At 32.0% G+C, this 117,830-nt stretch overlaps 1 protein-coding gene across 1 annotated transcript; it reads right to left on the bottom strand.

The window, feature by feature from the left end:
* Positions 1-35,179: 35,179 nt before the first annotated feature.
* LOC108904356 (dynein beta chain, ciliary-like) lies at positions 35,180-115,810 on the bottom strand. The gene is made up of 17 exons (XM_018706872.1): positions 115,661-115,810; positions 102,383-102,724; positions 84,972-86,805; positions 77,475-78,991; positions 72,155-72,727; positions 69,130-69,159; positions 67,905-68,886; positions 63,832-64,562; positions 62,201-62,569; positions 60,168-60,363; positions 56,397-56,615; positions 48,040-53,657; positions 44,725-44,872; positions 41,969-42,183; positions 39,116-39,290; positions 35,772-36,156; positions 35,180-35,420 (listed from the first exon to the last, which is right to left on the bottom strand). Exons 1-17 carry the CDS (start codon positions 115,808-115,810, stop codon positions 35,180-35,182), a joined length of 13,725 nt encoding a protein of 4,574 aa, XP_018562388.1.
* Between the last annotated feature and the right edge of the window lie 2,020 nt (positions 115,811-117,830).

Raw genomic sequence — 117,830 nt, 5'->3', positions numbered from 1 at the left:
TATTATTATTATTATTATTATTATTATTATTATTATTATTATTATTATCTCGTTAATGCTGAGATGTATCTAACTTATGGACAAGCACTCGACAATTGTGTGAAGGCAAGAAGAATTTATTCTGATACATTTCCAATTCACTTAAACGCAAGGATGTTAAAAATTCGAAAGATTTGCTGCTTCTTGTTTACTTGAGCAGATTTACGAAATATTCGCCCTGTACCTCTAAACATTTCCTTATCCGACGAATATCCTCTCGTTATACTTGAAATATTACAGGATTTCATAGACAAGCATCTTTAAATTTCCCCATAAAAAGAAATCCAATGGAGTCATGTCGGGCGACCTCAGTAGCAATAAAATAGGTCCACCTCGAACTAAATTGCTAAAATGGAGAGGTGCACCATCATGCATTATAAACTACATCTGATTTCTAATTTCTAAGGGCACATTTTCTATCTAATAAACCGTTTAAGCTTGGTTGCAAGAATATATGTGCCATGTATTTTTCAAATACATGGCACGATTTAGTCCTCAATCTTCAAAAATAACGACCTAATGAAATGATTCCCAATAATCCCCGCCCATATGTTAACCATGAACCTTTGTTGGTGCTTTGTCTGTAGTATTGCATGGGGATTTTCTTCATACCAGATATGCAAATTATGGCAATTTATTACTCCGTCTCGGGTCAAACTAGCTTCGTCCGTGATCAAAACAATACCAGTAAAATTTGTATTTTTTGCCTAAATCCTTACAAAAATCAATTTGCGTAACTGACTCTTGCGGGATAACCAGCGGGAGAGATGGCATGTACTTTTGGACGTCATAAGGATGTAGCAGTTGTTCTGGAAGGGTATCATGATTTCTTATACGTACTATTAAAGGGATTTGCAGCAACATCATCCAGAATTTCTTCCTCTAACTGAGGGTTCCTTGCTCTTCTTGGAGGCCCTTTTGTAGGATAAAATCACTGTATTGTATATATTACGCATTTCTGAATACGGAGGTCACAAAGGAGTGTACAAACAGATACCGACGCGAAGTTTGGACTGGACAGATTTACTTATAGTCCAGACGGTATCTGTTTCAAAAAACCATATTTGGGTGAATCGTATATCCACCGAGATTTTTTGCTTTTTGGCTTTCAAATATCACTAGAAATGAGAATTTTTCTATGCGCATAAAAAAACGTGGGCTTAACTTTTGGCGGCACAATATGTTAAAAAAAATTCGAAAAATGTCATATTTTTCTTCCTCTTTAATTATGTATCTTTTCAAGAGGCGAGATTTTAGGCGAGAATTGAAGAGGAAAAAAATGTTTGCAATTAAATTTTTTACAAAACATGACTAGTTACAAATCGAATGAATCAAGATTATTATGGTAAAAATCGCAAAAATGGGGTTAAAAAACAATACTTTTTAGGGAATTTTTTTGGGTATTTAAATTGGGTATAGGACCTTTATACTTGGCTCAAGAAAACTTCATGTTATGTAGAATCTTTACATCAAATTTCATCAAAATCGGTATGATACATTTTGCATAATAATTTTGCAATCCAGATTTTGAAAAAAAAATTGCAAATATTCAAAATTTTGCACAGCATAAACCAAGGCTCTTAGATACTTGAAAATTTAATAACATATAGAAAGGCTCTCAAGCTTTCAAACTTTTTTTGAAAAATTTGAATCTGTCAATTAGGAGAGCGCTGGCGCTTGTTTAAACATTGGTCGAATTTTTGTACTTAATAGGTGCGTTTTGTTGCACAATCTCGGATTTATTGGATTCTTTAGAATGACATTTATCAACAAAACGATTCGAATCAAATCTGATATTAAACAGATGCCGAATATCAACGGGCCAATGCTACACCAGCTACCTAAGTAACCTCAAAAATTTGATCTCCCCACCACTTAATTCTAATAATTCCGTCTCAAACCACAGAAGCAAAAGTTGCAACCGGATTCAGATCCTTGCAATAAAACGCCCATTCTGTATAATTCAATTCCGGAATCATTCCAACAAAACGCACCTATAAACAATTAGAATAACTGTGAATATTCAATCAAATCAAATTTTTTAAAGCAGGTTTTAAAAGTTCTTGGAAAGACGCTTTTTTAAAAAAAAATAAGAAAAATAAATAATTCTTTCCGGTGTTGCCAGATTTCTGCAGGAGCTGCTAAAACGAAATTTTTTTAAATGGCAACATCAGAAAAATTATTTGTAAATTTTTATTAATCAAGTTATTTCCTACAACTTTGCACTTGGAAGTACTAGTCTATTACTTCAAATAAAAAAGTTGGCCTGTCAGGTTTAAAAAAGATAACACTCTATATACAGGTTGTAGATATTCTTTTCCTAACGGTATATACGTGTATCTATTTTTTTCAAGGTCGCATTTTTCGAATACGAAATAATATATTGAAATGAAAGAAAGATTCTTTTTTTAATATTAATTTTTTTTGTGATTAAAGTATAATTCAAATATTATTTATTGTTTAAAATATAAGCAAATGAGAAATTAACTCATTATATTACTAATTTTCGTCATATTTTGAAAATAATTGTTGTTTAAACAATTTCAGAATATTTAAATAAATTTGTTTTTGATCTTTGATAAACAGTATATAAGTTTATGCACTTACCTTTGATACAATAGAAAAATAAAGTTGATAAGTAAAGGAAGTTTAAAGATAAATAATTATCGGACTGTTGAAAGACCAATAATTATTAACGATAGGCATTTGAAAATACGCTAAAATTAAAAAAAAATCATCAAAATCGGACCTCTAGAAGGTGAGATATTAAAAATTTTTAAGCGCATCGCGGTTTTGAACTCGCCGATTCAATTTCGAGCAGGCCGAAGCGGCCGCGCTCTCTGCTTCCCCCACCACCACCACCCGTACGATTTTCTTGAATTTCTCGCTTGCATAAATAACTTTAAACACGTTTTAAAGTAGGTTGCCAATGAAGAAAAGTATTGTAATCTTAGACCTGGTAAGTACTCGGAATACCAAAGGTATTTTTCGAAAAATTAGCCCGGATGTCCCAGTACATTTAGTGTAAATGACGGCTATAACTACGTAACTAATTGATCAATCGATCTGTTTTTTTTTAAAGAAGCGTCTTTCCAAGAACTTTTAAAACCTGCTTTAAAAAATTTGATTTGATTGAATATTCACAAAGTTCTAATTGTTTATAAGTACAAAAATTCGACCAATGTTTAAACAAGCGCCAGAGCTCTCCTAATTGACGGATTCGAATTTTTCAAAAAAAGTTTGAAAGCTTGAGAGCCCTTCTATGTGTGATTAAATTTTCAAGTATCTAAGGGCCTTGGTTTTTGCTGTGCAAAATTTTGAAAATTTGCAAATTTTTTTTCAAAATCTGGATTGCAAAATTATTATGCAAAATCTATCGAACCGATTTTGATAAAATTTGGTGTGATGATTCTACATAACATGAAGTTTTCTTGAGCCAAGTATAAAGGTCCTATACCCAATTTAAAAACCCAAAAAAAATTCCCTAAAAAGTATTGTTTTTAACCCTATTTTTGCGTTTTTTTTATTTTTACCATAATAATCATAATTCATTCGATTTGTAACTAGTCATGTTTTGTAAAAAATTTAATTACAAACATTTTTTCCCTCTTCCATTTTCGCCTAAAATCAACTCTTGAAAAGATACATAATTAAATAGGAAGAAAAATATGACATTTTTCGAATTTTTTTAACGTGCCGCCAAAAGTTAAGCCCACGTTCTTTTTATGCGCATAGAAAAATTTTAATTTCTAATGATGTTTGAAAGCCAAAAAGCCAAAAATCTCCGTGGATATACGATTCACCCAAACCAAAACAGATACCGCCTAGTCTATTAGTTGTAATAAAAAATTATTGACTTTAGTTACTATGTCAATATAACATTCAGAGTTCAGCAAGTTAACTCAAAGGTTATTCAATGTTATATAAGATTAATCTAGTTAAAAAATAGTTAAATGAACATTACTCAACCAATAGTGTTATTATTTTGACATTACTCAACGAATAGTGTTATTATTTTGACACAGTTGGGTGTGGACTCGTTTTAGCAAAGATACGTATTGATTTTAAATGAAAATTTACTCAATTTCTTTACATCGCATGCTTTGCTGGGTTATCTCTCGCCGATACAGGAAATATATCTGTAGGTAGACGTCAAAACAGCCAAATCATTCGTCGGTCGTTAGGCCGTTGGCATACTGACGAGAATTAGTAAGTTCGAAACCGGTCTGTATCTGGTGACTCCCCTGATGATTGATCTTAGTTATTTACCATATATTAAAGATAAAATTCCGTGCCAGCTGTGGTCTATACCCTTGCAATAGTTGTTTCGCACAATATCATTAGTTGAAAAGTTAATAACGATATCATGCAATAAACCCATTCTGTAATCATTACCAACAAACAATGTAATTTGAAATTATCGACAAACACAAAAAAACAGAAACGAGACTATAACAAGTTTGCTTATTAATAAAATTTGCATACGACGTAGACGGTGGCATAAATTTTGCTGTAACACAGTTTGTTTCGACCCAATAATTTCTGTCAAATTAATTGTTATGTCTTCGTTTGCATATTGATCGAGTTCTGCGTGATTTCATTCCATGTCGAGGGATTATCAGTGTAGAAATTACTCGAGGACCTTCCCACTCGGTACCCATTTGCAAAGTGCGGTTCGGAAAATGAAAACATTAAATTGAAGTTAAAGGTCATATCCTTTTCGTCATACATCGCATAAAGTTCATAGATGAATTTCTAAAAAAAACATAATTCATAGCTAAATTGTAACGTTTGTGAAAATATGGTACAAAATTACTTTCGACATTAATAAAATTTTGCATGTCATTATTTGACATATTTGCCAATTATTCGTTTTATCGTATTTGCCAATTACCCAAAAATATGGTACCTACCAATTAAAATGAAAAAAATTGACAGAATGAAAAAAAGGTTAGTTAAACATCTGAACTATGGAACATTATTTTATACAGCCTATTTTTTATATGTAATACTACAAATTTCGAATTTTCAAAAGCAATATCCTGTATTTAATGATTGTACACCCTTTTATTCTCTTTAGCACTTACTAAGAGATCTTTTACAATTAATTATTTTCGGTAAATTTTAAAATATAAAAATTGTTGAAAACAGCATATCGTCGCAAACTAGAAATATTTTATAATAAACTATGATCAATAGAATATCATTAAAATTGAATCTAGTTTTATAACTTATCCTAGTTTAATTATTTGCTTGCAGATCTAAACAAACCAGTGAGGTAAATATTTTGAACAATACCTTTAATTCTGTTGTAGTTAATTACACAACCCCACAAAAAAATGTTCTGTACAAGAGACATGATCTTGTGTATTTTTTTATGCTTAATTCGACCCAAAAACAGATCTGCCAGGGCATTTTTTAGTAAAACACTAAAATATTCCCTAAAATAGAGTGAACTATTGATGAACACACTGCAAACAGAATGTATATCCTTTGTTTCTCATTTTTAGACATTTGCCTAGTTTTACTCGAAGAACTCAATTTTTTAAACTTTCGTAACGCATTTCTTGGTAAATGCGAATTTCTTTGACACATTTTAATGCGCCATAATGGGTCCGCCATTTTGGATTTAAGAATTTCCAATTAAAACCTTATATTCGTGATATCTGCAATATTGGATCCAACATATTTTATTTATGAATTTTCGGATTTGGACTTCAGATCGTAATCAATGACCTCAAAAACCCGGGGTATATTGAATACAAAAATGTGTGATTTAAAGGGGTAAGTGGGACCCTGGTCTGTAGGTGGTTTCCAACTAGGGTTGCCAGATATGAGAAACAAAGTATATAAATTCTGTTTGCAGTGTGCTCATCTCTATTTCACCCTATTTTAGGGGATATTTTAGTGTTTTACTAAAAAATGACTGACAGATCTGTTTTTGGGTTGCGGATTCGGATTCAGCATCAAAAAATGCATAAATCTATGCACTCATGTCTCTGGTACAGACCTTTCTTGTGGCGCTGTGTTATTTTAATTTGTCTTTAATTATTGTTTTTTATTGCTGAATTATTTTTTCAAATAATTAAACTCAACGGTGCTATAAAACCAGATTTAGTTTTAATGGTATTCCATCGGACACGGTTAATTATAAAACATATATTAATATCAATAGGTTTTCGTTTCAGTTTAAAAATCTCGAAACCATTAGAAATATCTGAAGATCCAAACTATTTGTCGATTACTATCATTGGGATTACAACTGGTGAATATAAGAGTTTGCTTATGATGAGACAAAAATTGTAAAAGTATTAGGTATTACCAAAAATTATGAAAATAATTTAATGTAGACATTCATTTACATTTACAGTCATAATCAGCAGGATCGGTAAATTGAGCCTCTTTAGGCATTTAAAGCCTTCTAGCTCTTAATTTATGCTTATTCTATCTTATACTTAATTCTGAACCAGAAAAAATCGGGAGTGGTTTGTTTTGCTGGTATCAACAATAGTTGATTTAAAACGTTACATTTTGAACCATTAACTTTAAATCAACCAAAACTACGTTATTGTAACCGATTTTAAATCATCATGTTCTTACTGGATATGGACTGACATTGTTGGTGATCTCCTAATACAGATCTCTTTACTCTCTCCTATATGAAGCGAAGAAAACTATCTAACAAATGAATTAGATATTCTTCTAGAAGATATGCCTTTAAGAGTATATCAGAAAGATGCATGATGTTGTCGCAGCACATTTCAGAATTTATGTTGGGGAGTATCGATAATAAATGCATAAAAGATATCGTGACAGGATAGAAAGATATTGGTAGAAAGGAACTACTAACTGGGATACCTTGATTTCCGAAGTGTATGTAATGCACTTTTATTTTCGACTTCATTTAAAGTTACTTGTTTAGTCAAAACAAATATAACAGCAACAGACCAACAAAAATACTTCGGATGTTTTTAAGGACGAAATTTGAATAATTGCAAATATTTCGAATATACACCACCAAGAACGGCGGTGACAACATTTTTAACATTAAGGCAATGTTTCGCATCGTATTAGCTATGTCCTGTACAAATTTAGTTTCGTGCAACTCTCTCGGTTTCAAAAGTACAATACCTATGTATGTTTTCAGCTACGAAATTTGAATAATTCCAAATATTTCGAATTTTCACCACCAAAAACGGCGGTGACAACATTTTTATCATTAAAGCGATGTTTCGCATTGTATTAGCTATGTCCTGTACAAATTTAGTTTTGTGCAACTCTCTCGGTTTCAAAAATACAATATCTAGGTATGTTTACCGCCACGAAATTGGAATAATTCCAAATATTTCGAATTTTCACCACCAAGAACGGCACGGCGGTGACAAACGAAAAAAAATAATTCAATATTCTCAAATCGTAAACCTTAAAAAATGCAAAAGACAGAAGACTTTATTATATTTTCTAGTACTGTTCTTGCTAAGTCTTGTTTCATTTCCTTTTGCAAATTAGAATTAATTAAAAAAGCGTAACCTCCTGTAAAATCACTTCCGATATATTTTTTCAATTTTTGTGATTAAGAATTAAGTAGAGCATACCTAACAACAAACTTACAATGTTTAGTTCTATTTTGACTTACTATTAGTGAGTAATCACAAAAATCCGCTTTTAAAAAAAAATAAAGGACTGTGACCTTTTAGGGACACATTCACAGAAGAAAAAAGTAATTGTTTTTTCTGTGGAATCCATTATTTCATTTTTTGTCACCAGTCCTGGGACAGACACTATACACCGAAAACTAAAAAAAATTCAGCAGAAATAAAAGGACGTCAAAATCCGATTTACCTAATTTAAGACAAAATAAACTTTGAAATTGGAACCCATTTTAGTGGTGTATTAATTTTGATACGAAGTGTATTTATTTTAAATTCATCAAAATAATTTAATTGTAAGTTAGTGTAAGAGTTTGAATAGAGTAAATTTATCTAACGCCGTTAACAAGAACAACTTGACGGGATCGGCAGTTCGTTCGGCAATAGCTGATATTTATCCTCGATTTTACCGGGGGTTTTTATTCGTGTGTTGTATCATTCACAGAGCCCCTAGAGGACATTCATCTGATCCTACTTCAGACACCAATTGTCCAATTTTAACGATGACAGGACCAGTTTGGCGAAACATATTTACTGTCATAAGCTACAAGGGAATTATACCGTACTCCCCGGCGCTTTCGCCATTTTTAATACTCGGGAAATATCAGCTTTTTTAGGTCCCGGAATGATGCTGCTATGTTTGCTGATATTATTTCAGCTTTTTATCGAGATTTATTGAAATCAATATATTGGTTAATTTATATTCCGCTTTATTTTGGATTTCTCATTTTATCAGTATGAATGCAGAATGCTTTTCATTAACAGATATTCTCCTTTTCAAAACGGGGCGATTCGGCCGAAAATACTTATTCTTTTCAATCTATAGGATGTCAAGTTATAACATTTTTCTGGAATTTTGACGCTATTTCCAAAACCATTTATGTTACAATTCTTGGGACGCGCATTTTAAAATTAATAAATATTTTTATCCACATATGGACCAAATACAGGGTGTCGCACTTAAATGTGATACAAGCCTGTAACTTTTTTATTTTTTGGCCGATTTCAAAAATTTCTATTTTGGAATGTGGGTAAAAAAACTATCTAACCGTGATACTGCTGTTTTTATTAATGCAATTCACGGCCAACTAGGACGTGTTTCGTTGACATCAAAACAGTTGATTGGTATTAGCGAAATGAATGAATGAAACTTGGTGATAAGACATTTTCAGGGATGCTGAATGAGAAACCGTAATCTGTTTTTTTTTTTTGAAAAAAACGGTAATACGAATTAGCTGATTTGACGTCAAAAAACGCATCCTACTTGGCCGTGAATTGCATTAATAAAAGCAGCAGCATTACACTTAGATAGAATTTTTTTTATCCTACATTCTATAAGATCGGTCAAAAAATAGAGAAACTACATGCTTGTATCACATTTAAGCGCGACACCCTGTATATAACGAAAACTTTGTTTAATTTTGAGTATAAATAGTACATATTTTTTACTCCAACTGAAAGTAACAAAAATAATTTTCAAAACGTAAGCAAATCTTCATACAATTGATGATAAATAATAATTGTTTCTTTCGACTTCTTTCTCAATACACTCTAATGCTTAAAGAGTATTTACTTGGATTTTTATCTTTGTTGACACGCATGTTCACAGTTTTTCTAACATCATAACAGCTAATAATGATTTGTAACATAAAAAAATGGGTACTTGCATTCAGTAATTTTAAATACCTAACATAAAACTGCTCGTACTTCAAAAGTGATTACCTATACTGTAGATTAAGGGAGCTGTTCCTGCAATGATTTCAAATATTTAATAATTAAACTAATTGAAAACGAAATTACATCGATTTTCCTGCATTACCTTACCTTATGTGAAATAGATTACTTTTAAGTTAGACATAGATCTACTAAACTACTCAAATACGCTCAGATTTGGTCTACTGGCAGTTGTCTATAGATGCCACATTTTGACATAGTAAACTAAGTAATCGCTTTTACAGAAAATTTGAAACTACCCTCATCCTTAAAACAAATATGTTCACATTTTTTGTGGAACTAACCTTACAAATTCAGCTCTGATTTTTTTAAAGGCGAAGCTTTTTTCAATTTTCATTGTTAATTGTGAATTTGTTTTTAAATAAATTATTAGTAAATTATTTGGGATGTTGTAGACGTTTGTTTATTTCAATTTCTGTTATATTTCAAACAAAATATTTTCATACAAACATTTTTAAGTTATAAAGGCAATAAAGTTTAATGTCTAAACATTTTGAGAAAGATTAAAAATTATTTTACTTCCCTTTCCAATTTCATTGCCCATGTAAAATATTTTTGTACGATTAATGCCATTTTTTAACAGTAATACGTGAAATTTTCTAGTTTTTCTTATTTTTGATACATACCATAAGTAGTACCAAAACAGTATTGCCACCAAAACAACCTTGAAAAGATTTATCGGATTACATTTGCATCATCGTCAGCTTTTACCTATATGAAAGAACCTATATAATTGTTTTGCCTTCAACATAACAACCATTAGCTAACAGCAAAAAAATTAAAATTAATATTCCTACATAAATATAAGACAAGCAAACCAGAACCAATAAAAAAATTCTATATTTTATTCCAGATTGCTGGTAAATGGAAATTTTAAAAGGGAATATATTAATTGGAGCCAACATTATCAGAATCCCACTTTATGAAATAATAATATACGCGTACCCATTACCCTTTTTTGTTGTTTTAATTTGCTTTTAGGGTTAAATTATTAAACCTTTTGGGACCATCCCCTATTGTAAACAATAAACGGTTTGTGATAGTAAATTAACGCAGTTGTTATCATATTATGGACCCTAGTAAATCCTTTACCTGTTCCTAAATATAATTCAGGGTTCCTGCTATGCCTTAAATTATTATACATGCCAAAATAACGGTACAGAAATTTCAAGAAACAGTAGCAGTCTCCGTAGGCTTCCAAATGTCATATGTGTATAAAATAGGACAAGACAATTAGAACCAAACAAAATGAGTACTAAAGATCACTCTATTTTTGTAGTAAAGATTTTGAGAAGTTACGGTCATACCAATAGAATTGAACAAAATGTACAATATATTTCTACAATTCTACAAAAAAAAATACATACTTTTTAACAGAGTATAATACCTCCCCTGTATTTTGACCCCCCGAAGACGATAGAGCCAACAGAATTGCTCCATCACGTCAGGTTTTTTCCTAACCTCAAAAAGTAGCTCAAAATCAGCGGAAATCTCGATTCTTTGTTAAAATAGGTAATATTTTGAAATTAATGTGCACAAACGTGTTAATAGGGTCAAAATAAAAACTTTTTTCCTGCACTTTCTTCTCTAAAATGCCTTCTTATTGAGTTAAAGCCATTTCTAACCAATTTTGAGCATTATTATAATGCCTATAACTTCTCAAGTATCCATTTTAGAAAAACAAGTATAAAAATATAAAGTTTTTTCTCTAAAATGCATTCTTGAAGAATCATAGACATTTGATAATTTGTTTAAAATGGCTGCAACTCCACAGGGAGGCATTTTAGATGAAAAAGTGCAGCAATAAAAAGTTTTTAATTTGACTCTATTAACACATCTGTGTATTTTAATTTCAAAATCTTAAATATTAATCGAGACACTGACTTTAAGTTATATTTTGAGGATAGGGAAAAAATCCGTTTTCAGGGGGTCAAAATACAGGGGATATCACACTCTATTAGTGTGGTAAAGTATATAAAAAAGTGTGTGCCTGTGTTATTATTAACTTTTTGATTACAAACGTTTACTCAAATCTAGAAAATATTTCTCTGAATGAATCTCATTTGGTTTTATCGCCATCAACACAATATTAGATGGTAAAAAGATTTGCTATAGGAAAATGTAAAATGTTTTGAACAAATATAATCAATTTAGTTTCTTACTTAATGATTACCAAATATAATAAAAAAAAGTTTATTACATAATAAAAGTAAACATACAAACAAAATATTTGTATATAAAGAAAATAAAAGAATTGATTGATGTTATTTGAGTACCTACCATTCCAATGCTGTATTTTTCATTATGGAGCTCTAAAACAGATATGGGCAACCCCCGGCTCGCGGGCCGGATTCGGCCGTCCACCAGCCAGAAAATTCAAATAACAATATTTTCAAACTCAAGTATCTCATTAATTTTCATTTGATTTTTCTATCTTTTTCTATTAATTTGCTTTTTATATGTTTGATTATGCTATTATTAAGGTTGCCCATATCTACTCTAAAACAAAATTCAAACGTCATTTTGCCTAGGTAAATAGTTTCAATTTCAATATAAAAAATAACGATTCTTTGATTTGACCTAAAAGTCTTTGATTTGTTGAAGCACTATTCTTATTACTCTAAACATACAAAACAACATACAAGAACATACAGAAATACAATTAACAATCAAAATTGCACCAAGAAGGTTTCATTTTTAAAGGTGATTATGTGATTACTAATTACGTATTATTATTGTCACAATAATTACTATTTTTTTTCATTATTATATATTTACTTGAACCAATTAAATCATTAAAAAATAAGAATGCTTCTTAACATACTCAAACATTACTACAGGGTGTAAGAAGTTTGACTGCCATTACTTCAGCATGAGATAGATGAGATATAAATGAACAAAAAATTTGTGTATTACAGGGGCGTAAGATTAACAGTTTTAGAGAGTATTAGTATTGGGGAGTTTCATCACAATGTGACAACAGCGCTTAACCTAACACTACACAGCTGGTGCATACCACGTGTGCACGCGGCAGACTTGTCCTACGGAAAAAACAACTATTATTGTGAAACATTTAGTAATTTTCAAGACAATTGTTTTCCAGTATTTAAATAAAATAAAATGTATCGATTTTGTAGTACGAAGATACTGTTGTGCTTAAATTTTAGCTCGAATTTTAGTAATTATAAATCTCTTAAAACAGAAAATTAATTTTTAATTAAATTATGAATTTGAAAAATATGTAATTAAAGTACCCAAAGATTCACATCGTCCAAATAATCATACGTCTGAAAAATAATTTAGGTACTTACCAAAAAGCAAAATTCAGTAATTTTTAAACGTACAAGTACAAACAAACCACTTATGCCCAAATATCCACCACCATTTTGGATGCATGCACGGCACCTTCGAATCCAATTTTCGCGCACTAGCTGGAAAACACCTCAAGAAAAGGAAATGGTGGTACTCAAAAAATACTCAGATACGGTCTAATTCCAGATATCAACTGAATTGCGTAATGCTGGACAGCTGGAATTTTAAATTTATTACAACGCTAATTATTTTTTAGAATTAAGCATACAGAATTTAAAAAAGTGATAAACATTGCATTTTATGGTATTCTACGCACGCAGTTATGTCAATATTCCTTAATTAATCGAACTTTTCTACATCAAGTTGGAGATTGATAATTTTTTTCTCGGAAATGGTTTAGTTTAGGACCCATCATATAAGGTTTTTTTGTTTATTTTAACGTATTCTATCGTCTGTTAAAATTAAGGCAGTCAAACTTCTAACACACTGTATTTTAGTAACAACATTCCATGATTGCACAACGAATAACAAAATTGACACAAACTTTAAATTAAAACTTTTAACAAAATTTACTTCTGTATAAAGAATTCAGTAATGTAACAAAAATATATACGATACTTATAGGTACCATTTTCTGGTTACAATGCTCCTATTCCATAGTTTCCGGGGTAAAATTATAGCAAAATTATTAATATTTAAACTTTTGTTATATGTATGTGTTTGGTGGCAAGATTCCATTGACATCGACAAACAATAGTTGAATAAACAACAACAATAGTTGAATAACTTCGAGACACATATCGCTTTCTTCTTCAGGATCTCTGAAACTGAAGATTATATCCTGTTGCCACCACCTTTTCTGGGGTTGCAAATGTACCAGCGGTCTCAGTTGACAGCTGGGTATTCTCCGGCCAGACTACAGTGGAGAAGGCTGGGTTCCAAAATTATTTGATGTTTAATATGGGCGCCAAGATAATTTATAAAACGGAAAATACCCCAAATAGCAATAATATCTCCCCCCAAATTACTAAACAGGGTGATACAAATGAAACCACTAATATTCGATTTATATTATATTATTAATATTACAATATATTTAATGGAAGGTGCTATAAACTTATATAATAAATCAAGAAATATGGTCAAGCACGAGGATGGTGATTTTCAGGTGATCAAGCAATATCACTAGTCCAATTTAATTATTGGCACCGGCACGCCACAGTAAGCTATGGTTAGTAATAACAGCTCCGCCGCAAAATAATTAAGGCGTACGCCAAGGAGGCGAAAATTAATCGCAGAAAAGGATGACAAAAAAAATATATATAATAAGCGTCGCTTGAGCTCAGGCGCAACCGCTGTCATGCGAAAATAAACCTTGAATTCCTATGCATATGCATTAGTCGCACCTTAATAATTTAAGCGAAACCGTGTTAATAGAGTATATAAGTATGCGTGCAATAGAGATGAAAATAGTCAATTGGCTAAGTTGTAAGATATAAGCGGATTGTTATTAAACTAAGAATAATATTAACTACTATCTGTTAAAGAAATAAGCTAATATGTACATTTATGCAAGTATACAATGTGAAATTTAACCTAAATAAATCTACTAAAGAACTACTATTTACCAAAACTAAACTAATACAGATCTATTATTATATTCTGGATACAAATTATTTGGAATGATAAGAAAAATATTTGGCAAAGAACACTACTATTCCAGGTGAGGAAAAAACAAGCCGTGCAGTGACTTATATAGCAATAGGGCAGTTCATAGCAACAACAAAAAAATGAAGCAGCAATAAGCAGGAATGATAAAACAATTGCAAATAAAATATAACGTAATTTGGAACTTGCGTGTATCCCTGCGATGACTTGGAGGTGTCTCGACTGCTTGGACTTCTCAAGGAAGACCCGATGGCAAGGATCTAAACTGGCCGCGACGACTGGGACGATCAACACCAATCCCCAATGAGGTATTGGCTCTTAGAGTAGCAGGAAACAAACCTCTGGGGTGATCCCGGACTCAGGTGTAGAAGTTCCACAGAATTAAGTCCACTTTTCAGAATGCTTAACTGCAGGAAGTGTAGACGTCTCTGTTCCAAGCCCGTAATAAAACCCTGTATAAAATAAAATGCAATAATAACACTATCCCTATTGGCACACAAATAATCTTCTGTAATTCAATGAATAAACAAAACAAAATGGTAATGAAACACTAATTTTTTTTTTCCATTACTTGAATTTTACATAATATAATTAGGTTAGGTTAGGAATACCCAATACCCATATTATTGTATTCAACCAGACCGATTATACAAAAAATAATATCAAAACTGCATCTATTATTACATCAAAAGCTATATTCCCAAAACCAAAAAAAGAGAAAAAGAATAGTGGGATTAAAATGCACCCCAACTGGATCTAATAAGTGGAAAATAACGACCTCGCCACTTTTCTTGTGAAAATCGGAAAATTAATAAACGTGACAACGTCGCAAACCGAGCGTACAATATAAAATAACCATTCAAGTAACGAAATTACACAAAAATTTATTGTATGAGCACTTATACTCGTAAATGGAACATGCAACACAATATTTAATTACATAATATGTTCACTAAACATCAAAGAACAATGTAAAAAAAAGATACTTACCCTTATAACTAAGGGGTTTTAGTCACAACTGCATCACACTAATGCAGACCACTCACGGCGCTAACCACTCCAGGTACAGGCCTCCAGGTTTATACTGTGCACGGAGTTCTACTCAGCACCAAGACGGCGTGAAAATAATCCCTTGCTAAGGCTTCGACTCAGGTTCTCATCCACGAAAAATACTCCAACCAGGAAACCAGACGAATCCCAAGCCAACTCACGGTTATGGGGAAAAATAATCCTCATAAGAGATGACTTCTATAATCACCGATTTTCCCCACAACTTAACTCACAACCGAAAAATGGCCACCCTCTCTCTGTATCCCAGAGGAAGTCAATCCTGCGCAAGTAGTCTGACGCAGTTCCAAAAATAATTCTCAACTACCTTGCCATTGGTTCGACAGTAACCAATGGGAAAAACACATTATAAAAATAATGAAATAAATCTTACAGATGAACAATAACGTAACAAATATTTAAATGTTACATCACTTTAGACTATTATTAGCACAACTGTACAATCATAACGATAAGAATAATTAATTAATAAATAATTATAATAATTTTCATAATTATAATTAATTAATTAATTATGAAACCTAGAACTTCTTAAATGTCCTAAGTAACTTGGCAATAGGGTACCACGCGCAAACGTAGGAGAACTGCTTCATCAATCAACAGGTGACCGTGAGTCAAATCGAGAACGGCTAGAAAATGGCGAGCTATCGGACCCAATGTAAACAATCAAAATTGTTCAAAATTTATGGATAACGTTCCAGGGATACACAGACGTGTGGAAGTGACTGAAATAGGTAAGTTATAACGATATTTTACATATAAGTTGCTTGTAACCTTACTTATAAGTTTAAGAATAGCCTTATAGCTTGTTTATAATTTGGGTTATGTTTATGACCTAATTTATTTTTATTTTAGGTCTCCCTGGTTATCACCGAAGACACTGTAGATGCCCCCATGAGTAGTAAATACCAGCACCATGTTTCTCAAAGCCCATTTGCACTTTCAATGCTAATAAAGTGTTGCAACAAGTTGCGATTTGAAGATAACTGCATTTCAGAAACGTAAGTATACCAACCAATTTTTATTTGACTTCCGATCGATGTGTGTTGTTTTTTTTTTTGTAGGGCACTATTTGTTGGAATATACAGGAGCTTCCGTGATTATATATGTATGTTTGTATTTTCACTAAATAAAACTTGATAAACATTTCGTGTTTTCTTTAGGTTTGGTAATTTAAACTAGGTATAGTAATGCAGAAATTTAATTTTTGGGGATGAGTCGTTTATCAATTGAAAGTATTTTGATCGCTCTTTGTTTATATGTTTTCACCAGAATTATGGTATTGGTTAGGTAAGGCCTTGAAGTAGGTTCTCGCAGCTCGTCTCGAACTAATTACATATTGTGTTTCCTTAAGAAGCGAAATATCTTATCCGCACATCTTTTTATAGAGCAAACAAGTCGTTCCCTGATATTCCTCTTTCTCCTTCTTAATAGTTCGTGTATCCATTTACAGACCATAAACGCTCTAGCTCCTTGTCGAAATGTTCCTATCCGCAGATAATACATGCTCTATGTGCTAATGTGTTGACAGAACCTTGTTTCTGGACTAGATGATGGTGAGACTCAACGTTCAGATACTTATCCGTACGGTATAGCGGATACATTCGGTGGGCTCTCTGTAAACGCGATACCTTAGGGTGCCATCCTGTTTTCTTTTGACAAGGACATATAGGAACGTCTATCATTTTTGTCGATTTCCATGGTAAAGCTGTTGCCCAAATGTATTCCATTAATGTAGTTCAGGAATTATTTTATATTGTTATACTCATGGGGCCATATAATGGATGTATCATCAACATATCTTAACTAACACTTTGATTTTAGTGTTACTGACTCCGAAGTTTTCTTCCCAAAGGCTTTGGGAATATATATATTTTTTCCGGAACTGGGTATATGAACCAATAGCATGTCCAACACCGTATTAACAAAACTTCCAAAGAACACAGGTTGTAAACCAGAATAATATCAAGGTCAAATGGCTGTCACATCAAGATACAATGTACGCTAATATACTACAGTTTGAAAGTGCAAAAGTGAAGTTTATATCTCAGAGCTGAAGTGTATTTTAAGGATAACAAAACTGTAAGCAAAAAGTGAAGGTTGTGATTTTCTTTATAAAAATAGTGGTACTAAAAATAGATTTATCAACATTCTAAAGCCTCGAAGGTTATTATTGTCTAGAAGATTGATATTAATATTACGAACCTGTTATGAAGCATCTGTCTGACAATTGTATCTATTGCAAAAACCTTTGTAGTCATAAATTGAATCTACATATGACGTCGACCAAATATTAGAATTTTAAAATATATATGTTTATTCAGATCAGTTTGTTATTTTCGTTCAAATTAAGAGAAAATTGGTTTACCTGCAATTTAAAAAAAGCACTAGTGATCATTCAAAAAGTGTTGATTTTAAAGAGTAACAATTTTAATTAAGAAATTAAAATGTGAAAACAACCAACTCCGGTTTCTCCGCAATATTTTTCAAGGCACCAGCAGGTCGCATTCCGCGGGAAAATACATGAACCTCTAGCAATCGTTTTCCATTTCTTTTAAAAAAAAATAAAACAATTGTGACGTTTGACCTCCGTCTCTCTAGAAATTCGCCCCATACGCTCCGCGGTTTCCTCACTCATTATTGCCGGGATTACCTGAATGGCTTTTGGGGCGACCCACATTTCGTAGGGTAGAGTGAGACGTGCCCTGCTTGCCGTCACGGCATATGTTTTAATTTTCCACGTAACGACGAAGATGAGTCATAGGTCCTCCCGGAAGAACGAGCGCAACGGAAAGCTCTCTCAGCAATCACCATGACGACGGCACTCCATCAAGCTATGCTTCCTACGAAGTAGGAATACGCGGAAGGATCGCTTGCAGCACAGATTTAATTTGGCAGAATATTTTATCTAAATATGCAAATGGAACAAATTAAAGAAATTGTTGAAAAACTTTAAGGCGTATATTTATTGCATTATTTCTCTCGTCAAAACAAACATGACTAATATTTTTTCCTAAAACGATTCCGCAAAAGACTGGACGTGAGAGACAGTTTTTGACAAAGTAGTCAAGAACTATTGAAGATAGACTTCAAACTTAAAAATAATAAAAACCTTTATTTCCCATAAAATAGTATAGAAAGAATGGGAAATTCACGATTGGTGTGCTCTACAACTTAACTCATTAATACTTTGTTGCTAAAACTCACATTAGTAGATGAAGGCAGGTGAAAAAAGAAATAATTGATATTAACAACATACAATATAATGTGTTTACTGTTTCTGTACCGATATCTTATGCAATAACAAATATTCTTATACGGGGTGGGTAAACAATTCTTTGTTAATATTGTTTATGTTTTATATGGAGGTGTTTGTTATCATAATTTTATAAAATAAACAAAGGGAATAAAATTTTCCTCTTTGAGACATATTTAACCAACGTAGTTGAGATAATTTATGTGAAATATGGTATTTGCGTATACCATAACTCAAATGAATGCAAGAATTTTGGACACGTTAGATACAGGCACTAAAGTCATAATCTAGGGATGCTCCATACACAGGAGCGCAGTAAATAAAATGAGACAAAACTACAGTTTTACAAATCAATTTTTCAACATAAGTATTTAAATAATACTTACCGTGGGTATACAAAAATCTTAAACGAGCGTAGACTCTCTAAGCCGTTTTCACCAACATGCTCTCTGAACCTTAAGGTTATATCTAAAATTAACAATTTTAAATGGAACCTAAGTTCTATATTGATAAAATTCTGTACTTACATGTACAGTACAGTGTGCGATTTTTTGCTGATTTTAATGGATATTGGATATTTCAGACAGGCTCCTCAAACCAATTAACTTTTTATAAAGCTAATATAATAAATTAAGAGTCATCTGCCTGCATATGTATAGTGAACAAAATTTAATAAATCTATTAATTGTGATTTGTAAATTGAAAATAATAATGGACTTAAGATGGAATTTTAGGAAGAGGTCTGGCTTGAGAGAAATTCTTACAACTTGTGAGCGTCCTATAAGCTATCAAATCCAAAACATAACAGACAAAACCGTATAATCCAAGATATCAAAAGCTTCACTATAATCAAGAAATATCAATACTATGCACATATCTAGATCAAAACTTGAACTATGTTGTCAATTATATCCATTATAGCTGTGGACCAACTGTAGCCTTTTGCTAGATTTAATAACGTCCCTGAAAAGTACACATGGATCAAATTCTTTTAAACCATAATTTAGTATTGGTTTGCATTTCATGATAAACGTGTAATCATTAGCTGTAGCTAATTTTAAGATAAAATGTTTTTTTAATTTTTTTTTTTTCGAAGTGACTGATTATAGACCTATACCCTTGATATAATAATCAACGCATTTTATAGTAACGATCTACGTGTAAAATTTAAATAATGAGTAACCAGTGACGTTGGAATTAGAACGAGTTTGAGGGATTCAAACTGTCTCAAAAAAAATCTCATTCAAAAAAATCACATCGCATTGTCTTCAATTAGTATACTAAGTATTAAGGTCAGTAAGTGTCCTTTACTACTTGTGGATATATTTCTCGACCTCGTCTCGATCTCCAAAATGTCCGAAACCACTCCGAAACTTAATGACCGCGGTCCGCGCTTATGACGTTTTGTGGACACTCGAATAATGAACAAATTTAATTAAAATTAAAAAAATGTAATATTTTTTAAATGTAGAACACAAACAAATCGTACATTAAAAAGTTTACTTTGGTTACTAAGAGACCGAATGTTTATTGTCAAGTGACATCTGTAGCCACTAAAAATTTCTCCAAGATAATATTAAGCTTATTAAACTTCTTGAAAGTTATGATTCAAGAAAGTAACGATTTGGACTTAAAAAATGCTTGGAAAGTAGGATCCCCAGTAGCACAAGATATGGGTTCAATATTGGTGTCATATAGGTAACATATTGAATCTAGGCCCCATATTTGGAAGATTTAGCCAATATTGGTAAAAGACAGTCGTCCAAAGTATGCAGGCAATATAATTCCTATAAAGGTCAGATATACAACCAGTAGATTAATGTCGGACCCGTATTGGCTTCACATTGCCAACCAGTATTATGTCAAAAATCTATCGTTTACAACATTTGGCCAATATGTGGAAAAAATATTTATTTAATATGTTTGTGCTGCTGGGGATGCTTAGCTATAATTCCGAGAAGAAATTCTTCAAACTATTTGCAGCGTAGTATAACAAGACAAATTTTGGAAATATCACAGAAAAGATAATGCTAGGCTATTTTGTTTCAAGAATTGAAACGTTAATGTCTTGAGGAAGCGAGCTGAATACTCTATGCTCAAAACCACAATATTTTTTTATAAAGCTGTTGCTATTCTTAAGAAAGAAAATATTGGACATACAATGAAAAAATTAAGAATCTTTAGCAGAGAAAATATATACAATTTTCTAAATAATTTTTCTCGTTAAGTCTATTTAAATATAAAAGTAGGAATAATATTTGAAATATCAGGGGATGCAGAAGGGAAAAACTATACAATATGAAAATAAATGACATTGAAGATAAACTTACGTTTATAATAGTAAATATTCCCAATACTAAAACGCATATATCACGAACGTTTGCAGGACAGATAATTTTAATTATTTGGAATTTTATAAATGTATATCGCTACAACCAAAACAGGTACAGGTAAATCATTTATTTTTGGCAATACGAGATGGGAAGATCACGAACCAGGTCGTGAGTAGAAATACCATAAGAAGTTGATCCAGTAAAATTGTACAGTAGGTACTTAAAATTGCAGGATCTCCTAACTTATACCGGACGCGCATTCCGAAGGAGTTCCTGCAACTATTCTGGCAAACCAAAGAATAGATATTTTAGGCCTTAAAAACACGGTGGGTGGCGTTCGTCCTCTGTAGCTGAGGCATACAGTGAAGACTTTGTGGAAAATAAGAATCAATTTTCAAACGAGTTTTTACATGGAAATTCTCGAGGAAATTCTACAGTGACAAAAAGTGATATCACAACTATAGCATCATCAGATTAGGCGTTGCTTTAAATCCGAATTCTATTACTCCGATAAATTTGAATAATTGTTCAAATTTTAATTTCAATTTTGTCTTTAATAAAAATTGATGTCTAAAATTCAACATTTATTAGATAGATCACTTACCGATCGCTAATTTGTAAACGTCACTTCAAATTCAGTAAAGATGTCAAATTACCTGAGCGTGCAAAAACAAATTAAGAAGGACTATTTCCAAAGAAATATTTTGTCTCTTAAGCATATTTCATACAATGCTATGTTAAAGCAATGGTCCAGAAAAACAATGACAATTTTATGGATATTCTTGGGATAAAAATTAATAGGCATAATTCACTTAGTAACATTACACTTCTAACATTAGGAAGGGAAATTAATAGAATACTGATAGTAATATGAAATTGAACTTGCAAATTTTTCTGTTTACTACAAAAAAATGGGATAAAATAATGAACGGTGCGTTATCCACAACTATTAATTTTTTATCTAGGTGTCAATTTCAGAGGTTTTCAGCATGTTTCTGAATTGAATAGCGCACTTCGGAAATATTCCTTAATACTAGCCCTAATGTTACTGATGTTCAAATAATATTATTTCGTTTATAAGTTAAGAGTATTAAACAGATACTGAACACTGTACAAATGTATATTCCATATGCCTGCATCATGTTATATTCTATAATAGACGAGACGGTTTACAAAACATGTATAATTAACTAACTAGCCTCTAACTTCACCTGAATTAGATGTTTCTAGCAGGTGCCTTGTACTGCTGCATACTGAGACGTGCTTCATATTTATGTTAGTCGGAGCAAAGTTCATAAGATGTTGTAAACTAATCTTTAGAAGTTACTGTTCGTTAGCAAGTTGTAAACAAGGGCTTACAGTCGATTTTACTTTTCTTAAAACAACCAAATAAGATGAACTGCTCAAACTATTTTCTTAATTGTTATCCCTATTGAAATAATATATAGTTGTGAGTAATAATTGTTGAGCTAGTTAATAATAAGTTGCTACAAAATTGTTTACAGGACAAGCTTATTTGAACCACTGAATATTATCAAAAACAAATTAAAAATTGATAACATTTTGACAGATGGAACTAACTTAAGTATAGGTTATATGTATACTTTATGGTATAAACGCTAAATGTTTTCAATTAAATAATTAATTTTGTCAACAATATTTCGTAATGGCAGCGATATTTTTGCAATTTGGCCTTTTACCATTAAGGAATTAAATATTTTTCTAGTTAATATTAATAACAAAGAACCAGCAATTAAATTTAATTTTTAATTCGAATCATTATATTGATATAAAGAAAGATGTAATTAAATTAAATTCAAAATACACCCGAGCAAAATTGATTTCTACAAAATATGAATTGAAATAAACATATTGGAGAGACCTCTCGATCCATAGAATAGACGAACACAAAGATTACATAAAAAATCCTTGTTAACTACAAATTATAAATGATAAAGTAAATAATATACATCACATGATCATCATATTTAATTTAGAAAACAGGCAAATTTAAACTGTCAAAAATAATAAAAAACGAATAGTTATTATACATAGTGTTTCTGAAATTAGTGCGTTCCTTGAAAAGGGTGATGGAGAGCACGAAAATAAGCAGCTTATATGAAGCTTATAATATACGTATTAAATTGGAAAAATTCGTAAAAGGAATCTTTGACTTATCCTTTTGGCGTAAATTATTTGTTTTAATTTTTTGACAATTGGCAAAATAACCAATATATGTACTTATATTTCAAACAATATTTTAATATAATAGATAAATAGATAGTCAAATAACAATTTGTCCATATTTAAAATGTGTTCAGCCGAATTTTTCATATCTTCTTGGATAACTATTGCTGTTATTCAATAAAAAGAAAACTCACATTCATTAGAATTCTTATTTCTTTATTACGCCCACACACATACAAATCACCTGGGCCTGTACTAGGAACAGGGCGATCTGTAAATTCATTTTAAATCCGCTGTTGCCAGACATACCAGAGCTATTAGATAATGAACGTACACTTGTTCTAGGGCTTGAAGGAATCGATTTTCTATACAAGATGCTATAAAAATTACTTTTGTTTTATCAATTGATTTTTTGCAACATTCTGTCCAAAAAACTTCGCTACAAGATGTATTCAAAACTTTATTCTCAGGATATTTATACAGAAAAGAATTTTTATATGTCAACAAATATCAATACTTGTGTTTGCATTCGATTTCCGAATATGTATTCTGTAACAACAGACAAAGCGGTTTAAAAAAATTGAATTTGAAACTCTGATAATTTTCACAATTAGACAAGTCTATGTGCAACTAGGTATAAAAAAATGACAATATAAATTTTTCAATAATCGGTATACCTACTGGGATAGTAGTAAATCACCTTATAAAGCCATTTGTTTTATCATAAGCATGAAATAGAGAGGAATATTTACTTTTTTTAAGAAATAGCTTGTCAGATTTATTAAAAGATGATTTCGGTAAACCTACTTTATTCACCCGATTGTGGAACACCTCAGCAGCAACTTTGGAAACTAGGAAAATAGGAAGAAATGGCCTCAGTCATTGATCAGCAAGGTTTCCTAATGTCTGTTCTTTACACTTCTAATTGTGGAGTTACATGAAGAATGTGGTCTATATCACTAAAATCTGGGAAGAAAATTATCTTCGAAAGAGTTTTCAACGGATTTTAAACACGGTACCAAGTTTGTGAAGTGCGGCAGAAGGGTTTTGAACATTTAATATAATAATGAAGGATAATAATTACGTTATTTCTGTTTTCTTTCTATAGTGTTATTAATTAGTGCTATTTATTTTTGACAATACTACTCTGGGTAAGTTATTCTTCATTTTTAATAAGCTAAACCAAATTTTTTATTTAGTGCATTCTGTTTTTAATAACACGTTGCATTTTATTTACAAAATTATTATTTAACTAAAAGAACAAAATTACTCCTTTCACAAAATTTCCAATCACAGTTGTATGACGCCGATGATCCCAATTTTAAGACATTTTCTGAAGTTTTTCCCTCAAAATTTGAAAGAAATAATGCATTTAATCTTTGTTGTAACCATATTTATAAAACCATACCTCCATAAAAGTTGCTGGCACACCCGAGAAACTCTGTTAGAATTTTGATGAAACATGATGGTTATGTATTATTGCTGTAATTTTTTATAAAAATATATTTCAAGACCTGCACAAAGCGTATGTCAATACAACAAAATATTACGTGAAACTACTGTCTGCGCTTTGCGTCTTTATTTGTAAAACAAGTAACCAAGAGATGACGCTATTTTCATAGAAGAATCGGGCAAATCTATAGGGAAAACAAATCATTAATTAATCATTGTTCACGTTGTTGAGTTATGTGAACGTTGTGGATGTAATTTCTTACATTTTACATTGTATATTTTAGTCTCGAGTTTCTGTATATCTCGTAAATATTTTAAGGTACGTCACAGGCAAACAAATTCCGGCGTATAATATTATGTATGTTATATATGTTATTATAAATAAATCGATTAACTGGATTTATGCAAAAAAAGTAATTACCTACACGATGTGTAAAACTAACATCATAGAAGTAGTTCACTTTGATAGTTGAAGAAGTAGGTACCTACAACAGTGATCGACATATTATTTAATGAATTAATATTATTAATTAATATATTTTTTCTTCGTTTCATTTTCTTATGCATCCTCGAATAATATCAAGTCAGAATGATGTATACAAACAAGCGGAAGCAGTATACTTCCACATATGCATTTAACACAGTGGCGACTCGTCAGGTGACGCAAGTGACGTACCGCTTCACCTAAAATTTCCGTTTGGTTGTACAACTTAAAATTATTATTAATTTTATATAAATTTTATAATTTAGATATAATTCTATAATGAAAATGTAGTATGTTTGTTTAATACGCAGAAATAAACAGAATAGTTGCGTGGTGAACGCCTTCTAAAGAACATTACCTTCGTAGAGCGCGAACATCAACCTCGTACTATACAACGTATAGTATACCTACGCAAGTGACGCGGATGGAAATCAATCTGTATTCCGCTTCTCTTCGTAGTGTTGTTTACTGCGGTTGTCATGGCAACGAGGCGGCCAACCCGGGAGTAACCTACGGCGTGGGAGAACGAGTGACGCGGATATTGAAGCAGCATTGTCATCGCCTATCGCCTGCCTTTAAACAGTTTATACTATACGCGTCGCCTAGTGCACGATTATAAGGGTTCTTAGTTAATTTTTTTGTATAATAATTGTAGAAATGTTTCCTATGTATGATCTAGTATGTATTTTATTGGAAATGCCATTTTTCAGATGGAAAATTGAGGACAAAAACGATTTTTTAAATTGCGAGAGACCTGTGCCTTATTGAAAAGAGGGGACGTCAAAAGACAATATGAACATTCGAAAGTTACGGAATGAATGGTATTCGGAGTATAAGTGGTTGTGTGGAAGTGTTTATTTAAAAAACTTTCCTGTATTTCGTGTTTAATTGTGGGTGTAAAGTTGGGTGTGTGGAATAAGCAGGGATTTAACAATTTTGGGAATGTCATGCGAGGCTGTCGTAACCACAAAGCTTCTTTGTAACATACATGTACGGTGTACGTTAATGTTCGCAGAAGTCCACAAGCCGAACTAGTATTTCTATTTTTTATAAATTCTAAATGAAATATTGCAAATGCAACTAAAAATTTTTAGATACATTCAAAAACCTTGAAAATTTGAAAATTTTCGCCTGCGGCGTTTTTTTTTCTTTTTAGTCAATCAATGAATGTGCTTCACCTATTCTCAATGTCACGAACCGCTACTGATTTGGCACATACACTAGTAAGGTGTCTGACAAATACACGAGTCATTTAAGTCTTGTTTCACAAGTGGTAAAAATTCACATAGTAAAAATCAAGATAGTTTAGGATAATAAAATACCTAGAAAACTAGAATAATGACTAATGTTATACAGACCCGTCGGAGAAATGTATGATACATTCTAGGGGCAATAGAATATTAAAAAAAGTATTTTTTTCCATGAACCATAGATATCTCGTCTTTAGTTTTAAGATGCAGAGTATTAAATTGATTTTTTTAAAACTAATTTTGCCTATATTTCCAAAAGTACCTTACATTTCATTAAAAATTGACAGGTGTATGTTTTGACAAGAACTAAATAGCTTGGCTTAGCGTCACTTCTTAAATAAGTTACGAAGAGCGTTTTCCATGGCGCCAACTAGGAATATTTGAAGTTACCACTATTTTAAGATTCAGTTTTCACGTCATTACAAGATTTTATGTGCTTTTTAACTTTACACACTAATTTTACCTTTTATGCTTTATTGTTTGTAACCTCAACTAATTTAGTTTCCGTTATTCGATAAATCCTTAAAGTAATTCATAAAAAATATTAATATCCTGTATATTCCGCTGATACATACATACGATATACAAAAAGGGAGCTAATCTTCAGTTTAAGAGATAGGGATAAAAAACAAATTAAAACAGCTTATAATTCATTTGGAAATATACATCCCATGATACAGCTATCAGTAAACCACACAATCCCAATTAAATTTCAGCGGTAACAGATTATATTTCGACCTGAGTTATTGCTTGATTTGAAATAAAATTGAAACAAAAATGAGTATAAAATAATTTAATTTGTTGAAGCTTTATATCACTCTCTTTTTGTTCGTTATGGAACTACTAATAACAAAGTGCTCGGCTGTTTTACTGTAATTTATTTTCAACTGTTTTACTGAGAATTAACAAAAACAACATGAAAATATATTATTGAAATTGGCGTTCTCTATCCACGCAACAATATTTCATCACATTCGACTCATACTAATAAAGAAGTGGCGTAATGGATAGCAAATGTTATATTTTTATTTATTTACCTATGAATATCTACATTGTAACTCTGAAAGTTATTTCCACTGTAAAAAATCCATCCGACTTCACAATTTCAATAGATTATTTTCAACCATCATTTGTGTGACCTTAAGTACTTTTCTGATTAATAAATAAACCACGAGACTATGGAAGAGTACAGCCCATTCATTTAGCTGCCTTACCTATTTTTACAGTTGCTATGGAACACATGTACTGTAGTTTGAAAACTGTATCTTCTATTGTTCTTGAACAGTTGATTAAAAACTGTGTTGCTCGTTATTTGTAAGATACGTAGATTTTAGGGAAAAATACGACTAACCTCTACTTTCTTGCTACTACTTAAGGATTATATATTACCTAAAAAACTAGTTTAAAGCAAAAATAAGTACAAGGTGAATCAGTTAAAATGTCATGAATTTCAAGGGAAGATAGGGAAACAATAAGTAAAATGTAAATACTCGATTAAAAAAAAATTAAAATGTATATTTACGCTGAAATAAAATATTTTCAAATCGTTATTTAAACCCCTTTTCGGACAAATCCTGACCGCTGACCTACAAGCTTTATCGAGAGTGAATCTTGACCTACCATAACATTTGGTCATTAACTTAGCTTTTAATACGTTTTTAATCTGTAGTGAGCTACAGTGAATAAATAAAGGTTTTTAGCCATAATACGAGTGAATAAGATATTTTTTTTACATTTAAATAGTATTATTTATTTGTTAATATAAACAAATTTATAAGGATAATAATTGTTTTCGAATGTAAGGTTCTTAAATTTACTTTATTGTTTGACTTACTATTTTTCAGTGAGTATGATACCTACCTATTTAAAACACTATACGACTAAAAAAATATTCACTCAATCGTCCATAGCTTTGTTATTAAAGGATTCGCTGCACTTTGATTTTGAAATCAATTGCAAAATCCTAGACGACTCCGAATAAAAATCTAGCTGTTTCTCTTCAACCTTTCGTGTCGCGCAGTAGAACAGCGAATTAACGGAATTTTTTCTTATATTCTAAATGGATTGACCAAGTCATTTCAAATTTGATACAGAGTTAATGAGATGAATTATCTGATCGTTATCTTGTTTTGAGCAGTACTTCTAAACCACTGTAATTTTTGCCATAATAGTAGCATTTTTGAAAGAGCAGGGTAAATAAAAAAATTCCATAGGATACACCGTTTTCGATAACATTGTAAAATGTGATTTTGCTGATTTATTAATAACATTGTTAAAGTAATATCATCTAAATTGTACATTATAATTATTTATAATTTTCTTATTTTCATTTATTTTAATGTTTTTACAAAAATTGGAAACTGATTCTCTATAGTATGTTATAAAAAAAACTATGTTATTTTTGTTTTGATGAATAAAATTAGTTTTATTTTTAGTCAAATCCTCATTATTAATGTTAAAGGTGCGTTTTGATTTTTACTGTTTGGTTCTGTTGTAAGGTTAATAATAATTATTACCATCGTACATCATACGAGAGTTTCATATGGACGTGCACTGGTAATGGATTTAAAGCTCATATTTAATGCCCAGTTCCTTGTGGTAGAATATCTACTTCATCAGTCGTTTTTATAAAATTGACTTCGCCTAACCAAAATCCACATACCTTTGTTAAATCCAGCCAACAACACTTTAGTTTAAATGTCTGAATTGACGCCTTGAGACACCCGTTAGTAGGAACTGTTACCACAGATTACCTACACATGCTGTTGCATTGCATAATCATAATTAAACGGAGCTGTATATTTACATTATTTAAGAGACGTATTACTACTGTTACTTGAAGACGTGTCATTGAATGTGAGCCGTAGTTTGTGGTTCATGGTTCTCCTATTTGTTACCGATTACAGTAACTAAGTGAAACTTCTACAAAAGTGGACCGCACGTGGTAGACTATTCAATAGCCACTTATATTGCCAGACCTGAATGAACTGGACTTCTTCATTTGAACTTCTCTTAAAAGATTGGTATATGCAGAACAAGTCACAAACTTAAGTTCTATTGTAATGAATAGAAGAAGGCTGCAGCAAATTGGAGTCCAATATTTAGAATATTTTAGAACACACGTATGCAGATGTATTTTTATTAAATGAACATGTTAACATTATAAATTTCATTTGCCATTTGATATCATTTAAATTTTGACGTATATGAAACAAATTTCTTAGAAATTTTCTTTCATTAAAAAGTGATCTACCAACAATTTGTTTTGTCATGTATGTCAAGAAGAGCTTCAAAATGATTTTGCAATTTTCTCGAAAACGGAGAGGTTTTTCAGAAAAAGTTATTATTTTTGCGATAATTTCAGATTAGTGGAATACTACTCAGAGAAATTATGTTTCTTATTTTTGTGTCTTCCAGTTTTTTTTACATTCTGCTATAAACAGTAAAATTATTTACTTAAATTTTTAGTAAAAACAAATCTTATGCATTTCTAAACTGTATTTCTTTTAATATTTAAACAAATAGTTTGTTTATGGACATTTATTTAATAAGTGTAAAACGATTCTTAGAAATAATTTGGCAACTTAACTGACATTTCGTTTTAATTTTTAAACTTTCTCAACACCAACTTTAGCTATACAGCACGTTGGTAGCTAAGAATTTCAAATTTGCGTTAAAAAACACATCAAAATATCAACGTATATAATATTTAAAATGTGGGAAGCTGCTAGAAAATCTGTTGAAACTAAAAATGCAATTGTAATCGCAGATGAGACACCGATTTACTCAATGACTAAAATGACAAAATAATTGTAACAGTGAAATCCACGCATGCTACAAAATATTTCATGTTGATGTTAAAAATAGAACTATTATTAGAAGAGTCTATAGTAAGTTATTAGTTTTTTTAGTTTTTGTAGAGAATCTGTTATTACGTAGCGAAACAACTAGGAGATAGGTCACTTGATAAGGGACTAAGATCCAATTATAATGCTGACAAAGAATATGTCAATAAGGCAGAGAAAATGAAGGATGACATGAGGCAAGCTACAATGAACAATAAATATTTAATGTCATGAATAAGTTTAAGCACACGTATTTGAAAAATGAAACATATTAATTTAATAATAACCAAGATTAGTAATAATTATAGTTACAATCGGTGTGCATAAAATGAAGTAAAATTTTGAAAACCTTTGTACAATAAATGATACTAATATTTACGGCAACTTTTGCAAGGTTGCTACCTAATAATAATAAAAGTTTAATCATGTGTCGAATATTTACTTTTACTTTTCCTTGCTATTTGTAAGTATTTACAGACTTTACGTTATGCACATGGCCAATAATTAGGTTCCGTTAAATATTCGTACAATCTGGCCTACGAAGCACTTTAATTCACTTCCTTTAATTGCCACCCTTTGTTTGAATTGTTTCTATCAATTACTCGTGGATTCGCATTTAATCGAAATATTCATCTCTTAGATATTGCCTGTAAAAGCAAACAAATTATGGCACTCAAGATCCACTTGTTGATCAGTTCTGAAAATTTCCAGTAAGAATTGAAAAGCTCCCCTTGAGATATTTCCATTCTCCTCCCAAGCTATTGAATTTTAAGACCATAAAATCTCTCATATATGTATAACATCGTTTGGTGAAATATGTGTTTTATTTTTGTAGACATATTTTTTATCTATTTAATAAAATCCCGTCAACACCTCTTGTATAAAATAAAAAAAATACAGAGAATGAAGAAAGAAGAGGGAGCTAAATATTTTGACTAATTCATAATTATAATAGTATAACTCTATCAATTAGTATGAATGAACTGATCAAATAGTATATATGTATATTTTCATTAAATGGTACAATTGAAATTAAAACCCGAACCTTTAATACAATTTTTTACGTTGAACTTTTATGAAAAATTTTATACCAATATGTCATTAATGCTCGCAGGCGGACTATAGTTATTCAGGTTTCGAGATATTTTGAGAAAAGGGACTGTAACACTGAAAAAAAACTGAAACTCTTGGTTGTTTTCTTCAAATTTCTACTGTGAGGCCATCTGGTAGTAAAAAACCAAAAATTTGGTACCATTTTTGAATTTCTCTTCGGTAGATGGAATTTATTCAATAGCATAAACATGTTGATGGTCTATGTAATTTTCCTTTCTAGTTATGTCTGAATATTTATATCAGTTTTATAAATATCAAATATATAAATTTCAAACTAATCCTTTTATACATCCGACGACTTGAGAGGACAAAAGGGAAATTATTTTTTTCCTCATTTTTTGCAGAAGAAAAAAATTCGTTTTTTATTGGACATGGAGAATTCTTGAGTCGAGTTGCATCTGCAAAGCATTTAGAAAATGTAAATAAAATACCTAATACATATAAGAATAAATTCCCCTTATTGTATTGACCTTTATTTTCTCTTTGGACGACCAAATAAAAAATAGTTGTCACTGTCATGCAGCTTCTTATTCTGACAGTTTTTTTTTTTCAAAACAGTTTTTATTTTACCTAACGATTCTTATCAAAAATGACATTTTCTCGTGATATGAAAAATAAAAATATTTCCTTCTTGTAGCCATGGATATACTGTGTTTTCATATACTAATTAATGTCCATAGTAAATAGTCAAATAAAGAACTAGGTACCTAAAATGAAAATTATTACTAATTCATTAGGAGCTGTTCCGACATCATATATTTTTTTAACTGTAATTAAAGCAAAGCCTTTGAGCTTTTAACAGCACTGGTACCACAATATCATAAAATTTTCATATTTTAAATCTGGCCAGATTCTCTCTCATTTGGGACTATGGACCGCTGAGCGTTACTAAAAAAAACCTTTCTGCATAAAGATAAACGAACTTTAAATACCTACTTAGCCTCTTTATGCGTAGCAGACCCTTTACCGGTGAACCGGTATTATTGTATCTCTCTTTTAAAAAGATCGCGGTCTAATGAAGACGGTAGATTATTGTATATTACAAAGGCAAAAGCAATTTGAATATAATTACTCTAATTTTATTATATTTAAGTTTCCTTACGGTGGTGAAATATATGACCAAGTCAGTCTTAAACGAGACAATTATTAGTCTCTGGAGTGTGCGTTGCAACAAAGCGCCAAGAAATGTCCTGGCCGGTAGTGGATTGTAATATGGTGGTTCTCCAATGTTTTTTATTTTTTTTAATTATCTAAATAATCGATCAATTGATATTTAAAGAATCATAGCCGTTATACTCTTAATTTTATTTTACTTATTTTGATGAGGGAGACAGATAATAAAAAGTTGTTTTGTCTAAATGTGAGAGGAATTGGTAATGAAATTTCGCAATTTGTACTTATCAAAAATATATTCAACAACTTTTAATATTATTTTTCTCTTAACAATAACGTTGAATTAAATTACTAAAACCATGTCGCAGAATATCAAGTTACCTAATATACAGGGTGTAACAAAAAAGGTGGGCTGGCTATACATAGCCATATTGTACTCATCAAGGCGATCAAAAAGTTTATATACACATCTGCTCTAAAATGATTCGTTTCTGAGTTATGGACACTTTAATCTTGGTCTGATAAATAACGTTTTTTTATTTATTTTAAAGGAGTAACAAATAATGAAAACAACAACAACAGTAAATGAACTTAAAGGAGATGTTCAAAATGACCTCCATGAACACCAATGCATTGTTGAGCTCGTCTTGTCATGGACTGCCTCACTCGCTCAAAAATTCCTGGTATGTTCCGAATTCTCTGGCATCCGTTTTCTACTGTCTGCCGAAGATCCTCGATATCCTGAACTGGAGTAGAATACACCATTGATTTTAGATGACCCCATACGAAGAAATCAAGGGGATTTAGATCCGTATAACGTGCAGGTCACGCTATAGGTCCTGCCCGGCCAATCCACCTTCCAGGATATGCTTCGTTTAAAAATTCACGTGCTATGAGACTGAAATGGGCCGGTGCCCCATCATGCATGAACCATATGCGTGCTCTAAAATTCAGTGGAACATCCTCCAACATGTTTGGTAGATCATTTTCTAAGAAATTATGATAATTTTGGCCATTAAGTCGTCCGGGAAGAACAAAAGGGCCTATCAAGAAATCACCAATGATGCCTGCCCAAACATTAATTGAAAATTGATGTTGATGTCTGGATTGAATAATGGCATGCGGATTTTCTTCATGCCATAGATGTACATTATGAAAATTGAAGATACCATCTCTTGTGAAGCCAGCTTCATCTGTGAATAATAAGGAAGGCAAAAAGAGAGGGTCGTTGGCACAAGTTTCCAATAGCCAAACACAAAAGGCTTCTCGTGCTGGGAAGTCAAGTTCACTCAGTCCTTGTATCCGTTGTAGTTGATACGGATAAAGTTAATTGGTCTTTAAAACCCGCCACACGGTCGTATGATCAACTCCTTCTCTTAATGCAATTCTTCGAATACTGTCACCTGCTTCTTCCTCAACACGATGCAACACACGTTCTTCCAAGCCCAATGTTCTTGCAGTTCGTGGTGATGAAACTGGTGAACTCAGTTCATCTTTCTCAACAACTGCACCACAGAGTTAGGTGTGCTAAAAGCCTTAAACTGTGTTATTTCATTAATAATATACATACTTCTACAAGCTAGATTCTACGGAAATGCACCGAACTTCTCTCCTGTGGGTTTAATAATAGCCCACTTGCATTCTCATTCAAGTAAATAGAAAATTAACGTTCTTATTGTATTATAGTTTTTATTCAAGAATGACAAGTAAGTACTAGGAAATAAAATAATTCACCCTCTAGCACTTTTAATGATTCGTCGAAATGCCACAATGAGTAAAGAAATATAGATACGTCACTGAAATGATCACTGAGAAATATTTCATCATGAGTCGAAATTGTTATTTTCTCTACTCGTATACCTGTATATGAGTAAAAAAAATATTCCATGTAGGTACATGTACATGCCGTATGTTTACGCAAATAAAAATTCACATGTCATTATGGAAAGGCATGTTTAGGGTGAATTTATAACGTATATGAATTGGTTGTATCAATAAATATCTGACTGATACTATTAGATTACCATGGCAACAGTTATTTAGATTTTCTACAAAATACTGGGCCGGATATTTGACGATTTACCAATTATTTACGTAACTATGTGTATTTTGTACATGAGGAGCATCACTGCACTTCACTTGCAAAGTAAGAGAATATTTAAATGATCGGTACCCAGATAGATAGGCAAAAGACACGATACTGCAATTCACCATGTTCACCTGACTTTTGAAATGATGTATTATGCTTTTAATAATAATCTTTACCTATCAAATAAAAATATATGTTCCAATAAATAGACCCAAACGTCTTAAAAATATGAAAAGGACCTCCATATGCTACATTCATCTGTTTAGATGTTTATTAGCCACAGAAATTGAACATAATTATTTTTATTGTAACCTCCAAATCATTAATAATTGGACAAATAGGTTTATGAGGCAAAAAATGCAATATTGTTGATACTTTATATTCTTCTGATTTTTTTTACCTTGTATATCTTACAAAACCAATGTATGTTCCAACTTCAGAAGACGGTGTAATAAACCTGTCAATCGTTAATATTTGAACGAGCATTTTAGTTGCACCCTGTAGATAGTATTTTTTGGAAAATTGTTAATCAAAACAGTAATTAATATAACACTTTATTCATAGAATATATCACAATAAATATAACTTTATATTTGCAATAATATCGCCACTCCTGCTAAGGTCCACTTCAGAGGATTCTCCTTGGTCTTCAAATTAAAAGTCCAGACAAATGTGGGACCTCGCATTCGTGTTTTGTACACCGGACAATCGTACATATTTCGTAGATCCTGTTTATCTTGCGTAATGGCCTTTATAAATATAACGGGAACTACTGGGAACAGCTCCTTCAGTTTTGAATCTGCAATACTGTTGAGTTGGGGATCCCATCTGGAATAAAACGAATATTCCATTTATTATGAATGAATAATTGTTGCTTCATTACTATTAACAAATTAAACATTTATTTTTCCGTAATTCATTCGACAAAGAATAGTAATGTTTGTGTTAGAAAGTATGTACTTTCACTAATTAATTTATTTAGCATTGTTGCTCATTTTCAACGGACATTCCGACAGACCTTTGATTATACAGGATGTTTTAAAGAAATATGCCATAAATTCTAAGAATATAAACAAAGTCTAGTGAGAGAAAAGATTGAAATATGAAATAATATAATAAGGGAATAATTCGAAATTAATAATGGTTTAAAGATCTTCTTAATTTCTAAATTTCACTTACCTAGCACCTTCCATGAACAGTCCATGGACATAGGCACCTTCCCTGGGTGCCGAATTGAACTCTTCCTTCTGCTTCTTGGTAACGTCAGTCATAAGACACATCTTATCCAGGGGCCACTCGTTCTTCCTAGCGGTCTGCTGCATGATGGCCGTCAGAAACGACTGGGGATTGAAGAACCCACCCAACCAAACCGTCGACGGCATAGAGAAATCAGACACCCATCCGTCGAGTTCCTTTATTCTCAAGGTTAGATCGCCCACCCACTGTCCTAAAGGAAGTAAACTGGGGTAGGCTTTAGCGGCCCAGGCGTCAGGAACCTGATCCATAAATATGGCCTGCTCCAAGGTCTCCATGTCAGACGTTATGGTAAGTTCACCTTTTAAACCTGAAGCCACAAGAATCAAATGAGATCCACCGTTAAAATTATGCTGTCATGAATTTATTAATTAAAAATACTCTGTTGCGATCTTCATTTGAGCATTTGGAATTCATGTCATTGATATGAAAAGTCAAGCAACGCTGTTGGCCGTTACTACTTGGATGGGTGATCATCAGGGAAGGCTCGCGATGCTCGACTACCTTCTAGTGGTATGTCGGTGTATTCACAGAAGATATACAAATTCCCCAGAAAGAATCTAAAATCGTTGGTCCCTTGTCTAAGCAATGTTAGGCAAGCAACAGATTGCTACCCTAGGACAAAGTAGGGGTTCGACAAAATTTCGAGGATGGAAATAAGCAGACGTAAACTAGTTACTCGCTGCGCTCGCTCGTACTTAAAAGCTATATTCGTCTATTAAAACTTTGCTTTTATAAACTTATTTAATATTAGTCCCACCAAATTACACTTAGAGAAAAAAAATTGTTACCTGCAGTTTTATAAGTGGAAAATGGTAAAGGGGCTTATAATAAACATAAAAAAATAAATGCGTTAGCAGGGGTGGCGGAGGGTTGATATGGGGGGTTAAAAAGTTGTGAATAATTGTATCATTGGAATTTCTGGCGAAAGTTGACATCAAACAAAAAAGTATCCAATACTAAAGTAGTAGATCATGCAAAAATCTACAACCTTTGTAGAGGTTACTTTTTGAGATAACCTCAAAATTTCCGATAAAAATGCGAGAAACAGGCTTTTTTTCTTATTTTTCGTTTTTTATTTCTCATTACCGCAGAAATAATTTAATTTTGACGAAACTTAGTGAAAGTATACCTTTCTGTAAATTAAATAACCACAAATTTTCTTTGGATAAAAAAATCAAGAAGTTTCCGAGATATTCATTTTTTCCGGCCTGCAACACTTATTTTTCAAAGAAAAATTCTACTTAAAAAAATCATCGTACAGAGTTCTGCCGGTGATCATTTTTTTTTGTTTTGACATACACTTTTTGGTGAAATAAAAAAATCTGTAATCACAGTTCAAAAACATGCTAAAAAATGCAAAAAAAGAGTAAAAAATGTTTTGCAACAATGAACTTTTCAGTAATTGTTGATAATTTGTTTAAATTAAAAAAAAAATCTAAAACTGATTACACCATTCAATTGTACGGAAAAAAATAAAAAGAAACTGTGTGTTATTGTTTGGCGCAAGACTTTATTTTTGTACAGTATACATCTAAGGCGAATTACAAATGCACGAATTATAAATTATCTCTGGATGATTTGAAATTTCATCAATACAAAGTATTAACTGCAGTCTACTTTTAAATTAGAAAAATTACCACCAACTGTTGGAGCAGCTACACACTCCTATAGAGCATACTTTCAGCTTCAGATGTGGCTTGGAAACAAAATAACTGTAACCAATTGGGGCTGGACAGAAGTAATTGCGAATAATTCCAAATTACTCATGCCTCGCTTTACAGAATTTTCAGTCGTGCCTGAAGATTTATTAAAAACAATATCTTTCAGCTGCGAAACCAATTGTGACGGTAAATAGGTGCGGGTGTCAAAAACATGGACTGCGATGACAGATTTATGTACAAAATGTCATGGTTCGGACAATTGTTTGAACGTTGATAAAACTTCGGAAAATTTCAGTGATTCCGAAGACATTTCACATGAAATCAGCCCGAAAAATCAATTAACCGAAGAATTAAGTGATATCGAAGAAACGTTTGAAGATCAGGAGGAAACCCAGTCTAATGAAGGATCGGACGATGAAAATCAAAAAGTTGTCAAAAAGACCAAGATACGCCTAGTATTATTTAATTGTAAATATCCATTGTAAAAATTTTGAAAAATTTTATAATTTTGAAAGCAAAAATTGGAATTTTAAATAATTTAATTAAAAAATCGCTTATATGTATATCTATAAATTCATCAAAATTTAAAAAAATAAGTACACTAATCGATCCTACGGAAAAAAATTATTAATTATTTTATTACTTAGATGTTTATAGCAATACTGTACAAAAATAAAGTTTTGGTTCAAACAATGGTGTTATCAGTTTTTGATTTTTTTTTAAATTTAAACAAATTATCAACAATTACTGAAAAAGTCATTGTTGCAAGTATTTTTTCATTTTTTCATTTTTGAGCATATTTTAGAACTGCGTTTACACATTTTTTTATTTCACCAAAAAGTATATTTAAAAACGAAAAAAATGATTACCGGCAGAATTCTGTACGATGATTTTTCTAAGTAGAATTTTTCTTTGAAAAAAGTGTTTTAGACCGGAAAAATTTAATATCTGGGAAACTTCTTGATTTTTTTATTTAAAAAGATTTGTGGTTATTTAAGACACAGAAAGGTAGGTATACTTTCACCAAGTTTCGTCAAATCTAAATTATTTTTGCGGAAATGAGAAATAAAAAATTAAAAATAAGAAAAAAACCGTTTTTCGCGTTTTTCTCGGAAATCAACTCTCCGTCACCCCTACTCACGCATTTATATTTTTTTACGTTTATGTTTTTTTTACATTTATTATAATCCCCTTTACCATTTCCACTTTTTTCCCTCTAAATGAGTTATTTCGATCGGTGTATATATTATTACTTGTTTTTGCCTGAGACCCTCACCATTATTTTTTGCAATGCCCTATGTGAGTCACGACTTTTCGAATTACGATTTGAAAATATCTTGATTGGCTAACTTAAATGAAAAGTAAACATTTGTACTTAAATCAGCTTATCAGAATAATATTTCCAAATGTACGACTCGTAATTGTGCGACTACACAAACCCGCTTTTTATATTTTTCTTCACTTCCGCGCAATAGGAGCGGAAAATTTTCGCGCAACGTTCATTACTCGGATTAAACATTGGTTATGTAAACTAGTATTGTATATTTAATGGATTAACGTTGCGCCTCGTTGATAAATTCTTATGCAATTATTTTAGACAGTTACCTAGATCAAGTTCATGTAGAGAACGCTTCATTTCTGATGTGAGATTGTTCATCCTTTCGCATTCTTGGAAAGCCACAATGATGTACGGCGTCTTGTCTTCGACCTTTGCAATCATTTCAGCAACAGGAAACCTCTCTGGAAGCTTATCCATAATGTCCTCTAAAGCACTTTTAACCTGTGATTTAGAAAATTAAATTAATACAAAAGATGGAAAAGTATTTTACCAGTGTATACACATAATATTGTTAAAGTGTATATGAATAAACAAAACAATTCACAATGGCTGCTTTAATAGAATGTGGTTGACATACAAGCGGTGTTTAGGCATAAAAATTTATTGATTTTGACGAAGTTAGTAACTGTTACATTTTTAGAAACAACACATTTATAAAAATCATTTTTGACACCCTGTATCTCAAAAATAAAAGTAGTAGAAGAAGAAGAAGGAGAATCTGCTTTTTTTTCTATTAACTATAGACCTGGTTTATAAAGAAAAATCATCTTATTTTTTTGTTTTTCTCATAAATGGTATCATCTTTGCTATTTTAAACCGACGTTATCTTAGATGATTATACAGGGTGATTCAGAACTTATAAAATAAAAATTCTGGATGTACAGGGGACCCTTATAAATTCAGTTTTGTAAAGAAAAAATCAAAAAGGGCAGTTCGAAAATGATTTAAAAATGCACTTCTGCACGCTAGAGACTACAGTTGTCCAGCTATGTAGTGGTTGAATGTACTATAACATTAATAATTTTTTTTCTCGGACACTGTAAGGATTTTACAAACCTTTTTTTTTACGATATTGACTCCATTTCTCATGCCGCATCTATTCCCAAATTTTTTTGGATAAGTTGTGAATCACCCTGTAGTTTTACCAGAATTTATTGCACTTTTTTAACTGGATCATGTATAACCTCTGATTTTATAAACTATTATCCTGTCTTCCTAGTGAATAGGTAATTTACTATAAAATCAAATATTCCCTCTTTTGTAAGTATAGCGCAGGGAAATAATGATATTCTGATTATACATATTTAGCTTTATTTGAATAAGTCTGCTAGGCTTCATGTTCACTTTTTTGTTTTTGTTGGTGAGGCTTTTACAAAATAAGAGTAAACGAATTAGATTGGTAGAAAAGACGATGATAGTGAAAAAAAAATGTTTTTTTTACAATCCTTTTAAGAGTATGTAAGAGAAGGAGTACCTACGTATTCGCCATATAATCCTGCGAAAAAAATGTCAATAATTAAAACTTAATCATTCAGGAGGGGAAATATATTAGAGCTAAAATTAGTCCCTTTCCTGAATCTTTTATACGTGGTAAGTTTGAAATCTCAATAAGGAACCTCTATTTTTTACTGCAGATTCAATTTTTCTCCTACTGAAAAGCTATATATACGATTCTGCAATGTGTTTGCAATAAAAAATACCACGTTTTATGTAAATACTCAAAATTTGTCACCAAAAAAATCATTCAAGTTTATTAATTTTCCAAATTTCAAATACTTAACTAAATTTTTACCTGTAGAAATATAAATTGCTGGTGAATATTCTATTTTTGGCGTAACTAGAAACAACGACGTGGACATAGTAGTTTTCTGTTGTCTGTCTAAAATTACCGGATTCTATTAGAGCAGTGACCCACAAGGAACTAATCCGAAGGTGTGAAATAAGTTTAGAAGTTGAAGGAAGACATTTTGAACATTTATTAAAATAAATTTGACAATTAAAAACCTGTTATTGTTACTTCCTGTCACAGCCAACCTAAAATGTGCGAAACAAATGAAAACACCATTTTATGAAAAGGGAAACGTTTATTATACATAAAATGAAAACGACTGGGTTTAGGTATATACATTCAATATTAGAGCACAATGCGAGTACGTTAAAAAATGGGGGGTTTCCATTAAAAAATTTCGAGTTTTTCACATTTTCTGAACCTCATATTCAATCTTTTTTTTTGGCCACCTTGTACAGACACTGGAAAATTTCATGTTAAATCCGATAAATTAGATCTTTCACAACAAAATATCCAATTCGCACAAAAGAAATAAACCTGTGTTTCCGGGAAAACTAAATTTTGCTGACAGTCTGCGTGTGTCAATTTTTGCCAAAAAATCAAAATATCTCGGAAACGGTCAATCCTAAGTACGGAGTGTGTTATATGTTTTCAACTTAAAAAATAAATGCTCCTTCCAAAAATGCAATAATATACAGGGAGTTCCATTTGAAATATGAACCGGAAGTACGATAACCTTGAAAAATTTTAACTTGGTAGACCCCATCGCCCGTATCACACTACCACAATTTCAAAAAAATCCTTCAAGTGGTTTCCCAGATATCCATCGATGGAGTTCGTAGTGAGACACCCTGTATAGATATTTAGGTATTTTTTATCCTTTTGGGAGGTTATATTAATATTACTTACATTACTTACCGTTTTGGGCCTAACAACCAATAACCATAATTTACTGCGTTAACAACAGATGTTGGAAATGAACAAAAAAAGATCGACTGTGCAAAAAATAATGTTTGTTCTTTAGATAAATAAAAATTTCGTCATTTTTTGTAGCTGTTTTGTAAAATATATGAATTACGTTAATTTTACTTGCCGTTCAAACGTAAGTAAATTGCTTGCCGATGTGTTAAGTCTAAAAACCAGTAAACATAACCTACTATACGCTTAACCTACGCTGTTGACAACAGAAAAAATATCGAATGTGCAAAACTGTTATTAAATATTCCCTTTTATTTAACGACTTTTCCTCGTATTATGGAATATTCGAAAACCTCGTATTATGGAATATTCGAAATGGTGAAAAAATCAGTGTATAATTCCTATCAGTTACCTTGTCTTCTCTAGACATGCCCCCTCCTGCAGCAGCTCCAGCATCCCTCGGTTGCATCTCAAAGATCGTCCTAAACATTACCTCGGAAGTATAGGCCAAGAATCCAATTTCCGCGTTGGGATGCAAACCGTAAAGATTCGGACTTTCCGAGGGCAATCTGTCATCAATGTAACGATGGTAGCCGACGTAGTCGGTATTGGGAGGTGCAAAGAACCCTTAAACAAAAACCGCCATTTTAGATAAATAAACAAATATTAAAATATCTGTGAAAAAATCTATAGAATATCTACTTCAATAGTCTCTACTTTTGGTCCATCATATTCTATTTTAGAAGTGAGAGAAAAAATTAGAGGGTTTTGCAACCAATATTTATTAGAATTATTACTCGAAACCGGTCGACCCTGCATTGCCCCATTCAATCAACTGATCAATTATTTCCAATGAGCAGTTATGTCAAGTTCAGTGTGGTTAATTGCACGGAGTGACGGCAGACATGTCTGGCTTACTCTTTGTAGACTGTAGATTGATTTAGGTTGTTTTAATTCAAAATGTCTTATTCAAATTAAACATTCGAGAATTTGGTGTTAATGACCTTTTATTTATAAATGGCAAAAATCGTTGCAAGCGACATCCTTGAAATCACTACTTGCACTCTATGCAAAAACGCCGGTTTCTGTTTCTTGGATTTGGTGCGTACAGGCACGTTATACAGAGCCTTAATAAATGTTTACAAGCCACGTGAATCCTCGAGCTTAGGCAATCCAACATTGCTGAATGGCATAGGTAACAAAAAATCCCTAAATCTTGGTGTCTTGATACGTTTACAATGAACTACATATAACAAATCGTTACGTCTCGGCTCGAGATAATGAAATCGTTGATTAGTTCAATAGAATCTCGCGAAAAATGACTCCGATCTTATTGTTTTTATAACTTTTAATTTTACCGAAATTTAATTGCCAATATGAAAGAAATAAAATTACAGTTCCAAACAAATTTACTGGTCACGTGGCTTGTGATCATTTATGAAGGCTCTGTAATAATTATTAATTCAGAATATGTAGTTTGAAACGCTAAAAATTATTAAAATAAAATTTTACCACCGCTTACCTTACCGCGTATGTATGTGCAGGCCTTAAATAAGCCTTTGAATCGAAATTTTGGTCAACTTGCCTGAATTTTTGATATAAGTTAGTTTGAGGTATATAATAGGTAACAACAAGTGACAGTAATTTTTTTTCAACCCCCGGCCAGGGGTGAAAAAAGATAAAATGAAAGGGTTTTTCAAGATAACTCAAAAGGGGTAAGAGCTAGAAAAAGAAGTTTCTTATAAAAGTTGTAGATCATAAAAATCTACATAAAAATGGTGTATTGACTTTTTCTTGTACTATTAAAATTAACAAATTTAGGGAGACTAGAAGTTAAGGGATGATTTCGGAAATTTAAAAAATCGTAACAAGTAGAAAAATTAATGAATTTTATAACTTTTTTTCTAATTTACTCTTAAAAATACAACCTATCTTTTCAGAGAAATAGATATCATTTTTAATTTTTAATAAAAAAAGTTATAACAATTTCTCAAAGCGAATGTGATTTGTTATCTTTGTCATAAAACAAAATATCGAAAGCAACTTTTTTATTTTAAATAAACGACTAAAAAATTTTAATTGTTTTAACTTTTTTATTAAAAATTAAAAAATATATCTATTTCCCTCAACAGAAAGTTTACATTTTTTAGAGTAGATTATTTTTAAAAAATAATAAAATTCATTAATTTTTCTGCTTCTTACGATTTTTTAAATTTCTGAAATCATCCCATAACTCCTAGTCTCCCTAGTCGTTAATTTTTCTGCTTCTTATGAATTTTTAAATTTCTGAAATCATCCCATAACTCCTAGTCTCCCTAACTCCGTTAATTTTAATGGTATTATAGCTGTTTTACATTGACAATTTATTCATGAATAAATTGAGGAAGTTCTTCATGAATTAATTCACGAATTTATTGGTAAACAGTGGTTTTACACTGCTACAGACTTTGTAAAGTTTTTTGACGCATGAATCAGTTCTACTAATGAATCAAAGAAGCAAATAAACTTCAAAAATGTCACCTTTCCACTCATAATTGTAGTGACACAACAGCGGTACCGTTTTGACACATATCATATAAACATTAGTTTTTGTAACAAATCAGTAAAAACATTGCAAAACTAGTACGACGCCACACAATTATTTACATATTCAATAACATAACCTCATTACTGATCTGAGGCTGGAAATATGTTGGGTTGGTACTTCCGAACTTCACGAAGAAATTGACGAAAATTAGAGCATGTTCTAATTCGTCAAGAACTTGATGAATAAATTCATGAAGTTATTTGACCGCAGATTTGGTGCATTACACTTGTCCAATTTCTTGATGAAGCGACTTCATGAATTAATTCATCAATAAATTGTCAATGCAAAACAGCTATAAGAAAAAATATACCATTTTTATGTAGAATTTTTTGCTCTACTAATTTTTTACGACTTTTTTTTCTAGCTCTTACCCCTTTTGAGTTATATTGAAAAACCCCTTTATTTTATCTTTTTTCACCCCTGGCCGGGGGTTGAAACAAAAATTACTGCCACTTATTGTTATTATATACCCTAAACTAACTTATATCATAAATTCAGGCAAGTTGACCAAATTGCGATTTAAAGGTTCATTTAATTGGACTATACACGTACTATTTCATTTACGAATTCCAAATTGTTACCTGGTGCGAACTGTAACTCGCCCTCCACCAATTCTGGCTGCATGTAAGTCAAGAGGTAGCTGCGGCATAATCGTCTATCCCAATCGTCGGTTATGTGCCCCCCATACATTATCTCACCGAAAAGATACCGTAAATCTTCCCAGGGAACCTAAACAAGAATATCTTATTCAGTAAAATATTTCAAATAATATTCAATTTACAAAATACAAAGTAAATAAAAAAATATATACAAGGAGTCCAATTTTAATTAAAAATAATTGGGAGGTGAGTTCCTCCTGCGTAAATAGTAGGGATAGTTCATATAATGTTTCTCTCATTGACGTAAAGATTCAGTGTCAAATTTGGAAAATACTAAACGAAAAATTAATGGAAGATTGTAACCAAACGTATTTTTTTTTTGTCAAAAATATTGGTTGCCCACTGGGCCACTGTATCTTCAAAACGAAGCACTACCGGACCAATGTTTTATGTCCGTTTGCACCGGAATTTAAGCCAAGTTTAACTGAACTTGGTTTAATTTTAAAACTAGGTTTTAATAATTAGCTTTTGCACCACTTACTGCCGATTGTAGATTAAATTAAACTGTGCTTTAAGAATACTGTTTATTATGCTGCTAACTTATGTCCTGTTATGTTCGGAAAAAAATATGTCAAAGTCAAATTCTCAAACCTAACGTAATAACCTAAATTACTTTATTGTGATAAAAGATTTAGTTTAGTAACCTAACACCCTAGGAAATGATGCAATTTTATAGAATTCATGTTGCACACTAACTATTTCTTCTGGGTTTGGCATTTTTATGTATCTCTGATAAAGCCGAGCTATTGCAATTGATACTCGTACAATTATTCTGGACACTGTTGATATGTCCATCCCTGAAAAGTCTGCAATGGCAGACAAATGACCAGCGCAAGCATAGAACCGAAGAGTAGTCAGAATTGTTGGATAGGAGATACACTATTATTCCTAGAAATACAAAATCATATTAAGAATAAAAGTTTTTTATAACTCCAAAATTCTGATTGCCAGTTGCATCGTGTTCATGCCGACATGTTCGTAAAACTTACATGTCACTTGGATATTCCAACTCCTCTTCAATTAAAGTTAGCTGATGTAATGTGGTCTTTTTTGTCAACCTAAATCTGCGGAAAAAAGTCGTATTGTCTATATTATGAAATAGATCATTTCTAATATATATTTTTCTGGGAAATCCAAAGTCTATAATTTCGTAAATATCAAAATCATCCAATACATCAAAGTCAGAATATCATTCCATTTCAAAGTTCTCAATGATGTCTTAACACTACTCACTCATTCACAGAAAAAGAAGGGAAGAAATACCTAACTATTTAAAAAAGTTATAACTAGCAGCTAAGTACTGTCAATAGTGTCAATTTATGTTTTCCCATTAATCCAAGTTTAATCGGTCGAATTTGAGGATTTAAATTAATCCTAGATTAATACATAGATTTGAAACGGTGCGCGGTGCAAACAAAATTTTATATTTTAATCCAAGTTCAAACTTAATCCTGGATTAAACACTACGGTGCAAACGGGCATTAATAAACTTCTCGTCTTTAGAATCACTCAAAGAATCACCCCTTGAAGTTTGTCCACGTACTTAAATAACACCCTGTATACTAATCAATTTTTTTGTTTCTTTCTACGTTTACATATTATTATGTCACACACAATATTTTACAGGTTTAAGGTATATTAATATTAATAGACTATAACTTGTTACGGTTTAATTTTTCAGGAGCGAATAAATTAGATTTTGGAGCGCGAGGTCAGCGATCAGCCAGCCCTGCGTTCGAAACGCGGGTTGCCTATGTCGCTTGGCGAAGTTCGCGCGGTTTAACCTCCTGCGGCGATAAAACGCACCACAACTATTGCGACTATGGGCGTACTCTCGTAGTTTGATGATTTTGGATTGCGAAAAAATTCTGATGTTATTAGTTTTGAGACGCTTGTGTCGATTTTGGGGAAATTTGGATCTATGTTGTTAGAAATGGGTAAGGTTGGCAGGAATTGTTCTAGAATTTCGGTCCGCAAAGGGCGTTCGGCATTTTTTTTCTTGTGCTTGAGTGACCACGCCGTTGGGTTTGCATGGAAAGCAGAATATAGTGCCTCTTGGAGATTTCTAAGGATTAAAACTGCTTTGCCGGTGACTGTCCAGTGGATAGTTAATTTCAATACGTGGAGTTTGGTTTGGTTGCGAGTTGATATTGAAAATATAGCCTTTTGGTTGGATCATGTTCATACGACGTCACCCGGGCGTGGGACTGTTGTACTAAGCCACTTTCTGCCGTATCTCCAACCACGTAAGTAATTTTCATTGTTTTTCGTCGTAAAGCTAGCCATACACGAAATCTAAGGATTGGTGTACTTTCAGGGCAATTTTTACGGGACCCCCATTGCATTTTGTACGGGACCCCCATTGCATTTTGTACGGGACCCCCATTGAATTTTGTACGGGACCCCCATTTCGTAGCGGACCTCATTTTATATGGGACCGTCCTTGTTGGTACGGACTGGATTTTTGTACTGGACCTGAATTTTCGTGCCTCTGCCGATCGACCACCCCATTCCGAAGACCTTGGTATAAAAGGCCATAGAGACCAACTGGAGACTTGACTGGCTGTCGAGTACAGCTAAGTACCACGAGATTTTGTAATCTATGTGTTCCATGTTGAAAATGGAGTATTAATTACTGATAATCATAGTATTTACGGTTTTATTCACTGTTGGTTTATCATTTAATAGTATTTCTTGATTTATTGCTGAGTATAAGTTAACGTTCACCCAGATTGGGCTCAATTTTAGTAAATCTGAGAGATCAAGTATATTTTTTTGTATTTAGACTATGTAAGCGCAAGTGATCACTTTCTGCAGATAAAACCTTATCAAATGAGATAATATTGCATAAGTATTGATACATTGTGTTACACCTGCATATTTTGTTTTTAAAGAGCACAATCCGGGATTCGAAAGTAAATTCCGTTAATAGAGTAGAATTAGGTGTCTCAAAGTAGTTTTAATTCAGGTAGCGCATCAACCTCATCTCCTCTTACCCACCCCACTGTCCCACTGACTAGCCAGTGTGATTCAGTCGTTCAGGGGACGAAGGGCTCGGTTGCACTTTAAATACTCTAATTCGAGTTACAGTATAGAGATAGGGTAATAGTCTCCCACCTCTCTGAAAAATTAATATCTACCAAACCCTATCAGCTTTCTCTAAAGTAAACAACATATTATTTTGTTGTCCATTATATTAATACTGTAACAAACTAGTATTGTATATTAATGACTTACCTTGTTATTGCTCTCCAAATAATTGTACAACACACTAATGCTGATAGTTAAGTCCCCTACATTAAATGGGTAATTTCTGTTCCATCCCTGAGGTCCAAACTTCCTTCTCTCTGCCACGACGGCGTGGAAGTAACACAGTGCGAATAAGATGGCCTTGAACTCGGCTTCCTTCGAACTCATTTCTAGTGTTTCCTGATTAAAATTATCGAGGGCCTTATGAAGATTTGCGTACATTCCCGTAGGTGGTTCATTTGTAATTTTTATGGAGGACTCCAATATTCCCTGTGGAATCACACACTCCTGAGGATCTGCCGACGGTTCTGCACTCAAATACAGCCTATAATTCACATGCCCTCTGTCTGCACATTGTTCCATCTTCTTTTCAAGAGTAGCTAACCACTTTTGGACTAGATGTATATTTTGCAGAATAACCCAATGGCCTTCATTGGATGCTAGATCCATGGCATTTTCCGCCACAATCTCCTGACCTTGTCCAAGAGAAACGCTGTGGAAATTCCCCTTATCAAACATAAATCCTAATTTTTTACCAAGCTTTTCAACGTCTTTCAGTGGGTTGACTCCAGGTGACAAAATGAAAAATGTAGGAGTAGACGCGCTCGTCTCTTCGTAAGACTTTTCAAACTCCACTGTCCTGGAGGTGACATATTTAACACCCATCTTTTCCTCTATAAATACACTAGCTGCATAAGTCATTCTGTCTGGTCTCAAACATCGCATGATGCAAAGTCTTTGTAAACTAGTTTTGTTTTTCCATTCTCCTGGTAACTTCTCTTTTTCGGGACACTCACTGTCGACAAATTTTCTCCATCTTTTCGCTGATCCTTCCAAGTCCTTGTCCAGACTTTTAAATGCATCCAAAAGGGACAGCGATTTAATACCTCCCCAGCAAACACTGTTCAAGAAATCTACAGGGGAAATAAGGTTCGGCATAGATGGAAATCTTAACAAGAAATCGAGTTCTTCGGGAATGATTTCGTTTAATTGCAATAATATTTGAAATGCCATCTGGGCAGTAAATATTAATTTGTCCCGTTCGAATAGTCCTCTGGATGTATACATAAAAACAGAAAACGTAATACTATCTAATAAATTAACTACCCTGTCTTTGAGTTTCTCCGCCGCTTCTGCCCTGGCCAAGGCGTCCTTAAATACAACACTAAAAGCTTTCAGGGAAAACTGGTAAATAGCGTTTATGCGATTCAAATCATTTAAAATGAAATACAAGAGAGAAGCTCGAGCAGCACAGGGACGATATTGTTCTCTAGCTTCATCTATTTTCACTGACGTTACTTTAGCTTCTTCAACTTTAACGGCTATTTCCGTAGCAGTTTTCTTTGTTGTTTCCAAATTCAGCACGAGTTCTACGTCTCCTAATATGTTACCTGTTGCCGAAGATAACTTGTACAATAAATTATCCTCACAATTCTTTAGAGTGATTTTGAAATCATTTTGTTGTTTTGTTAAAGACGACTTTAATGTTTCTAAATCAGGCCTTTCGGCTTTTACGACCTCGGCCAATAACTGTTCTTCTAAACCGTCTCTAGTTACGGTGAAATTAATTAAAGTTGTTTGTGCCTGAATTTCTGGCTTGTAATGTGGATTAGCTAGTTTTGTATGAAGAATCATTTTGAATTTAGGATTGTAGTCAACTTCTTTATCTCCAATTTTTATCGCCCTTCCTTTTTTAATGAGAACCCTTCCCAGAATAGAGTCTAGCACAGCATCTAACGTTTCCCCGATATTTTCGAGCAAAATGACAGACCCATTAGATATACAAGTTTCTATCTTATCCAGATATGTCCTTTGGGTCAACCTCACAACTACAAGATTTTCACCGTATTTAGTTTTTATCCATTTCACGCCCTGTAGCTGAGGATCAATCATTAATGGCCAACGAGAGGAGTTTGTAAGGATGCAAGCATTTTCAGTGGACATTCTATCATTTGGTAAGCTTTCATTATTCCATTGAGCGATTTTTGCATCATCCGTTAAAAGAGATAAAGGATCCAAACCCTCGGTCATTGGTATAGGAGTAGACAAAGTTTTTAAGTAAGGCAGCCAGTATTTCTTGAAAAGATCTAGACGGTATTGTCTAGAGAAACATCCGACATAGGAAATAAATGCAGTTACCAGTAAAACATCACCTGGCATCGTAACGATTGATTGCTTATACTGTTTTACCAGTTCCCTCCAACGTATATTTTCAGATGCTAATCCGTTCACCAGGCGGTTTGCCAAATCTATCATTTGAGTTGTAGCATCTGCTTCTGCTTGACATTTCAATTTCGCGTTTGTTGCTTCTTCAAATTCCGCCCGTAACACTCCTAACTGTTTTTCCAACTCCTGCAGCTTCTCATTAAGTTCTGCAAGTTTACTTCGAGCATCATTTAAATCTTTATTAGCTTGAGCTAACGCTCTTCGTTTAGGTTCCACAACAACGAAAACATCATAATATTTTAGTATGTTAGTTACCCAAGAGCATAAGCCAGCAGCAGCAATGGATTTTGAAAATATTTTTTCAGGGCTAAAATCTGGAAGCTTTAAATATTCTTGAGTTGCTTTAACAATTTCGGGCGCCATATTATCTTTATCATAATTTATAAGGTCGTTAAGAAATTGGTCAACCTTGGCCATCATAAGTTTACATTCCTTCCAACTTCTGTCTTTAGGAATCTTCCCCTTCTTGGAGAATAAGACCATAACAGCACCACATACAGCAACAACTGCTTCTGGAGGCGTAGCAAACGATTTAAGTTCAGTTAAATTATTTTTATTCAGTGTGTTAAGTGCAGCTTGTGCTGCAACTAAAGCTGGTTCGGCCTTTAACAAGTCTTCTTGACATATCTTTGCTTTCACGGATACATCTTCTTCTATTACTTTAACCTTTGCTTCTTCCTCACTTGCTATTTGTTGTTCCTTTGCAACTTTTTCATTTTCTGCCGATAACACAGCGATTAACCTACCAGCAGCCTCGTTCTTTTCCTTTAATTCCACTTCTTGTACGGCTAATATATCTTTCAATCCATCTACTTCTTCTGATGTAGACGCTAGCTTAGTTAAACCATTCTCAAGACGTACTATGTTGTTTTTCACATCAGCAGTTTTTTCTGATAATAATTTCGAATATAAATCGATTTGCTCCAAAAATGATTTAGGTGTAGTATAGTTATAACGTTTCTCATTCACCAAATAAACTTGGGACATATCGTTAACTGTGGAATGAACATAAGACATAAAATCTGACACAGTTGCCACCAGTTTTGGTGGCAATACCTCGATCTCTGACAAAAATCTTTTAGATACTGACTTTAGAGCTTCTTGAGGCCATTCGTGAAACCAATTAATAGAAGTTGAATTTACTAATGCTGGAAACTTTCTGGCCCTCACCCTAAGTGTAGAACCAACAGGAGAAAAACAAAGAACCACTTTCAGCAATCTCCTCACACGGTCTATAAAGAATTTCCAACAATTTTCACGGCTGTCCTCCTGTCCAGTACTCTTGACTTCCCCCCTTACAGCGTTTATTACGTTTTCAACATCCTCGTCGGGTAATAATTCGCTAATTTCTCCAGAAGCAAGTAAATCGTTTATAAGGACCAAGTATGACTCTTCGGGTACTTGAGCATCGGTCATCAAGAAAACGGTGCCGATACTTTTTAAGCCAGATTTCAGATACAGTTTGCCAATATCCGCTTTCATGTCGTTCATTGAATATCCTTTTTTCAGTTGAATTTGAAAAACTTCGAATGACGATATAAACGCAGCTAGTCTTGTAAGAGACTGTTTACCCGAGCCTCCTACTCCTACCAACAGCGCGTTACCTCTTGGGGCCTCCATTATACGATTTATACGACAAATGTGGTACATTGCATCTTCAAATAACACTAGATTCATAGCAGCCACTAAGTCGTTGTAACCCCCTAATGCATCATTCAGTAAACGACTTAGGTGGACAAAGTCGCGAATCGGAAAATATTTTGGATCTCCTATACCCTCAGCGAAATGACAAAATATTAAAGGCTTCTCGAACACATCATTGTCGTCAATTTCCTCGAAACTTTTCTTGACTGATTCAATCACTAGTTTGTTGAATGAATCGATATCTTTGCGTTCAACAAGTTTATCCCCATACACCCTGCTGGCCTCGTGCATCCACAGTCTAATGAAACTTGTTTGATTGGTAACAGCATCACCAGTAGCAAATAACATTCCTTGGAATATATTCGACATGTCTCTCAGAGTAAAAGTATAATGAAACTTGACAGCTGTTGGTAGAAAAGTAGTGGCGACTTTTTGATGTAATGCCAAAGCTGCTTGTACAATGTTCGGACATACCTTAATAACGTTGGAATTAAATTTCTTCAGTGGATCGGTCAGATGTTGTTGATATATCGAGTTATAAATATGATACGAGGCTTCTTGGGAAGGAAAGCTTACGGCGAAAACACTAAAATGTCTTTGAAGTCTAGGATTTATTGTGAAGGAACCCGCAGTTGGATTCATGCATGACACAAACTGCACGTTGTGGATATCTTTGAGGGCCAATTTTTGCCTGTCGTACCAGTGCTGGTAATCCATGTACTGCCTCAAAAGTGTATGAGGTTGGACGGTAAAATACTTATCGACTTCGGGCATGTTCATGTCGTCTATGAAGTAAATCATTGTTTTACTACCAGGGGGTCCGTACACGCGCCCCGCTTTTTTCTCCAACGGTTTCTCTAATATCCTTTGCAGCATTTCGGAAGTTGTATAGAAATTAAATGGCACATTAGTAATCAAATAGCTGTCAGGTAGTGCGTTCAGTTTATCCGCAACGATTACTGTCTTGCCACTACCAGCTGCGCCTACTAACATCACGGGAGCTTTTTTCGATACCAAGTGATCGAGAAAGAAACGAATCCTAGTTGTTTCAGCAGTATTGACCAAAGTGGCTTGCAGAGGTATATCAGAGTCTAATTCGAAGTCGGCCACTAAATCTGTCCATGGTAAAAATCTTTTGCTCTCCTCTTCGATATAATAAGTAAAGACATTTCCTCCAATGGGAAATTTTACTGTTTTAAATTCGTTAGTGAACCACTTGCTGAATTCGTTTCTCCAGTCGATGATTTGATCTTGAAATAGAGCAGATCCGAAAGCCCACACCGTGGAAAATACAAAGTATATCTCGTACCATTCCTTTGGGCAATCCGGAGGTACATTCTGTGGTGTCAGAAAACAGTCTAAGAGACAGCACAACATTTGTAAATGTGCAATGTCTGATATAGGAGTTATTTTCTTAAATTTAGTGCGCAACGCATCGAGGCAGGGGGGAACGTACTTGTCGAAGAGTATCATCAGGTTGGCCTTCTCGCTCTGCAACGTCCTGGTGTCTATCCACGATGCTATGAACGGATTCCAACCCAAGTCGGCCGGATTGATGTATAAAATCCCAGCTCTGGAAACGGTCGCCGGCGTAGCTGTTCTCAAATTGGCTATTTCAAACAATAACCTCATCGAAGCCGTTAAAGCTATACGTTCGTTACTGGCCAGAGTCAATACTTTATTGTCATCCATTAATGTATTCAAAGATTCAATCCACATGGGATCGATGTCACCATCTGTAAATAGCAAGCAAAACTATTAGTAATTGACGTTCCTAAAAGTAGTCAGAATTGAAATCTGAATATTTGTATACAGGGGTTTATCAAAAAGATCTATTCACTGAAAGTAGTGTCAACTTCCTCGCACTTCCGGTTATACCGGAAGTCATCATCAAGTGCTAAATTTTCAGATTTCAATTCTAACTACTTTTAGAGATAATCCCACTGGGCCCTCTTCGTGATACACCCTGTATAGTTTCTTGTATCTTACGAGATTAATACATAATGCAGGTGATTCTAAAATAGTCAAATTGCAACAGGAGGAGAAATGTGATTTTAAACAATAGGCAAATTCCCGAAAACATTTGGTAAAAAATATTTTGCTTGGAAAATGTGTGCTGTTAAAGATACCAACAGTAAGAATGTTCTTAATATTTGTGTTTGTATTCGCAAATTATATGCATCAAATATTAAATTTGCATTTGTGTTCGTATTCACACATTTCACTGTGTTTTGTTAACGAATGCGAATATATAAACGAACAAGGAAGATTTGTAAGAAAAGATATTTCACATTTCCAAAACATTTTATTTTCGTTAGAGTATAAAGAATCAAATTTATTTTTATTATAAATCAACCTTTATTTTGATAAAAACATAAAACTGCTACAATCAAAATATGTTTTCCCTTTCTGTCTAAGTAACCAATAACCAATCGTGGGTTTATTTTTCCGTTTTTTTACTACATAAACACAATACAACATAAACATAAAACTACTACAATCAAAATATGTATAACACAAAACACCCCAAATTATCTGGCGATTTTCATGTATAATCGGTTACCTTTACAAATGAAATATATTACATGTCAGACATCCTTTAAGAATACGGTGAAGAGGTTTTTCCTGGGAAGGCATTCTTCCACTATAGGGAATTCTTGTCATGTAATGATTTACACTTTATTAGCTGAGTATGATTATGTGTGATCTATAGTTTGTTTTGTGTGTGACGTTTGTTATATTGAGTGATGCACAGATATGTGTGTCTTAAATAAATGAAATAGCAGGATAAAACTTTTTACAGATTAGTTTGAAGAGCATAAAAATAGCTACATTTTGGCGGGGAAAAGGGTTAGATATCTTTTTTGGTTATCAAGTTATTCGCAAATTAGTGAGTAGAAAATAAATAATGATAATAAATTGAGGAACACTACGCTAACGAAAAGACATTTAATTACCAAAACAAAATACGTTCATAAAAGAGCCTACCTAAACCTAAGCAAATAAGTGAGTCAATAACAATCTTGAAAATAATAACAAAAACAATAACAAACAGATATTGATATTATGTGACGAAAGAACAATTAAATTTTAACAAAAGTAAAGATAAATGCTTGAGATGCATAGCATTATTTTCAATGCAGGAATTTAATCTTCACTGCATGCTTAGGTAGGTTCTTTTATAAATGCATTTTGTTTTAGTAATAAAATGTCTTTTCGTTAGCGTCGTGTTCCTCAATTCATTATCATATTTGTTTTCTGCTCACTAATTTGCAAATAATTTGATAATAAAAAAAGTATCGTACCCTTTTTCACCATCAAAATGTAGGTATTTTTGTGCTCTTCAAACTAATCTGTAAAAAGTTTTATCCTGCTATTTCACTTTTTTAAGAAAACGCGAAACAACTCAAACTTGTATAAATAGCGCCAATAAATAAACAACATTTTTGTTAGAAATTTCAACTTATACTATATTCATTAATTTTTGTGTTCTATCCTACTCACAATCAACACTATTTGTATTAGCGTTCATATCCACAAATATCGAAAATATCATCCGCACAATCCTAAAAATACACCGACAAAATATATTATTCAAATATATGCATTTTATTTATGTTCAATTCAAAATAAGCCGTTGAAAAGGAAATTATTAATTTTTAGTTGCTTCGACATTCAATAGAATCACATGCACTCTTTCAAAAAATGTTATATTATTTCCGTGAAAGTGTGATATTTGACAAATGATACATTTTCAAAAATTTTTTAATTATTCTATATTTTTAAGTATGTACAGAAAATTAAATTCATTGATAAGATAGTCGGTGTATTATAGATTAAGAAATCTTATGTTAATATGTGACTGACTTTCGCATAATTGAATATTAAAAACTATTTGCTACTCGAAATAAAAAATATTGTCGACAATTTCATTTCTTGTTACAAATGTATTAATGACCGAGTTTTATTTAAATTATTAGACTGTGTTGTTGAGCTGCTGTGTGGAGCTTTTAATTTTTAAAGTATGTACGTCTTTTTACTGAAACATACATTGCCAATTTTCTCTAAAACGGTGACGATTGTCAGAATCGAATTTTATTTGAGATATCCTTCTAGAAAAATTCATTATTTACCAAAAATGTCACAAGAGTTGTTTCTTCTGATTATACCATCATCTGTGTCAAATTTCACTCATGTCTGTTCAGTTTTTAAGAAGTGTTTGGCAGCATACCTGTGACATTTTATGTAGGGTTTTCGAGCCAATACCTATAGCTTAAAATACAATTTCCTTCTTTATCTCTCTTGTTATATTTAAGACAATCATTTACTTGAAACATTATTTTATTATATTGTAAAAGAAACTCACTTCGACAAATACGATATACTGTTAGATTAAATATTCGTATAAGCGACTTTCCTGCAGTTTCAACTTTGATTTAGAGAGATATCCACCGCTAAAAATTTAACAAACCTACCTAAAACAATCCATTTTGGACCGTCCCCTGTTAAATTGGCCTGTTCTCTCATAATTACTGAAAATAAACCATCTTTCCACTCCCTTGTGGCTGGATTAATTATTCCAAACAGTTCGTCGTTTGTTACAGCCTTAGGATTTAAATCGTTATAAAACGGCTTACGTTTTTGATTTGCATAAGTTCTGTTCAGTGTTTTCCATACCATCGACTTTCCGGTGCCTAAATCAGAATAGTCAGTTATAGGGGGAGCAAAACTTTTAATTAGGTTTCTACTTAACACTGTCGGGATATTTTTTATAAACCTTTCAATACCCTCAAGTGCTATAGAATTTTATACAGGTTGTTCAAGTACCTATGTAAAAATATTCCAGGATCGTTTGAAAAGGAAAAGTTTGTATTGTCTTAAAATATAGTTTTCTAGGTAATAGGCCAGTCATTATAGCTTTTTTCTGGAAAAAAATACCATTAGAAGTTTCTCTGCTGAATATTGTTCAGAAACGTGTTATAAACAATATATCAAAAAATCAACTCGAGACTAGTTGGTAAACTTTGTTAAAACAATGGTCAAAATTATAGAAAAGTGGTTTTTTGACTCGCGTAAAAAACTGTTATTCATAGAGAAAAAGGGTTTATACAAAAAAAGTCCGATTAAATTCCGATAATTTGTTTATGCGCAAGAGCTCAAAAATGGTCGAAATTGTTCGCTTTTTTCAATTGCTAATGATTAATGCAATTTTCATCGCAGACACTTGCAACTCATGATTTTTTAGGCTTTTTGCACCCTTAATAAGTGGTAAAAATTTCAGCCCAAAAGCTTCATTAGCTTGGCGTTGGCGGAATTTGTTATCTAAGAAGATGCTATTTTCAATTCATTTTTCCCAAGCTCACAGGCGTTGTAGGGTTTCGATCATTAGTTGTTTTTGTACCTAAATAGTTGTATTGACATATGCATTTACTGACAATTTAATTTTTCAAATATAATTTGTTTAAAAATGACTGAAAAAATGTTAATATTTATTAAATTGTTAAGGGCGCATGCTCCGCCTCGCTCTCCCCACTTGTTCGCTAGACGAAGTAATAGAACGCATCGCCGCTATCTTCTTTTTCGCAATTAAATAGTTGAATTCACCTTAATATTAATGTAGGACATGAAAATATAGCTCTTAATGTATACTCTCTCCAAATTTTGGCTTTTAAAATTATCTCAGCTTCTAATCAACTTACAACAATTTTTTTTTAAATTCGAAGAAAACTAAAGTATAGAGGTTACTATTTTATTTTATAATAATTACCTATCTTAAGAATTTAATAAATATTAACATTTTTTCAGTCATTTTTAAACAAATTAAATTTGAAAAACTAAATTCTCAGTAAATGCATATGTCAATACAACTATTTAGGTACAAAAACAAGTAATGATCGAAACCCTACAACGCCTATTAGCTTGGGAAAAATGAATTGAAAATAGCATCTTCTTATATAACAAATTCAGCCAACGCCAAACCAATGAAGCTTTCGGGTTGAAATTTTTACCACTTATTAAGGATGTAAAAAGCCTAAAAAATCTTGAATTACAAGTGTCTGAGATGAAAATTGCATTAATAGCAATCGAAAAAACGGCAATTTTCGACCATTTTTGAGCTCTTGTGCATAAACAAATTATCGGAATTTAATCGGATTTTTCTCATTTTATAGGCTTATTTAATACCTACCTTTTTTGTATAAACTTTTTTTCGCTATGAATAATAGTTTTTTTACGTGAGTCAAAAAACCACTTTTCCATAACTTTGACCACTGTTAAAACAGTTTCCCAACTAGCCTCGAGTTGATTTTTTGATATTTTATTTATAACAGGTTTCCGAGCAATATTCCGCAGAGAAACTTCTAATAGTATTTTTTCCCGAAACAGGCTCTTTCATGTCTATAATGATTGGGCTATAAAGGCTGTTACCATTTTTGAAAAATGTAACTTTCACGCAAATTTCTCCGTATATGTTGACACAAATTGACGACATTTGAGCTAATGGGTTGATTAAATAAACGCTGATATTTACTGATTCTTTATAGAATTGTGGCCGATAGTACTGGTACACATTACCAATTAAAACTTCACAATTTCCACATTACTGTGTATTTTGAAAGTTCTATAGGTGCACTTGATTCTTAATTACATTACAAAGAAAAGAAATTTCTTTATTCTATAAGAAAAATAAACCGAACTATCTTTCTCCTCATAATAAGCTTGAATCAACGATAATACCTATCTACAGACAAAAATCTATAAAAATGTTTTACTATTATAGGAGATTTATTTTAAATACAGGGTGTATATAAATAAAATGTAAGGGGCGATTTTCTAATGAAAATTAATAGGGGTCTTTGGTATAACATGTTTTGGAAAAGCTCTCCCCTGAAAAGTTACGCCCCTCCAAACATTTCAAAAATGTTGTTTTTCTTTTTTATCTTCCATGTACCTATATCAAGCTAAAGAAACCAAACTTGGTGAACATTATCTGTCATGAACTCTACACTTTTTAAAAATTTTTTAACCCTGAAGTACTTTTGTAAAATGTTTTCCTTTTAAAAAATACGTCTAAAAAGCCCCATTCATTTTGTAAATATTTGATATCTTCAAGTTTTTTCGAAAAGTTAAGTTAAATATATGGCAATGCATTTTTAAAAAGATAAGCTTTTTAACGCGAGTGTATTTTGCCGAAAGATCTAGTGGCCTGTTTTTTGCAATGGTTATAATAAATAGTTCATGATTGAAAAAATTTGAATTAGTGTAGTTTTTTTGACAAATAACGTTCACCAAGTTGGAAGATAAAAAGAAAAACATTTTTTTTTTAATTTTTGGATGGGCGTAACTTTTCAGGGGATCGTTTTTTCAAAAAATTTTATACCAAAGACCCTATTAATTTTCATCAGAGAATTAATCGCCTCTTACATTTTTTTCGGTGTTAGTTAGATACACCCTGTATAGTGCAACAATAGAATGTTAAAAAAAAAATCATTAACTAAAAAAATTTATTTTTGTAGGAACAATGCCCCGCAGAAAATTAAAATTTTCTGCATTAATTATTATTTTCAGCTTTTCATATTTAAAATTGGGTATTTATAAAATTGCGATATATGAAATCTAACCTATTTCTGCATTTTAAAAATTATTTTTCCAAATGACTTCCTCTTTAATTGAAATTAATAGCTATTAGTAATTTAATTCTATAATATGTTTTCTTTAAAACTGTTTGTGATGGTTTTAGATTTACTGCCAATTCACTGATCTGAAAGATTACTTTATATAAAGAAGAAAATAACGTGAAATAGCTCGTCAAAATAAAATAGAAGGGATCTGGTCAAATTGATCGAATATCCAACTTAATCCTCACTTAGGTAAGACAGTAGTCCAAGATTCCTCAATCTGTGTCAAAATATACCTCCAGTAATATTTGTCAAATTTTCCAAAAACTTTAAGACAATGACTAAACAGGTTGGTTGCCACGTCATTGGTATAGGTTTCTCAAATAGTCTATATCTCGAAAACTAAAGCTTTTCAGGCATTTATATAAATCACTTCCTGAAACATTTCTGCATGCGGAAAAAATTAACTACTATTTAACATCTAAACCAGAAGAGTTTGAATTTCATCAACCACTAAAAGCTGTACCTTTTTAATTTACAATAAAAACGCAAAATAAATCCAGAAATGGCTACAATTGACATTTCTTTTATAAATCTAAGTTGAATTCTACATAAGTCAGTAACAATTACCTGCATTTCCGATAATAAACACTGAATGCCTCACAGCGAACAGTTCTTCCAACTGGACCACTTTCAGAATAAATCCTTCTTCTGGTTGTAGCTTCAGATCGGCAGTCGTGGTCCTAATCATTTTCTCGAATTCCAAATCACGTTTACGGGGTACATCCAGAGCAGGGAATAAATCACCTATTAGTCCCATGAATATCTAAATTTTGGTTAAAATTATTTGTATGTTTTTATATTTAAAAATCTATTTTACAATGATGTAAGTAAAACATTTTTAAACACCAATGCCCGTAACGTCCGTGTCAGATTATCAAATTTCCGTTAAATTTGTTTAATCAAAATAATTCTCGTGTTAAAATCACCAATTTCGAAAAACATACACACACGTAGATGAATTTTTAAATAATTACTACATTTAAGAATGAATGAGAGCAAGCGTTTCTGTTTAGGTATCAAAGCATGGCTACTTGTTTTTAAGAATTCGATTTTTACCCTCTGCATTTTTAAAACAAGTTTAAACATTTTAATAATTTCATTTCAAAAATTACTGTAAGTAATTAACAGTAGAACAGAATCGAATTATATTGGCTGCAATTTAATTTAAACGATTTTATCAGCCTCAAAATAACTGAAAATTGATATTTTCCGGTTTCATAACCTCACGTGGTTGATAAGCTTGATAACCCCAAATGTTTGATTGAAGTAATAATACAAAAATGGAAATTATCATCAATATATCACGCTGTCCTTTTATCTATTGAGAAATTACATATTCCTTTTTCTATAATAATTTTTGTAAATCAAAATATGCTACTTTGCATAAAGAGATATAACTATTTTAACCTTTACTTTTAATAAAGTATGGATTATCATATTTCTTTATTGAAACGTTTGATAGTATAGGTCCTGCAGGAAATTCTGTTACATTAAAAATAAAAAAAGTCTACAGACGTAGGCTGAAAACTCTCCAGTTATCTCAAAAAGGGAAGTAGCGCGCTGTAGAAATACTTTCTTAAATTTATTGTTTAAAAGTCAATTTCAAACACTTGGAAAATATAGGAAAATGTTGTGGAGAATTGTTAAATTCTATAGATTACTGAATACTCTACAGGGTGTTTTCAAAAGAAGTAGCAAAATTGTACCGCTGAATCTATAGTTAAAAATAACACGTTTTGCATAAAAATGACCTTAGTAAAATGTTCATCCCCTAGGTGATACAGTCTTTTAAAGTTTCCAAAAAAATATAGAATTCCGCCTATAATAGTCTCTTTTAGATTCAAACAAAATTAATATAAAAATTTTGTTAATTTGTTTTAAAATAAAAGTCGGGAATCATTTTCGTCTAGATTTTGTCCGTCGCTTTCAATATGTGTCACCCTAACCAACGAAAATTAGATATTCATGTAGGGCAAGACAGTTATACGACTTTAATAAAAAACACTATGTACTATATTTTTAGTAAAACGTAGAATTATGAAAAATGTATCGAAACCAAATTCTGCTTAATGGCATTGCCCTCACTTGTGTATTATAATCACCATTGATTTTATTATGATACTTTTAGCCCTATTATATTACCTAGGAGTTGTAAGTTACCTAGAATTCTTAATGAAAACTATGTTAATTGCGAAGTAAATGAACACCTTAAAAATGAATAATGGATGTTCATACTGATAGACCTTAAACTGAAATTGTGTAATAAAAGAATACAATAAAAATTTTTAATCTATAAGCTCTTATAAAAACCTTGAAGCCTTTACACTGAAAGTTATGTAGAAACAACGACACTTTGATACGGACGTAGATAAATGAACTTACTGTTTCCAGTGACATGTAGGTATACATGCTAATGTAACTGTCTCATATTGAAACTGGTCCAACTTTCCTGGACTTACTTTGATAGAATAATTGTGAAATTATTTTAATAGTAAAATATTTAATGCTTCTACTAGTTTTTTATTTTTTTGATCTATTTATTGGAACATATGGACCTCACATCCACCTGGTATTAAATTAGCTTTTCATTAAATACTTACCGGTACATCATCAGTTACAATCTTGGGTATATTGAAGTCTCTCAGCGCTCTCATCAACACTTGGTCCTCGGGCCGCAATCTGTCGCTGCGCTTCAAAGATCCTGCCACCACCAACACGGATTTTATGGCCCTCAAGCCCCAATCATAGTGATCCTGTTTGGACAACAGTTCCTTGCACAGCGTGTACAGGGTTATGAATTTTCTTGCCAGCAGCCTGGCTTCCAAGAAACCTTCGGCAACCAACATGATTTCGCAAATCAAGGCGAAATCTGGGACGACCATGGCACACGGCCTGAATAAGGCCTTGAGGTTTTCTGGCAATTCAGTTCTACCGGCGTATCCCGGATTCATTGTAATGAACAGGCCAACCTAACCAAGTATAACATTACATAAGTTTATAAATATAAAAAGCATTTCATAAGTTTTAAAAAATTTTATCAAAAGTGGCACTAATTGCTGTAATTTCTGATCTAATAATCCTCAAATGTAAAACGATATACGGTACGGTCTTGCAATTTTGATGTTCAATCTTATTTTTTTTCAGCACAACATATAAAACTTTGAATAAAAGCAAAACATGAAAATACAAAAGCTTTTGAAATTTTTGATTAAAATAATCAATCAGTCTGTCACTGCCATGTTAAATTTACAAAAAATACCACCTGGAAACAAAAAATATGGTGATATAGGAAAACAAATTCTAAGAAAGATAGTGTTCTCTTCCTGTGGAGCATAAACGGTGAAATTAACCTAAAAAATTCATAAAAGTCAAAAAACGGTTTTTCGCTAACAAAAAAAAATGCAGAAGTTGCTAAAATGAACCACAGTATTTTTTTATTAAAAATATAAGTCTTTAACTTCTTGCTCGTCTTGTGATAAGGCAGATAGGTCATTGCCAGATGTATTGACAAGAAAGGCCGCATCTAAGCAATTGCCATAATATTATCATCTGTAGCTTCTTAGGGAAGATAGGGACAGCCTCTCCCTAGACGAGCTGAATCCGAGGACCCCGATGTATTCAGCATTCCATACATTCCGTGCAAAAGTATAAACTAGATAAATGGAAAGACACTTTAACACGAGATTAAAGAAGGAGAGAAAATTTCGACCAATACTCTACGGGAGAGTAATAGAAATCCAGACGAATCGAGATAATTTCAATAGAGACGAAGGGTTAGAATTTGGAAACAACTGATCTGCGAAAATCAAGGATCGGAACTACATAGATCAACTATTACGAGCCATGAATCGGAACACCATAGACAGTGCACATAGCGAATATAAATACTACCGACGATGTAAATATGAATCCGGAAATTTTTCAGTCACTGACAATTGCTACGGAATCCTGCAGATCAAGTTATTTCAAAGTTACAACATAGTTTGTCCATACTAAATTATTGTTACTTGAATATGCAATTTTTTTTAAAAGAATATTAAAACACCTGAAAAAATTTACATAAAATATAAGTAGGTATGACCAAATGCTGCAATTTTTAATAAGATTTACCTATTACATGGAACTGAAGACTAAAAATTAATTATTCAACAACAACAGAACAATTTTAATTCCATTGGCACTTGAAGCTACTCTCTTTAAAATGCAATAAAAATCTAGGTGAATTTCTTACCGTAGGTACTAGCCCAATTTCTTGGCCCAAGAACTGAAACCTCTTCTTCTTATCCTTTATAGCGTCCTGTATCACTTTAACTTGCACAGCTACAACGGACAACACCTCGATAGAGATCCTGTTGAATTCATCGAAGCAACCCCAACAGCCCGTCTGGGCCAATCCTTTATAAATGTTACCAATGGATTTGTAATCCATCTGTTCCGAGCAGTTGAATACGTAGACCATCATCCCGAGCGCTTTTCCGAGATCCTTGGTGGTCTCCGTCTTACCGGTGCCAGCGGGCCCGGCTGGTGCTCCACCCATAATCAGATGGAGACTCTGAGTGAGGGTAATATAGCATCTATCCGTTAGCGGGGTAATAACCAATCGCGGAGTGTTACCTAGGTACTCATACGAGTACCTGAACTCAGCGTCGCAAATATTAGCGAAGCAGTCCTTCTTCTTGTCATCCCACCTGTGTCTCAGCTGGCTCTGCCACTGGAAGGCCTGGGAGTTTTCCACTTTCATTAAGATCATCTTAGCCACCACGTCCCTGGAGTGTACGTCGATGGTGCAAATAGTCATAATCTTTTGCCGTTCGCCTGGCGTTAGGTCGCCCAGCAGCATATTTATAAGGGCGTTCAACTGGTTGATCTGTTTCCTTTGGTAATCCTTTAAAGCGTTTTCATAGCCCTCTTCCAGTCGCGCGAAAGCCATGTTTACTTCGGTCGTCCACCATATCTGGGTACCTAATGGTATCAAAATAAAACCAAGTGATTATGTAGACTTAATTTGTATATGCTTGTATCAGCTCGCGGAGCGAGTGAGATAGCATGTCTTTTTATTCTCCTTTCTCTCTCGCACACCAGTCGCGCTTTCTCAGCACTGAAGGCTGCCTATAGGAGTATATGCCCGAAGGTAAATGTGTACCTGTCTATTGTTTGAAGTTGTAGGAAATTTTATATTTTTAAAGTTTATGATAGTAGTTTTTACATTTTTTTTATAATTTAAGAGTTGTGACTAAAAATGTTCCATGATAGCGATCGGGTACCCCCGGACATAATAACGGCGGATACCCCCGGACATTGTTTTAAGTTTTGAATTTCGCAATATCGTTTTAACGAACTACAATTGCTTCGTCAATTTGTTTATTTATGAAAATTATTTTAAAAAAAATTTCTATTCTTGTAGAAATTTGCCGAAATTTAAAGGGAGAAATAATAATGGAGGAAAAACATTCCTAATCAGCCTTTAGCAGCCAATTCTTCATCGCCAGTACCGTCCATTAGTTTTACATTGCCTGCAACCGAACCGTTGCCTTCAACTAGCACGACAGAGTTAATAAATCCGTTGTTACCATTTCCTGACGCGTCAAAAAAAAAAAAAAACGCGGGCTCGAAAAACTTAAAATAGCGAAATTTTGATCTCTTCACAATATAAAAAAATGTAGAGGACATACAGAAAAGTAAAGGCAATAAAAAGGACGAAGCAAAAAACAAAAAGCAAAAGCACTAAAAAGGCGTTGAAGACAACAAAAAAATTCAATCTTCCAAAGAAGATCGAGGAAAAGAGATCGGATGCAGCGTGTGTGGCGAAACTTTTAGAGAAGACTGAATTCAGTGCCATGAATGCAACGACTGAGCCCATGAAGACTGTGTTCATATGGACTCTTCAGATATTCATTATTACTGTGATGAAAAAACTATCTATAACGAATTTTTAAAAGGACAGTATTGGTGATAGAAAAAATTGAGTAAAAAATTAATTGTAGGGGAAATTAATTCTATCTAATTTTCAACGAGAAATCACCTCAATTATTTCGTACTTATTTATTTATATAACTTATAGTATTTGCTTAAATCTACAAGGAAATAGTAATATTCTAAGTTACTTGGATCCTTGCCTTAAATTATTAAATAGAAATCTTCCTCAAATGATCATGGATTTCAAACTTGTATTTTAAAGGACAAAATTGAAAATCAGCTTACAATATGGAAAAAGTGGAAAACGGTTAGAAAATCTGTTGAAACTCAAAATGCAGTTCCAATAGCAGATTCAACATTTGTTGATTTGTTGCATGAAAATGCTAAAAAAAATGGTATCAATGAAATCCAAAAACAGAAAAGATGTTGATGATGAAATAAATGGAAGTGATTTAAAGGAAGCCATAGCCTAGCTTATAATAAAGCAATGGCTTTTTTTCATTAAAATTTACTCATATATCCTAATGGAATAAGTATTTGGATATATCATGAATAAGAATAGGCAAACGTGTTTAAAACGAGAAATGTATTCAATTTATTTATAATAAAAATGATAATAAAAATTAAAAGCGAAATTATACCAACATTATGGTGCATACCTAAATTGAGAATAGTCCAGGCGGTATCTGTTTCGGGATGGAAAAAACGCATATGATAGGAGATTTTTGCTTTAACGGCTTCTAAATAACATTAGAAATTATAATTTGTCTATGCAAATAAAAAAAACGTGGGCTTAATTGTTATTGCAAAAAGTATAATAAAATAGCAAAAAAATTCACTTTTTTTCTTGAATTTCTCGTCGACTTAGCAACTATACGTTTTAGACAAAAATGAAAGACGAGTATTTTCAAACGAAAATACCTGATGATCCGCCCATTATTTTCGGAGTTATAGCCCGTTAAAGTTAACCCTTATTTACAGCAAAACTATAAGGGTATAAGGGCTGTTTTTTGATTTAATAGGTTTGTTATTTTTAGTACTTTCCAGATATAAATTTTCAAAATTTGCAATCACGGGCGTTCCATTTAAAATGTCACTCAAAGATATTCAAGACCACTTATCTCGATGATTTTTTTTTTAAATCGATGTCTCGCAAGTAAATTTTCCGAGTACTTTCAAACCATATTTTAAAATTAAAAAAAAAATTAAAAAAACATTAAATTATTGCAACTGTTTATAAGCGTGAAAAGTGCGAAAATGTTTAAACAATCACCACGGCTCACCTAATCGTCCGATTTGAATTTTTCAAAAAGCATTTTAAAGCTTGAGAGCTTTTCTTTTTGTGGTGAAATTTTCAAGTATTCAAAGGCTTTAGATTTTTAGAAATTTGATTTTGAAAATTTTTTAATTTAAAAAAATTTAAACAATTATTATGTAAAAACTATTGAACCAAATTGGATGAAATTTGGTGTGATAATTCTATGCACTAAGAAGTTTAATTGGGAAAAGTATGAAGATCCTAGGTATTATTCAAGTGTCTGAAAAAAATTGACAAATAAACTAGCATTTTTTGCAATTTTTTAAATGATTTTTCCGATTTTTGCAATAACAATAATTATTTTTTCGAATTGCAACTATCTATCTTGTTCAAAATTTAATTATAAAACTTTTTATTCTCTTGCATTTTTGTCTAAAATGAATAGTTGCTAAGTTGTCGACGAGAAATCCAAGAAAAAAATGATTTTTTGCTGTTTTTTTTATTTGTAAAGAAAAATTATCATTTCTGATGTTATTTAGAAGCCGTTAAATAAAAAATTTTCGATCATATGCGTCTTACCCAAGTATACTCTTTTTAAAATAGATACCGCCTGGACTAGAAGTCAAAATTAAACTTCAGACTTACGGTACTAGAGCTTAGCTGATAAAAGTAGTGCTACTAGTTTTTACTGAAATTTTGGGTGTACTTCCTGATACTACTGCTATTAAAATGTACATGAAGTCAACTATTTACTGCTACTCAAATACTGATCGCATTCTAAAGAAATTATCATGGGACATGGTTCTTACTTACTAAGCAAATATTTGTTATTTACCATGAATAATGCGAAAAATAATTATATTGCCTTAAGAACCTTCTGTAAATGAATTCCGTATCTGGTCATGAAACTATTGTTGGAAAAGTAAACAATCTTGAACTACAACTTATATAGCTTATATTTCCCGTTCAACGACATGCATTAAAAATACTTAATTCTACTATTAAATACTTGTCTCTTTGAAACTGCTTTAAAATATATGAAAAGAACTATAGAAGCAACTATTCTTTGGAAGTTCCCTTGTGATATTTTATTGTGTGACTTATAACGTATTCATCCTGATGGTACTTACCACAAAGCGCCGTTTGGGCCGGAAAATCGTAAATCCACACTTCTCGCGGCTTCTCATCATAAGTTATAACAGCCTCACCGAAAAGTTGATGAAGAGTCTCTCGCTTTACATCAATCACTCTATTCAGCCATATCTCAACTTTTCCGCTGCAGTCGCAAATATGAGAGAAAGGAACGATCTCACCATTCTCTTTAGACATCATAGATTTAGCCTTTTTCGTATTTTTACCGCCCTCTTGAATAAAGATGAGCTTCGCCAGGGAATCGAATAATTTTGTCAAATGTCTCTGAATCAGATCAGGTTGATTTCCATTAGATAATATGTCCAACAAATCCGCAGATGAGACGAAATAAAACCTGGGAAAGGCAAGCCTCTTCGTATCCAGATAATCGTTCAATGCCTTTTCACATAAAGTAAGCTCCCTGAGTATGTTATCCAGTTTATCATACAGTCCGGCTTTGTTAGTTGCTTGGACTATATTAGGCGTTTTCAGCATCTCATTTAATACGTCTTTGAACTCCTTATCCAACTTGTCAAAGCGTTTGGAGTCTTCAGGTAGCTGATTTCTTATGTCTTCTGATCCAATGAAGATGCTTTCCAAATAGCTCCATTTCCTCTGCACATCGAAGAAGACATGTATCACCTGATCAGCATTGGACAACTTACGCTGCCAGTCCGACACTTGCTCCAAAAAGAAATCTATGAACTTCGACGTCATCATGTTCTGAAGCGCCACCTGGTTTTCTTCAAGAGTCTCTATAACTTCTTCTGTGACTACCAGCAGTCTCAGTTTGGTCCTCTCATGGTACTCAGTCTGAAACTCCATGACGCTCCAGGTAGCATTGAGTTCCTTTAATACTTTCTCCATGGCCATCTCCTTCACAGCTTTGTCAACTATGTTCTTAACTTCCTCTTCGTACTCGTGAAGATTTAGAGCCAATAAATCGCTTAGGGTCGTGTCATCGCTCATAACAAACCGTACCTGATGAAAGAGGAAAGGTTGAGGAAAATAAAGGAAATGAAAGTTATATTTTTTTATTAAAGTTGCATTAAATTATAATAAAAACTGTTTGAACAAAAGCCTCATGCAGTTTGGTAATATTGCTGTAGATCATTCAATGAAATTGTTGTACTGAGGTGAAAGAAATATTTAAAAATTATGATGTACGAAATGTGTTTAAGCCTAGCGGTAGCCTCATGCACACGCATCGATTTTGGTACTCACTGTATAATACGGAGGCAGTCTTTTGTCCACCTGAATGCAAGTAGTGAAAGTTTTATATACATTTGCAAGTTATGAAATAGAATAAGAATAAATATAAAGATATGAGAGATATAAAAAACTTCAGACACCCGCGTGTCGTTTTATGAATTTGTAGACATTTGCTAACTCTCCGCGACTATTAAAATTATTTATAAATTAATAAATAACATTTTAAACATCTCTCATATATTTTCGTGCACATGCTCAAAGTAATTTATGAAAAAATGTAGGTATACAAATATAATTGTAAATAATTATTATCTATAATTGAAACACCTGCCAATTTCATTAACCATCAAGATCATTTCAATTAGAGTCATTTTTACTAAATTCGTAGAAGTACGCAGGATATTTCCAAATTAATAAATAAATTAATAAATAACTTTAAATATGATTTTTGGGTCGTTAAAACAAAAAAGATGTCAAGGAATTTTTGCTTCGTTTTCGAGATACAGTGTGAAAAAATCCTTCTATAATATCTCTAAAGGCATTTTACGTAAAATTATTAAGTACTTATACTAACTTTAAAGAGTGAATCTTTGATTAATTTTAAGATAAAAAGTTCATATGACATGGATCCGCAACGACTTGGTTCTTCAGATACAGAGCGTCCAAAAAATTTTTGTTTGGTATTTTAATTATATTTTTACAAAAAAAATATTTTTTTTAAGTTAATAGTTCTAGAGTTACTTTAGCTTTACAGAAGTGCTTTTTAAACGAATTAAAAGCACAGAAATTCCGAGTTTTTAGTGACATCCGGTATCTCCGTTACTAACATAAGTTTTTTTTTTATTTTTACCATTATTTAGAAAAATTATTAAACGCATTCATTTTTATGTATTCATTTAGATATTTTAGAAAAAATGGAAACATTGTTCTTTCAATACTTTTTATCTCGAAAATAAAGCATATCCTAACTTCTATAGAACTTCTTTTTCTTATTTTAACCAGCTGAATAAAAATTTTAAGTTTGATTAATACCCTGTATAGTTCTGAGTATTAATCACAAACCCCTCTGAACTTGATCTAATTATCATATGTACTTATATCAAAAAATACAAAATATTGTGAATAACAGTCTAATAATATTTAAAAAGTGCAATTTTTTGTTGATCTGTAAATATATTCAATACTTATTATAGATTCAAGGAAAACATGTATTCTATATACATCCATCGAAATTTATACCCACTGGAAAACTGCTTTTATCCTTTTTGCGAGCGACTAAGAAGCCTATAGAAGAGGCTTTCCTCTCTCAGTACAAAACAGAAAGGATTTTCACTTACCTTGAAGAAATTCAATATTTTGATGTTTATATTAATATTTAAAGTTGTAAACATCATTAGTCAAAGAAAATATGACAGTTTAATATGGGAAATACTAAAATAATAAACTTTGATTCTGGTAAAAACTGTTTTTGATTTGCACATGAGAAGGAAGATACAGAAAAAATTACGGTATTTAAAAGTATACGTTCCAGTATGTGTAAATTTTGATGTAAACACCTGAAATTTTTGTTAAATATTTATTTAACTTTGTAATCCAGGAATTAGACAATTTCAGGTGGAAAGTTTTACAGTACAAAATTAATTTTTCAGGAATATCTCGCTTTCGGTACCTTTACAGAAAATATAGTTACGTGATAATTTAAGGTAGATCAAATGTCTTACAAACTTATTTAATATGATAATAGGAAAGGAAACGATTTTGTTTGGCAGTAAGTGAAGCAAAAGACGAAGCATTATTAGCTTAAAATCTATTGTGTTATACAAACGATGGAAATCCCCAAATGTAAATATTAATGGCTTTGGCGAATACACGGCAGGTAATATCATCTGAAGTCGGTTTTAAACCCACGTTGGATACGATTTTTTTTAAACAATCTATTCATCTAGTAATGTTGAATGTAATTCGTCAATACACGTAGGGTTTCTGGTAGAGACTTCTCGAAGCGAGAATTCCCGGGAAATCTGGCCTTACTCGAGACGAGAAAAAAGTGTCGAGAAATCGAGAAATTTAAAAATCACGCGCGTCTTAAGTTCTTGACTAGAGTTCGTTTCGTTCATGCGTTCAATTCGTTTCTCGACAAATAACTGAGCGGTTAGAGTGGTTTATCGACTAGCTTATGATTTATTTATTTTAAGTTTTCAAGGCTTTAGTTTATTTTGATGATTCTTATTTTTTTAATGTACCTTGTTATAAGTCTGTGTAGAAATTTTATTATAAGCAGATACCTAATGTTGATGTTGATTCTGAAAATATTTAGTTNGGTTTCTCGACTAGCTCATGATTTATTTATTTTAAGTTTTCAAGGCTTTAGTTTTGATGATTCTTATTTTTTTAATGTACCTTGTTATAAGTCTGTGTAGAAATTTTATTATAAGCAGATACCTAATGTTGATGTTGATTCTGAAAATATTTAGTTCCTGTTCCTTTATTTAGCTGATTATTTTATTTTTGTTTCGTTAATGTGATTGTGATTATAAGTGATAAATTAATAGGAAGAACGGTTCTGTATCTTCAAATTAAAGCTTGTTTTTTTTTAAAGATTTCTTCGGTTAAATTCCTTATCTACTGTTTGTTTAATTAAAAGACTGCATGATTAATGATTAATAATAATTATTGGAAGAAAGCTACGATTCAAAAACATTGAAATAAACATAAGCCTAAATACACGTAACAAAGCAAAATTTGCAGTGTTAGAAAACTGTTCAATGCACAAAAAGTGAAGGGGATATACGAGTAGGTTATTGTAAATTTGTTTTTTATTTAACATGCCAATATTTTCCATAGAATGTATTAGAAATAAGATATTCCCGAAAAACTTTTGCCACCATTTTTACAAAATGGCGGTTATCTTTTAAGAGCACCTCAAGAACTGCCAGGATTCAAGAACCCCGCAAACCTTTTCCCTTTTTCGTCATGTAATTCCTAGAGCTTCGATGCTTTCATACCGTAAGCTGTCTAAAAAACTAAAATGGTGTACCTTCGTAGCCTGCATTAACTGCGTCCAATGACGCTCTCTGATGGCAGGATTCTGCAGCTCCGTAACGGCTCTAAGTGAAGTCAGCATATTCTTTATCGACGCCTCAAGTTGAATGTACACATCCCAACCTTTCAGCTCCTTGTCCATCTGACGGATCTCCTTACCGAATTTCTTACACTCCATCTCCATGTTCTCAACGTCGATTTTCTTCCACGGAGTCGTCTTCCATTCGTCCATACAAGACCTCACGACGTTGACGTAGTCCCAGAGCTGCTTAATCTGCTTGATTTCTTTTCTAGCGGCCCTAAGCGGTTTGAAGTCGGGCAAAACTAGTTCGAACAAGTTCGATTGTTCCTGCAACTTGGCCAACTCCGTTTCTAACTCCGAAATCTCCATGTTGGTCTTGTCCAATTTGCTATAAACGTTGGGACAGCTCCATAAGAAGAACGGCATTTTCTTGAATTGGTCCCGGTACATTGACTGTCGGATCTCGAAAAGATTGATCCGCCTCTTAATCGCGTTGACTTGCATGGCTTGGAGGGGAGCCACGGTTTGTTTAGTGGTTGCAGAGACCTAAAATAGATTAATGTTTTACTTCTTTCGAAATAACTAAATGCAAAGATTAGGGACTAGGGAGAGGAAAGATCGGAAGCTATTTGATGATGCCATCTATAGTTTCAGATTCGGCATTCGAAAGTTTCTAGCGGAAAAATGAGAAGAACATGGGTGTCAAAGTTATTTTTAAAACTTTCTATTTATTATTTCCAATTATCAATACTTTTTTCCCTTATTTTTTCTATTATTTGGCAATGTGAAATTATGAGTGAGAATTCGTATTTAATAGACTACAGCAACAGCAAAAGACATCATGCCAATATGCATTTTTCAGAAAAATGTAAAAGTATAACTTTTCTGTAACTTAGTGTTAAATCTAATATATTTACTTCGTTTATAATTAATTTTAGAAGTTCCCAACAACGGGCTAACGCCAAAAGACGAACTATTGATCATGTGTTGTTGTTCGCTTAGTATCAGTCTTAGAGACTTCAAAGGTCAGTTCTTAAGACTACCTTAAGAATACTTCAGCATTTTTAAAAACCTACAAATTGACAACTTTATCATATTAGACTTGCATATAAATTTTGCATTTTAGAATAATTTACTTTTTGTACTTTATACTGAATTTGTATTTATTTCTAGAATAAATAAATACTTTCGCAGAATTTGACTTTTTCTATGCTGTGTCAGATTGTTAATTTTATAGGCATTATTTATTTTCCCTAATCTTTGGGTTTTTCATTTAGGCACATCTTTCAAGATACAGAATGTGGAAGATATAATTTAAAGAAGATTTTTGTTAATAACTTCCTTGTCTTTTTTCAAGACTCAATTAAAACAAAATTTTCACAAATGGTTATCATATAGGTACATATTTTTTGTACAACTTTAATACAAAACCGAAGCGTAAAAAATAACTTCCTCTATTTCTATTGGCGCACATTTATCCATAAACGTATAATCTTTTAAATCAAATGTTCATTCTTTTTATATATTTTTTCTTTTCTTTTTCTCTTTCGCAATATTTTGATGGTTGGTTTACGACATACTGTATCTCCTTGGAACATGAGTTAGAATTTTCTTCTTAAAGATGGATGTCGTTTGGTACAAAGCAGTACAGTGCAACAAGCAGAGAGTTATTCGCCTTATTTAGGTAATTATTTTCTAAATATATCAACAAGTCAAAAATTATTTTAAAATTAACAATTTTTTAATAAAACTAAAATTTTTTTACTTTTTAAACGCTATTTTGTTTATTAATTGACATGATTTCCAAAGTGCGTGAAACAAAAGATGAACGAAACATTATTTCATATCACTCCAAACGAAATTTAATACCGCAAATTTTAGTTTTTTAGACATTATAATACCGTACCGTATAATTAAGTTAATTAGTAAAAAGTTTTATGGAAATTCAATTTACTGTGTCAGAAAAAGTCATAAATTTTATGTTTGTATTTTCGTCGTAAGAGACGAAAATAGAATTTTTAAGCTTAAGAAGGCTTTTAGACTTGAAATAAAAAGTAATTTTCGTAACTACTAAGCTGTGAGAAAATCCTTATCTTCGCATATATGAGCAGAACAATATTTTTTTAAACGTACCTTCGACACTCTGTACCTAAAAATAGATGTGCCTTAATAAAAAATGGCATATTGAACGTTCCATTGTTTTTACTTAATGCGACGGTTACTTTGGATGTAAATTCGTTCAAAAGTCAGTACGTAGGATGTAGGTATGTATAAATGTTTTCGAAAAAGTTGCTCTCCTTCACCATCAGCTTGCATCGATTGCAACACGTAGTCACAGAATGTCCTGAACACATTTACAACTTTAATTGTTGATAAAATTCTTCCACATAGGTATACAGGGATACAACAAAAATAAGATTGCAAACTTTGCCAGCAGATATAAAATTAGTAGGGGTACTTTATATAAAATTGAAAAGTTGAAAAAAAAATTTTTTTAATATTTTAAAAACGGTAGGAGGGAATAATCCCAAATTTGGTACGAAAACTACACTACATACCCCTCATAACCTGAAGCCTTCAATTATTACGAGTATAATCCAGGTGCGGAAATATGGGGAAGCCAGACCCCTTTTTAAATATTTCTACGCTGCTGACTTTAACAAAGGGTAAGGTGAATTTCTAAATTGTCTGTTCTCTTTAGAGCAATAAGTATAACTTCACTCAAATGTTCTGAAGCAAAACTGGTACATCGTACTATCAAATAACTGGAGAACGAAGACTTGCCCGAAAGAAAATGTTACCCTTTTTGCTCTAAAGGGAACAGGCAATATAGAAATTAATCTATTTTTTTTAAGTCGGTGGTGTAGAAATATTTAAGAAAAAAGGTTTGAGGTTATGTAGTATAGTATTTGTGTATTTGAGATTATTCCTTCCTACATTTTGAAAAAAAAACAACCTCACCAAGGAAGCACTTAGGCAAAAATTTTATATGAAGTACACCTACTAATTTTACATCTACTGGTGAAGTTTGTAACCATATTTTTGTTACATGCACCCTGTAAATATTCACTATCAAAACTCGAAACATTCCACTGCGTCCGTGACTGATTTACTTATTTGCAAACCAATTTAGTGAATAAGTAAATATAAAGATATTTGAAGGAATATATTTTTTTAACCTTGAACACTGTATCTTGGTAAGCATTTTACCTATACAGGGTGGTCCGAATTTTTTGCAGGAAACTTCGAGGACAGATAGATCTCTTTAAAATAGTAAGTGTTTACCTTATAAACATAAGAAACGGCCTCGTTTTAGAGATACAGGGTGTTGAATTTGTTAAAAAAAAATATTTTTTGCGTTTATTTCCGGAATCTATTAACCGATTTCAATAAAATTTAGTACAGATAATGTATGATAGTAGGCCTTGTTTTCCCTAAAATATGAGCTCTAAAGGTTCAACCACTGGTGTACAACTAAACGGGGTCACCCTCCTTTTTATAAAAAAAAACTTACGCCACTGTATTTTTTACATGCTATTGTAACGGATTTATATTCTATTGCACAAAATACGTAAAAAAGTTAACTTGAATTTTTTCCCTAAAGTTCGCCGTTCTTAAGTTATTCGTACAAAAACAATCCCCTTGTAGCAGACACTTCTAATCATAATATTCTAAGAATATTTATGTTTATCCTTAAAACTAAGTGCAATTTGTAAGCATATCAACAAAATTCTTTACACTAGTCGCTTTCATCTTTTTGGATTAAAGCGATATTTGGAAAATCACGATGGAGCAATGAAAGGCACAGAAATGAAATTTTAAGAGTATTTGACGACAATCCTCGGCTAAGTTCACGAAGAACGTCTTGCCAACTTGGGGTGAGTAAATCGAAAATTTGAAAAGTACTGCATACAGATAGACGCCTGAATTTCAGTGGTTATTAGAATTCTTACTAACTAGAAATACTTTGGACTGATGAGGCTGCGTTCACAAGGCGAGGGGTAGTGAATTTTCACAATTTGCATATTTGGTTACAAGAAAATCTTTATGGAATTCGGACAAGATCTTTTCGACACGAATTTTCAGTGAAAGTATGGCTCGGAATAATTCGCAATAAAGTATGTGGACCTTTCTTCTTGTCACCCCATTTAAATTCCCAGTCATTTGTAAACTTTCTAGAAAACCATCTCTTTGAATTATTAGAGGATGTTCCATTAAATATACGACAAAATAGCTGGATACAAATGGATGCCAATGTCAACCATAATGGTGAAAAGGGTCCAGTGTCTTGGCCAGCCAGCTTGCCAGATCTAAACCCCCTGGATTTCTATGTTTGGGGTTACCTATATGAATAGTAATGTTTACACTACTCCAATAGATACCAGACTACAACTACTGTAGCGAATAGAAGACAGGTGTAATGAATTAAAATAAAACCACCACATGTTATTAGTTTCAATTAGTTCCATTAATAGAAGATGTCAGAAATGTATGGATGTGGATGGTTCGCATTTTGAACAATTGCTGTAAATACGTAACGTTAATTTTGTTTCTTGTTTAGTTGTTGTTGCTTGGTAAATGTATTTTTATTATTTATTATTTTGATAAATTGTTCTCATTTGTAAAGATTAGGCCTCCAGGGGAAACTAAAACACATCAGGAACACTACCTCATAGGTGATATGGAAAGAATTTTGTTGATGTGCTTACAAATTGCACTTACTTTTAAGCATAAACATAATTATGCTTGTAATATTATGGTTTGAAGTGTTTACCACAAGGGGATTGTATTGGTATGGAGAACTTGAAAATGGTTAATCTTAGGGAAAAAATTCAAGTTAAGTTAAATCTGTTACAATATCTTGTAAAAAATACAATGGCGTAGGTTTTTTTCATAAAAAGGGGGTGACCCCTGTCCAGTTGTACACCACTGGTTGAATCTTTAGGGCTCATATTTCAGGGAATACAAGGTCTACTATCATACATTATCTGTACCAAATTTTATTGGGATCGGTTAATAGATTCCGGAGATACAAATAAAAAATCAATTTTTTTTAACAACTTCAACACCCTGTATCTCTAAAACAAGGCCGTTCCAGACCTATGTTTATAAGGCAAACTCCTATTATTTTAAAGAAATCTATTTGTCCACGAAGTTTCCTGCATAAAATTCGGTCCACCCTGTATTTATAGGAACTTTTTTTATTTTCTGGAATTCTATTGCCATTTAAAATTTTATATGTATGTGCAAATCAAAACACACTGTATAATTATCATTAAAGTAATAAAATTACCTTTTTGCACTGAACCCATCTGTCTGGTATTTCCTGTAATTGGACATATATTTCCTCGGGAAATTCTACTCCATAATCTTTGAGCAGTTCCATTATTTCTTTCAGAGGTTCAAACATCGTATCAGTTTCGACTTGCCTTTCCTTCACTTTAAATAAGTAGCCCATAACCTTCAGAAGGCCATCATAATCGTCTTCCGCTAAAGGAACCTGCATAGCTGCTATGGATTCTTTTATGAAACTTTCCAATCCTTCCAAACTGTCAATTACGCGATTGTATAAATGTTGCTTAAACATATTCCCCCACTTGCAAATAATATTAAGTATGGCTTGACGCAGAGGTTTTACGTCCACCCTTAGCCAACCGTCCATGAGTATACGCTCGGGTGGTATTTGTTCGACTTTCTTGTAGAGGTTTTCGTAATAGTCAATTTGTTCCTTGAACTGATTTACCGTTGGTGGCGACTCCTTTATACCTGGAGCGTTTTCATCTTTTAACTGCTCCATTTCCTCAAGCGTCAGCAATCTACTGTACGTCAAAAATTGTCTCAAAAACTCTTGCCTGTCCTCCACCCAGAGCATAATGTATTCATCGAATTCTTTCGTAAAAGCTAGCGCTTTTTCCATAGCATTCATAATACGCGTACAAATCTCGTCATGTTTAAGTCGAATATCCATTTCGTCCTTAGCTATCTGACTATAACTTGTTGTTTCGTCAGGATTTACCCTTATCATATAGTTTCCCATGTTGAAAATGTCGTCCAGCAAGCCAGAAACATACGTATGAAAATTAATAGGGTCCTCTATGTCAGCCGAAGGCACGAACACTACGTCGGGTTCGTGAAGCTCCAAGAGCAACTCGAAGAAAGGCGTTACTGGTGGACTATTTCCCGTTTCTTTTAAAAATAAATAGAAACTCACGTCAATGGCGACCATTACCATCTCCTTAATTTCATCATCAAGATTCTTTACATACGGAATCCATACTGCATTTCGAGCTGCAGTCGTGTCTTCTTCCTCTGGTGGTGGAGGTGGCTCCTCGACTTTTACAATTTCTTCTACAACCTTTTCTTCTTTCTTTTTACCTTTTTTACCTTTCTCCTTCTCTTCTTTCTTTCCTTTTTTACTCCCCTTCTTGTCACCTTTAAGTTGCTGTTGGGCAGCTGCTTCCTCTGCCGCTGCTGCTTCAGCAGCCGCAGCAGCAGCAGCTGCAGCTTCCAGTTCCTCTTCTGTCGGTAATTTTTTCATTGGTTCGTTGAAAAACAAGAGGTAGTTCTCCTCTATAATTCTTCTTAGTTCGTTCGAACAGGCTGTTATAAGATCATATCTTTTTTGAATCCTCTCCTGTCTATCGTCAAGAGATATAAGGTTTTCCTTTTTGCCATCTTTTCTCTCAAACAGTGGCTGTAAAGCCCAAACATGTATGGTGCTGTAGAGATTCTTTATGTTTGTTTGTGCCTTCTTTACCCTATCAGTTACTTGTTTAACTCTGTCGAAAATATTTCCGACAATTTCTGGATCTACAGAACAGATAATTTACCGTTAGTTTTTTAAAGAACCACACGACTCTTTTGTTATAAATATTTTTAATGTTTTACTAAGCGCAACCTTAGTACCTTAGTACCTTAGTACCTTATAAACATTTGGTTATTTAGATAACACGGCTCCACAAAAAAAAATCGTGATCTGGATGACTGATCATGGTATTCCTATGTATTTTTCGACGCTGAATCCGAATCCGTGGTCAAAAAAATTCATATATCCCTTAAATTTTTGTGTAGAGCTAAAAACATCCCTTAAATAGGGGTAAAGCTAATGAATTCTAACCACTAGAAGGAGCTTTGTGTATTCTTATACATGTGTTTTAAATGTAGCAAACATCTAAACAGAGAACTACCTAATAAATAAAGATAGACAGTGTCAAATGTAAACAATGAGACCCAACGGCAGTGGCGTACTGTCAAAAGAGGCAAAATATTAGAATTTACAAAATACCAATACACATTTGAAAGGATTACTCATTTTATAAATAATTTTTACATATTGGTGATATAATGAGACGGTAAAAATTGAAGTAAAATTAATAAACTGTTTTTACTATACTCAAATTGTTTTGACATCAGTACTNACTGATCATGGTATTCCTATATATTTTTCGACGCTGAATCCGAATCCGTGGTCGAGAAAATTCATATATCCCTTAAATTTTTGTGTAGAGCTAAAAACATCCCTTAAATAGGGATAAAGCCAATGAATTCTAACCACTAGAAGGAGCTTTGTGTATTCTTATACATGTGTTTTAAATGTAGCAAACATCTAAACAGAGAACTACCTAATAAATAAAGATAGATAGTGTCAAATGTAAACAATGAGACCCAACGGCAGTGGCGTACTGTCAAAAGAGGCAAAATATTAGAATTTACAAAATACCAATACACATTTGAAAGGATTACTCATTTTATAAATAATTTTTACATATTGGTGATATAATGAGACGGTAAAAATTAATAAACTGTTTTTACTATACTCAAATTGTTTTGACATCAGTACTGATTAATTAAATGCTTTTATCCAACACTTGTATATAATGATACTATAATTCCTTTGGTTTTAAAGGAATAATGTGGCCTATAAATTACTAGTGAGTTATAAGTCATAAGTCACTAGTAAGTTATGACTTATAAAACCCACTAGTGACTTATAGAAATCATAAAAAGACAAATGTTTGGTTTATTTTTCTAATTTTTACTAGAAAACACACACAATTTACCTACATACATTAACATTTATGATAAAGCCGTAATTTGATATTTGAAGAGGCACCATCAAAAGTAACAGAAACTATTTTGATACCTAATTCACTTAGAAATTCTAAACATTTTTTTAAAAAATTAACTTTTTCTCCACCACTTAAACCGTTTGTCAAGAAGTACCCAAAAGGTATTTTCCAATGACTATTTATAGCTACAACCATAAAAACAAGGGCTTCCGTAGCTTCTGGAATATTATCCCCATATACTTCAGTGCCGACATCAACATATCCAGTGAATCGTTAACAGCAGCCAATGCTTCATATGCAAATCCAGGTGTTCCATCTATAGATCTGTACCGCTTAGAAATTGTTTTTGTATATGACAAAGCCATGTTAAAACTTATTCTTGCATAATTATAAGCATCTGTTGAATAAAAGCTTAACGTTAAGGCAAACGACCTAATCTCAGGTGAATACTTTTTACGAGATTGTCATTTTCTTGATCTTTGACAGATTTCACCTAACATTCCAGGTGCTGATTCCTAAAAATATTGTTTACAAACACAGAAAGAATAAGTATTTTTCAACTTACATGAATGATACATTGAGCAGTTTCTGTTAAGTCATATTTCTTTTTCAAAAATTTCAGAAGAGAATTAAGGCTACAAATTCTGGCTTTTAGACGACTCTTTGCCTGCTGCAGACTTCGGATTTTTATTGTTTGCATTTTTATTTTTTTCTTACAAATACTCCAATTTTTTTCTTGCTCTTTTTGGACTATCCATGTTAGAAGTATGGCATTCTCCAAAATATCGTGAATAAGGCCTTTTCCTAAAAATGATGAACTATCTATTCCAGATGTATTTTATATACACACTTACGGTAGTGTTTATATAAAATAATAGGTAGAATTTTCTTGGTATTTTTTAAAATGTACGGAATAAAAAAATGTTAGATAGGTAAGCAGATAGCAAAATTATAGGGTATTAGTTGTAGATACTATACCAAGGATATATAATTTGTTAATTATATTTTTATAACTTACTTCACGTTTATAATTTGATTACGATTGGGTGAATCCATTCCTATTTCTGATGCAGTTAAAGTTGATCTATGTTTTGGTGATGTGTCACCAAATTTCAAATACATTTCAGAAAGATCTCTAGCCTTATTTGTAATAGATAACAAGCCTGATTGAGCACTCAGTGTCGATGACGATGAACATGTGGATATATTTTCTGTTTTTTTGTTGCGGGAAGTGCCGAGAAATATTTTCCTTATTAGAACTGTCTGATCTATAAAAATTAAATAAAAAAGTAAAGAGGAACTAGATAACTGTAAAGGCTTTTTACTTGTATATTTTAATCAATATAAAAGTTATTCTACCTGCTATAAGTAGAAGCTATTACTGGAATAGCTGTCTCTCGTAAGTACTTTATACCTGATGGCTTTGTCAGAATATCATTAATCGCAAAATGATAAGAACAAACAAAAATGTTGTCGGTAATATTGACATCACCTAGGGAGAGCTTCCACAAGTTTCTCCGTTCCAGGTTCTTAGGAAATCTAAAAAGTACAGATATTACTCATAACATACTTATACATAAGTTGAACAATTAAAAAATATATCTTTTTAATAATTCAGATAATGATTTAGTCAGTATTTTATCATTGCTAATTAAGTATTAAATGTAAAACACCCTTATGTAATTCCTCAAACGCCGCCCATGTTGCTTGTTTACTTACCTGTGAAAAGACCGCTGCTCGCCATTTTTAAATAAAACTTTACAAATAACACACTTTCTAACCATGTCTTAGCACTAAATAAATGTCCATACATAAAAACTACACAACAATAAGTGGAAAATGCCACACTAAACCCAAATAAACTCAAATATGTTAATAGCGGCTGCACACTTTTCCTTTGACAGATGTCATTGACAATCATCGAAATGCGGACGTAGGCGGGAATATTTATTCGACCAATAGAAATTTGCGTCTCCTAAAGATCTGATTTGTTTATGTACATTCGCAAACAAATACATCCAGAGCTCCTTCTAGTGGTTACAATTCGTTGGGTAGAGCTATGAATATCAATATCATTACGAAAAGGAGTATCAATGGGCACTTTGCAGCCCTCGTGCTTTCATCTATTATTGCCAGGGGATTCCCCCGAAGGGGTTGGTGCGCCTTCTACTTCTATACTCTTCCGGACACTGATCTGCATCATGAAAGATTCTAGCTTACAAGCTCTTGAGAATGCTTAGGAGACATGGTGAAGGGTGAACACAGACTAAGAACCAACCCCCTAGAGGGCTGAAAACTACCCCCTTGGACGGGGTGGAGGAGGATTTGGCAACTCATTTTTTTCTTGTTTCTACTGCACAATGGTCGCAGTGCACTGAGCAGAGCTGTCGCAGCAGCCCTCAACTCCTTTGCTCGTACCAATCTAAGGGGTGGAAACTACCTATTTTGTTCTTCTTACGTTACACTATGGTTGTCTATTTTGTTAGCTATTTGTAGCTATTTCTTACGTTGAATTTTGAAGGTGTCTGTTAGAAAAAATTTGTGTTCAATTAAACTATAGAACGCAGAGGTCGGGTAAAAGTTTAAGGCAGACAAGGCGGAGCAGTTCGAGGGTTGGAGAAGGGATAACAAAAGGTGTATGATAGTTTGATAAATTCCGCTCTGAAAAAAAATTAATTTTCCCACATCCTTTTCCGCCTTCCTGTTTCCCACTCATCCAGGGGTATGTATGTATGTCGGGGGGTGGTGGAAAATTGCTTTTCCACCGCGGCACTTAGTCCTTATTAGGCCCCTTGTACACCCTCCTTCATTACTCGAGTACTTTTCTTCAAACCATCCTATGACTACACGGGTGGCTTGGTGGCAAAGTCTCGTACAGTTTTTTATGTATGATAGCATGGCCTTGAGTTACAGATTTATTGCTCTATTCTCATTACCATTTTATCGGGGACCACACGCAGGCGGAAGGTGTTGAGCGATCCAGATCGCTGGTAGGCTACCACAGCCACGTCCCGAGCCTGCCTTAGGTCGCCAATCCAAGTTCCAGCCTGCGTCCGTGATGCTTACCTCGGCGGATCGAAATCTATCGGCCAAGACACCCGGCTAGGCGATCCCCCTCATCGAGGGGTGTTCTTAATCTGCTTTAAGGGTTGGTCTTGCTGTGCAAACTCAATACCGTTGGCAGATATCCCTTCCCTCAGATGGAAAAACTCCAGAGTGCATATTTCCGGTCTTAAAAGTTTTTCGAATACTTCTTGTGAATTTGGGGATGGTTTCTACCCCTTAGACAGGTACGGGCAAAGCACTTGAGGGCTGCTCTGTTCAGTACACTGCGACTATTGCGCATTAAAAACAAAAAAAAATACTCTCGCACATCTTCCTCCACTAGGAGGTTTGTTCTTTGACTACATTCAACCTCCATCATGTCTCCATTGCGTTCTCAAGAGCTTGTCAGCTAGAATATTTCGTGTAGAATCAATCCCTTCTGGGGAGCCCTTGGCAATACTAAATGAGAGCACGATAGTTGCAAAGTACCCATTCATATTCCTTTCTGTAATGTTATTGTACGAGTATTCATAACTTTTTCCCTATTTAAGGGATATTTTTGTCTCTATACAAAAATTTAAGGGGTATTACGAATAGACAAAATTTGTTGAATTGAAGTTATAACTATCTATATCTATAACTTGTTTGGCCAAGTTTTGGTTTGAAAAGCAAATAACATTTAATTATTGTCAATAAAATTATTAAAATGAATTTTGAAGCATTCTCAAACCACCTATAGCAATGTAGGTGAATAGGGGTAGGGGTGTAAATGAGTAAATATGTGCTTAAAATTTTGACACTTATTTCTAAAATACCCTGTATTTGTGGGAAACACCATTATTTAATTTAGCATATTTAGCAATACTATATTACTCATTTATCATTCATAATATTTGTAAAATCGGATTAGGCAGATACTTTTAGTTTGGAACTTTAAACAAAAGTTATATTTATGCCGAGGTTTTTGCTTCAGTTTAACTTGTACAGTCTGGTGGTGAGGTTGCGACAAACCTTCAATGCTGATTCCTTTTGTCAGAACAAAAAGCGACAAATAAAAAAAGACAAGAGTAACATTGTTTCTTACAAGAATTGGAAGTGAAACAGTTTTGAATGAATCCTTAAATTTCTCAGTCATGTCAGAATTAGAGGATTGAGGAGCTCCAATCATTAAAATAATATATTTGACGTAAAAATAATCTCAACTCAAATGATTCTAGTTTTGTTCTTTTATCTCTTTTTTTTTCTTCTCTTTCTAGACATTTTATCTTAGGTAATTCATTCTACGAAACAAAAATTTTATTTGGAAATAATTATATCCTAATTTATAAAAGATGCTTCCGTTTAACATAATGATAAATAACTTTTTTGGCAATTAAAACCAAAACCAAATCACTTCTGTTGACATCACTGCTTAGTTATTGGTCATGTTTTTTTACAGCTACTATGAGGTAAATTTGAAGCCGATATCTTCAACCTTTTTGAAGTAGGGTATTGATCGAAAACTCTGTTTCATGTTCGATCTTTGAAGGATCATACAACCCTTAGAAATCATTTTTGGAAACATTCCGGCTCTTACATCTTGTTCGCATGTATTGACGGGAGAAATCAGCATTGAAACTTGAATGTTTGGCGCAACGTCGCTGTTACACCCTAAATAAAATCGTTTATTTACTTACCGTTAGTGTTCCAAGTATACGTTTCAGTTACTTGGTTGAGCATCTCATCGACTTCTTTCATTTCTTCCTCAATTAAAGCAAATTCGAACTGAGTTGTGTACCTTTTCAAGTAATTGTACCATTCAACGACTCGGTTAAATTTGGTCAACGCAGCTTTTAAATCTTCAGATTTTGTATATAATTCTAACGCTTCTACTGGAATATCCTGTATTTCCATCAATGTCAGGTACCTCATTTCCCTGAGTATGGCTTTAAGTTCTTCATCAAAATTAAGTTGAAGCAGTGCCCCGCCTTCTATCCGAACCAATTGAAATTTACTCATACTTTCCTTTATTTGTTCAGGAGCGTAGTTACACCATGTGTTTAAAATTCTATTTTGTTCTTCATCTAAAATACCAACCATTTGTTCAATTTTCATGAAAACATTTTCCGCGTCCTCGGATTTCACAATTTCGTTCTCTAAAATCTTCATGTCCTCTGCAGGCTTAGAAATTCTTGTCCTTAATTTATACAGCCACAATAACTCGCCAGCAACTTTTGGATAATACTTGTCCAAAGGCACCCCATTTTTTTTACCGTCGTCATAGAGTTCTTTTACTATATCCAATTCGGAATTGAAGTTATCAATAATTTGATGATACTTGATTGTCACTTCGTTGCTTATAGCAGGCCTATTTATTAAAGTTCCAAGTACGTTTATAAACTTAAAAATGCTTTCCAAATTATAGCAATCATCGTAGGCTTGCGCAAACACTGCTGCTAGTCTTCTATCGAAATCAGCGCATTTTTCGTTGAAGATGGACGCATCTTTAATTATGCTAGGATCCGTCGTATCTAAGATTTCATATTGTATGTTGTTAAATACATTATAAGCTTTATTGAACTCCTCAAATATTTGTACACACTTCTGAGACAAATTTCGACCTTTAATGCCCCCTAATTCAACTTTTTCCAGTTTGCTAAACTCTATCAATGTTGACAGTATTTCTTTGACCAAACTTAATCTTTCAGCAAAATCCATCAGTCTTTGGAAGACATTCTTCCTGTGGAAAGTCCAAGGCTTCTGCACTACCTCTTCTTCGCCCTCCTGTGGCGTTTGATAGTACGACGACAGATTTTCTCTTACATACTCAAAAGACCCCATGAACATGTTAATTAGTTTTATACTTAGTTCCAATTTCGCATGGACTTCCTCCGGATCCCCTTGAAAAATATTGCTGGGATCTAGAGACCTCTCAGCTGATTCAATTAACATATTAGATATCATTTTTAGTAAAATAACTATCTTGTCACTTGATGAATAATATTTCGAATTGGCCCATAATAACCCGATGCAGTGAACCAACGGCTTGATGTAATTTTCAGTTTCCAAAAATTCATTGTCTTCGAATCGAGATATGTGAGGTAAAATGGTCTTCAAATACATACAAATATCTCTAGCCTCAAACAGATCTGCCACTATGTTCTTGAACATATTTTTGTAAGTAGTATTGTACGCACTGTTTGTGATTTCCAGATATTCTCCCATTTTCCTGACCCGGGGATCTAGGAGCTGATCATAAATAGACTCCAAATTTTTGTTCCTAGCGTTCCAAAATTCGATTTCGTTTCTAGGTGTTGGATTAGCTCCATTAGCAAAAGCTATCAGAGAGGACTGCTTCAACACTTCATTACTGATAGTTGACCATTTCATTACTGCGTTTTCGTATGATGTCTTTAAGGTTAAGTTAACCGTCTCACCACGTGACGCATAAAAGGACTGAGTAGCAATAAAGACCTCTGACATCCCTTGAGGCATGGGAAGTATAGTTTGGCTCTTCATTGCACCCCGAATCTGAAAATACATTTAGTGAGTATAGTGAATTAACCGCAATTTCTTAAAGTTCATCTGCAATAGAAGAGATATTTTGATAATACCACTGATAAAATGAACGGAAACTACAATACAAAAAATATAATCTACACTTTATACAGGGTGTTAATGAACTTATGTTAAAAATTTAAAGGGGTGAAAAAGGAGCAAAAACTGAGTTAACTGATGTCACAAACTTGTATCGGAAGTTTAAGGTCATAGAGAAAAAAGCTAATTAAAAATGTGTTCTCGAAGGCTGGATAGGCCGCAGCATCTTTCTTTTTGGTGATATTTGAAAAGTGCTGTGTATTCCACGGAAGTTCGTGACATCGGCCAACTGCGACATCGTATTGCCGAAGCTAGTAATACGATTCGAGAGGACGTGGCTATGTTGCAACGCGTGCGAGCGAATTGGATAGGTATGTCGCGCTGAAGCTTGTGTGCAAGCGAATGGTGAGTTCGAACATCTTCTAAGAAAATCAGCAGTTCTCAAAAGGTGACTCCTTGCAATGTTGAGGTAAGATTTTAAAATTACATTTTACTCAACACAAATCTGTGTATTTACCTCATTTTGACATAACGGATATGTGGCAAAAATATTTGACATAATTTCATTAACACCCTGTATATGCTGTTTTAAGTTATTCTGTAGGTTTTTGTGGTCAAACAATTCCCGGACTAATTAATCTCATCGTTTTACACTTCATATAATGAAGAGTAGGATATATTTCTCGATACATCAAGAAGCTTAAGGTGACGACGTTGCAACCAGTTGGTTACCAGACTTGTGTTATATAATATGACCTAAAATAGTTTAATTAGATACTAATCTTACCGTTCGTCTAAAGAATGGATTTAGATCTTAGAACATTTTAGTTTCAACAATCCTATTAAAAAATATGGTAATACTTAGAGAATGGAATATTTCGCCAGATAGTTAATGGTTTTAGTGAATGGATGAATATTTTAGATAATCCGAATTTTCACATGGTTTATGGTCAATAGATTTTTCCATTTAGCTTCATTAGAAGTTAATTTCAGCCATAATTTTAGTTTCGGAAAGTCAAAAGTGTCGAACAAAAATTTAGAAATTTTATTTTGCGCATTGCACATATTTTTTATGTGGGAGACTGATGAAACGTTTTCTCTAATATCATTTTTGAAAATGTTTGAGATTTATGTAGTTAAATATCATATTATCTGTCGCCTTAATCTAGATATCAATTATACAATGTGTTACAAAACAAAGTAGATCAAACCGTTAATCACAGAGTATTTCAGCAAAAACAATAGTTCTTGTGCCATTCTTCATTTAAGCTCCGCAATTTCAAGATACAGCTTATCAAAAATAAAAATTAAAAAATGTAATTTTTCTAAATTATTGTAACTAGCTGTCTGTATCTTGAAAAACATGCGTCTCAAAGAAGAATATAAGAAAAATTTATTTTCGCTCATAGATTATGTGGTTATATACAAATATCTTTTTTCAATATACACAGGTTTTAATAGGAAAACTTCACCAATTATTTTATATTTATTTCGTTTTTCGACATTCAAATTGCTAAAATGAGAAAAAAAATACATTTCCTCATATATCTTTGAGAACATTTGGTACAAACTGATGAATCTTGGACTATAGATTTATTTAGCAGAAATATAAATTTACTTGATAGAATATCAACGAGTGAAAGAGACGCTACTACGGAGATACAATCAGTGACAGTACCTACTACTAGAACCCCAGAATGTAGGAGCAACTAAGTCGTCTGAAAATTCTATTACTAATAAGATAATTTACAATCAGTTCAAAGAACGGGCCTTTTTGTTACTATTAAAAAATAAACCTAACACACAGAATAAATCTAAAAGAATTCTAAACCTGTTATACAAAATAATACATATTTATGAAAATCTTTTGTTAGAAATACGGTTTTAAATACAGCCTTCTGTCAAATGCTCAAAGAGTCAGTGGCGTAGATATTTCTAATGTTCTATGGAACTACGAAAATAATCAAAATTTCTCCGCCAATGATTTTTTAATGGGTATGTCTTCAAAATTGTATTTCTAACACAATATTCCTAGGCTTTTTTTTCAAGACCGAATATTTATTTATCAATTTCAATTATTTTCAATTTACTTAACTGTGAGATAAACTGAGTATAAAATTAAAAATATATCATAACTTTAAACAGGCTAATTCTTCAAAAAAAATTGGAGAATCCTTTTTTCTTAGAAATTCAACTGAAAATTAAAAGCACTAATCGAATATGCACAATATTTGACCATAGAAATTATGAGGCTTCTAAAGGCTGGTTTATGTTACAACGAAATTGCAATTCTTATACGAAACAAAATCAGGGACATTCTGGAAAATATGCAAATAGTTTCAACCAGTGACGGTTGGTTTGTAATGCAAAATTCGTTTGCAAAACTCCTCGTGGGCTCCTCGTAGCTTACCTCTACATCTGCAAAGTGTTTACAGCGGTGGTTATGGTTATTGTCGCGCAGCAGTGAAAGACGGATTGGGAGTATCGCATATTTACCATGCAATTTGGGCTCTATCCGACGGTAACCAAATACGGTAATAGCTATTCACCCGTTTTTTGTTACTAAACGTAATTTGTTCAGATATGTATTTTGTTACTTAGGTACATAATTGTCTCTTGAGTATTTTTTAAAAAATTGTAAAATTTTAAATTGATTGTAGCACTTGGAATGCTACTATTGAAAAATCAATGGTGCGAGAAATGCCAAATTTTAATGAAAGAGTTACTGAAAAGTTTACTTTGAACAAAAGCAGAATGTTGAACATATTTTCCCTATATTTCAATAGTACTTAAAATAAAACTACCCAATTATATTTGATTTTATTTTCAATACTTTGTATGGAAGTCACGAGCCGCCACTGGTTTAAATAAATTATTTTACGAATTTCATTCATTCGTGACAGAACTCATGACTGACATATAATTAGTGATGTTATATGTCATTATTTTTTTAATGAAACATGAAAATAGAGAATTACTCCAAAAACTATAAATATTACAGGTATTACTACTAATACTAATACTAATCACAGTACATTCCACAGTTAATAATAGATAAAATTTAAAAATTACATAGTTAAAACGTATAATACATTTGACATAATTTATGACGGAGGATAATACAAAACGACAACAAAAAAACAAGGTTTGGTAAAAACTCTTTAGAATTTTTCAGTAATANTTCATGTAGAAAACTCTGATTCCAATTCTGTAATAATAATATTAGATTCCTCTGTTTGAGGAAAGATGGCGCTATCAGTGCCAAAGCACATATGTATTTTATGTTGGTAGTCAAGAAGAAGAAGAAGCAAGGTGCTGTTTTTGGTAATCCTCTCTTCTAGAGTATCTGTGGTTGTATGTACAGAAATAGTTGCATCTAGTAAAGTTACTTTTAGTAAAATCGAGTTTAATTGTTAAATAATACACGCCAACTAAAAGACCAAGAACAACAATATGTTTATGTCCCGCTAAGTAGTTTCCAATTATTCCCATCCATACATTAATGATAAATTTTTATTAGTGCTTTGTCTGAGTAATAGCATGGGATTTTTTGTCACTTCGCTTCAGAAGCATTACATTCTGCAAATTCGTACATTAGATGAATATCTGCAAATTCTTCAACGATAAAAATCCTCATTGAATCTACAAATGGTGTCAAAATGATTTATAACAATTAAATATCTAACTGCTACTTATACATACTTCTTAGCAGTCATCTCAATTTCCATAGAAACCAAGATTTTTACAAAAATGTAAATATCGCATTTTTGATACAATATATGTATGTTGTTAATAAAATTCGATTTTCTCAAAAACGGTACAAGATATCGAATGATATACGATATACCTTTCTTAAAGCAAAGTGAGAGAGGAATCGAACTATAAATGAAAAATGCCAAATTCGGCAACGCTGTCAAAAATGTATAAATTTAAATGGATAATTTCGTCTGCTCCTGTATAATCCAGGCATATTGAATATCAGTTTAAACTTGGAAATTAATATTACCATGAATTATTTTAATTGTCCAAATTTCATTGTTGTCATGATAACGACGAAGTTATAATTGGAATTTGTTTTTCAAACTTCTTTCTTTGAAGGCGACCTTTCCGGGAACCCTCTATAAATTTGATAATAATTTTAGTCATATTGTCATCGATGGTGTCGTTGTTGTACTTAATACTAACTTTTTATTAGGAAATTGACATTCAGTGGATTAGTTTATGAACCGTTCTATAGTCTGTTTGGAAATGAAAGAGAGTAATAAAACCCCGAGATAAGAACCGGCTGTGGGCGTGGTAATATTTCGTTTCAGGTAATTATCGGGTAACACTAATGCTAATAGGTAATGGGTGTACACACAGACCACCTAGACTGGCTTATAGAGCGACTTTGGTGAAGACACTTCGGAGCCTGATTTGGTGCCCAGCGCTCAGTCGTGTCCTAGCATTTGACNTTTAGAATTTTTCAGTAATACTTCGTTCTTATACGAACAACAATACTATATTGTGCAATAAGTTGATTACGCGCTATCCTTTTTGACAAATGTATATTAAATTAAATCATAAGGACATTATCTATTTGATGGTGTGGTTCCTAAAAATAGTAAAAGGCATCTTTCCAACACAAGGAATGTGAGAATACAAATAGACTAAGGGAAAACAACATTCTATGATGAAAATATTGATTTCGTTGTTCTGTGGCTGTTTACTTTACATACCGGTTCCGATCACAGCGTATTTGTTTGGATAATATATTGACACCAAGGGGATTTAAAAAACGGGCACTGGAATAGGAACAAACAAACTCGAAATACCTTCGAAATTGGAAGTACAAGTTGTTATAATATTTGTCGATTCATTTTATCGAAAAAATATTTGACTCAACGAATGATTGAATTGGAATTAAAATTTTTGTATAAAATTACGAATATAACAAACACTGCATGTAATTTCTATACTTTCGCATTTTTATAAGCAATTCCCTCAATGTTTCCAGAAGACTAATAAAATATTTTCTATTTGCAAATTAAAAATAATGCATAAAATTTTAATAGAAATTCCAGATATTCCAATTACTTCTTACAGGTTTATAAAATAAAAAAGTTATTTTGGCAAATACCGTCAAACAGATGAAATGTTAATTAAGTTTCTAGTTATCAAAATTTTTAAATAATATGTTTCTAATTAGTGTTTCAGGTGTTTAAATTACTTTTACATTACATTACAAATACTGTTTACATGTTTTGCAAATGAAAACTCCTCTAATTCATGACAAGTCCCTAAATATGACATTGATGGTTTCCTCCTTTCCCGATTGGATTTACGAAATCTTACCCTTATAATCGATGCGGAAATGTGGTTTTATAAGCTTCGCTTTGATTTTATAAGCTACGATAAGCTACGCTATCAGATAAGCTAAAGTAAGAATTGACACTTGCCCACAGATTTTAATTAATAAATTAGTTAATTTATTTATACTATTCATACATTTATTATATTAATTATAATATTTAAATAACATTAGATATACAGGTCCAAAGGGTCTGTCTAATTGTTGACATTGCCCACAGTTTTAGGAGATCAACGTCCTCGAATCTCAGAAAGCATATCTTAAAACGGGGCAAATTGTTACTTAAACTGTTATAAGAGAGTAATAAAACTATTATATGTAATAAATACTAATGAGAAATGCGTAATTATTTGTCATATCTAAGGGCGTCGATCGCAATACCCTCTGGATTCTGACAGAAATTACCTGTTTTAGAGACACGCTTTCTTAGATCTGTTGACCCACACTGCACCCTGGCCTGACTTAAAAATGTGAGCAGTGTCAATAATTAAACGGACCATTTATGCTAGTTATATCACCTGTATGCTAACAGGCATTTAGTACCTAATTTTCGTAATTTTTCACTTAGTATGTGACATATTTCACGTAAAGTAAGATTTCAAATTAAAATAAAAAGTATTACTGACATAAATTCTCTAACATTTTCACCAAAAACATTAAATAATTGTCATGAAACTAACATTCTAGTTCTTTTGTTGTTGAAAGAAACTACTCCATTATTTTCTTCGAAAATACTATATTTTTTATATCAAACTTTGTTTTCGACTACTTCATACATTTGAATTAATTTTGGAAATTTATAGCGGATATTTTCCGTCTTTATTATTTGGATTGTTAGTATAGGTATAACAAATATATACTTACTGCTTACTGAGTGAAAAAGTACAAAAAAGTCGAAAATGTGTATTTCTACACAGTTGAGTAAAACTCTCATATTTTTCACTGCTTTAAGTTTCACCGGATGAGAATTTTGAAAATTTAATTATAACGCCATATATTTTTACAGTCGAACGACACATTTTCTTACGGTTACGTAAAGTTTGATTAGGTAATCTATCTCTAATAGCAAGAATGTTGCTGACTAATACTCTTCCAAACTTAAATTTTAAATTATATGTCAAAAATCAATAATAGAAGTTTCTTATGGAAAAGTATTCGGAAAAGTGTTTTCGAGATACTCTTGAATATGCATGACGTAGATTCATGAAACTTAGGCTAATGACGATTTACCTAATTATGGGCAAAAATTTAGTTAGGAGTTAATACACAAATCTTACAAACACTATCAAAAACATTGGGAAACACCGTCATTAAGAATCCTAAAATAAGCCTGCAATATTGCAGGCATCTATATACAGGGTGACCCATTAAGAATGGAAACACTCGCGTAAAAAAGTTGTTTATGGACCGATTTGAATCGTTTTTTTTTAATATAGATCTCCAAAAGCTCTATCTTGATGCAAAATTTGATGACGAAATTTTCAAGGCCTACTATGAATTTTTTTTAAGTGAAAAATAGCAAAGTTTTGTTAGCGATTTTTTTATGAAAAACATGACTACACCACTGGATTTAGGAACCCCTCAAATGCATTTGTACCAATTTTTGCGAAAAAAAGTTTGCCCCTAAAAAAGTTATGACAATATCGGCATCACCAGTGTTTGCCGTTGTCGGTGAACCTATTGTAGTATAAAAACCGAATAGAACCCAAAGGGAAACAAAATTATATGACAAACACTGATTTAATAATTATTAATAAGAACCATAAAAACCAGTATACATAAAATAAACACCAAGTTTGTCAAATTATTATTATTTCGTGGTTATTATGCCAAAACTTACAAATATTACCTTTTTAAACAAAAATAATTACATTTATAATTTCTTTATTCAAAAAGCCACTGGATTCTACAACCATAATCCAATTCGTTGTGAAGAATTTTCTGAAAAAAATATTACGAGATATTCTAGAAAATAACGTTGCTTAAAAATAATATGAACAAATGTAAAATATAAAAAAACGTTATGAAAAATGTATGGAATTAAACGGAGGATTAGTGGTTAAATCAATATGATAGACTCCTTTTTCATTTTTAAAAATGTAATTTTTTAATCATTTTTTTTTATCAATTGTTGTTTATATTAGAGTAATTGTTGTTTATTTTGTGTATACTGGTTTTTATGATTCTGAGTAATAATTAGTAAACCAGTATTTGTTATTTAATTTTGTTTCGCTTTGGGTTCTAGTCAGTTTTTATAAAAGAATAGGTTCACCGACAACGGCAAACACTGGTGATGCCGATATTGTCATAATTTTTTTAGGGGTAAACTTTTTTCGCAAAAATTGGTATAAATGCATTTGAGGGGTTCCTAAATCCAGTGGTGTAGTCAGATTTTTTATAGAAAAATAGCGAACAAAATTTTGCTAATTTTCACTTAACAAAAAATCATAATAGGCCTTGAAAATCAAAATTTCGTCTTCAAATTTTGCATCAAGATAGAGCTTTTAGAGATCTATCTTTAAAAAGAAACCCGGTTCAAATCGGTCCATAAACAACTTTTGTACGCGAATGTTTCCATTCTTAATGGGTCACCCTGTAGATGAATAAATAGAAAATAACTGCAAAACCATCTCACAAAAAACTTTTTTTTGAGGAATAGCATTTTAAACATTGTAACTATCAGAAGTCAAAAATGTTGGTGGTACAGCAATTTTAATTTTTTTCAGGGGTTATTTTTTCAGAAAATTAAAAATTCCTGTGAGTGATTTTTTTTAGAGATTTCATAATTACAGTGTTTAAAATTGCACTTCCAATGAAAAATACTAATAACTGAGAAATAGCTGGTTTATCGAATAAAATATATTTTTTTTCTTAGAAATACCAACCAAAATTAAATGCACTTCTCCAATTTTCAAATTATTCTTTGTAATCAAAATTCTAGAGTTCTCAATGACGATGTTATCTATCCCAATATCTCTGCCACTGATTCATAGATTTGTGTATCAGACACAGCAAATTTTCGTAAAATATCGGTTTTTAACAAAACTCTTTTAATCTTAACGTTTAAAGTTGATTATAGATATATTTACCAAACGAAATTTTAAGTACCTATATGAATAAATTTCTGTGTTGTCGCATAATTAATGTTCTAAACAATCTGTTAATTAGAAAAAAACATTATTGGCAAGGTATTTTAGTATGATTCAAGCGGTTTCCAGCTAGTAAGGTATTAAAGAACTTATTAATCAATTATTATCTATTAACAAGGCTGATTATTATTATTATGAAAATACTTCCAAGATAGCGCAACTAGAGCCGATTTTATATGCCTAACAACTCATGGATGTTATGTTACTTTAAACTCTTGAAAATATGAAATAAAATACAAACGACTATTAATTTCTCGTGAATACTTTGTTGCACGAAGTTTCACAGTAACAAATCGCGCATAGAGTGGTAACCTTAACGAACACTGAGAGTTTCGTGCCTGCACGCCATAGTCACCTCGAAATCAGATAAATGATATCGTGTGAAACTAAATAGTTTGGGGCTAAATTTAGATGAATTTCGCGAAAGTTTGAATATCGGGAAAATTTATTACTAATTGCTTTATTAAATTTTTAAGATAAAACTTATATCCGTTATTTCCGGTCTGTTTTTTAGCGGAAATTATCGAAAACAACACGTCACGTGAAAGTTTGATCCAGTTCGAACTGAACAAAAACATGTATTTTAAACTGGAGATGCTACGACAGATAAGAAATAATATAGTTGCTTCTACAGTAGTCTCTAACGATATCCAATTGTCCACAGCATACGCATTAAAAAAATATTGTTTCTACAGAATAAATATCAAACACTGACTAGGAATTTTGTGTTTATTCAGGATTTTCAAACTGTCACCAAACCATTTGCTGACGACCATACTGGGTGAAGACTTATCTGTGGTCTAGAAGGGCACATTTATATTGGTAAGAATATGGGTAAAATTAAGTAAAAAAATTTAGCGACCCACACATCGACCAGGTATTATTGCGATAGGCTGTAGACGGTATATTCCTTCCATCTCATATCCACATGGATAAAAAAATAACTTACAAACTGCACACGCATTATTACCTTTTCAAATAAATAAATTTACAGATATTATACAAACTACTTATTTACTGTATATTACCTTTTAAACCTTACACGCACCTATCATTAATGCCCGTTTGCACCGAAGTTAATAAGCATTACTTAAAATAAGAAAAGCTTAAGTAAGCTTTTTGTATTGCACCATACGTTAAAATCTTCTTTAGTATGGAAACAGCTTCTTAAATTTAAGCCTCAGTTTGACAGCGACTTATGAAGTTCTTTTTTCAAACAGACTTGGAGCGTGCGCAATACACTAAAATTTCAAAGAAAAAACGTGGAAAGTACAAATAAAATGGTCAGTATTAATGTGTGTGGTATTAAAGTGGGTAGTTGTAAAAAAAGTATTGTGGATATTCGATTGAATGACATATTTGAGGATGATTTATGTTTTGGAAATTATAGAATTTGGGTTTCCTAGATTAAATTATACAAGATCTGACTATTTCCATACAATGGACGAATTGAATTTTTATAAAATATTTCGTTTTACAAACCAGACTTGTCTGCGAATTTTACCGTTGATAGAGGAAGTAGTAGAATAAAAGAGTTACTAGGTACTTGAGGAAATTATTATTTTTAACTAGTCTTTTGGTCAACATCAACAACAACCATATATTATTTTATATTACATTTACAACAAACACCATAGACATGACACGACAAACCGACCACCGAAACCTAACCTAACCTAATTTTTCATAAGTCCATGTAACAAACGGAAGAAAATCAGAAATAACTAAAATACCCAACATAAAGCAATGAAAGTTACTATATTTCTGCGTTGTTGCCAATACATAGACCTACTTTGCTAAGTATAGTTTATGATCCGTCGGTGCAATGCTCTAAAAAAATAGTATAACTTAATTTTAAAAACAACTTTATTAAGTTGTTCTTATGATAATTTCGGTGCAAACAGGCATAAAATTTGATTTTAGCTGATATATGGTTTAATATATTTGCATTATGTTAAGCTATGATAAATGGCAATCATTTTAAAGTATCAAGAAAATTTCTTTTAAAGAATTGTTTATAGCAAAACCTCTTAATAAATACATTTCTTGTATTTTGGAATTTACTCAACTTTGGATTTTGACCTCTGAAACTGTTTGTAGAACCCTACTCGCAGAGAGCCCAGCCAAAAGTCGTTGTAGATGTAAAGCAATGCTAAGCGGAAATCAGATTTTCGCCCATGTTTTGAATCAAAATATAAAAATAGCAAATGGTTTAACGTTTAATTTTTTTTCAAACTATTTTTATCCATGTGAACGTCGAGTTTTATGCTTACGTTTTATAATTTTGCATTATGCATTAACTAAATTTGAATCCGTCAACCATTTTAAACCGTCAAACTTTACTTATATACCAGGGCGGATCTGTCGAAATATTCCACTTCTTGGATGTAAGAGGAGGCAAGCTAATTTTTGCTGGAATACCTTCAGTACAACTCACATAATAAAAGTGTAGATCCCTAGATCTGTACGAGGTCCGGAACATTTTTAAAATTGCAAAAATGTTTAAAACATTTAAAAATATATCTATCTTATCTGAGTTTTTTACTTATATCTTGGAACCTATGCATTTTGGAAGAATATTGAAGAGAGAAATAAGTTTTAGAATCCAATTTCGTACAATACACTGTAAGTTAAAATTTTTTAAATTTATTACCGATGTTGCAAAATAGCAATAATTGATGAAAAAAAGACAAAATAATCAAGTTTTTTAGATAATTTTTAAAAAAATTGTCCCGCGGACATTCTAATTTTGGTAAAAAAAAACTTTAGAGTATAATAAAACAACACACCAAATTTCATTAAAATCGGTTATATAGTTTTCGCAAAATAATTTTTGAGAAAAATTTTGAAAAAAAAAATTTCGAATTTTCAAAATGTTGCACAGCCTCAAATAAAAAATCTAGATACATGAAAGTTTCTTCACATAGAAAAGACCGCTCAACCCTACAAATGGTTTTTGAAAAATTGAAGTCGGTTGATTAAGATGGCCACAGTAAATTTTTAAAGTCTTCTTTTTTATTTTTAAACAATTAAATTACATTTATAAATTTGCAATTTAGTTTTTTTCAAAAATTATAATTTTAAAATACTCTGAAAGACGTTTCTTTTAACAAAAAAAGTTAAATTCCGTTTATTGGTTCTCGAGATATAAGCGGTCAAAGTTTACCGGCATTTACCGTTAATTTATAAATAATTTAGCAATACTTAATCTTTGATCCAGTGGCTTCGTTTTTCCGAGTTCTAAGCTGGGAAAATTTTCATATTCATAAGTTATCGGCAACATCGACAAATCAGCGGAAAAGCTGTCGCTCGCACACACGAAAAGTGAATTAAAACATGAAAAGTGGGAGAGGGGGCTTTCGCTCCGAGATTGAATTCGGAGGTTCAAAATGCGAAGATACGAAAAAAATTGCATTGTCTCGGCTTTTAATGGATCCATTTTTTTTTAATTCGATGGCTCGCGGACCAAGGAATCCGAATATGCCAACTGTCTAATTTGCATATATTTTGTTATAAACAAAGTTTATTATTTATGCATTAAATATACTATATATTTTACCCTATGCTATAGCATTTTTTCAACACTCTGAATATGAATGTATTTNTTTAACAAAAAAAGTTAAATTCCGTTTATTGGTTCTCGAGATATAAGCGGTCAAAGTTTACCGGGATTTACCGTTAATTTATAAACAATTTATCAATACTTAATCTTTGATCCAGTGGCTTCGTTTTTCCGAGTTCTAAGCTGGGAAAATTTTCATATTCATAAGTTATCGGCAACAACATCGACAAATCAGCGGAAAAGCTATCGCTCGCACACACGAAAAGTGACTTATAACACGAAAAGTGGGAGAGAGGGCTTTCGCTCCCAGATTGATTTCGCAGGTTCAAAATGCGAAGATACGAAAAAAATTGCATTGCCTCGGCTTTTAATGGATCATTTTTTTTTAATTCGATGGCTCGCGGACCAAGGAATTCGAATATGCCAACTGTCTAATTTGCATATATTTTGTTATAAACAAAGTTTATTATTTATGCATTAAATATACTATATATTTTACCCTATGCTATTGCATTTTTTCAATGAAAAAATTTGTTTACGTATATATTTCAACACTCTGAATATGAATGTATTTAGTTATTACAATTATTATATAAACGATTTTTGTTTAAACAAATTAAAAAAATAATTTTTTTATTTGGAAATTAATTTTTTTGTAAAATACAGATAAAATTAAGATTAGAATTACAAATTGATAAATGTAATCTAATTGTTTAAAAATAAAAAAAGGGTGTTAACTTTAAAAATTTACTGTGGCCGTCATAATCAACTGATTTAAATTTTTTAAAAACCATTTGAAAGGTTGAGCGGTCTTTTCTATGCGAAAAAATTTTTCAAGTACCTACATGCTTTATTTGAGGCTGTGCAACATTTTGAAAATTCGAAAAAAAATTTTTATTTTATTCAGAAAATTATTTTGCTAAAACTATCGAACCGATTTTAATGAAGTTTGGTGTATTGTTTTATTATACTCTACAGTTTTTTTTTACCAAAATTAGAAAGACCTCCGAGCAATTAAAANTTATTTGGAAATTAATTTTTTTGTAAAATACAGATAAAATTAAGAAAAAATCATACTTTAAAATTGTAATTTTGGTAGACTACATTACAAATTGATAAATGTATTCTAAAGACCTGCACCTGCATACGCGGTAAGGTAAACGGTGGCGGTGGCGTTTGAATGTAAAGGCCTGCACATACATACGCGGTAGCGATGGCGGGGGCGGTAGCGGTGGCGGTGGCGTTATCCGAATTTAAATATACCACTCGTACCGCGTCATGTATGTTTTGACCCATTTGTTTCTATGTGTTACATTCAAACGTCACCGCCACCGCTTACCTTACCGCGTATGTATGTGCAGGCCTTTACGCATAGAAACAAATGGGTCAAAACATACATGTCGCGGTACGAGCGGTATATTTAAATTCGAATAACGCCACCGCCACCGCTACCGCCACCGCCATCGCTACCGCGTATGTATGCGCAGACCTTAATTATTTAAAAATAAAAAAAGAGTGTTCACTTTAAAAATTTACTGTGACCGTCCTAATCAACTGTTTTCAATTTTTTAAAAAATTTATTTTTTTTCAAAAAATTATTTTGCTAAAACTATCGAACCGATTTTAATGAAATTTGGTGTATTGTTTTATTATACACTAATAGCCCATTTACACGAGGCCAGTTGTGAAGACATTCCATTAAGCCAATCCAATGACCAAGTTGAGGCTATTGGCTCCTAATAGCCCATTTACACGAGGCCAGTTGTGAAGACATTCCATTAAGCCAATCCAATGACCAAGTTGAGGCTATTGGCTCCTAAAATTAGAAACCGTTCTAATTAGTGGAGTGGCTTGGTTACCTTGGTTACACGATGCCAATGTTGGATTGGCTTAGTGAAATGTCTTCACAACTGGCCTTGTGTAAATGGGTCATAAAGTTTTTTTTTATCAAAATTAGAATGCCCTCGGAGCAATTAAAATATTTTTTAAAATTATCCAAAAAACTTGATTATTTTTCCTTTTTTCATCAATTATTGCTATTTTGCAACATCGATAATACATTTAAACATTTTTAACTGACAGTATATTGTGCAAAATTCAATTCTAAATCTTTTTTCCTCTTCAATATTCTTCCAAAATGCATAGGTTCTAAGATATAAGTAAAAAATTGGTATTTTTTAAATTTTTTTAAACATTTTTTCAATTTTAAAAATGTTCCGCACCTTGCGCAGATCTAGGAATCTACAATTTTATTATGTGAGTTTTACTGAAGGTAATCCAGAAAAAATTTGCTTGCCCTGGTCTATTGCTACAAACCTGTCATCCAAAGCCCGTCAAAAAGAATGTAAAATACAGGCCATTATTAATGATTAAAATTAAAATCTAGCTGCGATAGAAATATCAAATTAAAATAATTCTATTTTTTCCTCCACTCTCTTTGTCATTAAACACAGCCATTCCCATAATCACAAAAAAGCAGAAAACCCCTACTCCAACTACTAGTCAGTGACAGATTTGGAGTTAACATTTCTCTCTATTGTCAGTTTCAAATTATCTTTATTTCAAATTTCGTGTAAATTTCCAACCATTTCCAACTTAACAATCGTTCTTGCAGTGTAAAATGCACCGCCAAGCATGCGTAGTAAAAACAGTTTACAAACTATCAGAAATTTAATAATAAGCTAATAAGACCATTACACCTTTTTATTCATATTCTATATTTATACAAAATGTGACAAATGCGCCAGTTTCAAAGAATTGATTAACAGATGTTTGATTTTATCTAATCCTGAATTTTTAATAATCCATTATTAACTGAAATAGAATTCGGAAAGTATTTTCTTTTATTTATTTATATTTCTCTTGTGATTTATTTATGTTTATACAGGATGAGCAACAATTAACCGTACCAATTTAAGTACCCAAAACAAAGCAATTAACCATTCAAATCAAAATTGTTACCCATCAGTAAGTATGAATTTTAAATTATACAAGGTGATCTTACTTTAAATACTGAAACTGCGGGAATAAATTAATTGCCAAAAAATAAGTAGAGTTTGCTCTATAAACTTTTCCTGGCGAATGCATCAGTATTCGAGGGTGTCATATCTTCACAATGCCCTGACGGAATTGAATGAAAACGTACCTATACACTTAATTAGACTTCTAATTAATACATTTTTATTAATTTCAATCCACATATATATGAGTATTGTGTTTGCATTTGCATTTATCCTTTTGCTTTTAATTGCAATGCAAATGACCAATAGACCAAGTTGTTTGCTATACTCCAAAATTCTAAAATTCAAACTATGAATTCAGTTCCAATATATTCTTTATTTATCTTTGTTTATTCTTTATTCCTAACGATTGTTGTTCACTCAGTGAAACAAACGGTATTTCCATCCATTGCAATATATTTACTAAATAAATTGTAACCGTAGCACTTACCTGTTCTACATTGCTTTTAAAATCTCTAACGTGAGAAACGACGTCCTCAGCCACAACCTTTGGCCAGCCCCTTTGGTTTCCAGGATTGGAGAGAAGCGGTACAAACACACCTTCCATTAAAACGGCCAGCTCTTCGACCGGTCTTCCACCCATATCACCGAAACTTAATACGGTCCTAAAGTTCTGCATAGTCACCGCCTGAGGCACCCTCCTTATGAAATAAGTGTACTTTTGTTTAATTGCTGCTGAAAACTGCGTCATCGGTGTGAGCAGGCCAGTTGTTGGTATTGTCATAATCAGCATCTTTTCGTTTGGATTGTTCAAGAAGTTCAGTATCATTTTCTGAAAATAAACAAGAAATAACTGCAGCTTATATGATCTCCGAATTTTTTAAGGTTGCCAATCAGTGTCTAAATTATAACTTTAAGAGTGAATTCTTCTGTCAAAAAATAAGCGATAATATTGTTCTTAAAAATATGAGTACAAAAGCACATTTTGACATTTTTCTCGAAAAAGAGACAAAAAAATTCTAAATTCGATAGCTTTATAGGGGACTAATAATTTTTTAGAAATTCAAATGTCCGACCAAAGACAGGGGGGGCTTAAGGGAGCTCCCCACCAAAAATAGTAGCACTATCAGATTTCACATATCTTAAAACCTCTGTATACCAAATTTAGTGATACTCGTACAACAGGATTCTGAGATATAAAAATAATACTATTCTTAGGAACAGATTTCATCAGGTTGTAACCCCGAAAGAGGGGGCCACTTGGCAAAAATAAAAAATACTGGTTTCCTAAATTTGTTTTAAGAATCTTATCCAAATTTTATTGCATTAATTTCAGAAGTTACTTTTTATCACAGTATTTGTACATAGAAATATTTATTTTAAATACGAGTATTTCAAATATTTTATACAATAATTTACAATTTAATAATTACTTTGTTCAATTCCTCTAAATAAACAAATGAGGACGGCAAACAATAGTATAAAATCAACAAAATTTACATATTAAAATTAGATAAACCATTAATTTTTTAAAACTGTATATAGTCCATGCGGCAGAGCATTCGAGGCGTTTGTATTTGAAGTAATCTATTTTGTTGTACAGAAAAATTCCAAATATTATGTAGAATGAGAATCCGAGTTTGCCTATTCCAAAAAACCATTGCTAAATTCAGGGGAACAACAAACACAAAAAGAGTGAAAAATTACCCATTTTTCGTTATATTTTCCCTGTAACATTAAAATTAAGCCCTAAATAAAAAAAAATCATTCTTTAATTTTTGTTTATTTGACAATTTTATATGAAGTAACAACTGCGAACCAAAAAAGTTGGATTCTGCATTAACAATGGGCGAAAGGTAGTAGAAAATCATATGTATATTTGGAGCAATTTTTAAAATAAGTAAATATTTATAAATATTTATGAAACTTTGTGAACAAATAGTAAAACATATGTGAATTCTACCCTAAAAATTTTGCAACGATCAATCGCGTGGTTTTTGATTGACAGGATTGTTAATTAAGAAAATTTCAAAAAGTACCGTGGGTTTAAATTAAGGTTTAGAAAGGGCACACAATTTTTTAGACTGTTATAACCATTTATTTTTTTTTTAATTTTTCAACATTTTACTCTATAAACAATTATTTATTGCCCAGGGAATTTTCTATGCAATCGACAATCGAATGCAAAAAAATATTCGTATTCCTGTCATTTTGCTATATCAAATTTAAAATAAAATCGTCTTGATAAGTGCTATTGTTCCCGAGAAAACTCATCTTTTATGGCGCATACGCATTTTGAAACCCATACGGCGTGCCGCAGGAAAATTCCAGTAACCACGGTACCTTTCTTGATTTTTCTTTCACTAACCTTTTATCTGCCGAAAATGCACTAAACGGTTATTGAAAGTACTTGTAGTTAGCTATAAAAACATTTTTTTTCTGGACTTCACGATTACGTAAGCTATAAATTTATTTATCATTAACTTTACGCTTCTATATCTCAGAATGTACACAGTAGAATGCTGTCATATTTGACTAAAAAGCAAGGGTTACGACGTAGGTTTTATGTGTGCAAGATTGCATAGAAAATTCCCTGGGTAATAAATAATTGTTTACAGAGTAAATGTTGAAAAATTAAGAAAAAATAGGTATTTTTAATACTGATCATTGTTTATTATGACAACAAGTATCTCTAAAAAATTGTGTGCCCTTTCTAAACCTTAATTTAAGGAGGTTCGATACCGAACAAAAAATGGTAAGAAAGTATTCAAAATCATTGAAATCTGTTAATAAATATGCCAACTGTCTCGTGTAAAAATATCAGATCGATTGCCAATATAGTTTTTTTGAAAAATGATAAAAATTATGCTCTTTTATACAGGCTCTTATGCGAGTTGGGAAAAAACTTTAATCAAACGTGAATATTGCTCTTAAAAATGGGTAAAACATATGTAGTAATAATTAATATTAAAAAAATTTTTCGTGTTCGCATGCAATACAATAGCATTTTGAAACAAAAATTGAAAGGATCTCTTTGCAAAACGAACGGTATAGATGTTCCGTCATAATCTTCAATTTGACAAGGGGACAGCTCACTATTGTACACTGAGCTTCTTGACAGTTATCATATGGATTCTCGGTTTGGACATTTTACTTCTTTCTCATCAATCCACATTCTGTTTCATACGCATTTTATATTGCTCTTCAATCATTACTTTTCCTTTGTATCTTGGATGTTCATTCATGTTTACGGAATACGCGCAAAGCACAGTTGACAGTAATGACAGTTGACTCAACTTTTAACACCACGCCAGGGCAATGTTGCCAGATTTCATCCATCATTTTACAAGCTCTTAAATGAATAAATAGATACTTTTATTCAAATAAAAGCCCCGCAAGAGATGTATCGAACCTCCTCAAACCAACGGTATGCAATAAACTTTTTGAAATTTTCTTAATTAACAATCCTTTGAAACGAAAACCGCGCCATCGTTCGTTGCAAAATTTTTACGGTAGAATTGCCATATTTTACTACTTGTTTACAGAGTTTCATCAATATGTATTTATAAATCTTTACTTTTAAATTTTAAAAATTGCTCCAAATATACATATGATTTTTCGCCCATTGTTAATGTAAAATTCAACTTCTTTGATTCGCACTTATTGTATTTTAGAAAATCGTCAACTAACAAAAAATAAAGGATGACTTTTTTTATTTAGGACTTACTTTCAATGTTACAGGGAAAAATATGTCGAAAAACGGGTAATTTTTCGTTCTTTTTGTATGTTTATTATTCCCCTGAAATTAGCAATGGTTTTTTGGAATAGGCAAACTCGGATTCTTATTCTACATAATATTTAGGCCAAAGCCTACTTTTAGTGCTCTACCGCCTGGACTAATAGCAAATTGTATATTTTCTCAAAATTTCAGATAATATATGAAACTTTGATACTATTTGTTACTATCACGATATTAGGAATAACTGTGTAAATTTTTATGACGGTGTTTTCTGTATGTATACTCGCAGTCCTTTTAAACTTAGCTGTAGATTTAGAAACTATTTCCCATCGATGTCTGGGTTACGTAATATGTAGAAAATCAATAGCTTTTCGTCACTGTTGTTTGTATCCTCGTATCGTAAAATTGATTTTATGCTATTGGAAACCTGAAAACAACAAACAAGTGTTTCTTTTTCAAATATTCCTAATATACAATACGTTGCGTGTTTAGATATTCACATTTGCATGAATGAGTTAATTTTTATGAATGAATCGGAAACTTACCGCTACCTAAATAAATTTAGCAAATAAATAATTTAATAATTTAGATAAATTAATTTTTTCTATTATAGAACATACTTCTAGACAATTTTAGTTGCCTAGATACATTTTGTGTTCACTCAATCTTTAAGAGTGGCAATCTAATATTAGGCTAGTCATTATGGGTTTTTTGGGGAAAAATATACTATTAGAAGTTTCTCTGCGGAATATTGTTCGGAAACCTGTTATAAATGAAATATCAAAAAATCAACTCGAGACTAGTTGGGAAACTTTGTTAAAACAATGGTCAAAGTTATGGAAAAGTGTTTTTTTGACTCGCGTAAAAAAACTGTTATTCATAGAGAAACAAGGTTTATACAAAAAAGGTAGGTATTAAATAAATCTATAAAATAAGACAAGTCCCATTAAGTTCCAATAATTTGTTTATGCGCAAGAGCTCAAAAATGGTCGAAAATTGTAGTTTTTTTCAATTGCTAATAATTAATACAATTTTCATCGCAGACACTTGTAATTCAGGATTTTTGAGGCTTTTTGCACCCTTAATAAGTGGTACAAATTTCAGCCCGAAAGCTTCATTAGCTTGGCGTTGGCGGAATTTGTTATCTAAGAAGATGCTATTTTCAATTCATTTTTCCCAAGCTCACAGGCGTTGTAGAGTTTCGATCATTAGTTGCTTTTGTACCTAAATAATTGTATTGACATATGCATTTACTGACAATTTAATTTTTCAAATTTAATTTGTTTAAAAATGACTGAAAAAATGTTAAATTGTTAAGATATGTAATTATGATAAAATAAAATAGTAACCTCAATACTAGTTTAGTTAATACTATTTTTCTTCGAATTTAAAAAAAAATCGTTGTTCTAAGTTGATTAGAAGCTGAGATAATTTTTTTTTTATTTAATCGCAGTGACCTTAATTATTAATTTTAAGAGCCGACATTTGAAGAGAGTATACATTAAGAGCTATATTTTCATGTCCTACATTAACATTAAGGTGAATTCAACTATTTCATTGCAAATAAGAAGATAGCGGCGATGCGTTCTATTACTCGGTCTAGCAAACGAGTGGGAAGAGCAAGGCGGAGCATGCGCGCAAGGTTACTATTTTATTTTATAATAATTACCTATCTTAACAATTTAATAAATATTAACATTTTTTCAAAGTCAATTTTAAACAAATTAAATTTGAAAAATTAAATTATCAGTAGATGCATATGTTAATACAGCTATTTAGGTACAAAAACAACTAATGATCGAAACTCTACAACGCCTGTGAGCTTGGGAAAAATGAATTGAAAATAGCATCTTCTTAGATAACATATTCCGCCAACGCCAAACCAATGAAGCTTTCGGGCTGAAATTTTTACCACTTATTAAGGGTGTAAAAAGCCTCAAAAATCCTGAATTACAAGTGTCTGCGATGAAAATTGCATTAATTACTAGCAATTGAAGAAAACGGCCATTTTGGACCATTTTTGAGCTCTTGCGCATAAACAAATTATCGGATTTTAATCGGACTTATCTCATTTTATAGGCTTATTTAATACCTACCTTTTTTGTATAAACTTTTTTTCGCTATGAATAATAGTTTTTTTTACGCCAGTCAAAAAACCACTTTTCTATAACTTTGACCATTGTATTAACAAAGTTTCCCAACTAGTCTCGAGTTGATTTTTTCATATTTTGTTTATAATAGGTTTCCGAACAATATTCCGCAAAAAAACTTCTAATAGTATTTTTTTCCCGAAACAGGCTGTTTCATGTGTATAATGACTGGGCTATATGTATTTTTAAGGTTTTTTAAATAATTAAAATGAATTCAAATTTACGAAGTTGGAAGACACGATATTCCTTGAGAAAGAAGGCCAGATGTTTTTCAAGTTTTGAGATTTAACAAATAAAACTACTCAAATTAAGACTATTATGCTTATATAAAATTATAATTATTTACCAAATTGTAACTTTGCGTGGAGATCTTATTTTTTTTAAGCTAAATAGTCGCAGGATCACACTTGAAAACCAAATGTTATTATTATTTTTTTAATATTACACCAGGAATAAGTTGGTAAAAGTCTGAAAAATTAAATTCAAATGTTTATATACATTTCATTTTCAATATTTAATTTTAATCTAATAAATTTTATATTAAATTTCGAATTATAAAAATTATAAACCACTTAATTTATATAAAGCACGTATAATGTTATTTATACAAATATAAATTACGCACATACATATATAGAATGATATATTCATTTTCCATTCCATATAAAATTCTGAACTCAATAATTCGATTTTAAAATTCGAAATTTAAACATGAATGATAAACCAAGTTTTTCATTATACATTATTAAGTATCATTTTTCCATAAAATCAAACCCGAATTGTTGTTTATCGAATTTACCTATCAGCTTGTGTGATACAAACGGACAACAATTTTCCAGGGTAACGAGAACAACGTCGTTAAACAACACGTATAAAAAGCACGAACCATCAACGTTAATTTACTTTTCTGTATCTGATAAATAACGTGCCGAATAAATTTTTCAGCGTATTTGAAATCATTCGTTAACACCAGTAGTTTGTAGTGGAATTCGGTGGGCGAAAATCGGAACGAATCTAATAAACTAATTTTTCATGATTTCAGTGGAATATTGGCAGAAGCGAATTTCTATTATTACTTTAACAACCAAATGTGTGATTATATCGAAGTTAATAATATTTTTTAATATATTTAACTATAAATAAAAAGTATTATTTTAACGAACCTATATAAATTTGTAACTGGAGTATCTCCCACAAACCAACTCAAACTTAATATTTTATCACTAAATACAATACTGTGCAGAAGAGGAAATTTAATAATGGAGAGACACATAGATATTGATATACAGGGTGTCCCAGAATAACGTGTACAACGGAAGACCACTTCGTGGACTCAAAATAGGCAGATTTAGGCTAATTCATCTATTCTAGACACGTCAATGTCGGAAGAATTTCTGTCGGACAAAAAATCGGCATTTGCAACAACATTTCCAGTTACTTAAGCTAAAAATAAAAGATGTGGTCTTGACTTTTCAAGACCCCGGGAAATTGCCATGTTTTTGGACTTTTCCGAGTGGAAAAGCGGAGGAATCGAGAAAAGTCGCAGAGGAAAAATGTGGTAGACTCGTCAAAACGAAGCTCCTCAGGAGTTATAATGTGGTAATATACTTTCCAGAGGGGGCCTGTACTGTGAACTATATATCTCAGTTTTATATAAAATGGAAGTTCTTTGACTATGAAGCAATTAACTGCAAAGCGATTACTCTGATGCAACCAAATTTGATATAGAGATATGCACCCGGTTCTAAAATTAAAAAATATGTGGACTTTTTAATAAAATAGATTAGTCATTTTTTATCTAAAATAATATATTCTAATTTAACATCTCCAGAAAGCAGTCTATATCAAGTCTATATTAGTTTTTATTTTACAGTAATCATTAATTTAAAAACAATTACAGTTAGATAAGCTTTTCAGATAAGCTTTCCGTTTAATTTTCCGTTTTATATTAAACTATAAAATTATCTTCTGGAAGAAAAAAAATTGCGTAGGAAGCTATACTTGCATATGACCTTATTATTTTCAAATTTATTGCAGATATTTACATTAAATAATACATGGCAAAAGAAGTAAAATAATTACGAGAAATAAATAATTAATTACCTGGAGCACTAAGAAAAAAGTTTATATGTACTTAAATAAAACTAGGCAAAGATGTAGCGAAATTACGAAAAGTTGGTTTAATTGAACAGAAGGGAAATTCATTTATTTTATGTTGTGTCATGTATTTATGATTTCTAAAAATAAGGTCAATCTTCATTTTGGCAGTTGATATGATTCCATTAATATATGCAGAAAAACTAAATTTCCTTCCTGTCAAACAAAATTGCAAGACTAATTTAATTTTCATAATGTAAAAATATATTATCTAAGGTGCAGTTATAATGAAGTATGTTGATTTTTAATGTGAATATTATGTATTTGCATACGAGTATTTTTAAATTTATTTGTAATACACCATGAATGCAAGATATCAAGTTATGATTGTAAGATATTTAACATAATCATATTGAGATTTAATTTCAATAAATATCTCAACGTGATTAACAGATAAAAATATATTGCTCAAATATTGCTCAACCAAAATGTCGTTTATAGAGATAGAAAACAAATACGGTATTAAATTACTTGAGGCGCACCACTTGTAGCTACAAAAGTATATTATGCTCTGTATGCTCAACATATTGAAAACGATTGCTTAAGTAGGGGAAAAACTCGGCAATCTTTTCGTAAATCCTAATCCTTGTTTGTAGGAGAATTCTAGCTTTAGGTAGTAATCTATTATAAACAGATATATCAAAAGCCTTTGCATAATTAGAATGCAGTACAATTGGTCTATAGTTTGAAATATTGTAAACTGCAGTGGATTTAAAAATTCGTTTATTTGTTCGATTTTGGTTTTGAGTTAGTTATTCCTGTTTAAAAAATTTACCTTGAATATTTCCGAAAAATAATTTTACCCCCTTTGAAGATTCCAGTTACTATTAATAACAATACCTATATAACTAATAATTATTGTACTTTCCATATGCGAGTACTTAATACTAATTAGACTAATTGGAGGAAAATTGTTATACCACATAATTTAAATTTAAAATTAGTGTTCTATAAATTAATACTGACAATATGAAGGGTACCGTAAATTTCACATTTATACACAAAGCACTATTTCATCCTATTATCTGCCTATTGGAAATAATTCCCATTTAATGGGCAGACACACAGTTAAAATAAATTCAAATTAACAGATTATAACCATTTTGGTGTTAAATGAGCTGTAATTGGTTTAAAAACTAACAGATTTAGCGTAACACAAATGGAATAGTGTGTTATACTTATGTAACAAAGCAATATTCTCATATTCTAAAAAAAAGATGAGAATAACACTTAAATAACGAATCAGCTATTATTCTGTTAAACGAAACATAAATGTAGTCCGAATAATATTTTTTATTGGTGTTTCGGAATCTACTTCTCATTATGGCAAAAATAAGTTTGATGAAAGCTACAATTAACTGATTGTTGTGGGGCGAAGTTAGAAAAGAAAAAGTAGAAAAGTTTGCTTATACTAGACACTTGCATTTGTAACACCTATATAATTTAATTATTTGTCTTTAGTTGTAAATACCTCAAAAATATAGTAACTCATTTGATTTTGATTCTAACTTCCAGTAAAAGAAGTTGAGGCGGAAGAAATATTTTAAATTCTTTCATGAATTTTTAAAATATAAGCATACTTAAAGAACCTCTTAATACCACAAACATTTTAACCTGCTTTTCCCGCATGTTTTAAAAAGAAACTTTTATTTTTAATAACAGAAGTAAGTACATTTCAAGCTGTCACTTGGTTCTTGCAGAAGACTGTACATTACTTGTTTAAAAATTTTGAGATGATATTAGAATACATTTATTAAATATTACTATTCTAGTACAAAAACGAAGCAATAAATTAACCGAAAAGTAGAGCTTTATTAATATTTATAATTATTGTTAAAATAATGAATGTTTTTCCTTGTGAAAAAAATTAAATTAACACTTGCGAAAAAGTGTCAGACAATAATTATTTATGAAATTATTCATGTTTAACTAAAAATCTCATATTGAAAAATATAGATAAATATCATTTCAGACTTCATTTAAGATATTTTACGCCCTGAAAATTAGTTTTTATTCGTTCTGGAAACTAAAGTTTGTGTTAAAGTAGATGTGATAGTTTTTATGGGCAGTTGGGCACAGGTGGCAAAATACCTACAAAATGTCCAAATAAAAATGAAGAAAAAATTTCAATCAAAACATTTTAGTTCCTAACTTATGTATACTTGTTTTACATTTTCAATTCTTGACCTAACATATTGTACAAGTAATTGTCAAGATATTGCCACAATTCGTTATACGGGGTTTTCCATAATTCTGTTTCTTAGTTAAACAATTAATAAAAAAAAATTTGAACCAGCTCACTTACTACTCCTTACAAAGATATAACAGTTTGAAGATGACCTTTTAACAATGATGTTTTTTTTTAAATGCATGGAATCCAGTTTTCCATAACCACCATAATGAAAAAAAATCAAATTTTGTTGCTTCTTACAAAGCACAAAAGAATGTTGACTGAAAAAATTATCACTCTTGAAAAGATTTGCTAGAGAACAAGGTTTTCGAATAAAAATCATATAACAGTTACTTATTACCAAAGTTATACGTTAAAGAAAGCTGGGATATTCATGTTGAAAAACCAATTAATATTTTTAGATGCTAAAATGAACTGTTTGAAGCTTCAAACGCGTTGTAGGTACTCACACAAAAGTACAAAAAGAAAGAAAAATTAATGGGAAAAAAGAATGTTTACTGTATTGTTGTGCCACTATTGATATGAATTACGTCGCAATGGAGATTTTGAGACAACTAGGGAAAATATTCTGGGACAGACATAAATTAAGTAACTGAGTAAGAGGAAATATTATAGTGCCTTTACTTAATACTCTTCAATATTTTTACTGAAATATCGTTGAGGATCGAAAATTTTTATGTCCTTAAGATGTGATGACTTCACCTACCTCATGATATAAAACAAGGGTGAAAGAAAATTTATTGTTGTGGCTGTCGTTATCGGTATAACTTCTATAATGAGTTGTTGAAGGTGGCAATTTTGATATTATATTATTGGCATTGTTAGCAAAATAATTATTGAATTCGCCGCAAGTGATTTGCGTTGTTGTATTTCTAGGTATTTTTCTATGTTGGTTTATAATTTTCCACATAGCTTGTTGGGGATTTGAACGAAATCTGAGCATATCACAGCTTTCTCTAACGCTTTATCATTGGCAGTAATTATTACACGATAACATACTTTTTAATTTAACTCAGCAATGGTATCCTTTAGCAAAATTTTTTCAATTACCATTTTTTTCTTGTAATGGAGTCTAAACCTGCATTTTGAAACATAATATAATTTTACAATTTTTTATCAAGGTGCCTATAGAAAAGAGGATTGCACGCAACTAATATTTTTGTGACCCTCTATAAGTAAGAGTCAACAGTAGCCAAGAATATGTATTAAATTTGATGCGAACGCTTCGACCTATTAAGAAGATATTTTAAAAAATACATTGATAACGGTTAAATTTTATTTGAATTTGTTGTATTAATATTGACCATCATTACAGATGTTACAATTGATTGCTTTATTGGCAAAACGTAAGGCTACCAACTTTTAGAATAAAAATCGATCAAGCTATAGTAATGCCTACAATATTTCTAGTATTTACAATAAATTTTTGATATTCAGACATTTCAATCCTACAAAAGCTCTTACATATATAGGGTGTTAATGATAAGTTTTGCCAAACTTTAATGGCATATTTTACCAATGAAAATAATCATATTTGCCCTATAAAAATTTTTGATAGGACGCTTCTCTACGGAGGTACAGGGTGTTAATAGTTTCAAATATTCAATATTATTTTCCTGTAATTTCACTGACATAAAAGATTAAGTGATAAAATTTGACATTTTTTTAATAGGGACTATTTTTTCATGGATAACTTATTCCAAAATGCACTCCAGTGGCGTAGTTATTGGGGGAGAAGGGGACGTTTTTTGAAAAAAAAATCGTACGCAATCGTACGGTTTTTTAAATAATTTTAAATGGTTTTAAATTAAAATGTACCATTAATTTGTGGCAATAAAGTATTCTTGTGAAGTATTAGTAAAATTTACCGGTCTTTAGATAATTAGGAAGTTAAATAAGCAGATACTTAAGTACCTACGTCGCTATTTACCATTTTCTGTTGATTGCTAAATGTGTAACAATAAATTCAATACCTAATATTTTTGAGAGATTTCAAAATACTATACTATCACTAGAAATGTTCAAAATTGAATACCAACCATATTTTTTTATTAAAATCTGTTTTTAGTTGTATGAAAAATAACAAACTTTTTGCAACACACAAAACAGTGGCGCTTTAAAATTTTTTCGCGGTAGGTAAATATTATTAACTATTCAGCCAATATTTCGGAAACGGTTGTTTTCAGAGATTTCAACCAAGTAGGTATATCTTTTTTGCTTAGAATTGATAATGGAATAAACGTATTAATATGAAACTTCAATGTACAGGGTAGCAAAAAAGTTAGGGCCAATTTAATTCAATCGTACCCTTGTAGGTGACGCCCTCTACAAGCAGCGTCAAAACCTATGACATATTTAAATTTAGCGTCCTAAAAAAAACCGCACTCCAAGTTTTATGCCAACATTCAAATTTGTTTGGAAATTATTCCTAAATAATCAAAAAAATAAAAATAAAAATTTGTACTTAATATCCTCTATAGCGAAAACTAAGCATTTATACTGAAATCCCTGTATACCATATTTTAGTACAAATCTGTGACAAATAGAGATTAATGTCAAATCTGTCAAAATTGTAGATAGTAACCTAGATTTTTTTTCTCATTTCACCCATACGAATTAACGACGGCACGGCTGGTTTTTATTGTTGTAGGTGAAAATTCTATGGTATCCAAACGGGAAGAAAGAAAACAAAATTGACTGTTAATGCTGAAACCACCACTTGTCATCTGTTCACATTTAAAACTAAAATAATTAAATGATTTATATTTTCTTACTAAATGGTGCTAAAAGAGTCTTAAAAATAACTTATATCAAATCACATAAATGCTAACTGAAATAACGACTGTGTCATATTAGACAACGTCGGATTTTCTTTTCATCAGTAAAATCGAAGTGAATATTTGATGGACTGGTGCCTCACCAACAAATTCACCGATTTAATTATAAACTATTTAATTTTGTCACCAGTTGGACAGAGAAAAGTTGTTGATGAAAATCTGAAGTAATGGGAAAGTTGCGGCAATCAAAATTTTAGATAATTTGAGCCACTCGAAATCCACAAATTATCTAGTAAACTAGAACGGGTTCTATTGTGCCCAATCTTGAACAATTATTATTGTATTATTTTTAATCCATTATAAAGGTAAAGCTAATTCAAATAAATAAAAAAATAATATTTTTAAAAAGAAATTTTAGTATAACACGCACCAAAATAAAATTGCCAATTTACAATTCCTTGATTTGATTGAGTAAAAAAATTGATAAGTGGTAAACAGGTTTAATTTTAATAAATAGAAAAATATTTTGAGAATTTCCTTACCCCCTACTAATTGTCGAAATTCTTAGAAAAATCGTTAGGTATTTATAAACGTATATATTTCGCATATAAAAGATAATATGAATAAAAATTAAAAGCATGTAACATCTGACAAGTTTTGAACATAAATGTCAAATTTATGTAAAACATATTTGCACCTGATTGTTTCTCTACCTATTCCTAAGAATTTTTTTAAAATCAATTTGCAAACTTACTTTATTTTCCTCTAAGGATATCATTTTGTTCCACTTTTCCTGTTTGAGTCTGTACGATTTCGTGAGGTAGGAAAGAATAAATTCCAGTCGCTCATCCTCGCCTTCATCCTGTTTGCCTTCTTCTTTCTTTTTCTTGTCGTCATCTCCCATATTCCCGAAACACACGCGACAGATATCACATTTGCTTTTACACTTGTCAGTCGCGCAATGTGTTTACTTACAATAAACAGTTCGCTAAGCAACCGCCCGAACCTCATTTTGCAGTGGCGTGTCCCTACTTGATAAATGGGATTCGAACACGCGTTGAGTAAAGAAGCCACAGGGGTAATAGAAAACTTTGCGTGAACTTTTTTTTCGGAATTTTCCAAATTACTTTATTTCTTACGTTTACTGAATGAATTCAGCATTTCAAATTACGAGGGAATATTATAAATAGAATTTAGTAACTATGTAGGACAGTGTTGTGTGTAATTTGTATAAAACTAGAAATAAATACCTCAAAATCGTTTATTCTGTGTCTACAAAATGTAAAATAAAATGAACTACAAATTATTTGTAGAAAATAGAAAATTAAAAAAAATATGTTTCGAAAATTTTCATTATAAGTTTTTTTATGAAATGAATGATTAAATTCAATACAAAAATTTATAGAGAAAAAAGAAATTCCTAGAAAACATTACCATATTAATAAGAAACAGTGGGTGAAGACAAATTTGGCTGATCTAATTGTGGTATGATGAAAAAAACTTGACTTAATAATAGCAAAGTTTATTGAATATTGGTGAAATATAACATACAAAGCATACAGGTTCGGAAAGTCCCCATGGTACATCGGGCGTTATGTGAGAGCGATAAAGTAAATAATAGAAATCCGTGCGATAGACAAGGATGGTTAAATTGAAAACGTTTCATAATCCGAATAGTCACTCCCACTTCTAACCCGAAACTGGCGGTGACTATTCAGATTATGAAACGTCTTCACTATAGCCATCCTTGTCTATCGCACGGATTTCTTTACTTAACTTTGTCGCTCTCATGTAAAGGCAGATGGACCATGTGGATTTTCCAACTCTGTACTTCATATGTCGTATCTTTCAATGTAATAGACTCTTTTAGTGTGATGTCACATATTTAGACAACCCGCAACAAATTGTCATAGTTGAAGAGTTATATAGACCGAATCTGACCTATGTGTACTATTTACATAGCTGTTGTAAAAATGAACCACTTCAAATTAATTTATTTTTACAAGGATTTAAAAGTACTTAAGATCAACCAACACATGTTTTGTAAAATAGATACACTAATGTGCTTAAAACTTACAAAAAACGTTATAAGAGAATATTCCTAAATTTAAATAAAGTAAAAAAATTAACATTAGCCTTGTTATTCGTAAAGCGCATGTTCAGAATGAATAGTCTCATAAAGGTGAAACCTTGTTGATGTGTCATTGCTGTCGGCATTAACGGTTAATAGTTGCTTTTCTGTTGTTGCTTTTCTACTCTTTGGTTTGTTTCATTTGCAAGACATCTCTGTAGTAGACAAATTGGTGTGAGCAATGACACAAGAGCTACCATGGTTTAGGACAGGTACAAGTGCATTTACACATTTGTCCATCACTTAGAAAAACCGAAAAGCGTGTTATGTTTAGATGTATATTCCTCACAGGTTTATTGTATGTAAACTAGCACTTTACCTCGAATGTATACAGGGTGTAACGTATGGTGATGGCCAAACTTCAGGGGGTTATGATAAAAGTAATTTTCAACAAAAAAGTAGTATAAGATTTTTTTGGAAAGTTGATAGTTGCTCTTCTATTTAACATTTTTTGATTTCAAAAAATGTTGTGCCTTTTTTCATAAAAACAAAGATATCTTTGTTATTCTTACAGCCACATCAAATTTAGACATACCATCGGAAAGAGTGTTAAATTTACTACAAGACGAGCATATATGAGTGTTTAAAAAATCTACTATACCAGGTGCTGTGTGGGTGTACTTTAGTATATTTTACTGGATACATCATAGGGCAGGAGCCAGTGTATTGTGACAGATCAATCCAGTCTTAGAGCTGAATATACGAAGACGTGCTAGTGCAGTAGAGTAAAATTCGACTTGTGTTTAGTGACTAAAGTACACTCATTTTATTTTAAAAAAGGGTAAAATGTGCT

Source organism: Anoplophora glabripennis, unplaced genomic scaffold, assembly GCF_000390285.2.
Source record: "Anoplophora glabripennis isolate ALB-LARVAE unplaced genomic scaffold, Agla_2.0 scaffold141, whole genome shotgun sequence".
Classification (NCBI taxonomy): domain Eukaryota; kingdom Metazoa; phylum Arthropoda; class Insecta; order Coleoptera; family Cerambycidae; genus Anoplophora; species Anoplophora glabripennis.
The sequence above is the reverse complement of the archived record's forward strand: the minus strand, read 5'-3'. Positions and strand labels throughout refer to the sequence as shown.

Coding starts and splice junctions, on each gene's coding strand:
- LOC108904356 (XM_018706872.1), bottom strand. CDS start 115,810: ATGGGAGATGACGACAAGAAAAAGAAAGAAGAAGGCAAACAGGATGAA. Junction 86,806..102,382: donor TTAAAAGCAATGTAGAACAG/GTAAGTGCTACG, acceptor ATGTATTTTCAG/ATTCGGGGTGCAATGAAGAG. Junction 36,157..39,115: donor TCTACATGAACTTGATCTAG/GTAACTGTCTAA, acceptor TTGTGGCTTCAG/GTTTAAAAGGTGAACTTACC.